Source organism: Phyllobates terribilis, unplaced genomic scaffold (genome assembly GCF_046119375.1).
Source record: "Phyllobates terribilis strain yellow unplaced genomic scaffold, ASM4611937v1 Scaffold_1__5_contigs__length_1240528914, whole genome shotgun sequence".
Classification (NCBI taxonomy): domain Eukaryota; kingdom Metazoa; phylum Chordata; class Amphibia; order Anura; family Dendrobatidae; genus Phyllobates; species Phyllobates terribilis.
This window is the reverse complement of record NW_027362761.1, coordinates 946,912,897-947,057,075: the sequence shown is the minus strand read 5'-3', so window position 1 is coordinate 947,057,075 and position 144,179 is coordinate 946,912,897. Positions and strand designations below refer to the sequence as shown.

At 43.1% G+C, this 144,179-nt stretch overlaps 1 protein-coding gene across 1 annotated transcript; it reads right to left on the bottom strand.

The window, feature by feature from the left end:
* Positions 1-34,199: 34,199 nt before the first annotated feature.
* On the bottom strand, positions 34,200-100,837 carry IL15 (interleukin 15). The gene is made up of 7 exons (XM_073642139.1): positions 100,607-100,837; positions 73,381-73,542; positions 64,681-64,759; positions 60,443-60,478; positions 51,856-51,900; positions 42,300-42,449; positions 34,200-34,457 (listed from the first exon to the last, which is right to left on the bottom strand). The coding sequence occupies exons 2-7, from the start codon at positions 73,419-73,421 to the stop codon at positions 34,359-34,361; spliced, it is 450 nt and encodes a 149-aa protein (XP_073498240.1). The 5' UTR covers positions 73,422-73,542; positions 100,607-100,837; the 3' UTR covers positions 34,200-34,358.
* Positions 100,838-144,179: the final 43,342 nt, after the last annotated feature.

Here is a 144,179-nt window from a genome sequence, read left to right as displayed (position 1 = left end):
CCTCACTTGGATGACATCTAAGTGTTGTCCCATTTTCTCGGGCTGACACAATGAAGAAGGTGAAGAAACTTTATTATTTTTTTCTCTCCACCGAGAAAATCGGATCCCACTCATCAAAGTCTGATCAGCATCATCGGGCCGTTTTTCTCGGATGGAGAGAAAACAGTCATGTGAACGTAGCCAAACACTGTTAATAGATTTTTCCCCGAAGCATTGCCATAAAGTCTCTAGCTTTTGCTGGATATCTTATAGGAAAACCACCTGCAGTGACTGATTTTCCATTTTTTTTTTACTGTAGGGCACACAAACACCATCACAGAGGGAACAGGTATTTCTGGAGGCTCCTAGTAGAACCTAATACTGATCAGTTTTATTTCTTGTGCCATTGACTGCATTTGAAAACAATGTCAAGATCAGAAATATATTTACTTTCAGAAAATAATAATACTTTCATTTTATAAATTACAACTTTGCAGAATAAAGTTTCATTGTTTTACATAAAATGCTGAGATATCTCCAGAATGTGCTTTATTTTGCAGTACACTGAGCATTTCACTTAACAAGGAATAGCACCAGAGGGTTTAGATTTTAAACAGACAAGAATAATTTTGGCACAGGTTTTCCGCTTTGGGCAAGAAAATAAGATGTTTCTCTTGGTTAACCTGAAAAACTGTTACAACTTGTAAAATCCAAAATGAGATTTATTATAACATATATCAGAAATACTATATGTTTTATGGTCGCCTGAATTTAGTTGTACATGTTTGAAAAGCTTATTTATGTAAATTCTCTACATGTAGGTAAACTTAGTCATATACATGGTACATTTAATTAAAATAAACAATAAACCGAATTCATCGCAATCTGGAAAGGTAAAGGAATCTTAATTCAAGCGTTTAATGTTAAACTGTTTATCGGGGACTTTTATTATGGCTCTAAGCATTTATGGGCAGTTAGTTAGGCAGTGGGGAGCTGGTTGTCAATCAACATTTTGTCGGAAATGATCCCCTGTCGACTAAGCAGAGGGAAAGAGAAGGAACTGCTCTGTTGACGTGTTATCATAGGAAGCAGGAGAATCGCCGGCAGGAGATGTCCGTGACGGCTCTGTGCTTGTAGGGATCATCACAGGGCAGCACAGGCAGGAAGTTAGCAACTATTTCTCATTCCTCATTCTTCATTAATAATTTAAATAAAGAGATCAAAGTACTCAGTAAATCTGCTATTTCAAAATTTTTATTAATGTTATCACAAGACATACAAACACCCCATAAAATCATGTCAAAAGCCCCTAAGACATAGAAAGCCCCAGTAAGTTTGAGGCAGTGTGGTCAAAAGATATCACTGTAAGCACGGAAAATATAAATACAATTCAGAAAATAGGAATGTAAGATTATATCAGTAACGTTCCAAACCTCTTATTTTCGTGGGATATGCCCCATGTCCCTGCCATTAGATTATCACAAAAACTTGTGTAAATAGAGTACATACCCCTATTTATAGGTCATAGAAATATCATATGACATGTACAGAAAAGTGCAAATTTTCACATTTGGAGGGATATGTTCTCATATGGAATTATCATATAGCATATATAAGCAAAGTACAGATCCACATAATTTAAGGGAAATATCCTCCTGTACAGGTCATTAGATTATCGTATAACACATGTAAATAAAGTATAAATCCTCAAGATTTGAGAGATATCTCCCATATACAAGCCAGTAAGATAATCACAGTGGTAACATCAATTATAGCTTACACTTAAAACACAAAAGCTAGTAAATAAGACCGGGTGCATATCACCAATCCTAAGAATCTGAACAGAGTCCTTGTCAAGTGATATCAGCATTATAGTACCCCCAAGGCAGGCAAAATACAAACCAATGCCAAAGTGTTGTGGGACCACACTGCCTCGTACCCCAACGCGCGTTTCGCGTGCTGCTTCGTCGATATTTCCCTTAAATTATGTGGATCTGTACTTTGCTTATATATGCTATATGATAATTCCATATGAGAACATATCCCTCCAAATGTGAAAATGTGATAATCTAATGGCAGGGACATGGGGCATATCCCACGAAAATAAGAGGTTTGGAACGTTACTGATATAATCTTACATTCCTATTTTCTGAATTGTATTTATATTTTCCGTGCTTACAGTGATATCTTTTGACCACACTGCCTCAAACTTACTGGGGCTTTCTATGTCTTAGGGGCTTTTGACATGATTTTATGGGGTGTTTGTATGTCTTGTGATAACATTAATAAAAATTTTGAAATAGCAGATTTACTGAGTACTTTGATCTCTTTATTTAAATTATTAATGAAGAATGAGGAATGAGAAATAGTTTAGTGTATTTGGGTTTCCTCATTTTGTCTGAAGGATATTAATACACTATATTGAAATGAACGTCTATATCCTTTTTTGTTTACAAAAAAAAGGAAGTTAGCAACTGTCTGCTGATAAGGGCTTAGTCTTAGGCCACAGCCCCACTATCAGTATTTGGTCAGTATTCGGTCAGTATTTTTTCTCAGGAGTGGGAGACAAAACCAGGAGTGAGTGATAAATGCAGAATTGGTGACTTGTTTCTATTATACCTTTCCTCTGATTGTTCCTCACCTGGTTTTGGCTCCCACTCCTGAGAAAAAATACTGACCGAATACTGACCAAATACTGATAGTGGGGCCGTAGCCTTATAGAGAAAAAACAAGTCCCAGATAACCCCTTTAATGCTTTAACATGCTTTGGTCTTGAAAGAATTTGCTGTAGTCGTTCGCCATCAATCCATATGTCAGCATTGCACATCATAGCAACACAGTTCCTGGGAAAAAAAACAGCTCTAAAAATTTTTTGACATGTTGGGTGTTAAATTTTACTGGCTATTTCATAACTTTGCCTTAATTCTGCTCATTTTCTAATAACACAGTAGGCACAACAGGAGTGTATGAAAACACTGTAGCGATCATCAAAGTAACTGTTTAAAACTAATTTTACAAAATAGCTACAGCTCCAATTTTCTGTAATAAATGGTTATTCCCAACATTAAAAGTTATCACGTAGCCACAAGAGCCACCTTTTAATTCCAAAGAGGCATTTCAAAACCACATTCTTGGGATCGGTGGGGATGCCAGTGGTTGACCTCCACGTTTCAGAAAGTTATCACTTATCCTATATATAGGTCATAACTTGAAAAAGGTTGAGAATAACACTTTTCCCTGCTTTCTTCCAAACTAGCATAGATAAAAAGCAGCTGTATAAATGATTTTTTCTAATAAGAGAAGGGAAACGTATGAAAATCTGTAGGTAATTATAATCACAAAACAAAGAGGATCTATCCACATTTCCATACAAATTAGAGCCTATATAAAAGGCAAAACATAAAAGTCACTTAAGGGTATGTGCACACGATGCAGAAATGAAGCAGAAAATTTCTGCATCATTTCTGCATCTCCCTGGCAGAAAAAACGCATGCAGATTGTGCATGCGTTTTTCCTGCAGAATACATGCGGATCCACATGCAGATTCACATGCGTTTCCGCATGCAGATTGACAAGCGCTTTCCAGGCGATGTTAGCATCACCTGGAAAGTGCTTGATAACTAGGTCACACTATATAAATCCATGCAAACAGCATGGATTTATACAGTGTGAACCGAGAGAGTGTATATACTTACCTCCGATGGCCCGCGCTGTCCTGCTCAATCTGTTCTCCCTCGCCGGCAACTTTGAATTGAAAGACCTGCCGACGTCAGCGTCACGTGACCCGTCACATGACTCTGACGTCACCGCAGGTCCTACAACTCACTGCAAGTGCCGGGAACCAAGCAGTAGCGCTGCGCGGGCCGACAGATGGTAAGAATACATTTATTTTTTATTTTATTCTTCTTTTACAGCTTTTTTAATGGTACCTGGGTGTGGATGAGACTCTCCTCTCCTCTACACCCGGGTACCATCCGCACATTAGAACGCACCAATTACGCAAGTACAAATGCTGTCTTGCGGAATTGGCGCGTTCTAATGCAAGTCAATGGCGGCGAAATCGCCGCGTTTCCGCAAAATTAATTGACATGCTGCGGATTTTTGACCGCAGCGTTAACGCTGCGGAAAAATCCGCATCATGGGCACAGCACATGCGGATTTCCATTGGGGAACATTGCTTCCCTTCTACCATGCGTTTTTCATGCGTTTCCGCGGCGTTTACGCAACTGCAAAAACGCCGCGGAAACGCATGAAATACGCATCGTGTGAACACAGCCTAAAAGAATAGAAATATAAATTTAACTAAGCCTCAATGGACAATATTTAAAAAAAGTGCCCTATTATGAAAATTCTGAGTTCATAGGGGTGTGTGACTCAGAATCTTCATTTATGTACTAAAGTGACTATAACGATAATTTGATAAAGCACTTATGTGGCTTTTTTTATACAGTCAGCACACAGACCCATAGAACTACACTGATCCATACACATCCATTTAAAAAAAGAAAAGATCCGTGGGTTCAATCAATGAGGTTTAGATCATGTCCTATTCCGTTTTGCTTTGTTGATCAGACTCGGTCATTAAAGATTATTGGGATTCATTAAAAGCAAATGAAAAGAAAGACATCCTTTTTAATTCACTTTTCCATCCTCTTTTAATCCATTTTAACTGATCCATTGTTAATGGGAAACTGTCAGCAGACTTTTGCTATGTAATCAGAGGGCAGTATGAGGTAGGAGCTGAGACACTGATTTCAGCTCATTAGGCTGAGTGCTGTGGTTTCAATACAAAGAGTGTTTTCTCAGCAGGAGCTTATCACTGCTGGATGAGCTGCTGCAGGCCTCCTGGTCCAGCCATGCTCCCAACATTGATAGCAGCTTACTATCAATATACATTGTACACGTAAAGCTGCTAATCATTGGTGGGGGCGGAGTCAGCTTTCTGAGCTCTGCTATATGCTACATCTAAAAACTCTGATTCTATTGTAAGGAGGTGGACTGTTGCTGTCGCATTCCTTTCCCTGAAGACAACAATTGCATTATTGTTATATCGTTTGAATTGTGTTGTAATGTTTTGCATTGTGCTAGGAGGAAGTTGAGTTCTGCCCAGCAACAGGAAGTTAGCAGGACAGTTAGAGTTAATGTGAGGAGTGAGGAGTGAGATGAGCTAAACTGCAGGGAAAGTGACAAGTTCCTGTCAGGGAGCTAGATGGGACATAGAGTGCTTAGTAAGTGGACCTAAAGGTCCAAGATGAGCAGTGCCGCATTCTCTGTTGACCCTAAGTGAGAGGAGACCGAAGAGAAGGGATAGCGAGATCCGCATTATGAGTGATTAAGAGACACAATGGCCTTCCAGAAATGGGTCGTAGGAGAGGATGCATAACTACGAGACCCTGAGCTTATAACGCTGGAAGGTAACAGGCCTAAACAGGACTGAGTACGTGGGATGAGTATAGTGTCCCGGTCGGGAGTTCCAGGGTATCAGCTTTACCGGCCATACTGATAAGCTGAAGGAATAGAGGATTCGGAACTGCAGAACAAGTAGATGACACTTGTTGATCAGGACTGTTGTGTTAAAGCTGGGTTGTAGTGAAGTAGGGAGAAACAGTGAACATAGAGAACCCTGGAGTAAACTACTAAGAAAGGAAACTGTGGAAAATGCTTCGATTTGTAAAGGAAACATTCATAAGACTTTATACCCAATATCTCTTATACATATTCCCTACCAAATCCCCATTCAGTAATAAGTTTATTTTTGAATGGTGGTCTCCCTCATTGAACTGTAAAACATTTGGTTCTGGCAAACCAGCAACATTGATTACATGTGACCTACACTGGCGTAGCGCCCCCACAGCATAAGTTCACTCACCCAGTCAGGACCCCCACTTTCATGTAATATTCCGGGGCGCAGGAGACGAGCGCCTCACCCACGGCTACTGCCCCGTGCAACGTTGCACTACCGCAACTGCTGCACCAAAGAAACTAACTGATAAATCGCTGGAATCAGGGTATTTTTCCTTACATCATGTTGCTCTCAGATGAGGTAGCAAACACCTGATGTGTCAATTGATAAAAAAAAAGGTATGTGCCTTCTTCAGATTTTTAAAAAATATGAGAAAAAATGTATGCAACATGAAAGTAAAAAGGGGACAAAATGGATAACAAACAAGAGAAAAATAGTCCCTTTTCGAAGGATGTAAAAACGGAAATGGATGTGTGAATGGTAGCCATACAGAGATATCTTATCGATTTAAATGTGAACTTTGTAATTAATTACTTCCAGTGTAGTGACACTATAGGTGACTGAAAGTATACTACCCCACAAAATACAGCTGAACACTGAAGGAAAAACTTGTGATTAGTTTATCATCAGAGGGACCTTTAGAATGATCTTTTAATGGTGCATTTATATAAAGAACTACCCACTTATTTCTTTGAGTGTTCATAGAGTTATAGCCTATATAGATGAAGCTGTTAATGTTACATTCTTTCTGTAAATCCATACATTAAATCCATTGAGCGCTTGATTTTAGCAGCTTGGGAAGTTCGGCAGATATTATAGCTTGTAACTTTAAATGGTATAATTCAATGTAAAGGATTGTTCTTTATCTTAATACCTTGAGTTCATTCAATTTAGCAGGAGCAGCTCCATCACATGGAGTGTGGAAGGACTAAATATACTCCGTGCTACATAGGAAATTATTACAGAACATATCACTCTGTCGGGTACTGCAGCTTATGCGATTCTTCCAGTCTCCATCATTAGGTAATATGCTGTGTAAGTTTGTCAGAAAATCTTTTTCATTTACTTGTGGTGCCTTAAGGTCAGTGATGCTATCAAATAAACCCTGTAATTGTCAAACTAGCTTTTTCTAGCAATTTCTCAAGGAGTTTTACTTGTAGTGCGACAAAGACACAATCAACAATAATGTTCTCCACTTCATTTTGTAGTTTCAGAAATGGTGATAATATCAGACTGCACTGTCAGCATATCATTTTATATAGATATATCCTGAAAGGTTCACAATCCCCGAAGTAGACATTCTCAGACATTAGCCAGATGAAATTTACTGTTCAGTATTATCTTGACTCGGCAATGAAATTTCACAAAAAAATAAGGTATAATCTCCTACTTTACTACAGATGACTATGGAAACTAGAACTTCAGGGTAAATTCCCACATGGCAGATTTGGAAATTTCTGCAGCTGAAAATCTGTTCCAGATACATACAATACAATCTGGTTTGTTTCTGCAGCATGTCTATGGATTTTTGCAAAGCCCAGGCAGATAAGTATAGACATTTCTGCATTAAGTCTGCATGTGTGAATACACTGTACAGTAACAAACTCTAAGGCTATGTGCCCACGATGCAGAAATGAAGCAGAAAATTTCTGCAGCATTTCTGCATCTCCCTGGCAGAAAAAACGCATGCAGATTGACAAGCGCTTTCCAGGCGATTAGCATCACTTGGAAAGTGCTTGACAACTAGGTCACACTATATAAATCCATGCAAACAGCATGGATTTATATAGTGTGACCGTAAAACAATGCTTAATCCCTTAAGCCCCGAGGGTGGTTTGCATGTTAATGACCAGGCCAATTTTTACAATTCTGACCACTGTCACTTTATGAGGTAATTACTCTGGAACGCTTCAACGGATCCCCCTGATTCTGAGATTGTTTTTTCGTGACATATTGTACTTCATGATTGTGGAAAAATTTCTTCGATATCACTTGCGTTTATTTGTGAAAAAAACGGAAATTTGGCGAAAATTTTGAAAATTTTGCAATTTTCAAAATTTTAATTTTTAAGCCCTGAAATCAGAGAGATATGTCACACAAAAGAGTTAATAAATAACATTTCCCACATGTCTACTTTACATCAGCACAATTTTGGAACCAAAATTTTTTTTTGTTAGGGAGCTATAAGGGTTAAAAGTTGACCAGTGATTTCTCATTTTTCCAACAAAATTTACAAAACCATTTTTTTAGAGACCACATCACATTTGAAGTCACTTTGAGAGGTCTTTATGACAGAAAATACCCAAAAGTGACACCATTCTAAAAACTGCACTCCTCAAGGTGCTCAAAACCACATTCAAGAACTTTATTAACCCTTCAGGTGCTTCACAGGAATTTTTTGAATGTGGAAGAAAAAAATGAACATTTAACTTTTTTCACAAAAATGTTACTTTAGACCCAATTTTTTTTATTTTCACAGGGGTAACAAGAAAAAATGGACTCCAAAATTTGTTGTGCAATTTCCCCTGAGCACGCAGATACCCAATATTTGGGGAAAAAACACTGTTTGGGCGCACGGCAGGGCTCGGAAGGGAAGGAGCGCCATTTGACTTTTTGATTGTAAAATTTGCTTGAATAATTAGCGGACGCCATGTTGTGTTTGGAGAGCCCCTGTGTGCCCAAACTTTGGAGCTCCCCCACAAGTGACCCCATTTTGGAAACTAGACCCCCCAAGGCACCTTTCTAGATGCATAGTGAGCACTTGGAACCCCCAGGTGCTTCACAAATTGATTCGTAAAAATGAAAAAGTGAAAAAAAAAACACTTTTTCATTTTTACGAATCAATTTGTGAAGCACCTGGGGGTTCCAAGTGCTCACTATGCATCTAGATAGGTGCCTTGGGGGGTCTAGTTTCCAAAATGGGGTCAATTGTGGGGGAGCTCCAATATTTGGGCACACAGGGACTCTCCAAATGCAACATGGTATCCGCTAACAAATTGAATTGAAAATCGGCTCAAATTGTTAGCGGACACCACGTTGCGTTTGGAGAGCCCCTCTGTGCCCAAACTTTGGAGCTCCCCCACAAGTGACCCCATTTTGGAAACTAGACCCCCCAAGGCACCTTTCTAGATGCATAGTGAACACTTGGAACCCCCAGGTGCTTCACAAATTGATTCGTAAAAATGAAAAAGTGCAAAAAAAAACACTTTTTCATTTTTATGAATCAATTTGTGAAGCACCTGGGGTTCCAAGTGCTCACTGTGCATCTAGATAGGTGCCTTGGGGGGTCTAGTTTCCAAAATGGGGTCACTTGTGGGGGAGCTCCAATGTTTGGGCACACAGGGACTCTCCAAATGCAACATGATATCCGCTAACAAAATGTCGGCTCAAATTGTTAGCGGACACCATGTTGCGTTTGGAGAGCCCCTGTGTGCCCAAACTTTAGAGCTCCCCCACAAGTGACCCCATTTTGGAAACTAGACCCCCCAAGGCACCTATCTAGATGCATAGTGAGCACTTGGAACTCCCAGGTGCTTCACAAATTGATTCGTAAAAATGAAAAAGTGAAAAAAAAAAACACTTTTTCATTTTTATGAATCAATTCTGAGAGCTATAACTTTTTTATTTTTCGGCTGATGGAGCTGTATGGTGGCTTGTTTTTTGCGGGACGAGATGACGTTTTCAGCGGTACCATTTTTATTTATATGCGTCTTTTTGATCGCGTGTTATTCCACTTTTTGTTTGGCGGTATGGTGATAAAGCATTGTTTTTTGCTTCGTTTTTTTTTTTTTCTTTTTACCGTGTTCACTGAAGGGGTTAACTAGTTGGACAGTTTTTTAGGTCAGGTTGTTCCGGACGCGGCGATACCAAATATGTGTACTTTTATTGTTTTTTTTGTTTTTTTTTGTAATAATATTTATTGATGGGTACATTATATTTTTATTTTTGGTGGATTATTTTTTTTATTTTTTTTTTATATTTTTGCAATTTTTTTTTTTTATTTTTTTTTCCACTTTCAGACAGTTTATACACTTTATTACTTTGTCCCACTCTGGGACTTTCACTTTTTTTTCTCTGATCGCCTGCATGGCATAGGAATGGAGCACCATCCCTATGCCATGCAGGCTGTCAGCGGTGCAGTGTGAAGATTGTTTGGAGATGCACTGCGCATGTTCAAACAATCTTCCTGCTGTCTGGTGACCCGGATGTTGTCATGACGACATCGGGTCGTCATGGCAACACCCGGGAAGCCTTTGCAGACTGCGCTGGAAGCCGGAAGAGGAGGTGAGTATCGGCGATCACCTCCCCTTGCCCCCGCAATGCCGCGATCGACTTCGATCGACTTCGATCGCAGCATCGCAGGGGTTAATGTGCTGGGAGCGGTGCAGGACCGCTCCCTGCACATAGCACCAGGTGTCAGCTGTGACAATCAGCTGACACCCGGCGGCGATCGCGCCCGCACAGCCTGTGTGCACGCGCGATCGCGATGACGTACTAATATGGGTCTGGCTCTTAAGTCCCAGGGCACAGACGCGTATTAGTACGTCAGATGTTGTTAAGGGGTTAAAATAAAGCTATACTCACCCCCGATGCCCCGGCGTGTGCTGCAGCGCTCGTTCCTGTCTGGTTCCCGGCTGCCGACACAGCGGTGAATGGCCTGCGGTCACATGACTGTGACGTCACCGAAGGTCCTTCAGCGCTGCCGGCATGCAGAGAGAGCCGTCGGAAAGGTGAATATACACTTTATTTTTTATTTTATTCTTTTTTTTACAGGTACAATGGTACCCAGGTCTGGAGGAGAGTCTTCTCTCCTCCAGACCTGGGTACCATACGCACATTGAAACGCATATAATCCGCGTGTACAAATGTACAGACACGGATTATATGCGTCTCAATGCAAGTCAATGGCGGCGCTTCCGCTGCATGTCCACAAAATTAATGAACATGCTGCGGATTTTTGAGCGCCGCAGAAACGATGCGGAAAAATCTGCAGCATGTGCATTGACATTGCGGAATGCCATTGAGGACCATGTGGTGCGGATTACCAAGCGTTTTTGATGCGTTTCCGCTGCGGAAATTCCGCAGCGGAAACGCATGAAAAACGCATCGTGGGCACGCAGCCTAATTGTAGGAGACAACAGCCAGGTTTTTTAACACAACGATTTCTCAATAAATGTCATTGTGTAATCTGTAACTATAAAGTCTTTGTTATCATTAACTTTTTCTAAATTCTTATCTATATCTCATTTACACCAGGTGCTACAGATGCAAACACCCTCTAGCAGACTTTGTCTTGTGATCAGGATAAGAAGATCTAAATTAAAAATCTGAAATCTTCATTTTGGAGACCTACTTCTCATTGCCAAATATTCATTAACTGTTTTAGAACAATACCTAGAACACATCATGACCTACTGTACTAGACTTTGGTACTTTTAAGTGTTTTAGTTTTAACCTGTGATTGTTTGGTTTCTCCTCCTCTAACTCAAGACCTTGGAGAAGGAACACTCCAAAATCTCAGTGTAGAGACATTTTTATGTAGAGGCATTTAATTATTTGCTTTTCTTAAAATGTCATTCTTATCAGGATTCAAACTCACAACCTGTAGTATGGCAGTCAGCAGCTTTAGAACTGAGCCATAGGCAGCACTGCTAAGTTCAGGTGGATTTTCTCTCCCTGCACATCTAAATGGTTTTGTGATAATTTTCGTTTTTTACAGGCATATTGAACTGGTTTATAATTTGTATTGGTATATAAGGTGTAACATCCTTAGAGCAATTACCACTTAGTAAATAATGTGTCAGCGTGAGATTCTGCACTTTCATTGCGAGTGGGGTTGTGAACAGTTGTGGGATTCTGCTTTGCATGCTGAGATCCCACAACCAGGAAGTTTTGTTAGAAAGTCAATCCCCTTCGGGGGAAATTCGTGAGATTCTACGCACTTTTATCAATAACTTATATTTAGGAAAATCACCAGTCTGGCGCTGCCCACTCTTTTATAAAATAAAAAGGGCAGCTCCAAACAGGTGATGTGTACTTAAATTATTTATTAAAGTTTTAATTATTTTATTGATTTAATATAATAATAATAATAATTTAATACTCAAAAGTGTGATTACTGTAAGTTAATATGTGATTTCAACCTGAGGAGCAGTGATTCACTAATATACTAATGCAATGCTTTACCCACACCAGACTTCTGTAAGGCTTATGTGATTTCAGTATAAGGGGCTAATATGACCAGGCAAGATATGATCTTTGTTGGGGCTGGTTAATAGCCCCTACAGACATCACATGGGCCTACAACAGGTCATATCAGCCCTTACAGAAGTTATCTGTGTTTACACACTTGATATCAGACCCTCATCAGCCACTGATATGAACTTTGTAAGGGTTCATTTAAAGGGATTTTCCTATCTAACTGTAATGTTGCCTAGGGGCTTGGATTTGACAAAATTAATACAATCAATTATACAAACCTGCTGTCACCACCTAGATTCAGCCGGCACCATATGTGATACCACTGTGGCCCTTTGTTATCTTGAAGAACGAGCCAGACATGGTGGATAAAATAAATTTTGTTTAACTGGTTCTTAAAACTATGTACATGGGGTATTAGGTAAAACACTTCTGCTTGTCATCTGTATTACACGACAGAAGCACACACATTTCGGTTGCTGATGGTGGCACATAACTTGTGAGGAACGTTACTGTAGCACAACAGGTCAAGTTGAGGACCTCAATCTTCCCAGGACAGGGCCACACAGGTCGATGTGTTTTGCTGTGATTACTTTACTCTAGCTACACTTCCTGTGAACAATAGAGAACAGGAACTAATTCTCATTCCCTACTTAACTCCACCCAACCCTGGGCTGGCTTTATAGTTAACCTTATCTACACCTGTAACAAGATAAAACATATAAAACGACAAATCCCATAAAATACACATTCAAGGGTCTTCAGAGGGGGTCTTCCAAATCTTCTCCACCTTTACATATATTTACGGTATAGACCTAATTTATAACCTCCCAATATAATCTCCATCACAAAATGACTAATGTCTTCATCACATCTTTGATAATAGTACTGTGGCGCCCTGCTGCGCACTGGTGCCACAGATCCCAGAGGGGTGCATGGATGGAATTCTCCCCAGTGGCCTCAATACATGCAGACACCTCCACCCAAGTCCACTAGATGGAGCCCTGTCAGGTATATAAATACTGGGGGGTGGAGTTCAGGAAGTCAGTCAGTGGGAAGCAGACAGTGTGACACCATGCTGCAGCTCCAGACAAGCTGAAGTCTGTGTGGCTGAAGGCCAGGCTAGGCCCAAGCTGCGGGCTAGTCTGGCCAGTAAGAGCCTGGAGCGGGCTAGAAGGCAAGTGAGAGTTCCTGTCAGGCACAGACAGGGACAGGACTCAGAGAGTCTGCTCAGGGAGTCTGCATGAGAGAGTCTGCAGACTGAGGAGAAGGAGAAACGCATAGGGGGCAGAGGAGCATAACAGGCTCACCCCGAACCATATACCGGACACCGGGTCTGCGCCTACAGTCATCTTTATGACCAGTAGGAACAACCGGAATCCCTGGAGAACTACAAGTCCCAGGTTAACCAACCACTGACCACAGCAACAGGGTTAGGTACCACTAAGGCTCCAGCGACCAGGAATAGTGGGAACCAGGAGAAAACCCTACCGCCAGGTCAGTAGGTACAAGAAGGAAGCAGTAAGCAAGCCAGGCCTAGCTCCAGGCAGGCCCGAAGCTTAGAGAGTAAAAGACACAGATCAGGAGGCCTTACACCCGCTCACTGGGGAGAGTCCAGAAATGTACCCTTCGCTCTGAGTGCCCTGTACCGTACCTGCATCACCACCAGTAAAGGTATTGAAGTTTACCCTTGTGTGTGTGCCTGTACTTCCTCTGGGACCGTCCTGCCGTCTCCCTCCTGCTTCCACCATCTTTCTACACCTCTACACTGCCCTGAGGCCTGCTCCACCTGTGGGGAGCCGTCCCATCATAGCTGCCCCTAACATCAGCCTCAGTGGACTGTCGCAGCGCTGGTAACCTCTTACCAGAATCCACAGGTGGCATCACGAATTATTCTAAAACCTCTATAAATATAATTATCCCCCATTTCACTGACCGCCCTGGGTCACGGACCAGGCCATCCACCGTGATATCCCCCCGCAAGCAGCCACAAGGCCCGGCTGCCGAGTACTCCCACGGCCCAGGGGGCGCGTGAGCTTCCCATTATTTTTCTACTAAAAACACGAGTCTTCCAGTATTTTTAACATTTTAAAGTAAAGGGCAAAGTAATTCTTGTGATGTACATCTTGGCCACTGCAACAATTTATAATAAATTATATAATGTAAGCCTAACAGTTTTTTTTATTAATATGCAATCTCTTATTTTTACAAAACGAAGGTTTGCCATGCCTGGGATCTGTACTGCCCCAGCAGCTGCTGCAGATCTTCTAAAGTGAACAAGTATTTTATTTCCTCTTCCAAAATAAGTTCTGCACCATCCCATGATTGCGTGGGTTTCCTCAGCGTTCTCCGGTTTCTTCCCACACTTCAAAGACATACTGATAGGGAATGTAGATTGTGAGCCCCAATGGGGACAGTGCCCATAATGTCTGTAAATTGTCTGAATTGTAAAGCGCTGCGGAATATGTTGGCGCAATATAAAAATAAAGATTATTATATTTTTATCACTGAAATAAAAATTCTGAAATACAAGTGTGACCCTAAATACTCAAGTTACAATATGTCCTGTACCAAAATATTGACACTCACAATTCCCTCTATAGGAAAGTCATCTACAATGGATCTTAAAAAAAATGCAACACACATACAGGTGCTTCTCACAAAATTAGAATATCATCAAAAAGTTAATTTATTTCAGTTCTACAATACAAAAAGTGAAACTCATATATTATATAGAGTCATTACAGAGTGATCTATTTCAAGTGTTTACTTCTGTTAATGTTGATGATTATGGCTTACAGCCAATGAAAACTCAAAAGTCATTATCTCAGTAAATTAGAATACTTTATAACAACAGCTTGAAAAATGTTTTTAAAATCCGAAATGTTGGCCTACTGAAATGTACGTTCAGTAAATGCACTCAATACTTGGTCGGGGCTCCTTTTGCATCAATTACTGCATCAATGCGGCGTGGCATGGAGGCAATCAGCCTGTGGCACTGCTGAGGCATTATGGAAGCCCAGGTTGCTTTGATAGCAGCCTTCAACTCATCTGCATTGTTGGGTCTGGTGTCTCTCATCTTCCTCTTGATAATACCCATAGATTCTCTCTGGGGTTAAGGTCAGGAGAGTTTGCTGGCCAATCAAGCACAGTGATACTATTGTTTTTAAACTAGATATTGGTACTTTTGGCAGTGTGGACAGGTGCCAAGTCCTGCTGGAGAATGAAATTTCCATCTCCAAAGAGCTTGTCGGCAGAGGGAAGCATGAAGTGCTCTAAAATTTCCTGGTAGACGGCTGCACTGACTTTGGTCTTGATAAAACACAGTGGACCTACAGTACATCAGCAGATCACATGGCTCCCCAAACCATCACTGATTGTGGAAACCTCACACTAGACCTCAAGCAGCTTGGATTGTGGCCTCTCCACTCTTCCTCCAGAGTCTGGGACCCTGATTTCCAAATGAAATGCAAAATTTACTTTCATCTGAAAACAACACCTTGGACCACTGAGCAACAGTCCAGGTCTTTTTCTCCTTGGCCCAGGTAAGATGCTTCTGGCGTTGTCATTATTGGTCATGAGTGGCTTGACACAAGGAATGCGACACTTATAGCCCATGTCTTGGATACATCTGTGTGTGGTGGCTCTTGAAGCAATGACTCCAGCAGCAGTCCACTCCTTGTGAATCTCCCCTAAATTTTTGAATGGCCTTTTCTTAACAATCCTTTCAAGGCTGCAGTTATCCCGGTTGCTTGTGCACCTTTTTCTACCACACTTTTTCCTTCCACTCAACTTTCCATTAATATGTTGGATACAGCAACATTACCTTTAGTGGCTTACCCTCCTTGTGGAGTGTGTCAATGACTGCCTTCTGGACATCTGTCAAGTCAGCAGTCTTCTCCATCATTGTGGAGCTTACTGAAACAGACTAAGGGACTTTTTTAAACGTGTAGGAAGCCTTTGCAGGTGTTTTTTGTTAATTATTCTAATTTACTGAGATAATGACTTTTGTGTCTCCATTGGCTGTAAGCCATAATCATCAACATTAACCGAAATAAACACTTGAAATAGATCACTCTGTTTGTAATGATTCTATATTATATAGGAGTTTCACTTTTTGTATTGAAGAACTGAAATAAATTAACTTTTTGATGATATTCTAATTTTGTGAGAAACACCTGTAGTATGTGGCACCATGTGGCACTGCAAGTTCAAAATGCCATCCAAAGTACTCCCCATACCATGTCATCCGCAGTACTACCTAAGCAATTCCATCATCAGTGTATCCCAGTCTGTGCCATCCACAGCTAACTTACAAATTAAGCAACACTAGTCTATTTAACTCCTTTACCACCTTGGGTTTTTCCGTTTTGATATTTTCGTTTTTTGCTCCTCCGCTTGCCAGAGCCATAACTTTTTTATTTTTCCATCAATATGGCCATCCGAGGGCTTGTTTTTTGCGGGACGAGCTGTACTTTTGAACGACACCATTGGTTTTACCATTTTGTGTACTTGAAAATGGGAAAACATTTCCAAATGCAAAAAAAGTGCAATTCTACAATAGTTTTTTTTTTTTTTTTTTACCATGTTCACTAAATGCAAGGACTGCCATTATGATTCTCCAGGTCATTACGAATTTGTAGAAACGAAGCATGTATATGTTCTTTTTTATTTAAGTAGTGAAAAAAAATCCAAAGTTTGTAAAAACAAATGGCGCCATTTTCCGAGACCCGTAAAGTCTCCATTTTTCGGGATCTGCATCTGGATGAGAGATTATTTTTTGCACGTGGAGCTGTAATTTTTATTGATACCATTTTGGTGTAGATACGATGTTTTGATCGCCCGTTATTGCATTTTATTGCAATGTTGTGGTGACCAAAAAAACGTAATTCTGGCGTTTTGATTTTTTTTCTCGTTTACCGATCGGATTAATTATTTTTATATATTGATAGATCGGGCGATTCTTAACACGGCGATACCAAATATGTGTATTTTTTTGTTTAGTTTTATTTTGAATGGGGTGATTTGATCTTTTATATATAGATTTTTTTAATATTTTTAAAAACATTTTTAACTGCTATGAGTAACAAAAGTGCTCATCTGCTATGAGCGCCGACCGATGGGCAACGCTCATAGAAGATCAGCTATGACAACCACAGGGGTCTCCTGCAGACCCTGGGTTGTCATGCTAACTCATTAGCGACGCTCGATCATGTGACGGGCGAGTGGATGGGCGGGTCTTATGACGTGCTTCCGGCGCCGCCATTTTAAATGCCCCTGTCGGAGTTTGACTGTGGCATTTAGGATGTTAACAGCCGCGTGTGGATCGTGATTCCACCCGCAGACGTTAGGGGCACATGTCAGCTTATCAGATCAGCTGTCATGTGCCGGAAAAGATGTGTGCTCAGCACCGGAGCCCAGATCAAACAGGGGGAGGTGACCTTGGACATACCTATACCTCCAAGGTAGTAAAGGGGTTAATAGAAGTCTAATACTTCATCTAATCAAGTGGCTAGTGAACTGCTGTTCACATGTATCTTCCTCTTCCATTGGTGCCATGTAATAGCTGTATAATTTTCCATTGTAGTGTGTAAGTTTAGGCAGATGCATTTTAAAAATGTGTACTTTTTGCAAATGTTTTATGGTTTTCCAGTGGCAGGGATCACAGAAGATGTGACGAGGACCAGGTGGGTGATGAGGAGGATTGGAGGGGACGGAGAGGTGATCAGTGAAGTGAGTATAAGGATTTTTTGGGGGATTTTTTTTTACATATTATGTTTATTATGCTCCAGAGTCTGGAAAGATCCCAGAGAATAATCTGGGACATTACATTTCCTGGGATAATCGATGCAAACAGGCAAATTTGAATTTTTCCTCAACACATATGCATTTTTACCTGCGAATTTTCCGCATCTAATGCAATTCTACAGGTAAAATCTGCACATAAAACTCAGCGTACCCGTGAGAGAAATTAAGGGATTTCAAACACGCATCGCAAGTCAGTTTGCACTTGTGTAAAAAAAAAAAAGCACAGAGCGCATGAGATTTCTATAAATCTTATCCACTTTTTCTGGAACTGTATTTTTATTAAAGTTAATAAATTACATGGAGCAAGAGTAGAAATACTCAATAAAAAGGGGCTAATTCAAAGAAGACCATAAAAAGTCCCAAGTAATATGCGGTATATAGGGTAAGTACAAAGGTAAGTATTAGTCTACATATAATGCACGGTAAAAGTCTGTTAGAAAATCATGAAAAAAGGTATGCTTGGGGACATAGAATGGAGATTTACTCAAAGGGTGAGTTATAGAAGGTCTTAATCCTATTAGATATTATTCAATTATCCACCACTCTAATTTTCCAAACAAACAAGTAACAGCCAGTTAATCCTAACATCAATAATATGGACAGCTTACCCATGATAGGGAGGTGCTGCACAGACCAGGGAGAAGACCCCTGACACGCATTTTGCGGTAGCTTTTTAAAAGGTCAAAAAATCTGCACATAAAACTCAGCATACATTCAAGAGAAATGAACGGATTTCAAAACACGTACCGCCAATCAGTTGGCACCGGGTAAAAAAGCACACTGGCATGAGATTTCTATAAATCCCATCCACTTTGCTGGAACTGTAAGACCCTGTTTTTTGCAAAGCAAAAATACGTAGCATCAAAAATTCACTAGAAATTCACAGTGAAAACTAAATTAAATTAACAACATGCATTATTACTTTTTGTCAGCTTCTTTCTGGTTTTCTTTTATATTAATAGTTATTTTTAGTATTTGCAGATAAAACAGGAAACATATTGCGCTTAATTTTATGCACAGCAGTACTTTCCGCATACCACAGGTAGTACAACCGCTTTGCAGATAAGACACAGTCACCCTCAGTGTGAAATGGTAAATATATTTAGTACCAGCATCTATAGGATGAAAGGATAAAGTCCTTTTCTTTGGATTTTCAGATAGACTGACAGCAGATGGTGGTAATATGAGGAACACGCACTAATGGATTAAGGAAATAATAATGGTTTTATTTACACCGGGTATCCTGCTGAAAAGGCAAACTTAAATACGGTATAATTAAAAACAAATACAGTTGCAATTATTACTGAGGCCGCCATCCATCTCCAAAGACAAGCAGCTGTGCAGATTACAAAATACATTATTTTTGTTTGTAAATATCAGTAAATACTGAAGTTAAATGAGCCATTAACAAACATCGGCACACCGTGAGTGTGTATTATAATTATAATAACAAATTGATCACATTCAGATACCATTTCTTTATTAATCACATTGCAGCATAACTCTGTATCCTCATTAAACAGGAAGCTATTTTTAGTTAATTGTCAGATCAGTGAACAAAAGTGGCTAATATTGGAATTAGAAAACTGAACAACATGTAAAGATAATTAGGGCTCGCTCACACGAGCGTATGCATCGGACGAGTGCGATCCGATATTTTATCGGATAGCCCTCTGACAAATGTTATTCAATGGGGCAGTGCTGATCAGCGGTTTGTAGCACAAATCGGATGCCACTCACCCATTCAAGTCTATGGGTGCATGGAAAACTTCTGACTGCACTCGGATGACAATGTATTATGTATGCTTTGGCAGATCAAATTACTTACTATTCATAGTAAAATGTATTTTTGTCTCTCCTTTAGTAAATCTGACCAGTCATTGGAATTTACATTGTGTAAATATTCCTTGAGTGGTAGACCGCTGAACTGTCTCATGAATTTGATGAATTTGCAATGTGAGCAAATCCAAAGTAGTCTGTATGGATTTCCATCCTCTTTGTTTATTTAGAGCATTATACGGTTGTTCTAAACATGTCTTTCAGCAGTGTCTCACTGCCAACCAGTTGTCTAGTTGGTAGTCAAGTGCTCCTACTTAACTGACAGTTCAGGCCAGTATCATCATCGTGCAAGAATAATCATGTACAGCCATTGCAGCTGGATTACTGGTGTGACCGTAACCCGTGGCAAAGGCTGTAAAAATAGAGTGGGCCAGAAGACTATCAGGAGAACGAGGCACTTTGAGTAAATCATTCCAACGAGAAAGTTATTTTTACCAAATCTAGTGATACATAACCAAAATTATTAAAATAGGTATATTTCTACCATTAAAGAAAATCTGAAATAACTTAAAATAAAAACAAAATGAGCAAATACCCTGTAGCAGTACATGTAAGTAACATGGGGTACTAAGTTCATTCTATTATACTGTAGCAAAGCAGGAAGGAAGGTCCTGGATGGACGGAATATGTCACTGAGGTGGCTGGCCTCAATGATGTAGGTCCCAGAAAATTGTGCTCCAGTAACAATAAGTTACTGAGATGAATTTTAGTGGACCGGAATTTGAGATCGGGATTTAGGCGCTACCAAAAGAGCTTGGGTGGGAAAGGTCGCTTCCGTACATTCTAGTCCGTGGCTTGTAGGTCCTATATAAGGCAGCTGGGTTGAGCCAGGTGTGGTCTGTAGTATGGGAAAGGAAAAGATCCTTAATGGTGGACAGCCTGTGCCTGAAGCTAAGTGTTGCCTGTACTGTTCTGTGGATGAGACCATGCTGCATTATTGTGCTTAAAAAAAAAAAAAAACCTAAGGCAAAAACAAAATGAACAAATACCCTGCAGTGAAAAAATCAATAGAAATAGTGCATGAAAATAATATAGGGTATTGGTTAACATAATTTTGATGAAAAAAAATGTAAAAGCCATCCCACCACGTAACGGTGACCCTATTCGGAATGGTCCTAACCTCTAGTATTAAAATCTTAAAATTGTTCTGACATAAGTGTGAATAAGGGCTGAGAAGGACCGAGGCCCTGACTAATGGACACACAACAGCAGGGAGCTTTTAAAACATAATATCCACCTCAAAGAAAAGAGAGGCCATGCCCTTATTTGCAAAGAGTAGAGAAACAGAAACCAAAAGCACTCAATTGGAATATAAGTTGGTGTGCATGCAGCGTGTAGGCACATGTTCACACTGTGCACTAAACAGACAAAACCCAAGACAAAAACAAAATGAGCAAATATTCTGCAGTGAAACAATAAATAGTGCATGAAAATAATATAGGGTACTTGGTTAATGTCATTTTGATAAAAAAAACGTAAAAGCCATCCCACTTTTATTGTGCTTACCCTGGGAAAGGACTGTTTTTGTTATTGAATGTAATTGCTGAAGAAAAGCTGTTTATTTTATGTAATCAGAAAATAAACTTTATCCTGTGTTGACCTCAGCAACTACGAAAGAGTGTGAACCCCTACAATTGGTGTTGAATGCGGGCAGTGAAATCCCAAAGAACACAGGTAATTGCTGTATAAAGACTGAATGTCCTGGTTAAAGGGAAGTTGCCTCGATTTTTAATTTTGTATTAATATAATTATTGATTGTACAATCAATTATTTTTAATACAAAATTAAATGTACTACTTTAATAGTTTTTTATTTATATTTTTTTATTTCAGCCACTGGGGGCTGCCATTTTCATTTGGTGGGGGTGTAAGTGTCTGAGCTAGACACTTACACCGTCACTTACAGCAGCCCCTGGGCATAGTAATGCGCGGTTGGTCACCGACCCTATGTGTTACATTAGAGGCTGCTCCTCCTGCCTCTAGTTGCGACCTGGGCACGCCCCCTGAGCTGCCCAGGTCACTGCTGTGCATTTTCCTGTGTGTGTGAGAATTTTTCTGTCTATTTTCCTGTATATGAGCGCATGTGTATTTTGCTATGGATAGTAGAGATCAGATGATCGCAGCTTCAAGTAAAAAATACAGTATAAAGTGAAAAGATATCTAATCTCAGCCTGTGTGATACTCCCCAGCCCGGTGTATCTAATCCCAGTCTGTGTGATATTCCCCAGCCCGGTGTATCTAATCCCAGCCTGTGTGATACTCCCCAGACCGGTGTATCTAATCCCAGCCTGTGCAATACTTCCCAAACCGGTGTATCTAATCCCAGTATATGCGATACTCCTCAGACCGGTGTATCTAATCCCAGCATGTGCGATACACTACACTGAGCCCTGTATGGTATATAGATATGTGTAGTCTATCATGTACTGCGAATAATCCCAGTGTGTGATACACTTTGCTGCATATTTAGCCCCAGCCCAGTGTATTTAATCCCATCATCATGCGCGATACTCCCCAGACCGGTGTATCTAATCCCATCATCATGTATGATACTCCCCAGACCGGTGTATCTAATCCCATCATCATGTGCGATACTCCCCAGACCGGGGTATCTAATCTCATCATCATGCGCGATACTCATGGGCTGGAATTTTAGGCTGGACAGGTCCCAATAACCAGGGATCTTTGCAACCTGATATCAGCCCGCAGGTGTCTTCTTTACCTTGCCTGGTTACGAAAACTAGGGGGGACCCCACATCTGTTTTTTTTTTTTTTATCTAATAGGATAAACACCCTTTAGTGCCACATAAAAGACACTAAAGAATGCAAGTTTATTATATGTAGTATGTATTATTGTGAAACTGTATATCTACTGGATGTTTATTCTATTACACCCCTGCTCCCTTAGAAGTGGACAGAGCAAGGTTACACATTTCTAAGGGAGCAGTGGTGTAATGTGTGACCCCACTCGGTCCACTTCTATGGGAGTAGTAATATGGTGGATGGAGCATGGGTCATACACTTCACCACTGCTCCCATAGAAGTGGATTGAGTGGTGTCACTGGAAGCGTAGCTAGGGTTTTGGTTTGGGATGATCAAACTTCTGAGTGAGCCCCTAATTAGGTAACCCTGATTACAACTAGGGTGGTGCACTCTAATGGTACATGTAGGAGAACCTCAGCAGATGACCGCGCTGTTACTAAAAATATAAAATACCCATAGTCGAATGCACTACCCATCGGCCTCCATACAGTTAAATGCACTCCCCATCGGCCTCCATACAGTTGAATGCACTCCCCATTGGCCTCCATGAAGTCGAATGCACTCCCATCGACCTCCATACAGTCGAATGCACTCACCATCAGCCTCCATACAGTTGAATGAACTCCCCATTGGCCTCCATACAGTTGATTGCACTCCCCATTGGGAATATCCGCGTATCTAACCCCAGCTTATGATACAGCAAGCAGCACCATCTAAAAGAATTGGTGCTGTCGGCCATCCTCAGTGACACTGTACTTGTCAGTATAATTGGCAGTCACCGATAAAATGGCTCTACACTGTGATCCTAACCTTCATCCTCTATTATCCTGCTACAAACACCCAGAAGGGGAGGTAGGGAGTGACATCACACATATGAGAACAGATCCAGCCTTAATTTACTGCAGTCATAATGTGAGCTAGTTGTACACTAGGTTTTCATAGCAAATTTCAGCAGCTGCTCCCCATAGTGTTTAAAAGTGGAAATACCAAACCTTTTTAAATTATTTTTCATATTTTACTTCATTAAAAACAAATGATATATATTTTTTTAAAATTAAAACATTAATACTTTAAGTTTTTTCAATTGTTGAATTTTTTTTTTTATGGCACCTTTCCCTTAAAGGCAGCTACAGAAGGGCAAACATGGTCTGAGAGCATGGGAGAACTAGTTAAACAACTGGTCCAAGCCAATCTGCCAAACAAACCTGATCACCTTCTACGAGGAGGTGAGCTCACAGCTGGACCGGGGAGAGTCAGTGGATGTTGTATACCTTGACTTCTCCAAAGCGTTTGATACCGTGCCACACAAAAGGTTGGTGTATAAAATGAGAATGCTTGGTATGAGGGATAATGTGTGCAAGTGGGTAAATAGCTGGCTGAGTGATAGAAAGCAGAGGGTGGTTATCAATGGAGTAAGCTCAGGGTGTGTCAGGGTTACTAGCGGGGTGCCTCAAGGGTCTGTCTTGGGCCCTATATTATTTAATATATTTATTAATGATCTAGTGGAAGGGTTGCATAGTAAAATAGCAATATTTGCAGATGATGCTAAACTTTGTAAAGTAGTTAATACAGATGAGGATAGGGCACAGCTACAGGAGGATTTAGATAAATTGGGGAGTTGGGCCAAAAAATGGCAAATGGGGTTCAATGCCGATAAATGTAAGGTCATGCACATGGGAAAGAAAAACAGCAGTCACCCATACATATTAAATGGGAAACCGTTGGGGAAATCTGACATGGAGAAGGACCTGGGTGTCTTGGTTAACAGCAAATTAAATTGGAGTGCCCAGTGTCAGGCAGCAGCTGCGAAGGCAAATAAGAGTCATGACATGCATCAGAAGAGGAATAGGGGCATATGATGAGAACATTGTTCTTCCTCTGTATAAAGCGCTGGTAAGGCCGCACTTAGAATATTGTGCACAGTTCTGGGCTCCGGTGCTCAGGAAAGACATATTGGAGCTAGAGAGGGTACAAAGGAGGGCGACTAAGGTAATAAAGGGAATGGAGGGACTAGAATACCCAGAGAGGTTGTCAAAATTAGGCCTATTTACGTTGGAAAAGAGAAGGCTTAGGGGAGACCTCATAAACATGTATAAATACATCAGGGGGCAGTACAGAGATCTCTCCCATGACCTGTTTATACCAAGGATGGTGACAAAGACGAGGGGGCACACTATGCGTCTGGAGGAAAGGAGGTTCCTGCACCAACATAGAAGGGGATTCTTTACGGTCAGAGCCGTGAGACTCTGGAACTCTCTGGGAGAGGAAGTGGTGATGTCCAACTCACTTAATGAGTTCAAGAGAGGCCTGGACGCCTTTCTTGAGAACAATAAAATTACATCTTATGCTTAGTGATAGTTAATTAATCCAGGGATTTAATCTGACTGCCAGATTGGAGTCGGGAAGTGAATTTTTCCTCAATGATGTAAATTGGCCTATACCGCATGGTTTTTTTTTGCCTTCCCCTGGATCAACGCTGCGGAATAGCTGCAGTACACAAGAAATAGGCTGAACTGGATGGACGCTTGTCTTTTTTTGGCCTTATAAACTATGTAACTATGTAATCTGCAACAGCAATGGCAACAGCAGCAGCACATGCAACAGCAGCAGAAGCATCAGCAACAGATGGCTCTCCTGATGGAGACTGTCAGAACCGGGGGGGCTGAAACTTCCCAAAATTGAGGTGACAGTACCCAAGTGGGGAGAACTGTGAGAAAGGAATTGCAGAAAATTACTCTGGGGAATGATGTTTTCTGACTGTGTTTGAGAGGGAAGCAGACAGAGAAAAACTGCCTCCAGAGCAATGGGCGGAGGTCCTTACTCCATATCTTATTGAGGAGCCTGAGAAAGCATAGTATAACATAACTTTACAGGAGCCTTGTGGAGAGACAGCTGGCTGTGGAGAACTCCCTGAGTAGTCAAGAGAGTTTAAGGTCACCTGACTAGGGTACCCAAAGGAGGGCTGACACCCTGAAGAAGGGATCTTAATCCTTACTTGTCAGACACCCAAAGACCCAGGAGATGTCAGAGTTGCTTCCGAGAACTTAGTCTCGAGCCATTGTATGCTGGAGGTGTCATGCTCCTGTCCATATAGCCGCCCGTTGTCCTATAGCCACAGCACCAATGGACTGCAGCATAGTTCGGCACTCATCCTACTTTGCGTACTCTGCCTGCAGAGGCCTCCCTAAGGAAATATTAACAGATCAAGGAACACCAATCATGTTGAAGGTATTGAAGAAATTGTGTAAATCTCTACAAATTTCACAGCTCCTGTCTTTGGTGTACCATCCACACATGGATGGCCTGGTAGAGAGTTTTGATAAAACCTTGAAGGGCATGTTGAGGAAGGTGGTAAATAAGGATGGTCAGAATTGGAACTGTCTTTTACCCTATCTATTGTTCTCCATCAGGGGAGTTCCACAAGCCTCCACAGGTTTTCCTCATTTGAGCTACTGTATGGCTGATACCCCCGTGGACTCCTGCATGTAGCAAAGGTGACATGGGAAACTAAAACTACACCATACGAAAGCATAATAGAGCATGTGGCACAGATGGAGAAGAGAGTCACCCAAGTTATGCCGATTGTAAAAGAACATCTCTTCCGGGCATAAGAGGCACAGGCTAGGGTGTACAATAGGTCGACTCGAGTAAAACAGTTTAAGCCTAGGGATCAGGTACTCGTCCTAGTGCCCACACTGGAGAGCAAGTTCCTTGCCAAGTAGCAGAAACCCTATGAATTACCATAAAATGTGGGAGAGGTTAATTCTAGAATACATCAACCTGGGAAAAGGAAGTCCTTCCAGGTAGATCATGTCAACTTATTCACACGCTGGCAGGATTGGGAATCTCTCGCAGCTCCTTGCTTGGTGGCCAAGTCAGAAGCCAACATTGAAGATGTCAAGGTGGCAGAAACTTTTTCACCCTCCCAAAAACAGCAGTGCCGGGAGTTGTGACACCAAAATAAGGACCTGTTCTTGGACTTACTAGGTCTCACTCAGGTAATTGAGCATGAGGTTCTCACTGAGCCCTATGTTTGGGTTAATGTAAAGCCCTATTGTATTAGAGAAGTCCGCTAGGAGGTAATCTCGAAGGAGGTGAAATGACTGCTGAACCTGGGAGTAAGAGAGGAATTCAAGAGTGGGTGGTCAAGCCCCATAGTGTTAGTGCCAAAGGCAGATGAGAAATGGCGCTTCTATAATGACTACTGGAAAATTACTGAGGTCTCTACACACTTACCCAATGCCCTGTGGTTAGGGCCAGCTCGGTACATCACCACCTTTGACCTCACGAAAGGATACTGGCAGATTCTCCTATCCAAGGAGGCCAAGGAAAAGACAGCCTTCTAAATTCCAGACAGATGTTATCAGTATGTCAGGATGTTTTTGGACAGGATCTTAGCCCCCCCACAAAAATTATGTAGTTGCATACTTGGATGACATTGTCATTTTCTGCCGGGATTAGGGAAGTCTTTTAAATAAAGTCCAGGAAATATTTGATGCGCTAAGGCTGGCTTTACTGTCAATCCAAAAAAATGTGCCATAGGGATGAAGGAAGCCAAGTATTTGAGCTATGTGGTAGGCAGTGGCAGATCAAACCTCAAGTAAACAAGGTAGATACAATAAAGAGTTGGCCATAAACTCTCACGAGAAAGGAGATCAGAGTATTCCTGGGCTACTTCAAGAGGTTCATAATCTTGCTATGATAGCAGTCCCTCTAACCGATCTTCTAAAGGACACAAAATCAGGGATAGATAAATGGTCTCCAGAAGCTAAGGGGGCCTTAAAACTGGCCTTCTGTAGGCAGCCCATCTTGGCAGTGCAGTACTTTTCCAAGGAGTTCATAGTCCAGACAGATGCATCAGTTGTCAGGTTATGGGCTGTTATGTCTCAGATCAATTGCAAGGAACACCCGGTAATCTAGTTTAGTAAAAATCTTTTGCATTGTGAAAAAAACTTGATTGTAGAAAAAGAATGCCTGGCCATCAACAACCCTATACGCTTTAAGATACTACCTGTTGGGACAAAGGTTTATGCTGGTAACAGATTGTACCTCGCTGAGGTGGATGCAGGAGAAATAGAACAATGCACGGGTAACTCATTTTTTTTGGGCCCTGCAGGACTTCATTTTTCATGTGGTACATAGCTCCGAGAGGCTACATGAGAATGCTGACATTCTTTTCAAGTGTTCACTGTTTGGTGGCAGAAGGTGCTTAAACCTTCGGCTTTGGAGGAAGGTGTATGTAAAAAATCAGTAGGTAAGGGCCTGGATGGAAGGTGTGTGTCACTGTGGTGGCTAGCCTTAGTAATGAAGTTCCCGGAAAAGAGTGCTCTGGTAACAATTTTAGTGGAATTCAGGGGAACTTTAGTAGACCGGATTTTGGGTCTGGGATTTAGGAGCAACAAAAAGACCTTAAAGGGGAAGGTTGCTCCCTTGCATCTCTTATTTCAATAATAGGTAAGTCTGTTTTCAATTAATACAGATTTTACCTGTGGGAATTTTGAGAGTGAATGATCAGTCCAGAAGGAGAAAGAAGCAGATTTATCTATTACAAAGTTGCTTCTTTTCATGTGTATTATTGATTTATAAAATTACTCTAACTTTTTGAGGTACACATGAGGTTTTGGTCACTTTTTATTGCATTTTTTTTGGGTTGAGGTGGTTGTCATTTTGATTTATGTTTTACAATTTTTACTTTATGGGTTAAAAGATTTTATTTTGATAGATTAGACTTTTATAAATGAAGCAATAACATATTTTAAGGTTTTTTTTCATTCCTTTATTTCTAAGTGAAGAAAAGGGAGATGAGTTGAATTTTTTTCTTCAGTATTGCAGTATATAGTTAAAATAATAGTCTACTGGGTTTCACAGGAATATAAAGTTTGTGGTGACAGGTACCGTCGACAGGCCAATGAGGACCTTGTGATTACGTCAAGATGTGATGAAGCAATGGGTGTGGAGTGCACCACTCAAAATGTCTCTGTCAAAGATTAACAGCAGTATTAAACAGTGGTTAAACAGCAGCAGAGTTAAGCCACGTTCACACATGCAGTATTTTAAAATCAGTATTTGTAAGTCAAAATCAGGAGTGGGTGAAAAATGCAGAAGTGGTGCACATGTTTCTGTTAAACATTTCATCTTTTTGTTCGACCCCTGATTTTGGTTTTCAAATACTGATGAAAAATACTGATCAAATATTGAATGTGGGAACATGGCCTTAGGGGCAGTTTCTGGCTATATTACACAGCTGGCACCTGCCCTGTGTGGAGCAGGCTCAGCTCATTAGCTCACTCCATACACCTGCACCCGCTGCATAACGGAACAGCCGTGAATGGCCTTTCTGGACTGTTGGTGTGAAAATGATTATAGATTATTATACATATATACAAATATATATACACTGCTCAAAAAAATAAAGGGAACACTCAAATAACACATCCTAGATCTGAATGAATGAAATATTCTCATTGAATACTTTGTTCTGTACAAGGTTGAATGTGCTGACAACAAAATCACACTAAAATCATCAATGAAAATCAAATTCATTAACCAATGGAGGCCTGGATTTGGAGTCACCCCCAAAATTAAAGTGGAAAAACACACTACAGGCTGATCCAACTTTGATGTAATGTCCTTAAAAAAGTCAAAATGAGGCTCAGTATTGTGTGTGGCCTCCACGTGTCTGTATGACCTCCCTACAATGACCTCCTGATGAGGTTGCGGATGGTCTCCTGTGGGATCTCCTCCCAGACCTGGACTAAAGCATCCGCCAACTCCTGGACAGTCTGTGGTGCAACGTGACGTTGGTGGATGGAGCGAGACATGATGGCTCTTATGAGCTCAATCGGATTCAGATCTGGGGAAAGGGCGGGCTAGTCCATAGCTTCAATGCCTTCATCTTGCAGGAACTGCTGACACACTCCAGCCACATGAGGTCTGGCATTGTCCTGCATTAGGAGGAACCCAGGGCCAACCGCACCAGCATATGGTCTCACAAGTGGTCTGAGGATCTCATCTTGATACCTAATGGCAGTCAGGCTACCTCTGGCGAGCACATGGAAGGCTGTGCGGCCCTCCAAAGAAATGCCACCCCACACCATTACTGACCCACTGCCAAACCGTTCATGCTGAAGGATGTTGCAGGCAGGAGATCGCTCTCCACGGCGTCTCCAGACTGTCACGTGCTCAGTGTGAACCTGCTTTCATCTGTGAAGAGCACTGGGCGCCAGTGGCGACTTTGCCAATCCTGGTGTTCTGTGGCAAATGCCAAGCGTCCTGCACTGGGTTGGGCTGTGAGCGCAACCCTCATCTGTGGACGTCGGGCCCTCATACCACCCTCATTGAGTCAGTTTCTAACCGTTTGTGCAGATACATGCACATTTGTGGCCTGCTGGAGGTCATTTTGCAGGGCTCTGGCAGTGCTTCTCCTTGCACAAAGGCGGAGGTAGCGGTCCTGCTGCTGGGTTGTTGCCCTCCTACGGCCCCCTCCACGTCTCCTGGTGTACTGGCCTGTCTCCTGGTAGCGCCTCCAGCCTCTGGACACTACGCTGACGGACACAGCAAACCTTCTTGCCACAGCTCGCATTGATGTGCCATCCTGGCTGAGCTGCACTACCTGAGCAACTTCTGTGGGTTGTAGAGTCCGTCTCATGCTACCACGAGTGTGAAAGCACAACCAACATTCAAAAGTGACCAAAACATCAGCCAGAAAGCATTGGTACTGAGATGTGGTCTGTGGTCCCCACCTGCAGAACCACTCCTTTATTGTCTTGATAATTGCCAATAATTTCCATCTATTGTCTATTCCATTTGCACAACAGCATGTGAAATTGATTGTCAATCAGTGTTGCTTCCTAAGTGAACAGTTTGATTTCACAGAAGTTTGATTTACTTGGAGTTATATTCTGTTGTTTAAGTGTTCCCTTTATTTTTTTGAGCAGTGTATATATGTATGTATACACACACACACACTTTGCCAACTGGGGCTCCTAATAATATACACCTATTTGTATCAACTGGAGCTGAACAGTAGTCTCATTCCACCAGAGAACTGCAAATTAATAATAGCCCTCCTTTCCTCTGCTAAAAGATTATTACAATTTTGTTTTGAGCTAATTCTAGTGTCTTTATTACGTATCTAATTACTTGACTCTGAAAACCCAAACGATTCAGAATATTCCTGAAAGCAGTTAAATTTTCACTTAGCACATTTTTACATACAGATTTAAAATGTGCTAACAGAACTTTCCTTCTTTCTCTGGTCTTTTAATATAAAACTTTTTAAGGGCCAAGTGGCGCATAATTTGCTTGACATCAATAAAAGCCTGAAAATGGTTGAATGCTGAAGCAAGTTTTAGTCCCTTTTGTAATAGTGACTCTTCATCTTTTGTTAATATATGTTTACTAATATTGAATATGTTTTGGCCCTCCCCCAATACTATTTTCTTTTGGATAATTCTCCCCCACCTCCCTACCCACATCTCCATTTCTTCGTCTTCACTATAAAAAAAATCAAGCAGGATTTATTTCAGGTTTCTTATTATTGCGATGGTCATCTTTATTTCTATTATTTTGACCATTAAATTCTTTTATTTGTTGTTGAGACTTATTTTCAATTCTTTTTGAATCATTATTTCTATTTATGGTGTTAAGACTATAAATGAAGTAGGTGGATATTACATGTGCTATCCCTGACAAAGGAAAGAGAGTTTCTCAAAAACACGCTGGATTATTTGGTGCATGCTATGTACCGTAGATGTTGTGATGTCACAGGAACCTACAGCTCCATTTTTTAAAGATTGATATTTGTGGAGTGGAAAGTACTACCCACGGGCCACCATCCACATACATTCCGTGGACTTATATGGTGGATTACAAACTTTGGATACCATCACCAACCATAGTACTTTTGGATACTTACTGGCACGGCTAATTTTGGTTTTATGTGTTTATTAACCTTATAATGTTATGCACATATCAGCCTGTACTATCATTTTGCGCGAATAGTCGTTTGACAATATAATTAATAGGACAAGTGCACAATACAGATGTAACAGTTATTAACTTATCCTGCATGCTGAACTATGCCATTTTATAGCACATCTATACTTTTTGCATAGGAGTCGTCTCTTTTTGTACGAGAGTGACTGTGTTACTCAAATAGTATTGGTTCAGTACTGTGGTATTCAAATAGATTTAGCCCACCAAAAGTTAGTAGTCTACATCTGTACCTGGCAAGTGTTTCAACAAAAACATGTTAAAGGGTATGTGTCATCAGTAAATGAACTTTTGCATAAATCAGCTTTTTACACTTTTTAGGCAATTTTTATTTTTTTTATACATGTCACAATCTGTAAAAAAAAAAATACATCTTGCACTTTTCACACTGACCACTGGGGCTTTTTCAGACTTCACCTTTCTATTATTTTAGGAATTAACACATGTACATAGCAACAATTTGTTGGGTCTCGACCACATTTTTGTATTGAATTGTCAAATGAGGCTGTGCAAAGGTTCTTGTGAAGGGAGTAGGAGCAGGGTCAGGTGTGCCATTGTCTGTTATCACCTATGTATAGAGGCGATTTCCTTTCATTGTACTGCTGAAAACTTCCTAAAAGGACAGGAAATAGGAGTTTAAGGCTATGTGCCCACAATGCAGAAATGCTGCGGATTTTTCCTGAGCGTTTCTGCATCTCCCTGACAGAAAAAACGCATGCGGATTTTACATGCGTTTTTTCTGCCAGGTAGAAGCGTTTGTGAAGCGTTTTGAACATGCGATTTCTGCATGCGGGTTGTCAAGAGCTTTTCCAAGCGATTTCAGCATCACTTGGAAAAGTGCTTGACAACTTGGTCACACTATATAAATCCATGCAACAGGCAGCATCAATAGTAAAAAAAGAATAAAAATGGTGAAAAAAAAAACAAAAAAAACCCCATTATTCTCACCTTCCGATGGCCACCGGTCTCCTTCTCCGGTGTCTTCAGCGGCTCGCGGTGGTGTAAAAGGACCTTCCATGATGTCATTTAGTCATGTGACAGGTCACATGACTAAATGACGTCATGCAAGGTCCTTTTACACCACCGCGAGCAGCCAAAGAGCCAGCAACACCGCCGGGAGCAGACAGGGGGCCATCAGAAGGTGAGTATATGTTTATTTTAATTCTTTTTTAACTACAGGTACTATGGTACCTGGGTCTGGAGGAGAGTCTCCTCTTCTCCAGACCCGGGTACCATCCGCGCACTGAATAGCATAATATCCGCATGTGTACGTGTAGTCATGCGGATGTTATACGGTCCAATGCAAGTCAATGGCGGCTAAAACGCCGCGATTCCGCAAAATTAATGGAGGTGCTGCGGATTTTTCCGCAATGATAATCCGCAGCGGAAATTTCGGCAGCATGTGTACAGCACATGCGGATTATCATTGGGGACCATTGCAGACCTATTACCAAGCGTTTTTTAAGCGTTTCCGCGGCGGAAATTACGCTGTGGAAACACTTAAAAAACGCATAGTGGGCACGCAGCCTAAAAAATCTTCAGAGGCAAGGGTGAAAACGGCAAGATTACTATTTTTTAAATAAAGACTGCAATATGAAAAAAAAATTCATTGCCAAAAATAAGAAAAATAATACATGTAAAACAAAAATCTGATTTAAAGAATAGGTCATTTTCTGATGATAAATTCATTTAACAATGCCTCTGAGCCCGAAATGCAGATGAGAGAGACACTGGATAATCCTTTTAATATTCAAAATTTGATTTTATAGTCATTTGTAATTGTTTAGACAACCAATTCATTGATAATTTCAGTAACTTTACAAAGAAGCCAATATATTTAATAAACATAATTTATTATAATCAGTATAAAAATACACATATATAAACAGTTATGTATAAGAGGAGTTCTGCATAACAGGAGTGTTATTAATCTAGCAATGATTACGTTTTACAACTCAGGCTCTGTTCACACTGGCATCAAAGCTTTATTATCTGATAAATACATTAATAATGGACCAAAATGGAGACCTTACAGATCCTACTGGTTTGAATGGATTTTCCTTCAAATCAAAAGAAAACTGGTCCCCAAAGGATTGCCTTCTTGTAAAAGAACAAACGTAGATAGTACACATCATCCCCAAGTCCAAAGCTGGCTCTCCACTGCTGATTTAATCTCTGTGTTTTGACTGTAGTGGTGTATTCACATCAGGAACCACTAAGTTAGTTGACTCATGCCATCTACATCAGCAAAGCCACCAAACTCAGTGATTAGCTGCAGTGGTGATGTGAGCTGTCAATGTGATGTCATCACTATAGCCAAAACACAGAGACTGGAGCAGTACAGACCCAATGCTGGACAGAGAAAGAATAATTGCTGTCTGGAGCTTGTGGTTTTATTAGTATACAATCCTTAGGGAATCACTTTTTAAGGTAGATAAAACCCTTTAAAATGGCAGGTTTGTGGAAACTTGATGGAACTGAGTATAATTGTAGTCACCAAGGGCTAGGTACACATCTGTGCTAATATTTTCATATTACTGTTCTGTGAGGACAGGGCTAGACAATGCGGCTGTCCCCATGAAACTGTAGCTCTTCCCACCACCATGGTCACTCTCGATTTTGTTTCACAATTGTGCAACCATTGACCTGCCACGAGTGGACGGAGCTTTGGACGCACTATCGCCACACCATCTGGTGTAGCCTTGTACAAATAGAATACTGGGTGACAGCACCAAATCTGTCATGTGATGGATAGAAATGCCATCTTATACACCCTTTTGTTTTTCCAATAATTTATTGAAAATATTAATCTGGCATGCAACACTTGATTCTTTCTGACTTTTTCGACGGAATCCCTTAAATGCATGAACCTAGACTTACTGGAAATATTTATTGAAACATTTCTGTAGAGTTTTCGTTAACAATGGAAAAAAAACAGTGAGAAAACAGCAGTATAAACAGAGTCTAAATATAAATATTCTGACATCTCCACGGCCATTTCCGATGCAGCGGCTGCTGAGAAAACACGCTGTTCATTACTTAGCATTCATTTTCTGAGCTATTGATTCAAAGCTTTTTATAAATTCCTCAACAGATTTCTCCTCATATTCTTCACATTTTTTACAGGTATTAGACTACAAAAAGAAAAGTAAAAGAACAATTTAATATTGTTTCCCACAATTAAAAAAAAGTCACAATATTCACTTATGAATATAACAAGATCTATATAAAAAAAAAGGTATATAATATGTAGTTTTGCCTTAATAATATAAGTTAAAAGGACTGTTCACTTTAAAATAGGTTTAAAGGTTTTCCTGGTGTAATTATATATACAGTATGTGAAATAAGTATTGAACACATCACCAATTTTCTAAGTAAATATATTTCTAAAAGTGCTATTGACATGAAATTCTCACCTGATGTCAGTGACAACCTGTCCAATCCACACAGGCAAATAAATCAAACCATAGATGTCCATAAATTAAGCTATGTGTAATTATGAGGAATGACACAGGGAAAAAATATTGAACATGATTACGGAAATTTATTTATTTAATACTTCGTACAAAAGTCTTTGTTAGTGATGACAGCTTCAAGACACCTCCTGTACGGAGAAACCAGTCGCATGCATTGCTCATGTGTGATTTTGGCCCATTCTTCCACATAAACACTTGTCAAATCCTGAAGTTTCTGTGGTCTACTATGAACTCTGAGCTTTAGTTCCTTCCATACATTTTTTATTGGATTCCGATCAGGTGATTGGCTGGCCCATTTTAGCAGCGTTATTTTCTTTCTCTGAAACCAATTGAGAGTTTCCTTGGCTGTGTTTGGGATCATTGTCTTGCTGAAATCTCAACCCTCGTTTCATCTTCATCATCATGGTAGATGGCAGCAAATTTTTATCAAGAATGTTTAGTACATTTGTCCATTGACCCTTCCTTCAAATCACATGACGTTTGCCAGTGCCGTATGCTGAAAAACAGCCCCACACCATGATGTTCCTACCTCCAAACTTCACTGCGGATATGGTGTTTTGGGATGATATGCATTGCATTTTGGCTTCCAAACATGGTAAGTATTACGGATTCCAAAGAGTTCAATTCTGGTCTCATTTGACCAGACTATATTCTCCCAGTATTTCACAGTGTGAAGATATTCAAGGTAATCCCATGTCAATCACTGTGCACTGTTTGGCAGGGTTACAGAGATCTCCATATACAGTGCAATCTGACATTTTTGAATACTTGTGCAGCAAGCAGAAGGGAGGGAGCGGAGGAGGAGGGGGGTGACAAATCCCACAGCAGCTGTGGCGGCACAGGATTTGTCCCTTCCCCCACGTCATGTGCTCCTTTGTGTGAAATACATAATTCAACAGCGAGTTATTGGAAGATGATATGTCCGAGTGATACACAAAATCGATTTTTGGAAACTTAAAAGAATGGAGAATCTCACCATTCCTTTCTTCACCGCCCAGCTAGCAACGATAGGGAGATATACGGCACAGCCTTTCAGAAGCCCCTAGGGCCACTGTGTTTGGTCTCCACGAGTAGCAGGGGCCCGGCTGGATCAGATGACACCAGAACTGGCTCCCTAGGATCGTCCAGTAAGGAGGTATGGCCCATTTTAATTTTGGGAGTTTGTTAGCTAAGAGAGGCCAGGGGTGGAAATCTAGGTCCAACCTGGGGGTCATAAAGGAAATGTGACCCAGAGATGTTAAAAGATCCTGCCGCCCCAGGTCCATTGTCTTTTTCCTAGGGGGGGGTCGTGACGTCAAGTCGTGTGGGAAAAGTCCTGCAACAACAAAGAAAAAGGCCCACTAACCTCCCATGTGGCAGCCCTTCCCTCAAAAGCCAGATCGTCCATCTAACCGGTAATTGACTCGTAATAACTGCTTAATACTTTTTGTTCCCATACTTTCGTGTTTGTAATTCTGACCATTGTGTATGTATAACCCTTATGTATATAGTATTTGTCTAGTGCGCCCTTACGGCGATTAAATATATAATTTAACTTTGGGCTGTTCTTTTATCTCGATCCACGAACCTCACTTCATTTGTTCAGTCCAACAAACACGCTACCGGACGGGTTTCTAGCCCGATATAAGTCCGTTATAGCAAATAGAAACTAGTGGCAGCTCTCCCAGGCCGACCAGGCTCTGCTTCACTGGAGCTAGTGAACGGAGCCTCTCAGGGTTGTGGGCTTGTGTGGTGCCACATCAGTGACTGAGTGGGCCTCCTCTCCTCACTCCCTGGTGCCTTCCTGTACCCATGTGGACAGGGGATGTCTGTGCACAACTGTACCAATCTGACCTAACGCGTCCCTCGGGGGGGGGGTGTGGAATGTCACATTGATGCAAAGGGCAGATCCGTACCACGTGCTTCGTCTGACGTAATTATGACGTCAGGCGGGCGGCGGGGTGTGTATCCACCCCGCCGCCCGCCTGAGCGAGATTCTGCGGGGTCTCTCTGCTGCCATTTCTACCATTTCTTCACACACAGGCTTGTCAAAATGTTGCCGAGAAAACTTTAACGCGCTTGAACATACTTTTTGTTCAGCATGGAGTCTTGAGTGGTAAATGTACATACAGGCCATGGAGGTTGAGTGCATTACTTATAGTTTTCTTTGAAACAATAGTATTTGCTGATACCAAGTCTTTCTGTAGCTCTCCACAGGTGTTCCTTGGCTGTTGGACAACTCTTCTGACAATTCTTTTCACCCCTCTGTTTGAAATTTTGTGGGGAGCAACTGATCATGGAGGGTTTATAGTGAAATTATGTTCTTTCCACTTCCAGATTATGGCTCAGACAGTGCTCACTGGAACCTTCAATAGTTTAGAAATTCTTCTGTAAACAATGCCAACAGTAGGTTTTGCAATAAATAAGGTTGCGAAGGTCTTAAGACAGTTTTATCCATCCTGAGATGTTTGTGTGGCACCTTGGTAATGAGACACCTTTTTATAGGCCATCAGTTGAACCAGCTGACATTATTTTTCACTAAGTGGCAGGTCTGATTTCTAATTGCTGCTAGATTTTGGCTGGTGTCATGAATTTCCATGGCTTTTTTGCACCTCTCTTTCTTCACGTGTTCAAAACTTTTTCCCAGTGTCCATTTTTCATTATTACACATAACTTAATTTATGGAAATCTATGGTTTGATTTCTTTGACTGTGTGGATTGGATGGGCTGTTACCGACATCTGGTGAGAATAGCAACTTTAGAAATATATTTACTTAGAAATATGGTGATGTGTTCAATGCTTATTTCACCCGCTGTAACTTACTAATACAACTGTAGCAAAACTCCATCGCTGTTTTATAGTCAGTTTTGGGTCCAAGCAACTTCACCCTGAGCTATGTGCTTGACACAAGAGAGCGCTCCCTGTTTCAGCCAGTGACCAGTGCCAGCCCCCTACTTTGTCAGAGCCAATGCACAGACAGAAAAAGAGACTAGCCTAGAAATTGAAATGAGGCAATCACTAACAGCAGTAGTAGCAAGTCTCAATCAAGGATTGGACACTGTGGGCATTTCTATCCATTTACTATGTATTAAAGATGGGACCAGGAAGCACAGACCAGTAGGGACCAAGTAAGCATCAGAGGGAATTGGTACAGGTGAGTATTATTTCTTTGATTATTATTTTTTGTACGCGAGGCCTTTATCCAATCATTTTTATTCCATGCAAAATTCCTTTAAACATAGTTTTCTATAGTGGACAACCCCTTTGAATGTTTTATTTTTTGGTTTCACAAACTTCTCCATTTTCAAGATGCTTGTATACTATTTATATTTATATTCAGAAGTTGCACACCAGTATTCAGCTAGTTTTGTCTACAGCTGAGAAGTGGCTATAATTCTATCCAGTAATGCATTGGAAAAATGCATGGCAAATACGCATGCAAATACGCGTCAAAAACACATGTAAAAAATGCATGCGTTTTTCTGCCAAGGAGATGCAGAAATGCTCAGGAAAATTTCTGCTTCATTTCTCCATTGTGGGCACTAAGCCTTACAGTGTGGGCAGGTGTGTCTAGTCAATACAGAACTGCCCTACACTTTGTGACAAGCCCCTACTACTTGAATAACCTCATTAATCCAGTCATTGTGTCTGCACAAACAACACAGGCCTAATTTCATTTTCATGGACAACAATGCTCCAGCTCATTGAGGTCGCCTCATAAGGGAACGGCTGCTGGAGACAGGGGTACCTCAAATGGAGTGGCCTGAACTTTCTCCAGACCTGAATCCCATAGAAAACCTATGTGATCAGCTGAGCTGCCATGTAGAGGCTCGTAACTCTGTACTCCAGAACCTCAATTATCTGAGGGCAGCCCTTCAAGAAGAGTGGGATGTCTTGCCTCAGCAGACAATAACTCGACTTGACTATGACATCTCATGCTGTTCACATGTTGTCAAGGCCACATGACAAGTTATTGAGACACTGACTTTTTTTTTGAGGGGGGGGGGGGGGGGGGTTACCCACCACTGTTGGATTTGTTTCAATAAATTGTGAGATGAGGGAATCAACATTGCATGCTTCTACTTAAATGCCCTACTTTCATGATAAAATATCACTGTAGCGTGAACTTTTAATGTTTTCCATAAATTTCACCCGAAAGCCAAATATCTCTAACTTTTTGTGAGTAGTGTATATGTATCATGGTATATATGTTCTCCATCCTGGTATATATGTCCCTTATTCTGGGCCCCATCCTGGTGTATATGCTCTCCATCCTGGTATATATTCTGCCGCTGTTCTTTAATACATAGACATGTAGGATGGTGGGACAGCAGTCCGGCACTTCAGGGATGGAGATATATGCTCACCCACCAGTGTTTACATGAATATAAACCTTGTTTCCAGCAGATATCAGCTCATCCATTTATATACAGTGCTGGCCAAAAGTATTGGCACCCCTGCAATTCTGTCAGATAATACTCAGTTTCTTCCTGAAAATGATTGCAATCACAAATTCTTTGGTATTATTCTCTTAATTTAATTTGTCTTCAATGAAAAAAACACAAAAAGAATTGTCCTAAAGCCAAATTGGATATAATTGCACACCAAACCTAAAAAAGGGAGTGGACAAAAGTATTGGCACCCTTTGAAAAATCATGTGATGCTTCTCTAATTTGTGTAATTAACAGCACCTGTAATTTACCTGTGGCACCTAACAGGTGTTGGCAATAACTAAATCACACTTGCAGCCAGTTAACATGGATTAAAGTTGACTCAACCTCTGTCCTGTGTCCTTGTGTGTACCACATTGAGCATGGAGAAAAGGAGGAAGACCAAAGAACTGTCTGAGGACTTGAGAAACCAAATTGTGAGGAAGCATGAGCAATCTCAAGGCTACAAGTCCATCTCCAAAGACCTGAATGTTCCTGTGTCTTCCGTGCGCAGTGTCATCAAGAAGTTTAAAGCCCATGGCACTGTGGCTAACCTCCCTAGATGTGGACGGAAAAGAAAAATTGACGAGAGATTTCAACGCAAGATTGTTCGGATGGTGGATAAAGAACCTCGACTAACATCCAAACAAGTTCAAGCTGTCCTGCAGTCCGAGGGTACAACAGTGTCAACCCGTACTATCTGTTGGCGTCTGAATGAAAACGGACTGTATGGTAAAATTCCCAGGAAGACCCCACTTCTTACCCAGAGACATAAAAAAGCCAGGCTGGAGTTTGCCAAAACTTACCTGAGAAAGCCTAAAACGTTTTGGAAGAATGTTCTCTGGTCAGATGAGACAAAAGTAGAGCTTTTTGGGAAAAAGCATCAACATAGAGTGTACAGGAAAAAAAAAGAGGCATTTAAAGAAAAGAACACGGTCCCTACAGTCAAACATGGCGGACGTTCCCTGATGTTTTGCGGTTGCTTTGCTGCCTCTGGCACTGGACTGCTTGACCGTGTGCATGGCATTATGGAGTCTGAAGACTACCAACAAATTTTGCAGCATAATGTAGGGCCCAGTGTGAGAAAGCTGGGTCACCCTCAGAGGTCATGGGTCTTCCAGCAGGACAATGACCCAAAACACACTTCCAAAAGCACTATAAAATGGTTTGAGAGAAAGCACTGGAGACTTCTAAGGTGGCCAGCAATGAGTCCAGACCATAGAACACCTGTGGAGAGATCTCAAAATAGCAGTTTGGAGAAGGCACCCTTCAAATATCAGGGACATGGAGCAGTTTTCTAAAGAAGAATGGTCTACAATTCCAGCAGAGTATTGTAAGAAACGCATTGATGGTTACCGGAAGCGGTTGTTCGCAGTTATTTTGGCTAAAGGTTGTGCAACCAAGTATTAGGCTGAGGGTGCAAATACTTTTGTCTGGCCCTTTTTTGGAGTTTTGTGTGAAATGATCAATGATTGAAGCAAAAATCCATTCTCTTTTGTGTTTTTCCCTTGCAAGCAAATTAAATGGAGAATAATACCAAAGAATTTGTGATTGCAATCATTTTCAGGAAGAAACTGAGTATTATCTGACAGAATTGCAGGAGTGCCAATACTTTTGGCCAGCACTGTATGCTAATGTATGGTATATATAAGCTGCAATGGCGTCATGTGACCACAGGAGGTCACTGTTTCCTTACTACTCTCTGCAACGTTTTTTTTGTCAGTTAATCAGTTTGAGTGCAGGAGGAGAGAGAGAGGAGACGGCGCCGCCATTTTGTTGGATGGAAAAGGACCGCAGATGGCAAAGGTGGGCGAGTACAGCCGGACGACCACGTGAGGAGTGACGGTCGTCTGGATGGATATACCATTTGGGAAGGAAGCCCCTTCAGCTGCCTGCTAGCACCTGACGAGTCAGACCAGCGTCTGTAAGAGATTTAAGGCCCTCGGCATTATTGTAGAGGGTAACCGTGCACGCAACTACATTTTTTTGGCGCCTAAACCAAAGTCTGATCAGAGGCCTCTATATAGCTAGTCAGTTAGTTAGACTATGTTTTTGCGCATGCCAGAACTTTCCCCACTAACGGAGCCCGGGATCTTGTTGTTAGTTAGACTTTAATTTTTTATCTTATGCGGCCGTACCTCACGTGCTATATAAACTGAGTAGCTTTGAACCTTACGGACAGAATTGTTTTACATAGTAAGGTGCTTGAAAGGCACCCATGAACATTGCTATCGTAAAAGTCCCTGATCCAAAGTCCTATTGGAGCAGCTGCTGTTAAAACGTAAATGTGTACACTAAGCGCTTTGGGAAGCCGGGATATTTAGAAGTTTTAAGATTGTAAACTGCTGTGTTGCACCGCGGGCAGCCCAGGCCTCGTATTCACTGAAATTGTTCCTGGTTCGAGTATTAAGGCTATGTGCCCACGTAGCGTTTTACAAGCGTATATGCTGCGGAATTTCCGCAGCGTAAACGCTTGTGAAACGCTAGATAATCCGCCACCCATGGTCCCCAATGAGAATCCGCAATTTCAATGCCCATGCTGCGGATTTTTCCACAGCGTTTTTGATGCGCTCAAAAATCGGCAGCATGTCCATTAATTTTGCGTTTCCGCATGCAGAATTGCCTTGTCAATGCAATAAAAAACGCAAGGCAATTCCGCATGTCCTAAACGCATGAAAAACGCTTGCCAAATTCCGCATGCGTTTTTCCGGGAGAGGACATGCGGAAATGAAGCAGAAATTTTCTGCTTCATTTCTGCAACGTGGGCACATAGCCTAATAGTTTTTATATTCTGCAATACATATCGTGGGCTGCCCTGCCATACAGCATAATAGTCTCAACTCTAGGTTGAGTGTTTGTATACGTTGTGGGTGTAGTTTAATATAGCTCCCCCTTGATTCAGTAAAAACTTATTTTCTGGGGATAAACTGTTTGGGTCGTCATCCTGGTATATATTCTGCCGCTGTTCTTTAATACATAGAAAAAAAAATGATTCTACTCACTTTACCTCTGTTCCCCCGCAGCTTAATTTTCTTCATTTTATTATATCACATAACTCCAAATTAAGTAGAACGTTTTCCTGATACTTACCATCTTACTCTCATAGTGATTATAGCTCCGGATATGTTGAAGTGTATTGCTAAAGTTATTGCCAACCTTTTCCTCCAACAAACTGATCTCTTCCAATAATACTTCAAATTCTTTATAAAAGCATTCAAAAATTGATTTTGTACATGTTCCCTGAAAAGAAGATAAAAAACCCTTTAACCTGTGTAATTATGCTTATATCAACATTAGAAACAATAATATATTCACTTAAGTTATCACACTGCGATCACTGACTTTCTTTAATATCAGTGTATAAAAGTAGTGAAAGCTGTGGCAATAGTATAAAAATACAACCCACTGTGAATTCACTATGGTACATGTGAACAATGAATTTATGAATTTTGAACTATAATACTGCCATATAGACTACATATAAATTTGAGATGCTTAGTATCAAGTAACAGGTGTGGGCAATATAAAAATCACACCTGAAACCAGATAAAAAGGGGAGAAGTTGACGCAATCTTTGCATTGTGTGTCTGTGTGTGCCACATTAAGCATGGAGAACAGAAAGAGGAGAAGAGAACCGTCTGGGTACTTAAGAATCAAAATTGTTAAATAATATCAAGGTTACAAGTCCATCTCTAGAGATCTTGATGCTCCTTTGTCCACAGTGCATAACATAATCAAGTTCACAACCCATGGCACTAGCTAATATCCCTCGGCGTGGTATGCAGAGAAACAATGATGAAAGGTTGCAATGCAGGATAGTTTGGATTGTGGATAAGCAGCCCCAATCAAGAAATTAAAGCTGCCCTGCAGGTTTAGAGTGCATCAGTGTCCGTGTAAATTGACCATCAACATCTGAATGAAATGAAGCACTATGGCAGGAGACCAAGAAGGACCCCAGTGCTGACACGGACATGAAAAAGCTAGACTGCAGTTTGACAAAATGTACATGAGTAAGCCAAAATCCTTATGGACAGATGAGACCAAGATAGAGCTTTTTGGTAAAGCAAATCATTCTGCTTAACGGAAAAGGAATGAGGCCTACAAAGAAAAGAACACAGTACCTACAGTCAAATATGGTGTAGGTTCAAAGAGGTTTTGGGGTTGTTTTGCTGCCTCTGACACTGGGTGCTTTGACTGTGTGCAAGGCATCATGAAATCTGAAGATTACCAACAGATTTTGGGTCGCAATGTCAAGGCCAGCATCAGAAAGCTGGGTTTGCGTCCTAGGTCATGGGTTTTTGTGTTGTTTCAATACACATAAAAGAAATAAACGTGTACAAAATGTGTAATTGCAATAATTTTCTGGGAGAAATACTTGATTTTCGGGAACAATATCAAGGGTGCCAACACCTTCGGCCATGTGTATGGAGTGTATCACAAAAGGATGCGATTATTTACAAGGCTCTGCAGACTATCACACAGAAAAGGGATTTGATACAGGACTCAGCGGACAGTACCACACATCATGGGATTAGATACAGGGTTCAGCAGACTGTATGACACATGATGGAATTAGATACAAGGCTCAGAAGACTGACATATGATGACATTACATACATGGCAATCGTAAAGCCTGCATTACAGACATCTGAATGAGGCTTTACAATAACATGGATGTGATCAGTCAATGTGATGATTAGACTGCTGTGCTCTGAACACTGCAGCGCTAACAGCAGCGAAGAACGCAGGTTGGGTAGCCTGGTAATACAATACCAGGCTACCCAACCTATTGTCACCGCTGGAAGAAATCACCTCCACAGTGTTGATCTACCCGTTAAGAGCAGTGCTACAGTGGTGAATTCTTCCAGCATTGAGAACAGCTAGGTCACCTGACATTGTGCTACTAATGTCAGGCCAGCGCTGCCTGACACCTCCTGTCACCGCTCGCAGCAGAACTCTGAGGGGGAAATTGTAGGAGTGTAGGACACAGAATAGGAGATTGGAGGTTGGACACAACTCAGGCACTTACACACCAACAAATAAAAATATCAGCCTCCCAGCAGCTGCAGAAAAAAATAAAAAAGGAGTTAAGGCCACATTCACATGTTCAGTATTCGGTTAGTATTTTACATCCGTATTTGTAAGCCAAAACCAGGAGTGGAACAATCAGAGGAAAAGTATAATATAAACACGTCACCACTTCTGCATTTTCAACCCACTCCTGATTTTGGCTTACAAATACTGATCTAAAATACTGATGAAATACTGAACGTGTGAACGCGGCCTAAAACATGCCATTTAATTTTGTATTAAAAATAAAATTGATTACATAATCAATATTAATTAAAAAAATAATTTGCAACACTTTCTCTAATACAATCACAAAGAAAAACATTTCCACAGAATTTCAGCCTTGTCACAAAATGACCTGCTGACGTCATTTCAGTGATCCTGTTAGCTCAGGAAAAAAGTTAACAGAGTGTTTACTTTAAAATTGGGATACTGCTTGAAAACATTGTCATGTTTTGTTAACCATGGTTTCTTCCAAAGGACTAGGATGAAGTTATTTTCTCTGATAAAGCTTTGAGACATCTGGGATCATTGTCCGTCCGATAAAGAAAAGGGGGGGGGGGTGCTACCAAGAGTCCTATGTCATGCCAACAATAATTCACATGTTCAGTTCAGTATTTTACATCAGCAAGGAAGAGAGTTTATCCAGGACAATTCCAGGGCAATGAATTTAAAACTTGAGGTTTATTTAAACATGAGTAAGAAAGTCCATATTAAAAGGGAATCGGTCACCTGAACGTCACAGGGCCCTGTGACGTGCACGTGACTCATTCAATTCCCACGCATGCGCAGAGCATCAGGAAAGCTTCTTTTCCTCCCGGCCCCGTTGTTCTCTGCAGTGTTCTAATGCGCAGGCGCCGGGGAGTCACAGTCACAAGTGCTCCTGATGCTATGTGCATGCGCGGGAAGTAAAGAAGCATGCATGTCACAGGGCTCTGTGAAGTGCAGGGGAGGGGGGAATATGCATAATAAGATGATAGGCGGGGATTTCTAGACTTACTAAACAGATAGGCGGGGATTTCTAGACTTACTAAACAGATAGGCGGGGATTTCTTGGCATCCAGGGGACGCCAAGCATGTGAAAACAGATTTTATAAAACTACATTTCTCTGCAACAGACCTCTATTCTGGGCCATACAGGTATGTATAGATTTACTTTTCTATAACCTGTATGGCCATATTAGAGGTCTCAAATCTCCCAGGGGTGACAGATTCCCTTTACAAAGGCACTATGAATAGCATGCTGTTCCACCCCGTTGCCAACACAGGTTCTCAATCCCTGCACGTCTTGTAGAACTTAACCACAAACGGTGAGCTGGATAAAAAAATTTCTATAAAGATTTTACATCATGTACAAAGGAGGAGAAGGAGTGTTTGAATAAAAAATATACCTTTATTACATTTCATTAAAAAAAACACAAATTTAAAACATGGATGAAATGGTGGTAGCACACAGGAGGTTAATTCCACTGCACAAGGGCCAGTAATAACAAAATGTAATCTTTTTGGGACAGGTGGGATTACAAGGCACTTGTGATATTACGGGAAAGTACCACAGAAAAGATCAGCTGGTAACCAGATCTCCTATATAATAGTACGTCAAAGAAAATGTTTGTACCGAGACCAATGGGGCTGAGCTAGAGTAGCCTGAACATATGCACGGTTATACACTGCTCAAAAAAATAAAGGGAACACTCAATTAACACATCCTAGATCTGAATGAATGAAATATTCTCATTGAATACTTTGTTCTGTACAAAGTTGAATGTGCTGACAACAAAATCACACAAAAATCATCAATGGAAATCAAATTTATTAACCAATGGAGGCCTGGATTTGGAGTCACCCCCAAAATTAAAGTGGAAAAACACACTACAGGCTGATCCAACTTTGATGTAATGTCCTTAAAACAAGTCAAAATGAGGCTCAGTATTGTGTGTAGCCTCCACGTGCCCGTATGACCTCCCTACAACGCCTGGGCATGCTCCTGATGAGGTTGCGGATGGTCTCCTGTGGGATCTCCTCCCAGACCTGGACTAAAGCATCCGCCAACTCCTGGACAATCTGTGGTGCAAAGTGACGTTGGTGGATGGAGCGAGACATGATGTCCCAGATGTGCTCAATCGGATTCAGGTCTGGGGAACGGGCGGGCCAGTCCATAGCTTCAATGCCTTCATCTTGCAGGAACTGCTGACACACTCCAGCCACATGAGGTCTGGCATGGTCCTGCATTAGGAGGAACCCAGGGCAAACCGCACCAGCATATGGTCTCACAAGGGGTCTGAGGATCTCATCTCGGTATCTAATGGCAGTCAGGCTACCTCTGGCGAGCACATGGAGGGCTGTGCGGCCCTACAAAGAAATGCCACCCCACACCATTACTGACCCACTGCCAAACCGGTCATGCTGAAGGATGTTGCAGGCAGCAGATCGCTCTCCACGGCGTCTCCAGACACTGTCACGTCTGTCACATGTGCTCAGTGGGAACCTGCTTTCATCTGTGAAGAGCACAGGGCGCCAATGGCGACTTTGCCAATCCTGGTGTTCTGTGGCAAATGCCAAGCGTCCTGCACGGTGTTTGGCTGTGAGCACAACCCCCATCTGTGGACGTCGGGCCCTCATACCACCCTCATGGAGTCAGCTTCTTACCGTTTGTGCAGACATATGCACATTTGTGGCCTGCTGGAGGTCATTTTGCAGGGCTCTGGCAGTGCTCCTCCTGTTCCTCCTTGCAGAAAGGAGGAGGTAGCGGTCCTGCTGCTGGGTTGTTGCCCTCCTACAGCCCCCTTCACGTCTCCTGGTGTACTGGCATGTCTCCTGGTAGTGCCTCCAGCCTCTGGACACTACACTGACAGACACAGCAAACCTTCTTGCCATAGCTCGCATTGATGTGCCATCCTGGATGAGCTGCACTACCTGAGCAACTTCTGTGGGTTGGCGAGTCCGTCTCATGCTACCACGAGTGTGAAAGCACAACCAACATTCAAAAGTGACCAAAACATCAGCCAGAAAACATTGGTACTGAGATGTCGTCGGTGGTCCCCACCTGCAGAACCACTCCTTTATTGAGTGTGTCTTGATAATTGCCAATAATTTCCATCTATTGTCTATTCCATTTGCACAGCAGCATGTGAAATTGATTGTCAATCAGTGTTGCTTCCTAAGTGGACAGTTTGATTTAACAGAAGTTTGATTTACTTGGAGTTCTATTCTGTTGTTTAAGTGTTCCCTTTATTTTTTTGAGCAGTGTATATACTGTACTAGTGCTGCAAATAGTCCCACCACAAATATATCCCTATAAATATAAGTCCTTACCCATGTAACAGGTGGCCCTCCCGTGGAGTAGGTGGAAGACCGTTGTTCCCTGACGCACAAGTATTTACATCAGTATTTGTAAGCCAAACAAGGAGTGGGTGATAAATACAGAAGTGGTGATATTTGTCTATTATACTTTACCTCTGATTGTTCCTCTACTGGTTTTGGCTTACATATACTGAGGTAAAAAACTGACCAAATACTGATTGTGAGAAAGTGGCCTAAAGCAAAGCATCCTGAGACCATTCATGTGTGGTGTTGCTTTTCATTGAAGGGAGTGGGCTCTCTCACAGTTTTGCCTAAAAACAATGCCATAGTTAAAGAGGTGTATCTAATCTTCAAACAGCAAAATCTCCCAATGATCCAGGAGCAATTTGGTGATGAACAATGTTTTTTCGAGCATGATGGATCACCACATCAGAAGGCAAAAGTGATAACTAAGTGGCTTAGTGTACAAAAATTGTGTGTCAATGGACAGGAAACTCCCATTGAGAACCTGAGGTCAGTCAAAAAACGGGTGGACAAACAAAAACACAGAAATTGCGATAAGCTCCAAGCATTGATTAGACAAGAATGAGCTGTCATCAGTCAGGATCTAGCCAAGAAGCTGATATCCAGCATGCAAGGGTAAATTGCAGAAGTCTTGAAAAATAAGAGTCAACACTGTGAATATTGAGTCTTTGCATAAATTTGATTAGTCAAAAAAGATTAAAAATGTATGAAATGATTAGAATTGTACTTCAGTAACCATAGAAACAATTGACTAAAAGATCTAAAAACAGTGAAGCAGCAAACTTTGTTAAACACAAAATGTGTGTCACCCTCAAAACTTTTGGCCACAACTGTATTAGATACATAGTAAGTGGTCCTTGCTGCAAAGCCCATGCAATGGAAAGGGTGAATTCTATGGTATATGTGCAGTATATCTGCTGCAGATTTTCTACAGCTGATATGTCCTGTGTGGATGTATCCTTATTGTTATTTTAGTAGCCTCAGCTTCTTCGAAAGTCTTTCTCTGGTGATAGACTAGGGTGCAAGTGTATAGGCTAATTTCGCTCCCAACTAATGACAAGAAATGCCATCAGGAGTTACAGTTAATATGAGCTGTAACAATCATTTCAGCAAAAATTCCAGGAAGAGACCAGCACTCGCTTCATCCATAAAAAAGATTTTTATTTCAAAAAAGGTAAAAATAAGCAACAGTTCACACAGCAGTACTCCAAGAGGCATAGCGGGAAACCATAGAAAGATAAGGCAATCCGTTTCTGACGTATGTGGCCCTTGAAACTATATTATTTATCCTGCATGGTGAATGCTGTAAAAAAATGCAACCAAAATGCCAAAATTATTATTTAGTTCATCCTCCATATCAAAAATGGAATAAAAATTTATCAAAAAGTTTTATGTACCCAAAAATGGCAACAGTGAAAACTACAGCTCCAAAACAGTGCTAGCGAGAAATATGATTCATCCCAGAGAAAAAAAAAAGCCTTCATACAGTAACATTGACGAAATATAAAAGTAACACGGCTCCTGAATTGTGTTGATGGAAAAAGGATTCTTGTTCATGGAGGCCAAATTAGGCCTCGTCTTTAAAGGGCTAAATGCCAAAGCATGTTAATTACTTGATTTTTCTCAAAAAAAAAAAAGATTGATTCCCATTGATTCAGTAATATGCATGCTGCAGTCTCTTATTAACCCAGGAGAAAGACGGTGTTGTCTACTTACATTAGTCACATAGTGATTGAGGGTCCATACCTGCATATAATATTTATTGCGGTGTCTAAATTATTTAGAGAAAACATTCCTACTGTTCCTACGGACCTCCTAAGTGTCTACAGTCATGTCAAGTTTTTCTATTTTTTTTTTCTTTTACAGATGTGGATATATCACTCAAACAGCATATGGAGGTAAAGGTAATGACAAGGAAATTAAATAAATTAGCAATAACACATTGACGTTGCAATAATTTATTAAATCTGTAGTCCTCAGAGATGTTGCTGTTTGTTTTCTGACCTTTTATTCCTTTTTATAGGGCCATTTAGGGTGAGATAGGGACGTCCAAGCGGGGACCCACTGCGCAGATGTAGGGTGCCAACCTCTGCAGCAAGGTAGGGTGACACCAGATGAACAATAGGGTGCATCTATGTTCCCTGTACTGCTTTTCAGACAAGCAACTACTGTTTGGCCATGTCTATTTGTTGGTATTGTATGAAGGATTTTAATATATCTTTAATAAAGGTTATTTTTATACAAAATATTTGTGATATAGTGTTAAAGTCAGTGATCCTTCTGAGAGATGGTCTCACAGTACCCTCTGATATTTGTTGTGACCCACAGAGCTTTCCGGGAGATACCGGTTCCCTTTTTGCTATATTCAAATGTATTTGGGTCTTTCAGATGTGAATACATTTGAACACTTGAGCACCAGGACTGGGGCAAAGGAACGCCCATCAGCCCTCTTCTAGACGTGCAGCGTTGTGATGAGGTTAGCACGCTTCTGACCTCATCACACTGCTGCTGGCACCGGCGCCGCAGAGGTAGCAGACACGGTAGGCACTGGTAAGCACTCCATTGTGGAGCAGAAGATTAATGTGCTATCATTGTGGATGAGGTGGGGGGAGGGAGGGTTGATGTTACTATGAGGGCACATAATAGGGTGACTATTGTGAAAGGGGCACAGTATAGCGAGAGGCAGTAGGGAGTACTTTAGGCAGAATGGCAATGTGGAAGATATTTTGCAGAGGGGCAGTGAATTAGATATTTTGCAGAGAAACTAAATATGGGAGGGGGGGATAATATGGAGAAGGGCAATGTGTGGAATATTTTGCAGAGGGGCTGTTTCTGGGAGGGGGATATTTTGGAGGGGCAGTGTGGGTGGGATATTTTGCAGAGGAGCAGTGGGGGGGGGGGGGGATATTTTATGCAGGAAGCAGACCAATTATTTATTCAGAGACACTGCATGTGAGATATTTTTTATATATATGGGACCTTATAATTATACTTTTATTTTTAAGGGCACAGTGTCGGGGAGTGCTGCTGAAGGCTTGAGAAGATGGAAGTCTGGAGAGATGAGCTCTGGGTGTGAAATCTCAAAGCGTCTGTACTACATGGAGACAAAAAAGATGGGAACAATTCAATTAGAGTAGATGTCACCTATAAGGCACCTAGGGGTAAATGTATAATTGTAATTCGGTCTACTTCTCATCAGTGTTTCAGTGCTGTGGTTCCTGTGTGGTCCAGTCTGATGATTGCTGATAACAATAACTCCCAGTATCTCCGTACCATTTCTGTAGGTTCATGAAATGCAATTGTATATGGGGCTGACCTGACATTGCAATTGATTGCTGTACAAAGCGTGGTGATTATTCATGTTCTGATAGTGGTTCTGGTGCTGCATTCATTTACTGACGGTGGTTGTGGATCTGCATTCATGTACTGACGGTGGTTCTGGCGCTGCATTCATGTACTGATGATGGTTATGACGCAGCACTCGTGCTGACGGTTTTTCTGATCTTGTACACATGTAGCAATCCAAAACATGCTTCGTGGCTATGTTAAAACTTAATAATCCTCAAAACTTAGTGTTTTTAGATTATGAGGAGGATTTGGCGAGTTTCTGCACCAAAACTCAGTGTAAGTTAGAGTATGTTCGCACTTACATTTTGGAACAGAAACTGAGCAGAATCTCTCCAAATCCTCCTCTAATACTCAAAACTTTGTCCTGGTGATATATTAATGTACTGATGGTGGTTCTGGTAATGTAGTCATGTAAGTACACCTTTAAATTTGTTGGCCTTGGGATTGGTTCAGTATGGCAATGCAGCACTTGGACCAAAAACTTGTTGTGCACCCTTGCTGTAGATCCACAGGAAAAAAGAATACATGCTGAGCCACTGCAGGGAGGAACAAGACGCTCGTACATCTTGTGCTACGTTTTGGGGGTAACCTCCCCCTTCTTCAAGGATGAAAATTTTAGAGAGTGAGAGAGTATTCTGACACACTGAATTAAACTTGCTGTGCTGGTTGCTGATTTTTAAATGATCTATATGCAAGTAGCCATACTAGAGCTTTTAATATAAGTGCAATCTGATCTCGGATTTCTACATGGTTGTATGAGTGACTATTTTCCATAATTATTGTGGAAAGAGAAGCTTTGTCAACTATGCAAATAACTCTAGCCAAACAATGCATGCAAGACTCTACTAGACATAGCACCATTATAAGCACTGAGAGTAAGTCATGAGATTTACATACTTACAGTATAATCGTCAACTTTTGCAGTATACAGCTTTAAATCCCTTTGCTGCAGCAAAAATACAAATACAACATGAGAACAATTAGAGTACTATAAAATATGAACAAAAATTTATTACCGACCAAAGATACTGTCATATCATTAGAATATTTTAACAGGCCTAGCTGCCCAAACTCCCTCCAAATGCTTAGAACAAAAGAGGGTGCATCATTGGGTAAAGTGCAGTGATCCCCTTCAACCCTAAATCAGCTACCCTCCTTACCCCACACAGTGTAAAAACTGCAACACAGTCGCATTCATCTAAATGGTGTCTGTGAATATCACCTGGCCAATATCGCTGTGGCCACGACCAATATTCGCTGTGGCAGCGACCAATCAGCGAACCGTGTTAGTGAGGATCGGGGAGCGGCGCTGCCTGTGCGGGTGCTTCCGCTGCGAGCAGCCGGGAGATGACCGGCTAGGCTGGTCATCTCCCGGCTGCATCGCCGCTGACCTTCATGCGGCTACCATCGGGAGATCAGCGGCTAGGGCCGCTGATCTCCCGAAGGCAAGTGTGAAGGGAGGACTGGGGAGCGGCGCCGCCTAGGCCACCAGTCGGGGTACTTCTGCTGCGAGCAGCCAGGAGATGACCGGCTGCATTGCCGCTGACCTCCATGCGGCAGATGAGCCGCTAACGGCCGCCATCTTGTTCTGAAATCCCGCGTCGCTGATTGGCCACGGCCGGACCAATCAGCGACGCGGGATTTCCTGGACGGACAGACAGACAGGATAAGCCGATTATATATCGTAGATTCCCTATTTATGAAGGAGTCCGAGCAGGAGTCAGAATGTGGAAAGATAGTGGAATCGGAGTCTGAACCTTGGCTTACCCTCTCCTATAATAGAGACATTGATGACATATCCTACCAATACATGATTAAAAAGGTGTTGTCCAAGATTAATCTTTTTTTTTAGTCCTTTTATTTTTGAAGAATATGAGGACAATAGGATCTTCATAAAAGGAGGGAATTTTTTTAATGATGCTCAAACAACAACTCTTCTGAATGGCAGGTGTGCTTACGTCCACACATGCCCCCAATCTCATAATCTTTGCAATATACAGTACTTGAAAAGTATTCATACCCTGTGAACTTTTCCACATTTTATCATGGTACACCTACAAACTTAAATGTATTTTATTACAATTTTATGTGATATACCAACACAAAGTAACAAGTATTTGTGCAGGATAAAGGAAATACATTTTTTTACGTATTTTAAAAATATAAATGTGAAAATGCATTTGTATTGAGCCCCCCCTGAGTCAATACTTTGTAGGACCAACTTTCGCTGCAATTACTGCTGTAAATCTTTTGGGGTACATCTCTACGAGCTTTGCAAATCTAGAGGCTGAAACTTTTGCCCATTCTTCTTTGCAAACTAGTTATAGCTCATTGACATTGAATGGAGAGAGTCTGTGAACCGCAATTTTCAAGTCTTGCCACAGATTCTCAAAGGGAATTTAGGTCTGGACTGTGGCTGGGCCATTCACACACAGAATATGCTTTGATCTACACCATTCCATTATAGCTTTGGCAGTATGTTTAGGGTTGTTGTCCTGCTGGAAGGTGAACCTACCCCCCAGACTCAAGTCTTTTGCAGCCTCTAACAGATTTTCCTCGAAGATTGCCCTGTATTTAGCTTCATCTGTCTTCCCATCAACTCTGACCAGTTTTTCTGTCCCTACTGAAGAAAAGTCTCCCCACAGCATGATGTTTCCACCAACATGTTTGATGGTGGAGATGGTGTTTTCAGGGTGATGTGCACTATTACAGGGTCGGCCATTTATATGGCTACACCTAAATTAAATGGAAATGGTTGGTGATATCAACTTCCTGCTTGTGGCACTTTAGTATAGGGGAGGGAGGAAACTTTTCCATATGGGTGGTGACCATGGCGGCCATTTTGAAGTCAGCCATTTTGGATCCAAGTTTATTTTTTTCAATGGGAAGAAGGTCATGTGACACATCAAACCTATTGAGAATTTCATAAGAAAAACAATGGTATGCTTGGTTTTAACGCAACTTTATTCTTTCATGAGATTTTTACAAGTTTATGACCACTTATAAAATGTGTTCAAAGTGCTGCCCATTGTGTTGGATTGTCAATGCAACCCTCTTCTCCCACTCTTGACACACTGATAACACCGCAGAAGAAATGCTAGCACAGGTTTCCAGTATCCGTTGTTTCAGATGCTGCACATCTCGTATCTTGACGGTATGGTGTGATATATGGGGTACAAAGTGGGGCCATTCTTCATCAATGGACACCTCAATGCCACTGGATAGCTGAAATTGCTACATGATGATGAGTTGACATCTTTAGGCACTGAAGATGGCACGTTCCCTGAGTTTTTCCAACAAGATGATGCACCACCACATTATGGGTGTCAGGTCCGAGCATTCCTATATGAACAGTTTCCTGGAAAGTGGATTGGTCGTCGTGGGTCAGTTGAATGGCCACCAAGGTCTCCCGATCTGACCCCCTTAGACTTTTATCTTTGGGGTCATCTGAAGGCAATTGTCTATGCTGTGAAGATACGAGATGTGCAGCATCTGAAACAACGGATACTGGAAGCCTGTGCTAGCATTTCTTCTGCGGTGTTGCTATCAGTGTGTCAAGAGTGGGATTAGAGGGTTTCTTTGACAATCCAACACAATGGACAGCACTTTGAATACATTTTATAAGTGGTCATAAACGTATAAAAAACTCATGAAAGAATAAAGTTACGTTAAGAAAAACAATGGTGTGCTTGGTTTTATGAAATTCTCAATAGGTTTGATGTGTCACATGATCTTCCCATTGAAAAAAATAAAGTTGGATCCAAAATGGCCGACTTCAAAATGGCCACCATGATCACCACCCATCTGGAAAAGTTTCCCCCCCTCCCATATACTAATGTGCCACAAACAGGAAGTTGATATATAAATGGCCCACCCTGTAGTTTTCCTCCACATATAGCGTTTTGCATTTAGCCCAACAAGTTCTACTTTGGTTTCATCTGACCAGAGCAGAGTACCTTCTTCCACATGCTAGCTTTTGTGACCCCTACATGGTATTTTATAAACAGCAAACACAACTTCTTATGGCTTACTGTCAAAAAATGGCTTTGTTCTTGCCACTATTCGACAAAGGCCAGATTTGTGGAGTATACGACTTGGGGTTCGCTCACACTGGAGTATAACACGGCTGAGTGATATCTGATGTTTTATTGGATAGAACTTGGCGCAATAATATACTATGGGGCATTGCAGATACAGTGGCATGTAAAAGTTTGGGCACCCCTGGTCAAAATTCCTGTTATTGTGAACAGTGAAGCAAATTGAAGATGAAATGATCTCTAAAAGGCCTAAAGGTAAAGATGACACATTTCCTTTGTATTTTAGGCAAAAAATACATATAGTCATTTTTTTAAAATTTTAACCCCTTCCCGACCCGTGTCACACCGTTTGTGACATGGAAAACAGTTCGTTCCCGACCCATGTCACAGCGTCTGTGACATGGAGGGAAAGAGCCCCTGCAGCGCCTGCGAGCGGGGTCGCTCAGGTGTCACAGTTGCTACTGCAACTGGACATCCTGAAGTCGACCCCCCGGGGGGTGGATTAACCCCCCCGTGCCTGGGACCCCTCCGATTGGCTGTTTCATTTTCACTTTTAGTGAAACTGCCAATCGGTATGAATTAAATATTTCACCAATGAAAATTGGTGTAATATTTAAATCTGGGCATTGCCTGATGCTTACAGCATCAGCCATTGGCTGGGGGGAGTGTCACCTCTGTTCCCCCCCTCCCCCCAGATCTGATTGGGGGGCTAGCGTCACATGGATACTAGCCCCAATCAGATATGGAGGGATGGCTGAAACCTCCCAGCACCTTCCCAACCCTAGATCGTCTGCTGTGGACCCCCTGCTGCGGACCCCCTGCTGCGGACCCTGTGGATCGCGTCTGCCGCCGCCACCGCTGATCAGCGGTAAGTATTGCCGCCACTCCCCCGACCCCCCCTCGACCCCCCCCGCGACCCCCCCCACCCCCCCCCTCCACCCCCCCTCCACTTTCATACCTGCACCCCGACCTCCGCTCCCTCTCCCACGTCTTCATCCACCGGCTGCTGCTCTCCTTCTGACAGCCAGTGGACTGTGATCACAGCAGCAGCAGGCTCAGTGTAAATGCCCTGCTCCTGTGATCAAACCCACCATCCCCCAGTCCCAGTGACATCATTCCCCACCTCCCAATAATCACCCCCTCCCCCAGTGTTCACCCCCCCCTGTTCCCAGTGTTCACCCCCCCCTGTTCCCAGTGATCATCCCCCCCCCGAAAACCCAGTAATCAGCCCCCTGCTCCTGCCAGCTCCTGCTCCCCTTTCTGCCCCAGTAATCACCCCCCGATGCTGCCGGCCTCCTACCCCCCCCTTGCTGCTGCCGGCTCCTGCCCCAGTGATCACCCCCCTTGCTGCTGCTTCTGGCTCCTCCATCTCCTCAGCCCCCTCCTACGTCTGACCGCCCCATACGTCTGACCGCCCCCTACGCCTGACCGCCCCCTACGCCTGACCGCCCCCTACGCCTGACCGCCCCCTACGCCTGACCGCCCCCTACGCCTGACCGCCCCCTACTCCTGACCGCCCCCTACGCCTGACCGCCCCCTACGCCTGACCGCCCCCACACGTGACTGCAGAAGGTTACACCAAGCACACACACGTACACTCACACTATAATAAAGTTTTGATTTTTTTTTTTTTTTTTTTTACACACGCACAAAGCACACAAAATGTCCCGCCCGTCCCGCTCATCCCAGTCTAGGGCGTACTCAGCTGAGGAGGCTGTGTCAGGTTGGTGTGTGTGTGTTGTAGTGTATGAGATTGTGTGTGTGTGTGTGTGTGTGTGTGTGTGTGTGTGTGTGTATGCACTACAATATACCACACCGCACACCAACCTGACATGCACTACACAATGGTGTCCGCTAACAAATTGGAACCCTTTGCGTTTGGAGAGTCCCTGTGTGCCCAAACATTGGAGCTCACCAACAAGTGACCCCATTTTGGAAACTAGACCCCCCAAGGCACCTATATAGATGCATAGTAAGCACTTGGAACCCCCAGGTGCTTCACAAATTGATTGATAAAAATGAAAAAAAAAAAACTTTTTTATTTTTACGGATTAATTTCCTAAGGACCTGGGGGTCCCAAGTGCTCACTATGCATCTAGATAGGTGCCTTGGGGGGTCTAGTTTCCAAAATGGGGTCACTTGTGGGGGAGCTCCAATGTTTGGGCACACAGCGGCTCTCCAAACGCAACATGGTGTCTTCTAACAATTTGAGTCGACAATTTGTTAGCGGACACCATGTTGCTTTTGGAGAGCCGCTGTGTGCCCAAACATTGGAGCTCCCCCACAAGTGACCCCATTTTGGAAACTAGACCCCCCAAGGCACCTATCTAGATGCATAGTGAGCACTTGGAACCCCCAGGTGCTTCACAAATTGATTCATAAAAATGAAAAAGTGGAAAAAAAAACCACTTTTGATTTTTACGGATTAATTTGTGAAGGATCTGGGGGTTCCAAGTGCTCACTATGCATCTAGATAGGTGCCTTGGGGGGAATAGTTTCCAAAATGGGGACACTTGTAGGTGAGCTCCAATGTTTGGGCACACAGCGGCTCTCCAAACGGGACATGGTGTCCGCAAACAAATTGAATGGAAAATCGGCTCAAATTGTTAGCGGACACCATGTTGCGTTTGGAGAGCCCCTAATGTGCCTAAAAAGTGGAGCTCCCCCACAAGTGACCCCATTTTGGAAACTAGACCCCCCAAGGCACCTATCTAGATGCATAGTGAGCACTTGGAACCCCCAGGTGCTTCACAAAATGATCTGTGAAAACAAAAAAGTACTTTTTTTTTCACAAAAATTTTCTTTTAGCCTAAATTTTTTAATTTTCACATGGGTAACAGGATAAAATGCATTCTAAAATGTGTTGGTCAATTTCTCCTGAGTACACTGATACCTCATATGTGGTCATAAACCACTGTTTGGGCGCATGGCAGGGCTCAGAAGAGAAGGAGCGCAATTTGACTTTTGGAGCTAATTTTCCATTCAAAAAGTAAAATGGCGCTCCTTCCCTTCTGAGCCCTGCCGTGTGCCCAAACAGTGGTTTATGACCACATATGAGGTGTCAGTGTACTCAGGAGAAATTGACCAACAAATTTTAGGATGCATTTTATCCTGTTACCCATGTGAAAATTAAAAAATTTAGGCTAAAAGAAAATTTTTGTTAGAAAAATAAAAATGTTCATTTTTTTCTTCCATGTGGCTTTAGTTCCTGTGATGCACCTGAAGGGTTAATAATCTTCTTGAATGTAGTTTTGAGTAGCTTGAGGGGTGCAGTTTTTGGAATGGTGTCACTTTTGGGTGTTTTCTGTCATGTACACCCCTCAAAGGGACTTCAAATGTGATGTGGTCACTAAAAAAAATGGCTTTGCAAATTTTGCTGGAAAAAAGAAAATTTGCTGATGAACTTTGAACCCTTCTAACTTCCTACCAAAAATTTTTTTTTTTTCAAAAATTGTGCTGATGTAAAGTAGACATGTGGGAAATGTTATTTATTAACTATTTTGTGTCACATCACTCTCTAGTTTAGCAGAATAAAAATTCAAAATTTTAAAATTGCAAAATTTTCAAAATTTTTCCCATATTTTTGATTTTTTCACAAATAAACGCAAATATTATCGACCTAAATTTAATACTAACATGAAGCCCAATATGTCACGAAAAAACAATCTCAGAATCGCTAGGATCCGTTGAAGTGTTCCAGAGTTTTTACTTCGTAAAGGGACACTGGTCAGAATTGACAAAAATGCCAAGGTCTTTAGGGTCAAAATAGGCTGGGTCCTGAAGGGGTTAAAAATTGCAAAAAGGTAAATGGGTCGATGGAAAAATTTGGGCACTCTGCATGGTTAGTACCTAGTAACACTCCTTTTGAAAGTATCACAACTTGTAAATGCTTTTTGTAGCCAGACAAGAGTCTTTCAATTCTTGCTTGAGGGACTTTCATCCATTCTTCCTTGGAGAATTCTTCCAGTTCTGTGAGATTCCTGGGGCGTCTTGCATGCGCTGCTATTTTGAGGTCTAGCCACAGATTTTCAAGGGGACTATGAGGGCCATTGTAAAACCTTCAGCTTGCAACTTTTGAGGTCTTCTATTGTGGATTTTGATGTGTGTTTAGGATCATTATTCATTTTTAGAAGCCATCCTCATTTCTATTTCAGCTTTTTTTACAGATGGTGTTATGTTTTCATCAAGAATTTGTTGAAATTTTATTGAATCCATTCTTCCCCTTACCCATGAAATGTTCCCCGTGCCATTGGCTGCAACACAACCCTAAAGCATGATTGATCCACTCCCATGCTTAATGGTTGGCGAGATGTTCTTTTCCTGAAATTTTGCACCCTCTTATCTCCACACATACCTTTGATCATTGTGGCCACAGAGTTCTACTGTAACCTCATTGGTCCACAGGACTTGTTTCCAAAATGCACCAGGCTTGTTTAGATGTTCTTTTGCTTACTTCTGATGCTGAATTTTCTGGTGAGGACGCAGGAGAGGTTTTCTTCTGATTCTTCCATGAAGGCCAAATTTGTGCAGTTGTCTCTGAACAGTAGAACAATGTACCACAACTCCAGAGTCTGCTAAATCTTTCTGAAGGTCTTTTGCAGTCAAATGGGGGTTCTGATTTGCCTAACAATCCTACGAGCAGCTCTCACTGCAATTTTGCTTGGTCTTCCAGACCTTATCTTGACCTCCACTGTTCCTGGTAGCTGCCATTTTTTAATTACATTTTGAACTGAGGAAAGGGCAACTTGAAAACGCTTTGCTATCTTCTTATAGCCTTCTCCTGCTTTGGGGGCCTCCACCATTTTTATTTTCAGAGTGCTAGGCAGCTGCTTACAAGAACCCATGGCTGTAAGTTTTTTTTAGCACAAGGTTAGAGGAGGCTGGGTTTTTATAAAGCTGGAAAATTAGCATCACCTGGTCTTTCCTAACTATGATAGTGAACAAGCCATAACCCTAACAGGCTAATTAAGGTCTGAAACCTTGGTGAAACACACAAATCTTCAAGGGTGCCCAAACTTTTGCATCGGCCCATTTTCCTTTTTGCAATTTTTAAAATGTAAAAAACAAAAATATATATATTTTTTGCCTAAAATACAAAGGAAATGTGTCATATATAACTTTAGGCCTTTTAAAGATCATTTCATCTTTAACTTGCTTAACTATTCACAATAACAGTAATTTTGACCAGGGGTGCCCAAACATTTACATGCCACTGTAAGCAATTATTTTCTCATGCCGATTCAGGGACTTCAACGTCAGGCTGATTGGGCGCCGTCATGGGAAGTAAGAAGGGCTTGTCCTAGTAGTGAACAGCCTCTTTAAATAAAGCTCTGGCTTTCACATGTCTCCCAAGTGCACACTTCAAGGTGGATTACTATTTCTCAGAGTCTGTGGCCTATACTTTTATGATTATATAAAATTGTATAAAGTAGTCTGAAACAAATTACTCACATAGTTATCTTTCCAATACTTACTGCTTTTAAAAATCTACAGAAAAAAAAAAATCAAGAAGTTAATATATGTAAGTTTAGCAGTATTAGACATGTTTATATAATACATACAGTACACAAGATATACTGATTTGATGTGCAAATCACTTTAAAAACTGTTTGTGTGATCCATAACTTCTAAGATAATAACTTAACAGAAATATAGGTAAAAATTGCTCCACTCTTGTACTCCTCTGTTTTAAATGCATACATGTGGTAAGTAGTAAGTAGCTTTTGTTTTTATACAGAGTGCACAATCATTAGGCAATTTGTATTTTTGATGAATAATTGTATCAAAAAGGTTAATAAACCTGAAACCTGATTATTTAAGAAAGCAAAAGTGAGGTTCTGTCCATCTGTGTGTGCATAATTGGGTAAATATTAGTGTGCAGAATAATTGTGCAACTATAAGAAAAATGTAAAATTTTCCATCTCAATTGTTTATTATAGTTAAAGTGAGAAGTACTAAACAACTCAAAATGTGCAAAAATATATATTTTTTAAATGCCAGAAAAGTATCAGCAACCAATATAGATGGCCTTTTCAATAACAGTCATAAGCCTTTCGTCCATCTGCTGAAGATCAACTTTTTGGTTAGCACTAGTGATGAGCGAACATGTTCTGTTAACCCTTTTGACGAGCATGCTCGGGTGCTCGCCAAGTATCTTCAGCGTGCACGGGTGTTCTGTTTTAGTCACTCCGTGCTCATGATTTGCGACTGTTTGACAGCTTTAATACATGTGAGGATTGCCTAAGAAACACGCATTCCTCACATATATTAAAGCTGTCAAACAGTCGCAAATCATGAGCACAGAGTGACTAAAACATAACACCCGAGCACGCCGAAGATACTCGGAAAACACCGGCATGCTCGTAAATCTCAAGAACATAAAAAAAATGTTAACAAAGATGGATGAAATACCAAAGAGAAATACATTATAATAAACAATAATGATGGCAAAGCAAGATCTCAATAATGAAACATGCCCAGAATGTCGTCTATATCATAGCTTGTGTTGACTGCAATAAAACTCGTATGTAGGTTGAAAATCTGCATTTCTGAACATTTAACTGACATTTCTTGTTCTACTAGTTCACATTGTACATTATGCATCCAATCACTTCATTACTCACCATGAACGTCAAACAGATTCCTTTAAAGAATACAGCATTGAAAGGGTATCCAATAGTGATGAGCGAGTATGTTCTGTTAACCCTTTCGGCACGCATGCTTGGGTGCTCGCCGAGTATCTTCAGCGTGCTCGGCCGTTATGTTTTAATCACTTTGTGCTCATGATTTGCGACTGTTTGACAGTTTTAATCCATGTGAGGAATTTCTAAAAAACAGGCATTCCTCACATGTATTAAAGCTGTCAAACTGTCGCAAATAATGCGCACGGCATGGCTCAAACATAACACACGAGCATGCTGAAGATACTCGGAAAACACCCAAGCATGCTCCTAAATCTCGAGTAACGAGCATGCTCGCTCATCACTAGTATCCAACTCACCCAGAGGAGGAGACATCAGGAGACGCGTCTTGACATGAGAGGCATTCTGGATCTATAATTTTGGCACATGCCATCAGGAGGGTTTGAATGAGCAAGGAAATCCTATTTCTTTATTGAGATCTTGTTTTAACATCATTATTGGTATTTCATCCTTCTTTGTTAACATGTTTTTTAAGGTTCTTGAATTTATCATCTTTTTAAGCCAAATATGCATGTTTTTATCATGTGACCTTTATGTATGATTCTATTGGTCACTCTATTGTATATAGGTCTTTCGGTATTCACTTTCATGTAGCTCAGATAAAGAACGACTGAGCATCGGAAACATGTTGCTTTGATCACTTTTATATTCCATGTTTTAAATGCTTGGAATATTGGAATTTTACAAGCTGGAATTTCTCTTTTTGCTGTGATCACGCCCCAATATACTTTCAAGTGTGCTGAATCCCTCTTTAAGAATTTTACAAATTTTTTACTTTTCAGAATCTCTTATTTGGTCCATATTGCAAGAGGAAAACAAGCTGCCTAATAATTTTCCACACCTTGATAAAGGATGCCAACAACCCTAGGCCTCACGCTTCTGATTACACACCATATGATATGCTTCATCCAATAATCATTCAAGATTATACAGTGTAGGGTTTCACTTTCTCTGGTAGGCATTAGGCCTTAGATAGCGTTCACACAGGCAATGCAGTGTTATTTTTCTAAACACATTCAGTTTTTATTGCTTTCACAGGTTGCACAGCACCAAAACAAACTCACAAACATAAGTTCCTCGTCCAGGCACTAACTAAACAGAAAAGACCCTGACTACTCATACACGACTGAGATAGTCCCAGCTCGGTCAAACAAAACAGCTATTGTCCATAGCAACCACTGATACTTGCGGTTCTCTGCACACAGCCTGTGCAAACTCTTCTCAGAGAGGGATTTCTGGCCTGTTTCTCTTTTCAGCTTCCGGACACTTCTAGTCTGGTCAGCTTCCCTGATCTGACTGTTCTAGATGAACACCTAGCCTGTTTATATACAGAGCTAGCCAGCTGCACCCCTCACCCCATGAGAGGCTGCAGAGCTAGGATTTAACCCTAATTTACCTGGCATTGCTTCAACAGCTTGGAGTTGGAAAATGTGCATAAAATTGATATGGTCATAATACTGACTTGCCTGATAATAGTATTTTACTACTACACTGTGTGTATGATAAAGGGTTTCAGGAATATTTTAAGTCCCAGTCAATGAATTGGTTGGTTCTCACTGCTGCAGCATACAGGAGTAGTGAGTGCTATCTGGTAAAAATTGTATAAAAGGTACATGGGGATCTGAAAATGAAACTAAAAAAAGCCATACTTCTGCCTGCGTCCTCTTGACATCTGCACATATGTGCACCAAAAGATAGTTTTAACTTTTGTTGGATGAGCAAGACCATGCTTTTTAAAGGGAATCAGTCAGCAGGTCTTTGCTACCTCATCTGAGAGCAGCATAATTTAGGCAAAGAGACCCTGAATCCAACGATGTATCACATAGATTACTGGGTGCAGCCGTACTGACACAATAAGAATTTTTAGATTTAGCATGCAGCACAGCTGAGAAAGCAAACCACACCCATACCAAGCTCTGTATATACATTGTCTATTGACAGTGAGCTGCTTATCACAGGAGTGGGCGGAGTCTGACCAGCAAATGCGTGCCAGCTAGTCACAGCAATGATAATGTCCTAGCGATAAAACAGTCTTTGTTAGTAAACAACATTTCCACTTCTAAATAGAAAAGCTCTGTGACAATTAAAATGAGAATCTAGGCTTATACAAACAAGCTTCACTGAAACAGGGCTCAATGACACCGATTGGTTGCTGTGGCTATGGCACTCTGAGTGTGGTGACACAAACCAATTTAAAATTTTCTTTTTTCAAAGCAGCAGTTTAACTGTGCAAAAGTAGTAAACATAAAGGGCCAATACATCAAAGTGTTTATGCCAGAAAAACTGTCCTTTTGCAAATTTCTGTGCAATGTGGAGTTGCGCAAAAACGTTGCGACTTGGCTTTTTTTATGCCAGATTCAAGAGACTCTGCCAAAATTAGCAGAATCGCGGAGGAGCAAGGGTGTCGCTACACCTGCCCATCAAATTCATGGAAAATCTCTCTTATTCCAGAAATCTTACTCCAGTCCCTGACTGGAGTAACATTTCTAATAAGGTGAACGGAGGCGCATGCCACTGATCAACTGTGCGGAATTCATTAAGTGGAGTGCAACTTTTAATTAAGCACATCTTATTCCTACATGCCCCTCATTAAAGACTGGCGTACAAAACACCTGTCTTAATGAATTGGGATTATAAACTATACATGTTTTGATATCATCATAATGCACTAATCCATATAATAAAGGCGACACGTTATTCATACCATATAGTGAAAGGTGAAAAATTTAAGATACAAAAAAAAGTCAGAATCAATCATTTCCGTGTCTTCCCTGGTCAACCTGTGGTCATGGATTAGACTTCTTAAATACTCTGAATATGGTGGAGAGTTATCCAATTTTTGTTTCTCAGTTATATCACTTTCAGTTCTACAGTGTCATGCTGACATCTTCTAAAGAAGGGCTATTATAAGCGATCTACAGCCTTAGCAACAGATATACAAAGTAAATAAAAACAATGTTGAAGTGAATGTATCTAAATGATACTTGCTTCTTTAAGAGATTTCAGTTCCTTTAATATAAATATTCCAGATTTAAATTCTTCAGTAAGAGCGTAATTACTTGCAAAGCTGAAAGTAAAAATAAAGAGAAAATTTAAATGTTAACAACTTTCTCAAATGCTCTTGTGCTACATTTCTATACTCTACTTTTACATTTTATTTATTAAACCTGTCAATAGATTTTCCCTATATAAATTATTTCCACCATCTTTTAGCAGCATGAATCAAATTGGTTCAGGTATATATTTTCCTCAGAAATGCTCTGGGATTTAAAAAAAAAAAAATATAGTGTGAAGATATGACCGGGGACAATAGTCAGAGACCAAACTAGTTTCACTCTAGCCAGTGCTGCTGCAGGTGATGGACAGGTCTGTCCCTTGTATGAACATAGGGAGAGACCTGTCAATCGCAGCAGTGCTGGGAAGAGCTGGCTAGGGGCGGAGCAGGTCTAGTCTGGTTTCCGACCGGCTCTTCCCAGTGTTGCTGCAGATGATTGACAGGTCTGCACAGGTTCACGTGGGAGAGACTTGTCAATCACCAGGAGTGGTGCTAAGAAGAGTCACTGATAACTTGTGGGATCTATAATATTATATATTTATATATATATATATATATATATATATATATATATATATATATATATATATATATATATATATATATATACACACATACACATACATACACACACATACGCACACATACGCATGAGAAGTTACCTTTGGTAACCCATAGAATTTCTATTTTGGAACTTGCACTTTATTGATTTATATGGGATCATTGGACTGTGTATAATATTTATTAGCATATATAGTATATATAACATCCCCCTGTTTTCCTATCCCCCTTTTGTATTTATTATCTGACCCTGTCAGTAAGCCACTTATTGGTGAAAGCTCCTGTCTTATTATTTTAATTGGTTTTACTTGGATTTTAAATAAAATATATTAATTTGAATATAATCTTTGTGGTCTTCCTGATAAAACCCAGTGGATCTACTTGGGTTTTATTTTGCAGAATGTGTTACATCGGAAGTTTCACATTTTTTTTTTTACATTTTTGGGGACGCAGTCTGCAGTCATCAAGCATGGATTGGATTCATGCTGCCTGTGGCTTGGGCAGCATGAAAAAGATGACCGGTTCCCTTTAATACCACTCCTGTAACCCAAGTAATAGTTAAACTCCCCTGCATATGTAAGAAAATATCTTTTATAATTTTTCTGCTCCGTATACGAATCAGCATGGTGAGGTCTGATGTGGTGTTTCTACACCATACTCAGTAGCGCCTATGTCCCCGCATTTGCCATCCTCCTCCCTTAATTAGTAAGACTGCAGTCTCCAATACCATTCACAGAGGCTGTTCAACTATCGCACCTGCACAGTAGGTAACAAGAGCTGCGGGAATCACATCAGCAATGGCGATCAAGTCAGGAGTACTGCGATTGGAGGAGCAGAGGCACTGAACGCGGTCCAGATACACCCATAGGACTGTCAGGTGCCAATTAGCATATGACGCTGTGCAATTACAAATGCTCTCAGGTATGTAGCGAAGCTGGGCTCTTATGAAGAGATTACAAGAATCCTGTTAAAACAACTAGAAGGTGGTGAGTATAATTTATACAAGGAAATTATGGTGGCAGGTTTCCTTTAAGAAATGAGTGGACCATTTTGAAAACATAAATGCCCAGTGTCTTTTTAGGGCATATGGAAGAAGGTCTTCTCTTCAAAGTAAATGCCTATTGTATAGCAAAGTCCATCTTTGTAAAATACATAGAATGTACAATACCTTGAACATCAACAAAATTATGATACATCACAGAGACATGCCAGAGGTTATGATTGGTAAACGTCTTTGTCCTGAGAATGAAATTGGAAATACCCCCTCTTGCAGATTTTGGGCCATTCATACCCTTACCACCTTATTTGGAGTAATTTTAAACAAATGGTGGTATTAGAAACGTAAAGGGCACTTGAGATCCAAAACACAGAAGATGGCGTTGATCATGGTTGCTTCCTCTTACCCTTAGTGCTGAAGTGCTTGGCTTGTCGGGCCGCCCATAAAAAGATATTATATTAATCAACAAAGTACATACGTGAACATTTGTGAGGCCTAGTCCCAGTAAGTTAGTAAGTTAATGTAGGGAGAAAGGTTGAACTTGATAGACCTAGGTCTTTATTCAACCTATTTTACCATGATCGATAAAAAAGAAGGTGACTAGCATTTCCTTATTTTTAGGGACTTAAATACATTTTATACAATGGTGTGAACAAATGAACCCCCTTGTCTTCTTAGAAGATGTATTAATTTGGAATGGATACCACATACTTTTAAGAAATAAAAATATTCTTAATTTATGCCCTAAAAAGCACACTACTTGTCCTACCAAACCAAATCAGTCCTTATTGATATTAAACATGGCATTTTCCCACAGAGTCGAACGATAATGAATGTATAAGGTGCAGGAGCGCTTGGTATGTACAGTGCTGGCCAAAAGTATTGGCACCCCTGCAATTCTGTCAGATAATACTCAGTTTCTTCCTGAAAATGATTGCAATCACAAATTCTTTGGTATTATTCTCTTCATTTAATTTGTCTTCAATGAAAAAACACAAAAAGAATTGTCCTAAAGCCAAATTGGATACAATTCCACACCAAACCTAAAAATGGGGGTGGACAAAAGTATTGGCACCCTTTGAAAAATCATGTGATGCTTCTCTAATTCGTGTAATTAACAGCACCTGTAACTTACCTGTGGCACCTAACAGGTGTTGGCAATAACTAAATCACACTTGCAGCCAGATAACATGGATTAAAGTTGACTCAACCTCTGTCCTGTGTCCTTGTGTGTACCACATTGAGCATGGAGAAAAGAAAGAAGACCAAAGAATTGTCTGAGGACTTGAGAAACCAAATTGTGAGGAAGCATGAGCAATCTCAAGGCTACAAGTCCATCTCCAAAGACCTGAATGTTCCTGTGTCTTCCGTGCGCAGTGTCATCAAGAAGTTTAAAGCCCATGTCACTGTGGCTAACCTCCCTAGATGTGGACGGAAAAGAAAAATTGACGAGAGATTTCAACGCAAGATTGTGCGGATGGTGGATAAAGAACCTCGACTAACATCCAAACAAGTTCAAGCTGCCCTGCAGTCCGAGGGTACAACAGTGTCAACGCGTACTATCCGTCGGCGTCTGAATGAAAAGGGACTGTATGGTAGGATACCCAGGAAGACCCCACTTCTTACCCCGAGACATAAAAAAGCCAGGCTGGAGTTTGCCAAAACTTACCTGAGAAAGCCTAAAACGTTTTGGAAGAATGTTCTCTGGTCAGATGAGACAAAAGTAGAGCTTTTTGGGAAAAAGCATCAACATAGAGTGTACAGGAAAAAAAAAAAGAGGCATTCAAAGAAAAGAACACGGTCCCTACAGTCTAACATGGCGGAGGTTCCCTGATGTTTTGGGGTTGCTTTGCTGCCTCAGGCACTGGACTGCTTGACCGTGTGCATGGCATTATAAAGTCTGAAGACTACCAACAAATTTTGCAGCATAATGTAGGGCCCAGTGTGAGAAAGCTTGGTCTCCCTCAGAGGTCATGGGTCTTCCAGTAGGACAATGACCCAAAACACACTTCCAAAAGCACTATAAAATGGTTTTAGAGAAAGCACTGGAGACTTCTAAGGTGGCCAGCAATGAGTCCAGACCTGAATCCCATAGAACACCTGTGGAGGGATCTCAAAATGGCAGTTTGGAGAAGGCACCCCTCAAATATCAGGGACCTGGAGCAGTATGCCAAAGAAGAATGGTCTACAATTCCAGCAGAGCATTGTAAGAAACTCATTGATGGTTACCGGAAGCGGTTGTTCGCAGTTATTTTGGCTAAAGGTTGTGCAACCAAGTATTAGGCTGAGGGTGCCAATACTTTTGTCCGGCCCTTTTTTGGAGTTTTGTGTGAAATGATCTATGATTTGATTTTTGCTTCATTCTCTTTTGTGTTTTTTCCTTGCAAGCAAATTAAATGAAGAGAATAATACCAAAGAATTTGTGATTGCAATCATTTTCAGGAAGAAACCGAGTATTATCTGACAGAATTGCAGGGGTGCCAATACTTTTGGCCAGCACTGTATATGGTCACCTCACCTAACCCCCAGCCTGTACAATGTTCAGGACACTGATCCAATACAAAGAAAAGCCTCTCCCTACTTCAGCTGTGTCACAATCTCACATATAACACAAGAAAATGACAATGGAAAGCAAGACCTCATAAATAATGAGGGGCATACCACTAAATATTAGATAGGCGAAAGAGAGAGCATAATTTTGTTACCAGGTGCGATTAGCTGCCATCAAACATGTTTGGAAGAGTCTTCCTTCCATCTTGCCATGGAAACACAAGAAGGCTTAGCTAAGTGTTCAAGTGCACAGAGAAGGCGAGAGAGAACTTAAAACAACCCCCTTTTTCAAGCACTGTTGGAGCATATAAATGTAACAGAGGAAAGTCCCCTGTCACAGACACCTCATCTGCTGGCCAGAGTGGAGTACTGGTGCAAAGAGTGAATCTCTCCCTTGAGGATGAGACTTGCCCATGTTTCCCATGGACAACCATAATTTGGCATAATGCTTAATCTTCCCAAGCAATAACATTTGCAAGGATGTGAATGCCATGATTTATCTCGATCAAAGGTGGGGAACCTCCGGCGAGTGGGCCGTACACGTCCCTTTCTCTGTCCCCAGGCAGATTCCCAGGGACTACAGTGCTCGGGCCAGCAAAATGCCGGCCGCCAGCCCTTTAATTGCTCCTGACACTGCGAGCATGCAGCGTTCACTACTGAACACTGAGGCGCGTGCTATGAAGGATTACGAACAGATGCATGCTCGCATCAGGACGTACATTGTAAGCAGTCAGTGCACTCCTTGCTTCAGTCCCAATGACAACAACAGTAGTGACAGACCCAGCCCCTTCTGTGATGCATGTGCCCCAGCGTCTCCTGTGATGAGGGAAACTGAAGTAAAACTAAGGGAACTGAAGGTAAACGAATCAAATTTGCAGATGATGTAAAGCTAGGAGGGATAGCTAACACTAGAGAAGACAGAAAAAGGATTCAGAAGGATCTAGATAAGCTTGAACAATGGGCAGTGGCTAATAGAATGTTTTTTAACAGGGAGAAATGCAAGGTTCTACATCTGGGCAAGAAAAACTAAAATTACATCTACAGAAAGGGAGGAATAGAACTAAGCAACAGCATGTGTGAAAAAGACTTGGTATACTAATAGATCAGACTGCACATGAGTCAACAGTCTGATGCTGCAGCAAAAAAGGCAAACACAGTTCTGGGGTGTATTAAGAGAGGCATAGAGTCTAGATCACACGAGGTAATTATCCCCCTCTACTCCTCCTTGGTCAGACCTCATCTGGAATACTGTGTCTGGTTCTGGGCACCACATTTTAAAAAAAAGACATCGAAAAACTGGAGCAAGTTCAGAGAAGAGCTACCAGGATGCTGAGCGGACTGCAAAAGATGTCCTAAGAGGAATGGTTAAAGGATCTGGGAATATTTAAAGAGGAGAGAAGTTTTCACAGCACCACACGGACTGCATAAATCAATCACTTAGAGTCACCTCAGATTGTATACTCCGAGTTTTCAGTGGTGCACAGCCAAGTAAATATGTAGCATCAAAATGAAGAAAGCATAAAAGGTACCAATCACTAACTCTTCTGAAATATATCCTTTATTGGTGCTAACAAATCATGTCAGCGTGCGGCACAGGACGGAGACCCCGGAGGGTGTGCGGGGGAGAGAAGGAACAGAGGACGACGACGACAGTCTTCAAACAGAGGCTGGACAGACATCTGTCCGAGATGATTTAGTGAATCCTGCATTGAGCAGGGAGTTGGACACAATGACCCTACAGGTCCCTTCCAACTCCAACAAGCTATGATTCTATTTACATGCTCCAAGCGTCTCCAGTGATGTACATGCCCCAAGCATCTCCAGTATAATGTACATGCACCAGCCCCAGTGTCTCCTACGTGATGTATATACTGCAGATCACCCACTGCTTTAGTTCTATAATTGAGCAATGATGAATTTCCCACTGTGAGGAGCCCTGCAGTATAATATTCATTGTGTTCAGAACTTCCTGCTGCAAGTTCTTTTCAAAATTCATTGCAAAGAGTCGACTGCGATCCAGACTGAGGCAAATCTGGAAAAGCAGTTGCAACATCATTAATACCACTTAACATTTTTGCAGTTCCAGCCATCACATTAGGGATGACTTAATTAAATGTATGACCAAATATATCAGGATAAATTTCAAGTTAATAATTTTGCACGGCCCCCGAGTGATGGTATAAATATCCAAATGGCCCTTGGCAGAAAAAAAGGTTCCCCACCCATGATCTAGATCCTTAAAGACTCAATTTACCTAGATTCTCTATACCACAAATTATATGGTCATTGATTATGTAACACATAATGACACGTTTTTTATCTAGTTGACGAGGGGAAAAAAAGAATAATCATGCGTAAGTGCATAAGGGGTCATCTAAACTAATATTGGAGCTGATGTTTTCTTGTTCAGATCAATCTTTTCCTATCCGTCAATTCTAGTTATTTCAATATATGCAGCTCTTTAGGTATATGAAACATATTTTTTAAGATACAGACTTCCACAAATACACTTTATTTATTTTTTTTTAAATATAGTTTAAACTTGGTTCACATACAGAAGTCTGACAAACCAGACAGATGTAACATAATGATATTGTGAAATTGGTCCTAGTCAGTCATTTATACACATTTACAGTGCCTACAAGTAGTATTCAACCCCCTGCAGATTTAGCTGGTTTGATAAGATGCAAATAAGTTAGAGCCTTCAAACTGCAAACGAGAGTAGGTTTTATGAACAGAAGCATAAATCTTACAAACCAAAAAGTTATGTTGCTCAGTTGAATTTTATTAAATTTTAAACATAAAAGTGTGGGTCAATTATTATACAACCCCTATGTTTAATATTTTGTGGAATAACCCTTGTTTGCAATTACAGCTAATAATCGTCTTTTATAAGACCTGATCAGGCCGGCACAGGTCTGTGGAGTTATCTTGGCCCACTCCTCCATGCAGATCTTCTCCAAGTTATCTAGGTTCTTTGGGTGTCTCATGTGGACTTTATTCTTGAGCTCCTACCACAAGTTTTCAATTGGGTTAAGGTCAGGAGACAGACTAGGCCACTCCAACACCTTGACTTTTTCCCTCTTGAACCAAGCCTTGGTTTTCTTGGCTGTGTGCTTTGGGTCGTTGTCTTGTTGGAAGATGAAATTACGACCCATCTTAAGATCCTTGATGGAGGAGCGGAGGTTCTTGGCCAAAATCTCCAGGTAGGCCGTGCTATCCATCTTCCCATGGATGCGGACCAGATGGCCAGGCCCCTTGGCAGAGAAACAGCCCCACAGCATGATGCTGCCACCACCATGCTTGACTGTAGGGATGGTATTCTTGGGTTCGTATGCAGTGCCATCCAGTCTCCAAACGTCACGTGTGTGGTTGGCACCAAAGATCTCGATCTTGGTCTCATCAGACCATAGAACCTTGAACCAGTCTGTCTCAGAGTCCTCCAAGTGATCATGAGCAAACTGTAGACGAGCCTTGACATGACTCTTTGAAAGTAAAGGTACCTTACGGGCTCGTCTGGAATGGAGACCATTGCGGTGGAGTACGTTACTTATGGTATTGACTGAAACCAATGTCCCCACTGCCATGAGATCTTCCCGGAGCTCCTTCCTTGTTGTCCTTGGGTTATCCTTGACTCTTCGGACAAGCCTGGCCTCGGCACGGGAGGACACTTTCAAAGGCTGTCCTGACCGTGGAAGGCTAACAGTAGTTCCATAAGCCTTCCACTTACGGATGATGCTCCCAACAGTGGAGACAGGTAGGCCCAACTCCTTGGAAAGGGTTTTGTACCCCTTGCCAGCCTTGTGACCCTCCACGATCTTGTCTCTGATGGCCTTGGAATGCTTCTTTGTCTTTCCCATGTTGACCATGTCTGAGTGCTGTTCACAAGTTTGGGGAGGGTCTTAAATAGTCAGAAAAGGCTGCCAAAAGAGATCTTTAATCCACACATGTGAAGCTCATTATTCTTGGTGCCTGAACTACTTCTTAATACTTTAGGGGGACCAAACAGAATTCTTGTGGTTTGAGGGGTTGAATAATAAATGACACTCTGAATTAACTTTTAAACGTTTAAAAAAAAAAAAAATTTGCTGCAGTCCATTTCCCACTTCCAGGCTGATCTACAGTACAAATGTCACAATGCCAAGTTAATTCCGCATGTGTCAACCAGCTAAATCTGCAGGGGGTTGAATACTACTTGTAGGCACTGTATGTTTGGTTAGAGCCAAATCTCCTCTTCCTTACCTGTTAAGATTATCCTTAGAAAGGTGTTTTTTTTGTTTTTTATTCACAACAATGGAGTTGTCTTTCACATTTTGCAGATGCTGTTTAGATGCTATAATCATTGTGAATAGCAGAAAAAAATTCTACACGTGTCAAATGAGTTTTCTGGCAGATTAAAGAGCTGTAGTATATTTTTAGCCATTCATTTCACAATTTACATACACCAATTAAGCGGGACCTGGTCTGATCGGACAGGTAAGGATCAAATTTCATAACATTTAAAAACTCCATTATTCACCATTACCTTAAGGTGATGCTAAATATTAACACAATCCGAGGATTCATTTATTGATGGGAATCGAGGAAAAAAGTTGGTTATCATCTATGATTGTCATCGTGGAGTAATTTACACCGCTGGAATGCCTGCGAAACGTCATCTAGAACAGATATCATTCCTACCAAAAGGCTGTTAGGAAAGAGAAAACATTTCTGTTAATGCAAAAGTTACAATATGCGCAGTCATCCATTCTTGATTAGAATTACTGTAAACTGAAACTTTCATTGCGAAAACCCAGAGCTATAAATATGAAATGTCGACAACAAAGGGAAAATAAAAGAAGAAACCAGATTTCACCCAGTATCTAGTGTGATTCACCTTATGGAATAGCTGTTATTCTAGGAGTTTGTTTTAGGATAGTGTAAAACTATGTAAAACTATAGTTTTACACATACAATCAATGTCGCTCAATCTAATTCTCCCTTATGGTATAATTCTGATACAAATTCCATACTTACCTTTTGCAGCGCAAGCTTGACTTCAATGTGATGCTACAGCAAAACCACTCATTTATTTTTTGGGACTTTTTTCATCCCGTTAAGAATTACATCTAAATACTTTAAAGAGAACCTTTAATCAATTTTAGCAGCATTAACTGTACATTCCTGCACTTTTTTATTTATTTTTCTCCATTCTGTTAGAGATACAGGGCACCAAAATTATTGGCGCCCGATTGGTTATTTATTTACATACGAGGGGCGATCCAAAAGTAATGATAATCGGTTATTTCTATTGCACTCAGAAATTAAAATAAAATGTTTTCTTCTCTCTTAGGTACCCACTAGTCCAGGAAAAAAAAAATCACTTAAATAGGCCACGATTCCCGGGAGCTACATTCATTTGAATAGTAACTGCCGAGGAGTGAACATCAAAATGGAAAAAAACGAGCTCAGAGCTGTCAAATACCTCTGCTTGAAAAAAATGACTACCAAAAAGACATACACAGCGACTTGGTGGAAACATTGGGGGACTCTTCTCCTCCATATTCCACAGTTGCACGCTGGGCCAAGGAATTTAAGCTGGGAAGAACATCGACGGAAGATGAACATCGTGAAGGACGCCCATCCACGTCCCTCAATGAAGAAAACGTGAAAAAAGTTGAAGAAGTTGTATTGGCCGATCGAAGAGTGACTATCAGGCATGTAGCTGAGGTCACAGGGATCTCATATGGCAGTATTCAAAGAATCCTTGCAAAAGAATTGCATATGAGAAAGGTCTCGGCGCGTTGGGTGCCAAAAATGTTAACAGACGAGCAAAACAAGAAACGAGTTGACATTTCAATAGCAAATCTCGAAAAGTTCCAAGCAGACAAGGAGAATTTTTTGTCACGTTTTTTGACCATGGACGAGACCTGGATCCACCACTTTGATCCCGAAACGAAACAATCGATGACATGGAAAATAGCCAACGAACCGACGCCGAAGAAATTCAAAGTGTCAAGCTCAGCAGTTATGGCGTCCGTTTTTTGGGATGCTGAAGGAATTATTATGGTGGACTATTTGGAGAAGGGAGCCACTATTACGGGCTCCTACTACGCAGAACAAATAAGAAGATTGCGGGAGGCTAACAAGGAGAAAAGGAGCGGCAAACTGCGGGCTGGAGTGCTGTTTCACCAAGATAACGCGCCGGCTCACAAAGCTGCAGTTGCCATGGCTACCATTCAAGAAGCGGCCTTTGAACTGGTGGAACACCCCCCATATTCACCAGATCTAGCCCCCAGTGACTTCTTTCTCTTTCCTCGGCTCAAGGAACACCTCCGGGACAAGAAATTTGACAATAGCGACGTGATAACCGCTGTTGGGGATTTTTTTGAGGGTCAAGATCAAGAATTTTTTTTCGAAGGGAATTTTAAGTTTAGAAAAGAGATGGACTAAATGTATAGACTTGTTAGGAGACTATGTAGAAAAATAATTTTTTTTTTTTGACTATATTCATTGTGTTTAGTATTGATTATCATTACTTTTGGATCGCCCCTCGTATATAGTTCCTATAATATACAAAAAAAAAGAATATAGCAGCACTCTGTAAATGCAAAGATTTATGCAATCATTGAGTATATGAAATTTGAACTGCATAGTAGTAATGCAGTTCAAATTTCATATATTCAAGGTTTGCATTAATTTTAGTGTTTACAGAGTGCTGCTGTATTCTTTTCTTGCATATTATACAGTCATAGCAGCTTGCACCTGTTCACACTTGCTTTATTCTATTCAGAAATATATAGTTGTTATAACACCCATCTATGCCAATCTTTGTCAGGGCAGGAGGGCTGCAATCGCACACCATGTTAAATGATGGAGTAGGAAGCCAATGGCCAGCTAATACCCATCTGTTTTTTTTAGCTCTCTGTACTGAAATTAGTGATGGACATTAGAAAGAAGCAGGAACTGATTTCTGCTATCTGGTAGTGCTTTTAAACCCTATGGGAAAATGTTGATGAACTATCCACTGGATAGCTCAACACTACTGATGAGCGAGCACTAACATGTTCGGGTACTCGTTGCTCGGGTCGAGCAAATTGGAATACTCGGGTGCTCGACCCGAGCAACGAGCCCAATGTAAGTCTATGGGAAACTCAAGCATTTTTCAGGCGGCTCCCCCCAGCGGTCTGCAGAGGACCTAAAAATTGCCCAAATCGATGAGAACAGTGCTCAAATTACATGGGAACAGCATGGGGAAGACCCCTGGAAGCATCTCTGACTCCCAGATCACTGCTGTCAGCAACGTGGTCAGAGTATTACACCACTTTTATGGACTCACAATAAAACATACAAAAACGAAACCAAAATGGATTTTCCTGGGAAATATGTTAAGGAACATCCTTTCCAGGGTAATGACTTGTATATAAGGCAAAGTAAATAACCAAAAACAAAAATACTCCTCCACAACTTGGGCTATGTTCACACGTAGCGTTTTTGATGCATTTTTGCACTTTTGAATTGCTTTCAACCAAGACAAATGCATTCACCAGGAGATGTCATTTTAACATTTTACAACCTTATCTGGCCATGTGGTGTGTGACACATCAGACACATGCATACAGTGCTGAAAAGACATGGGAACAGCATGGGGAAGACCTCTGGAAGCATTTGACTCCCAGGTCACTGCCTAAAAGTGTGCCCATCATAAGTGATCCTTGGCGCATGCGAAGATGCCTCCCGCCATGCACCTGTCGTTGCAGACTTGCAACAATCACAGTCCACGTCTTTGTCCCACTGCAGTGTTCAGTTGTCCCAACCCCATTCCTTGGAATGCAAGCGCAAGTATGCAGGCAGCCACCCACCCACCCACAGGCTGCAATACTATACTGGCAAATTTTTGACAACTGCTTCCACTTGAAATGTGGCCTTTTAGGCTCGTGGAGGAGGAAGCTTTTCACAACCTCATGCCGGCGGCAGTCGGGTGTCCATAATCGGTCCCCAGCCGCCACTATATTTTCCGGTATCGCCTCTGCCTTCCACAAGCACGGGTCCCACAACATTACCCGTGCCCTCCCCAGTGCACTTACTGGGAAGGACTGCCTAACCACAACCACGTGGACAGGGGAATGTGGCCAGGGACGGTACGGAGCCAGTCCACAACTTTTTTGGCTGAGAGTTGTATTTAGCTCGGTGAAACGACTGGCATAGAGGGAAACCGTATCTACCCTGCGTGTCATTTCTCCCAGGAAGTCCTCTAAAGCTGCTTGCACTTGAAATGTGGCCTGTACATTACTGCTAGTACTTTTCTGTTGGAATTTGCTTGCCTCCTACCAGCCTGGAATATTTCCAGCAAACTATGGTACGACGCTATTGTATTAGCACTGCCCCCAGTACCAGTAGCGAAGCCATCCCCAATTTCCTTCTCAGGAATTTTATTTGGTAGACTGAGTGGCTGCCCAAATACATTTTCTCACAAAGGAGCTGAAGATACAGTGGCAGTATGTGCAAGTTTCTCCAGCCTGTTAGATATTAGAGGGTGAACAGCAGCACATTGGATCAGTGGTTAGCACTGAAGCCTTGCAGCGCAGGGATCCTGGGTTCAAATCCCAGCAAGGACAACATCTGCAAGGACTTTGTATGTTCTCCCCGTGTTTGCGTGTGTTTCCTCCTCAGTAAAAAAGCAGCCATAGAGTGTCCGGGAACCTTCCCACACACTTTTCTTAGCCAGGACTGCATCTCAGCAGGGTTGGACGGTCCCACCAGAGAATCCTCTGGTGTGCCTTGGCTTCTACCTCAGGAGAGTTCATGATAGCGCTAACTTTACAGCTGCTATGGGGCTCTTGAGCGGGTGAGCAAGGTTAGCCCTCAGAATCAAATCCTCTGGTGGGCACAAGGTTTTTCAATCTGAAACAGCTTCTCAGTGGGAGTTATATTTCACCACAGCCATATTCTTTAGCTCGGTGAAAGGGCTGGCATAGAGGGAAACCGTATCTACCCCGGCTGTCATTTCTCCGGTGTATGGCTGTATGTTCAGCGGTGAGAGCCACAGATCAGGCTGCTGTGTTACAGCTTTCAACAACTCTGCAGCGCTGAGCGGTTTGTCAATTAAGCATGTTATCTTCAGCAAAGCCTGTTGCCGCTTGGCCAAGGCAGTGCTGCAGTGCTGTCAGCTTGTGTCTGATGTGATCATTTCGGAGATGGAGGAAGAGGTGCATGAGCTGAACAATGTGATTACATTGAGGTTAAATTGGTGACGCTGTTTTTTATACTAAAGAAAGATCCTATTGTTTTGTTTTTTTACGTTATTTTTTAAGACAAATGCATTCACCGGAAAATGTCATTTTAACATTTTACAACCTTATCTGGCAATGTGGTGTGTGACACATCAGACACATCTTTTTTTTATTTATGATGGAGGGACTCTGAAAGTCATAAAGCCTATTTTTACAGGGACATCAGACGGCCCTTACTATTCTTAAAAGGCCAGCAGTCGGCCGTAGCTATTGTTAGAGAGCCATCAGCCGGCTATGCTTTGCTGTTCTCATTATTAACAAGTGGGTCTCCTATACTGTTATTGCGTATTCAGTGACTGCAAGGGCTGCCAAAAATTTGGACGCAACCCAATACCCCTTTGAAGAGACATAGAGGAGGGTCTCAGTAAAAAAAATGTTCCCATTATAAAAGGAGCGGGTCTCCTATAGTGGTAATGCCCATGCTGTGACTGCAAGGGCTGCCAAAATTTGGGAAAAACCCCACTAAGAATTTAAAGACACAGAGCAGGGCCACAGTAACAAGGTACGACATGTTCCCATTAGAAAGGAGAGGGTCTGCTATACAGTTATAGGGTATGCAATGAGTCCAACAGCTGACCAATTTTAGGAAAAACCCCACTAAGAATTTAAAGACACACAGAGCAGGGCCACAGTAACAAGTATGACATGTTCCCATTAGAAAGGAGAGGGTCTGCTATACAGTTATAGGGTATGCAGTGAGTCCAACGGCTGACCAATTTTAGGAAAAACCCCACTAAGAATTTAAAGACACACAGAGCAGGGCCACAGTAACGACAAATTCCCATTAGAAAGGAGAGAGTCTCCCATAGTGTTGGCCTATGCAGTGAATGCAAGGGCTGCCAAAAATTTGGAGGCACTTCAATGCCCCTTGGAAGAGACATGGAGGAGGGCCTCATAAAAAAAATGTTCCCATTAGAAAGGAGCGGGCCTCCTATACTTGTAATGCCCATGCACTAAGTGTATGGGCTGACAAACATTTACCCCTGGGGGGTATACATGAACATACTGTATTAAAAAAATTCAAGGGCATCATAAATACCCTTTAAAAAAATTATGTGTGTGTTGCATCACGGACCACGGTCACCCTGGTGATACGGTGGTGGAGGATGAGGAACAGGAGGAGGAGAAGAGCAAATAGACAAAATCAGGAAGCATATACCCATGTGTGGGTGTGAAAAGGTGCATGGGAATACACCTCCCAAGAAAAGACACTGGATTTGAGTTTATATTACGCTGCTATCATTCGGTGGTGTTGAGAAGTCTAGCCCAATCCAGCACTTGTTCATTTTTATAAGAGTCAGCCTGTCAGCATTTTCAGTTGACAGGCGGATGCGCTAATCAGTTATAATTCCACCAGCGGCACTAAAAACCAGCTCTGATAAAACGCTGGCGGCAGGGCAGGCCAGGACCTCCAAGGCATAGAGAGCCAGTTCATTCCACGTATCCAGCTTGGATACCCAATAATTATAAGGCACAGCGGAATCATGGAGGACGTTGGTACGGTCGGCAAGGTACTCCCTCAGCATCTTCCCAAACTTTGCACTCCTTGTGAGAGTACCCCGCGCCTCAGGGCCTGTGCGATGGGAGCATCTGAGAAAACTCTCCCAGAACTTTGACAGTGTTCCCCTGCCTCTGCTGGATTGAAGTTGTGTCTCTCTCGCCTGTACTCCTTGGTTGTCCAACGAAGTGTGCCCTCTGCCGCCAGCGTTTTCAGATGGGAATTTTTTTAATAGTTCCGCAACAAGGGCCTTCTGGTACTGCCCCATTTTTTTTTAGACCTGTCTGCCTCAAGAATAAGAGATATAAAGTTCTCCTTGTAGTGTGGGACTAGAAGTGTCACCAACCAGTAATGACTGTCACCCAAAATTTTGAGAACGCGAGGGTCATGGGAAAGGCAGCGTAACAAACACAGCCATGCGTGCCAGACTACTAACAGGCAAGACTTCCGTGTCCTCACCAAGAGGATGACTGACCATGCTCTCCTCCTCTCTGTCCTCTGGCCATCCATGCTGAACAGACAGTATGACAGCTGTGCAGTTGCATGAAACTAGCTCCTGTCCTTCCTCCTCCTCCTCCTCCTCTTCCTCATTGTCACCCAATCCACGCTGGGATGAGATGAGGCTTGGCTGTGTGTAATCACCCTGTATGGTTCCTTGCTCCATCTCATCTTGCTCCGCCTGCAATGCATCCTCTTTGATTGTGAGCAGAGAGCGTTTCAGAAGACAGAGAAGCGGGATGGTGACGCTAATTATGGCGTCATCGCCGCTCACCATCTTGGTGGAGTCCTCAAAGTTTTGGAGGATGGTACATATGTCTGATATCCATGTCCACTCCTGAGATCTTATGTGTGGAGTCTGAACTGAATACCGACGGCCTTGTTGATGCTGGAACTCAACAACTGCCCTCTTCTGCTCACAAATCCTTCCCAAAATCTGCAGTGTAGAGTTCCAACGCATGGGGACATCACACACCAGTCTGAGCCGGAAGCTGCAAACGCTGCTGAAACACTGCAAGGGCGGCGGAATCTGTAGCCGACTTTCTAAAATGGGCACACAGGCGGCGTACTTTAACCCTAGAACGCATGATCATAAAAATCTACACTTTCACATACCTGGGGCCTTTTAGGCCCGTGTGCAAATAACATGGAATAACTCAAACAAAAATGACAAACAACTATATACCTGAGGAATACCTAGAGTTTCAAAATTCTAACTAAAGTAATCTTGCAGAAAATAGAAAACAATTAACAGGGCGAGCCTGCGAGGCCCCAGGTATGCGTTCTAGGGTTAACAAGCAGATCCGGCAGCTCCGGGTAGGATTTGGGAAACCGCTGAACCACAAGGTTAAGCACATGGGCCAGGCATGGTACGTGTGTGAGCTCGCCTCGCCTCAGAGCCGCCACCAGGTTCCGGCCATTGTCACACACGACCATGCCTGGCTGTAGGTTCAGCGGTGTGAGCCACAGATCTGCCTGCTCTTTCAGAGCTGTCCACAACTCTTCAGCATTGTGCGGTTTTTCACCTAAGCATATTAGCTTCAGCACAGCCTGTTGCTGCTTGGCCGAGGAAGTGCTGCAGTGCTTCCAGCTTGTGACTGATGTGGTCATTTCGGAGATGGAGGCTGAAGAGGAGGAGGAGGCTGAGGAGGATGAGGTGCAAGAGCCGTAGACCGTGGGGGCAACCCTGATTGACCTAGGGCCCTCAATCCTTGGCGTCGGGAGGACGTGTTCCGTCCCAAGGTCCGACTGGGTCCCGGCTTCCACTATGTTAACCCAGTGTGCAGTCAGCGAGATTTACCGTCCCTGCCCACAAGCACTTGTCCACGTGTCCGTGGTTAGGTGGACTTTACCGGTAACTGCGTTGTTGAGAGCACGGCTAATGTTTTGGGACAAGTGCTTGTGTAATGCGGGGACGGCACACCGGGAGAAATAGTGGCGGCTGGGGACCGAGTACCGAGGGACGGCCGCCATCAGGTTGCGGAATGCTTCCGTCTCCACGAGCCTAAAAGGCAACATTTCGAGCGCAAGCAGTCGTGAAATGTGAGAATTAAGTAGTGTGGCCTGTGGGGCGTTGGCTGCATATTTGTGCTTGCATTCCAAGGACAGGTGTATGGACAACTGAACGCTGCGCTGGGACAAGGACATGGACGTGCTACCTGATGCTGCTACTTGAGAGTGTGCAACGACAGGTGCAGGGCAGGAGGCGTCTTCGCATGCACCATGGACAGGGTATTGGCTTGCATGCACAACAGCGGAAGAAGCAATGGTGCCACCCGCAGACACTGTATCTGGACACTGGGGTTCGGCCCACAAAGTCAGGTGCTTTGCTGCCATGAGCCTGATCATGCTGGTGGTGGTCAGGCTGGTCGTTTTGCCACCCCAGCTGATGCTGGCCTGGCAGGTGGTGCAAATGGCCTTTTTGGGGTTATCGGCAGAGTCTTTAAAAAACAACCAGACTCGGGAAAACCTAACAGTTGTACTGGCAACTTCCTTCGTGTTGGTGTTACAGGGAACGCTTGCCTGCCTTCTGTCTGCGGCCACCACACGGCTTCTTCCTGCCTGTTTGGGTGCTCTGCCTCCATCCCCCCTGTGTGCTGCTGTCCTCGCTCTGCATGTCCTCCTGCCAGATTGTGTCAGTTACTATATCATCCACCACCTCGTCTTCCACTTCCGCACCCTGGTCCTCCTCCTGACTTTCTGGCAATTGAGTCTCATCATCGTCCACCTCTTGTGACACTTTCCCACCGTCGCCTTTGTGTGACCGTGGCTGCTCAAATATTTGGGCATCGCTACACGCGATCTCCTCTTGCCCCACTTCAAGTGGACCGGGCGAGAGGCCCGAATCTATAAATGGAAAAGTGAACAGCTCTTCAGAGTGTCCAAGTGTGGGATCAGTTGTCTCTGGGTACTCGGCATGGTGGGAGGAAGGAGGATCAGGGTGAGGAATATGCGGTCCAGACTCACGGCTACTGAGACTTGACCGTGTGGAAGACAGGGTGGTGGTGGTGGTGGCTAAGTGACTGGAAGCATTATCCGCTATCCAACAAACAACCTTTTGACACTGCTCTGGGTTCAATAGTGGTGTGCTGAGGTCTCCTAGAAATTGGGACAAGAAGGTCAGGCGAGAAAATGTGGGCATTTGTTGTGGCACAATTTTGGCTTGCCCACAGCCTTGTCCTCGGCCTCTGCATGCACCATTACCATCATGTCCAGGTCCCCGTTCCTTGCCCATTTTAAATGGAGGACAGTATCTTCCACGCTCACTACAAATGACTGAGTTTGGAGCGAACTTATATGTGATCCGTGTGATAGAGAAAACAGAGTTTTAAATACCTGTCCTGTAGGTAAGTAGTTTGAACAGCAAACTGGTGTGAATTGCTTCAATGACACACTAAAGGGAATTTTTAATGGAGGCCAGAAATGGCAGTATTTTCTGACAACGTATATGTGATGCGTTTGATGGAGAAAACACAGTAAATAGCTGGATTTCTAGCGCTCTAATATAGAAAGGACCTGGCTGTATTCTGCAGTGCCAACAAGCAAATGGCGCAGAAAAAATGGTGTTCTCTGGATTGCTTTTTAAGCAAATAATGAGGATTAAGATCCAAAGAAAAGTATTCCCGGCCCCTGAGACCTGGGCCTTTGTATAGAAATATCTAACAGCAGCAGAAGGCAGAATTGGAATGGAGCCTCTTGTGCTATATGCACTGCAGTCTGCTATATACACTGCCTGCCTATACACCCTGCCTGCCTGATATCTATGCAGATGGATTAGTCCTCAGAAGGACTGTTTGTTAAGATGGATGTGTGTAATGTACGTTTTTTCTCCCTACACTACCTAATACACGATCAAATCTCTCCCTGACACAGCAGCAGCTCTCCCTACACTGTCTGATCCGGAGTGACTGTGACGAGCATGGTGGCGCCAGGTCTGATATAGACCTGAGGACGCTGTGCGACCAGCCAATCACTGTAATGCCCACAACCAACATGGCTACGGCATTACAGTGCATGGCAGGCAATCCCTGCATGTTCATTGGCTCTCTAAAGAGTGCCAAACATGCAGCGAGGGGACCAGAGCTCCCGCCCGAGCAACCCGGAAATACTCGGCGAGCGCCGAGCATCTCGAGCAGCAGTGAGATGCTCGGGCGAGCACCGAGCAGTAGCGACCATGCTCGCTCATCACTACTCAACACTGTATGCTTTCTGGGGGTCCGATGACCAAAAACCGAACTGATCAACTGTTATTCAATGTGTAGCGGCCACTGACGGGTATTGCAGGTCATCAGTATAATTTTGCTGGAAATGCCCTTTATGGATGAGTTTCATGACTGAGCACAAATTGTATTCTTTGCTGCGATATTCAAAAGTAACTTGATTTAACAAACTTGTAGACTCACTTTTAGCAACCAGTTTAGAAATTCCAGGCACACATTACTAAAAGGTTCATAAAACAAAGCTTGCAACTAAACAAGCAAAATAGCAAGGTCATAGGAAGCCTTTCTATCAGGTCAGTTCATTCAATTTCTTCCCTAACAGACTTGCTCTGCTCAAATATATTGTGTTTATGTCAATTAGAATTCAATAATTATTGAAGAAACATGAGAATCACAGTTCAAAAAACAACCAAGAGGCCACACAAGGTTACATACACACCTGCCAAGTGAGTAAAAATTGCTATCCTTAGATTACATGCTACCTGCCTTTGAAAGCAACCTAGGCTTGTCTACAGCTATTGAATCCCGGTAATAAATAGTTCTTGTGCTTAAGTTCACAATGCGAGGTGACTGAGGTGGTGTCAGGTCATCATAGCAGGAAAATCTGTAACGTGTTGAATCAGGTTTTGTCATTGTATGGTGTGAGTCGTGTGTTCACTAGGTAAGCAGAGGTTTTCACAGTTATTGTGCAGTTATTAAGGTCATTACACCTATCTCCTGCAGTAAATACAGTTATTCACAAATTATTGCGTTACCAGTTTAAGTCATCATGAGGATGATCATGAGACATTTCTTTCAGTCTTCATTGTTACTATACTATTTTTCTGGCACGCATTAAGGTTAATTTACACTGCACGATTATCATGAACGAGCGTTCCTAGGAAAGCTTGTTTTCAGATAATCGCGCAGTCTAAACAAGACGTCAATCACCCGACGAATGAGCAAAATGCTTGTTCGTCAGTTGAAATTATGTTTTTCGCTGCACTAAATGTCATTCTCGGCAGCACATCATCCCGTTTTAACAGGACTTGTGCTGCCGAGAACAATGGCAGTCTGTGCACACTGAATATGGTTCCTTGCGCATCTGAAGCCGAGTCGGCCCATGTAAGCAGCCTATTAAAACAACCCTCGACTGGCAAGCATGTGATTAACACTGCATCCTGTATTGTAAACGCACCTTTAATCTTGATTTAATTTGATTATAGAATCTAGACACAGAATTGGTTTGCTTTGACAGGTTTTCTAGTCTGGCAGTTTGGTGTTACCTGCATGTTGAATTAAAGCCTCTATGTTTTCATTTATGAAGGAGTGTCATTATTTTAAACTATGACAATTTTACTAATCTGACATCAATTCTTTTGGCTTGATTTGACTAAATGTTATGAAGGGGTTTTTCTTTATGTAGAAAACAAATTCTGTGATTGTCCACTTTAGTTCCCACTATGTCAATCTGCAAGATGTCTGCAGTGATGCCCCATCAACAAAGCAGACCGGGAAGAAAAGGTGCTGTTCTGTTGACATGGGGTGAAGTGAAGCAGAAAAACTGCCGGCTGAGTCGTCAGAGATCGTGCAGAATAAGCATGTAGCTAGAAACAACCTGCCAATTAGTTCTTAGTCCTATATGCAAAAATATTAAAAGTCCTCGATAATGCCTCAAAGCCTCTGAACAAACATGTAATTACTTTGAGGTACAAAATCCTCATGACGAGTTCCCTTCAAGTTTTTGGCTTAAGCAGCTGTATGAGTGCTTGTTATTTCACAGGGCAAGTTGCAGTGTTTATTACTACAGTTTTGAGCATTCTTTATTCGATTTTTTGGGAGGTAAAGTGACAAAAAAAATTGTAATTCATAAAAGAAATACAAACAGCATTTATTATGGTGCTTACGGGGTAGGATAAATACATAACATTTGCGACCGTCAATAGTCCCGGAGCTGCCATGAAAACCCAATAGGTCTCCTTCTGTCAAACTGTTTAGAAGTCACTGTCACTATTGCCTGTGATATCTAAAGGTTTAAACTGCTAGAACTGATCATGGCAGATACAGGTGGATGTCGGCTATATTTTACAACCAGCACGTTTTTTCATATTCTTTTGCAAGAAGGGGTTAATGGTTATCTTTGTATTACGGACATCATAAATTTCATATATTCAATGTAATAATCTAAGTATCAAGGTATTCCATGATTCAATGCAAAAAAATAATGTACAGTTAAAGAGGTTTTCTCATTAAAATAACCCCTTACCATTAATCCCTCAGGGCATTTGAACATTATATACCGGGGCTCTTCCGCTCATGACCTTCCTCTGTAGGATCAGCTCCTACTCTGGTGAACTAAAGCTGTCCCTGCATTAACGTGGATTACCATTCAGCTGAATAGTTACCATGCAACAATACATTTTCCCTGCCGGGAAAATAACCATCTGACCACATCTTTCCATAGTAAAATCAGCTGCCAGAGCTGCTGATAGAGAACACCGCTGCAGACACATTTTTAGAGTGAACCACTTTAAACTGAGTCATGTGATAATTGCCACAAGAAAAGTATCAATTCTTAGAAAGACACTACTTTCTAATTTTCACCTACAAGAAAGTAGACACAGATGTAAGGCTATGTGCCCACGATGCAGAAATGCTCAGGATTTTTTCCTGAGCGTTTCTGCATCTCCCTGGCAGAAAAAAATGCATGCGGATTGTACAAGCGGATGTGAAGCATTCTTCACTTGCATTTCCACATGCGGATTGACAAGCGCTTTCCAAGCGATTAGCATCACTTGGAAGTGCTTGTGACAGCTAGGTCACACTATATAAATCCATGCAAACAGCATAGATTTATATAATGTGACCAGAGAGGGTGGTTAAAAATAAAAAAATAAATGTATACTTACCCTCCGATGGCCCCTGGTGTCCTGCTTTACACTCCGTTCTCCCTTGCCGACAGCGGTGGATTGAAAGACCGGCCGACGTCAGCGTCGCTTGACCCGTCACATGACTCTGACGTCAGCACAGGTCCTTCATTCCATCGCGAAGTGCCGGGAAGCAAGCAGGAGCGCAGCGCGGGCTGCCGGAAGGTAAATATAAATTTTATATTCCTTTTTTACAGCTTTTTTAATGGTACCTGGGTGTGAATGAGACTCTCCTCTCCTCCACACCAGGGTACCATCCGCACATTAGAACGCGCCAATTACTCAAGTACAGATGCAGTCTTGTGGAATTGGCACGTTCTAATGCAAGTCAATGGCGGCGAAGACGCAGCACTTCTGCAAAATAATTGGTAGTGCTGCGTTTTTTTCCGCAATGATAATCATTGGGGAACATTGCTGCCCTTCTACCATGCGTTTTTAATGCGTCTCCGCAGCTGCAAATACGCTGCAGAAAAGCATCGTGGGTACACAGCCTAAGTGAAATCTTTAAGCCCTCTGGCCGTAGGAAATTTGTGAGTGTTCAAAAGGTAAAAATTAATCGACTAGGTGGATTTTCCCCATTTGCCTAATAAACAAGTGTATCTGTTTGGGTCACGAGTCGACTGAATTAAGTGTTTAAATAAGGTCAATAATTTTATAACGTAGTTGTCATTAGTGCTCAAGAGTATTCAAAATACTCTAGACATACAAGTTACCTTGCTTTGCAAAAATCATTGAACCTCTCAAGGGGCAGTTACTTTGGACCTCGGAGAGACAGCAATTTTTTTTATTACTGTGTTCAACTGTGTTGTCAGCTGTGCTCTTTTTTTTTTTTTTTTTGCAGAATTAGCGCAAGAAGTTATATTTTTCAATGGTACCATAATGTGTTGAAAAAAACCTTTATTACTAATCACTTAAACGGGCCTTTTATCCAAGTCACAAGTGGGCAATTTATTCCCGCTGCTAACCACCACCCCCCGCCTGAGTATTCTGTTTTTTATATTTTACAATCCATGATACCAAGGGGGCATTACTCATAGTGTTATTATGCAGAGCAGCCTAAAGACACCCCACAAAGAATCCTTTGATCCACACGCCCTTGTTAAAGACCCCCAAAAAATAGCAGTTAATACAAAAACCCATATTTTCGGCATGGCCGGAATGCCATGCCACCCCGATGACTCTACAAACTCAAATCTTTTATAACTACAGCAAAATTACAAAACGTATAGTTTATCTCCAAGCACCATTGTTATTACCATGTAATTGCTTGAAGGAGCATGGGGTAAGGTTAGTAGGCGATCTTCTGATATCATGTACTCTTTAACTAGAGGGCGGAAGAAGTAATGGGAATTGTGTGGTTCTTTATCCTTGCCCACAAATGTTTTATCATAACCACCAAGCTGCACAGAAAGAACAAGATAATGAAAATGAAAAATACACTTTGGAGTTATGGTACTGTAGCATCAACTGTTATATTAGTAGGACATGTCATCACAATATGTTTGGTAGGGGTTCAAACCCTGTTCCTCCCACCAATTCTGACAATGAGAGAAAGCTTTACTAGTGATTTCTCAGAATACTGGTAAACGGTATCTATCTTTTGTGATTGAAATGGAGTTTCTGATGTAAAACCTTCTAGTCTTGTGACAGCCCTATCGTATATATTTTATTACATGCCTTCAGTTTCCTGTTTTCAATTTGTAGCAGAGATATAAAATAGAATACATGCAAATAGAGATTGGCCCAACCCCTTCCAAGCATAGGATGGTCTGGAGTGTACCATTTTGCCTAGTTGACAAAAATGGACAGTAAGACTTGTGAGAACGTGATCACTGTGTTAAAAAAACACTATGATTGGGTAAAAAGGTGGCTGCTGTCCCTGACAGCAGGCCATCTTCCCTCAAAGCCCAGTGGGGTTTCGCTGCACCTACCACCCTGCATCCGTGATCACTGATTTTGGCTGGTAATATGTAACTGGCCAATCGCAGTGCAAATAGAAAGGCTATTTACATTGGCGATTGGTACTCTCTAAGACCGGACCAATCATAAGGAGGCCCCTTTATGACACGGCGGTGGCCCACAACCACAATAACTGATTGATCGGTTTGTGCAAACCGACCAATTGGGAGCCAAATGTTTAAAATTAAAATATTGATTCACCCGCTCTCTATGTCTCCATTCCAGTGAATAACAGTGTGCAAAGCAGGAGTGTTAAACTCTATACATTGTCGTGTCATGCTGGCACGGAAATGGCAGCACCCCCACCTCTGTAAAAGATATCATCACACAGATCCTTGAACCACACTATATGTCCTGGGTACAATAAGAACACGGGAGGAGTTGATCCGCCATATGGAAAACAAAAGCGTGATACAAAAAGGTGGCCATGCACATAGTACAGATGGCACTGGTTTAACTCTAATGTGCTACAACAATGAACAGGCTAGACTGGCACAGTCCTTTAGTTTCAGGTGGTAGTATTCAATACCCTAATATTTGGAAATCGGGAAGGGAAGCATCACCATACTTCTGGAACTTAAACATTCCCATATTGTACCAGAGCAATATTTTCCTGGCGAGATCCCTCAAACTGCAAGGAGAGGAAGGATGCAAAAAAAAGTGCAAAGTGTACTACAAAAAAATAATAAGAAAAAAACACCACTTTCTGCAGTTTTGGCATATCAGGGGCTATACAAATGTGACATGGTGTCCACTATCTATTCTAGCATAAATTGCGCTCCACAAGTCAAATAGCGCTCCTTCAATTCAGAGCCATGCTGACAAGGTAAAATATATATATTATAGAAAATCAATTAGTTTCTTTTAATAGATTACCTAATCAATCAGTGTGAATTAATATAGAGATGATGGAATAATCTATGCCTATGTATGTATGCTAATGTGTATATGCACATGGATTATGTTAATAGTTAATGAATATATAACTAACAGCTTCTGTTTTTACTGTAGACATGAACAACTAAATGATTTCCTGGGAATGACCTATGTATGTGCATGGCTGCTAACAGAGAGATTCATGTCGAGTTGGCAAAGATGGCACTTAGAGACGAACTCACCCCTCCCATCAGAATTCCTAAGGCGTTACTGAGACCAAAAGATACATGGATGAGCAAATTGCAGTGTACCAAGTTATCAGAAAGAGCATTGAATTTTACTAATCCCACCTAGAAGTAGAATACTATATAACCCCATGTCTACGTAATAAAGTATGCCATTTTGAAGGGTTCAGTCTCTGAGTGAAGTTTTTCAACCAGATTAGCAGATTTGGTTAATTAGCTTCTCTGCATGCACTCGGACATCTCTAATTTGGAGGAGAGCAGTTACCAAGTGTATCTTAAATTGGTGAAACCTCCACAGTGCCATATGCCAGAACAGTAGTATGCCACCACATATGGAGTATCGGCATACTCAGGAGAAATTGCACAAAAAAATTGAGTGGTCTATTTTCTACTGTTACCTTTGTGAAAATGAAAAACTTGGGTCTAAAACAATGTTTCCCAAAATAATATACTTTTTCATTTTTTCCTTGAACTTTGCTTTAATTCTTGTGAAACATTTAAAAGGTTAATAAACTTCTTGAATGCAGTTTTGAAAAATTTGAGGAGTGCAGTTTTTCAAATGGTGTCACTTTTGGGTGTTTTTTGACATATAGGCCACTCAAAGTCACTTCAAAAGTGAAGTGGTTTTGTAAGTTTTGTTGAAAAATGAAAGCTTACTCCTAAACTTTTAACCCTTCTAACTACCTAACACAAACATTTTTAAAAACTGATGATGTGAAGTACACATATGTGAAATGTTATTTAACTATTTTGTGTGGTCTAACTGTCTGCACTAATAAAAATGTAACGCTTGAAAATTGCAGGCAGTTTGCTCAAATGAGGAGTGGGTCAAAATACCTATGTACAGGTGTAGAAGTATGAGAGTTAAGGTAGGGTCACACTACCGTATGTTCTCTCATCCGAGAAAAATCGGTCTGATTATACTAATCATACTCTGAGTGTGAGCCAATTTTCTCAGACGTGGAGAAGATGGAAAACGAATTCTCCATCTTCTCAATTCTGTAAGCACATGAAAATAGTCAGAGTACGGTCTGATTTTTTACACGGATTCATTGACTTGAATGGCTGAGTGTGATCTAAATATCAGATGCAAATTGCGCACGCTGCAGGTTTTTCTTTGGACAGACTCGGTCCGATGAAAAAAAACTGGACATGTGCACAGCCCCATAGAACAATATTTGTCCTTCTGTGATCGGATGTTTTGTCAGATCGCACTAAGACCAAAACATAAAGTTAAAGCAAAACTGTCAGCAGGATTTTGCTAAGTAAACTACAGGCAGTGTCATGTTGGGGCTGCTGCACTGACTAATATGATACCGGAGGTGAAGAAATCTGTCTTGTGGTTCTTGTGTAATCAGTGTTTGCAGTTTTGAGTTAATGATATGCCCGTGCTCTGGGACCGAACTGTAGGCAGGGTCTTATCCTGGTGCTCTAGGCCAGATCAGCAAGATAAGACCTGCCCACAGGTCGCCCCGAAGTACAAGTATGTTCCTCTTCATAGAGACAGCTAGACAGAGAGACAGATAGGGGCAGCCTGTGGGCAGGTCTTTTCTTGCTGATCTGGCCTAGAGCACCAAGGAAAGACCCTGCCTAAAGTCCCGCCCCAAAGCACGAGAATCTTATTACCATATTTTTCAGATTATAAGACGTACTTTCCCCCCCCAAAATTTTGGGGGAAAACTGGGGTGAGAGTCTTATAGCCCGAATGTAGCTTACCGGGGAGAGGTGGCGGCAGGAGTCGGGCGATGCTGCGGGTCCTGCGCTTGGAGGAGATGTCTGAAGGTGCTACGCTGTGTGCCCCAGGGTGGTAAGACAGGATGTGTGATGGTCCTCAGCTATGTGGGGGCTCCGCCGGCGTTTTGTGTAAGTCCAAAGCCCCCGCACTTCCAAGTTCTCTATGCGGTGGACTCCAGGAGAATGGCCTCCGGTGGCACCTCCAGACATCTCCTTCTCCAGGCGCAGGACCCGCAGCATCGCCTACAGTATTGCCCGACTCCTGCCGCTGAGCAGCCCCTTCTTCCAGTCTGGGATGGGACTTCCAGCATCACCCCGCAGCGTTGCACCTCCAAACACCTCCTGTGTCCCCGCTCCATCACCGCCGCCCCCCGCCAGTAAGTTGAATTAGACGTATAAGACGTGCCTGCTGCTAAAGACTATGAATATTCACTGCTCCCCACGCCCATGGGCGTGAAGAGCAGTGAATATTAATTTTCCTTAATAGCGCGCACACTGTACCGCAGCGCGGCTCCTGCAGCGTCTCGGTCCTGTGTGCCTGCTATTAAAGACCATGAATATTCTCTACAACCCATAATAGCAGGCACACATGACCGAGACGCTGCGGGTATTAAGGAAAATGAATATTCACTGCTCTCCATGTCAATAGTCCCGGCATGGAGAGCAGTGACTATTCCGACACAGCATTTCACAGCGTGCGGGCGCATGGCAGTGACGCCATGCGCGGCTCACACAGTTAGATCAGTGCGAGCAGCAGAGCAGAACGCAGAGCTGGAGCAGAGAGGAGGGGAGTATAATTGTTTATATTTTTTGTGTGCAGAGTGATGGGGATCAGGGGGAGCCATGCATTCCAGGATGAGGGGTGCATGCATACCAGGATTGGGGATGAGGGGTGCCATGCACACCAGGAATGGGGATGAGGGGTGCCATGCACACCAGGAATGGGGATGAGGGGTGCTCTTCAATGCCAATAAAGGTATGGGCTCTATCGTGTAAAAGGGATTCCCCATGACAAAATCAAGGAGAGGTCCCCCTCATCTCTCCCAGTATTGTACAGCATTCAACGGTGAAGAGCAGAGATACCCTTGATCTTTGCTGCTAGACTAGAGCAAGGCTGCAGTGGTGTATAAAGGTGATTGCCTCATTCCTTATCTTATGGGCAAGTGTTCATGACAGGGATACTTTTCATAAGTTGGCATGCATTAAAAAAAAGAAAAGTTTGTTACATAGTGTGGTGATTAATGACATGTTCACCAAGTTTAAAGCGCACCTGTCAGCAGGATTGTGCTCAGTAAACTACATACACTGTCAGGTGGGCGACATTACACCGATTAAAATGATACCTTGATAGATGAAATCCGTCCTGTGGTTCTTGTGTAATCTTTACTTTCAGTTTGGAGATAATGAAATGCTCGTGGTTCGGGGCGGTGCCTGTGGGGGGCGCTCTATCTAGTGCTCTGCTTACAAATTCATCTGTATGCTCTTATGACAGCTCACTGTGCATTCACTGACCTGCCTCCTATTTTATTTAGACCCATACTAGCATTATGTAAAATAGGAGGCAGGTCAGTGAAGCCAAATGGCTGAAATGAAACAAAGAGTGAAAAATTTAAAGGGGTCTGAATACTTTTCGTACCCACTGTATACAGTAGTTAAAAGTCTTCACACCTCTGTTAAAATTATATGTTTTTGTTGTGTAAAAAAATATTCTAAGAAGAAGAATTTCAGAACTTTTTCCACCTTTAATGTCACTCATAATCTGTACAAATCCATCGACAAACAAAGTTTGAGAAAATAAACGAATGTGGTTGCAAAAGTGTGAGCAGCCTCTTATAATTAGAGATGTGTTATGTTCAGAATGAGCCAATCATATTAAGGCTACATTAGCACATGTTGGGTTTTTCAGAGTCACAAATCTGCAGCAAAACCTAATCTCTGGCAGGAAATCAGCTGCGTCAAAAACTCAGGTTTTGCTGCGCTTTTTTTCACTGTCCTTCTGTCTCTATTTATGCATGTACATAAAAGTTCTGTGAAAAAAAAACCTCATTCTATTTTGCCATCAAAAATTATGAAAAAAACGCTGATGCAAATTTTGGTGAGTTTTTGATGCATTTTTTCAGCAATTTTTTCCCCAGACAATACTTCCTATGGGTGAAAAAAGGCTGAAAGAAGTGACATGCTCTATTTTCCAAAAACCCAACCAAGGCACAAAATACGCAACAACAACTAAAAAAACATGAAGTGTGAACAGAGAATTCTGGTTTCTCATACACTTTGCTGGTACTGCAAAACGCAGCTGAAAATTTGCATAAAAATCTGCCGCAAAAAATGCTTAAAAACCCAATATGTGTGAACATACCCTTAGGCTGGGTGCCCACGTAGCGTTTTTCAAGCGTTTATGCTGCGGAATTTCCGCAGCATAAACACTTGTGAAACGCTAGGTACCGCACCCCATGGTCCCCAAGGGGATTCCGCATGTTCTATGCACATGCTGCGGATTTTTCCGCAGCGTTTATGCTGCGTACAAAAATCTGCAGCATGTCATTTAATTTTGCGGAAGCGCAGCGGAACTCCCGCCATTGACTTGCATTGAGGCGCATAGAAACCGCGACTGTACATTTGTACAAGCGGCTTCTATGCGTCTCTATGTGCGGATGGTACCCAGTTCTGGAGGAGAGAAGACTCTCATCCAGACCTGGGTACCATTGTACCTGTAAAAAAAGAATAAAATAACAAATAAAGTTTATACTCACCTGTCCGGCGGCTTCTCTCTGAATGCCGGCATCGCTTGAGGACCTGTGGTGACGTCACAGTCATGTGACCGCAGGCCCTTCACCGCTCTGTCTCGCGATATGCCGGCAGCCGGGAACCAGCCAGGAAGCAGCGCTGCAGCACATACCGGGGCCTCGGGGGTGAGTATAGCTTTATTTATTTTAATTTTTACGGTTCACACTGTATAAATCTATGCTGTTTGCATGGATTTATACAGTGTGACCTAGCTGTCAAGCACTTTCCAAGTGATGCTATCGCCTGGAAAGCGCTTGTCAATCTGCATGCGGAAACGCATGTGAATCCGCGTGTGGATCCGCATGTATTCTGCAGGAAAAACGCGTGCACAATCTGCATGCGTTTTTTCTGCCAGGGAGATGCAGAAATGCTGCAGAAATTTTCGGCTTCATTTCTGCATCGTGGGCACATAGCCTTAAACTCATTTAAATAGCAGTCAGTACACAGCTGCCATCGTTTAAAGTGATTCTAATTAACCCCATATAAAGTTTAGCTGTTCTAGTAGGATTTTCCTGACATTTCCTTACTTGCATTTTAAGCAAAATTCCATGGTCTGTAAACAGCTTACTTTACAGCAAAGGGATCTCACTGATTAAAGTTACTGTATCAGTCAGGAATAGGGTACAAAAAAAAATGTCCAAGCCATTAGATACGGTATATCACAGAACACAGAAGAAGGTCATCAAGAAGTGGTTTAAATTTGATTTGGCACAACAGTGACATTTCATATAACTGGATGTCCCTCAAAAATTAAGTAATGGCCAAGAAAAAAAAATTGAGCTGGGAGGCTACCAAAGGGCCTACAGCAACATTAAAGAAGCTGCAGGAAGTTTTGGCAAGTACTGGTTGCATATGGCAGCAATCTCTCATATTCTTCATAGTTCATAGCCCATGAGGTAGGGTTGCAAGATGGAAGCCTTTTCTAAGAAAAATATACAAGCCTTTTTTGTGTTTTGAAAAAACCTACATCAGGTCTGCCAAAAGCATGTAGGAAAACATGTCATGGTCTAATGAGACCAAAGCTGAACTTTTTGGCCATAATTCCAACAGATATGTTTGGAGCAAGACACTGTGCATCACCAAAAGAACCCCATACTCACAGTGAAGCATGGTGGAGGTAGCATTATGCTTTGGGTCTGTATTCTGGTAGCTGGCACTGAGGCTTTAGTCAAGGTGGAGGAATTATGAACAGTTCTAAATATTAGGCAATTTTGCAACAAAACCTTCAGGCTTTTGCTAAAAAGATGAAGAGGACAGGAATTTTACCTTTCAGCATGACAACGACCCTAAACATATGCCCAAAACAACAGTGGCTTCATCAGAAGTAGATCAAAGTTTTGGAATGGCCCAAACAGAACCCAGACATTTCAAAATTTGTGGGTTGACCTAGGGCTGTACTCAGGAGATGCTCTCACAATCTGACAGATTTTGAGTGCTACTGGAAGTAAGAGTTAGCAAAGATTGACAATTCTAGATGTGCAATGCTAATAGACTTCTACCAAAACACACTGATTCTTGAAGTACTCTTTGAATTCCTAGACAGCAAAGTACTATTTGTAAGGGTGTGTATATTTATACAACCACATTATTTTAGTTCTTTATTTCTCTTTTTCAGTTTTCAATTGAATTGTACAAATTATAGGTTGTATTAAAGGTGGAAAAAGTTCTGAAGTTATTCTTACTGGTATGACTTTTTTTAAATTACAAAAACCTTTCATTTTATCAGAGGTGGGTGAACAGCCCTTTAACACATACAGACATGGATGTAAAAAAAAGTCTAAAATACCATTCACTTATAGCAGAAAAAAATAATAGCATGCTGTAGATTTTTAAATTCACAGCATGCACGCTCGTGTTTCTTCAGATTTTCACAAAGGATATGTTTTACTCAGTATTCGCTCACACCAGCGTATACATCAGATGTGTTCTATCCGATTATTTTTTTTTTTTTGTTAATCGTGTAGCACTTGGACCAATGTTATTCAATGGGGCAGTGCTGATGACTGATTTTTTTTTCACTGACAGTATCTGTCAGTGAAAAAAAAAATCACAGCATGCTGCGATTTCACCTTGAAATTGGATGACACTCACCCATTCAAGCCAATGAGTGTATGGAAAACATCGGACTGTACTCGGATGACATCTGAGTGCAGTCGGATTTCCACAGACTCACAAAATGGAGAACATATAGAAAGTTTGTTCTCCATCTTCTACTCACAGTGAGCTCTGATTCTCTTGGATACGAAAATCTATGGCTGTCGGACTGTAGCCATAAAGGAAATCTGATCAACCCTCCTAAGCCGTCTATATGGGCATGTAGGTCATAGAAAGTTGAATATAATCACACTTTGATATCTGTGATCCAATAGCTTATTCTCTTCTGCAGCTGCTACACCCGCATCCTGATCTTACAAACAACCTCTGGTCCTGGTGACACCATCAGGAACTGAATGGTTTAAGTGTTAATCACCGGATCATTATGTGACACCCAATCATGGCGCTCGCAGGAAATATAGGTTGCCTCAGCAAATTTTACTATATTGTTAAAAATCCTCTCACTCATGTTTCAGGTGAGAACAGCATTTACATAGTAAACACATACTAGTACATTTCATTTAAATTAACTTGCTTTTTACCCCCCTCATCCCTGTCTCAAGTAAATTATTGGGCAAATGGTGGAGTTCTAGGTATTTTGCAGCTGTTTGATGGCACTGCCAATTCCTGTGCACAGTACCATTAGCTAGTTCTGATCTAACCCATTCTGTGACAATAAAAAGAAATAGAATTTCCTTTTCCATAAAACTCTTAGAGACAACACCCCTATAAAACAAAAATTGTAACTCTATATTGGCGTCATGGTTTAGATCACATATTTGGCATCACTAAGCACAAATGCATCAGGAAATTCACTTTTGGGCCAAGTTTTATGAATTAAGCAAAACTACTTCAGAGGAGTTTGGATTATTAAATAAGAAAAAATACTTTTTCCCCTTTGATTACTAAATAGAACTGACAAAATAAAAATATATAATCCACTCTAATTTAGAAAAATTAACAAGTCATATGTCAAAAACGTTTTGGTAGACTAGGAAGCAAAAATAAAAATCTCCTTTCTAATGCATGATTTCAATATGTAGAATTTTGCTCTGATCGAGGCCCAAAACAGTCATGAAAGGGTTAAAAATTAATACATTCTGCTTTTCGAATATGCAATTAAGTGTGAATTGTAGCAGTTACTGTGTGGCTTTCTGTGTCATGTACAATAATTTGACAATGGAAGGTGAAACAATAATGGGGCTTTCTGGGATATGATGCAGCTGTGTGGGAAATATGGGGTCATCATACTAGAGTTATTACACACCTTCATGTGGACACGACAGCACAACACAACCCTATTGTTGTTCAAGCTGACACCATCGGCTTTTTTTCTCTTATTACCATGGTCAGAATCATAGGTTCATAATTAGTGTTGAGGGAGTATGTTCTATTAACCCTTTCGCTGAGTATGCTCGGGCCGAGCTCCGAGTATTTACAGCTGCTCAGTGATATGGTTGAATCGCTCCCGTGTGCATGACTTGCAACGGTTTGACAGTTTTATTACATGGGAGGAATGTCTATTTCTTACACATTCCTCACATGTAATAAAGCTGTCAAACAGTTGCAAATCATGCACACGGGAGCGATTCAACCATATCACTGAGCAGCTGTAACTACTCAGAGCTCGGCCCGAGCATACTCGGAACAGAACATACTCGCTCAACACTATTCATAATCCAGAAGGACAAACTGAGTCTTGATAATCACAGCAGAAACTCCAAAGTTTGAGGAGGATTTGGAGAACTTCTGTTCATTTTTTGCTCCAAAAGCTCCTTAAAAAACTCCACGCATGTGAACATAGCCTAAGGCTATGTGCATATGGAGTTTTTTGAGAAGTTTTTGGCGCAGAGACGAAGCGGAAATGCTCTATATCAGGGGTCCAAGGACGCACATTCAACTGAAAGACTATGTGCCCACGATGCAGAAATGCTCCGGATTTTTCCTGAGCGTTTCTGCATCTCCCTGGCAGAAAAAAAAATCCTTAAAGAATGGTTAAAAATAAAAAAATGAATCTATACTTACCTTCCGATGGCCCCCGGAGTCTTGCTTCGCTCAGTCCTGGCTGCCGGCAGCTCGCGGTACACTACACTGTAGGACCTGCCGTCACATGACTATGACGTCAGCGCAGGTCCTTCAGTCCACCGCGATCTGCCGGCATGGGAGGACGAGCGCAGCGGGGTCCATCAGAAGGTAAATATAATATTTATTTTTTATTTTATTCTTTTTTTCACAGGTACTATGGTACCCGGGTCCGGAGGAGAGTCTCCTGTCCTCCACACCCGGGTATCATCTGCACATTGGAACGCATGGAATGCGCATCTACATATGTAGTGATGCAGAATCCATGCGCTCCAATGCAAGTCAATGGCGGCGAAAACGCAATTGGTAGTGCTGCGTTTTTTTCTGCAATGATAATCCGCAGCGGAAATTTCCGCAGCATGTGCACAGCACATGCGGATCATCATTGGGGGACATGGCAGACCTTCTACCATGTGTTTTTTAAGCGTTTCTGCAGCTGCGGAAACGCTTAAAAAACGCATTGTGGGCACACAGCCTTAGCCTGAAACAAAAAACAAGTGGGTGTGGGGAGAGAATTGCTGGTAATTTGGGAATTATGCATCCTATACACATACACTCTGGTTAACTATTGCCGGACCTCCTAGTAAATTAAAACATCAGGTTGGTCCACATATGACTGTGCAATGACGTTATAGAACAGGAAGAGGGATGGGCGGCTATAGAAATAGCAGAGATTGATTATTGGCCAGATGTTACAGCATAGTGGATTTGATTTCAAGAAATCCCATGTCCACTATGCGTCTCCATGCTCCTGTGGATCACCCGCGGACACGGACATGTGGCACGTCTTTCCAGACCGCAGTATGTCAAATTCTCTTGTGGAGTCACGAATCTCCGCAAGAGAAATTATATCACTGTAATGTATAGGATGGGGTGAATCCCCATGGTTTAATGAACACATGCGGATTCACCTGCGTGCAGCGCTTTGGACGAGGCAGAAAGCATACTGCGTTCAAAGCGTTACCAATACCGACCGTGTGCACATACCCTTAGCAGACCCACATCAGTTCTGCAATGCAGGCAGGAGGCTGCCCTGTTACTGGGGCTAGTATGCTAGTACAGGTTACAGGGGAAATCAGCAATAATGAGAAATGTTATTTACATATTGAAATGCCATTGGACTTTGGGGGTCACAATGTGTGAAATAAATGAAAAAATAAAGGCCGAAAGAAGAGGCTGGAAGAAAAACCCCGACAACACTGCCAGTCAAAATGACAGTTTTCTAAGGGCTCGTGCACACTGATGTATTTGCCATCCGATAAAACATCGGATCGCACTCAGACCAACATTATGCTATGGGTCCGTGCATATGAGACCATGCCGGTCCGAGAAAAAAAATTGCTGCATGCCCGAGCTGGATCTGATATTTGGATGGCACTCGGCCATGCACGTCAATGAGGAAAGCATTGGACTGTGCTCGGATGACATCTGAGTGCAGTCCCATTTCCACGGACAGAATGGAGAAAATGGAGACATTTTTCCTCTTCACCTGAGAGAATGGGATCACGCTGAGCTCATACACAGTGTGATCAGCATCGGCCCAGTTCTATCGGGGGAGAGATTATCCGCTGGTGTGTACATCGCCGTACTCTGCTCTCAAATAAATAACACCTGACGTCCGATATATACAAACAGAGGGGGCCGCAATGCAATTTACTGGCCTTTTGGTCTTAAAAGAAAGTGTGAAAAACAGACACGACTTTCCTTCCTTTTACACATTTCCACCATGTCTGCAAAAAGTCAGAACCTAAAAATGTCACAAGCATCAGCCCTTACACATCACGGAGGAAAAGGCAAAAATTATTAAAAGAAAAATAATAAAAAAAATGTGCCCGGTCATGAGCTGGTTAAACAACAATGAAATGTTTTGTCTCTGTAACTACAACACTACAGATACATAAGGGAGCAATGGTGTCAGGAAGAAGAGTACTACTACCCTCACCGGAGTCAGGAAGGGAGGACTACTCGTGCATTACACCACACACAGGCTACAAATGCCGCTCACACAGGGCACTGCGCGCCACATAGTCCCCAGTCAGTACCCACCAGCCTCCACCAGCACCGTGTGTACAGTAACTTACGGCTACATTTCTCCGGTGCGGAAAGCTCAGGGACTTCTGTAGTTGTCAGTGAGCGCGAGCAGCATGAAGCTGAGGTCCGCAGCGGCTGTGGGATCCCGGCTGTCAGCTTCCTACTTCATGGTCAGCAGGTAGCGCCGTCCTGCATGTGCAGCAGCAGCAGCAGCAGCAGGAGCCATGAAGCGTCTGCGGAGACTTCCCGCCCCCTCCATACACAAGGCTGTGCCGTGCCCAGAAGTACAAGCAGTCGGCCCATGGCAGCAGCCTGTCAGCGCCTGTGGGTGCATGGTGCAGTCAGGACCAGCCTGCTGTGCTCTGCCCTGTGTGGGCTGCTTTTTCTCCTGCATTTCTGTCAGGTACATGGACCTCTCTATAGGCTCAGCTAACTCATGTGTTTTACATTATGCAAATTATTTTTTTTGCTGAAAAATGTACATAAATGTTTCCAGAATGTTCTGTCTTCCTTCAATCCCCCACTTTTGGCTCTTGGAAAAAGTCAACATTTTGTTGTGGGTTTTTCTTGTCCGCTCTTCACATTTTAAGTTCCCGAGGAAAAGCTCCATAAAAATCATCATACCCTGAGCATGTTGTGTGCGGAGAAAGACCCCAGTAACACGGATATCGCACCAAAAGAGCAGACCCCAAAGTGTGGGAGCGCGCTGATAGGGTCACTACAGAATTATAGGCCACATCCACTAACAATGTTTTTGGAAGAAGAGGAAGAAAATTAAGGCCACATTCACACATTCGGTATTTGGTGAGTGTTTTACCTCAGTATTTGTAAGCCAAAATCAGGCGCAGATGAAAAATGTAGTGGTGACGTGTTTCTATTATACTTTCCCTCTGATTTTTCCACTCCTGGTTTGGGCTTACAAATACTGAGGTAAAAAACTTACCGAACACTCACCATGTGTATGTGGCCTTAAATGCCAGGAAAAACAGCACAAGAAAATGTTTTTTTCCCAACAAAACTTATATGTGAAGCCGTGTTAAAACGAGCCCCATTATCAGAGAGCTACCTCAGGGACGGGTTATCTCCCCAGTCCACCTCCTGCCCTGCACAAGATAACCAGGGTCTAGGGTGTCATTCACAAAGATTAAAACGGTTGCCCTCCTTTGGGGACAAATGTATTTTAATAATATAATTGTTTTTCTAATAATGCTTTAATTAAAAAGACCCTACTTTTCCCTCTCTAAACTAACTGCTTTTTTCTATTTTTTACCCATTTCTGCTTTGATGTCGCTTTGTTTGAGAACCCCCAGTGCATGCTGGGATACTCAAAGCATCATCAAGGGGCAGAGGCTATGGTCCCTGCTGCAGCCTCTGTCCACTCCTTGAAAGGAAGCGTAATAAGTGAGGTCCCTTTTCAGGGACGGGGCTAGTCCCTGCTGTACTGAGCATGCGTCTCAACATATGCTCACTACAAGCTCCCTTCTTACTGTGCAATATTCTTCTCAATGTACAGTGACAGTGCGCTCACTTGCCAGCTCTAATTATAAGCAGTAAGGAGATAATGAGCGAGCAGAGACAAACCTCTGTCCCCAACAGTGATGTTGTTTTAAAGCTAAAGATCTTCTTTTAATTTGGTTTCATTAACCCCTTCGCAACCCTGGGATTTTCCCTTTTTGCATTTTAGTTTTTTGCTCCCCTTGTTCCCAGAGCCATAGCGTTTTTATTTTTTGGTCAATATGGCCGTGTGAGGGCTTATTTTTTGCGGGACGAGTTGTACTTTTCAACGCCATTACTAGTTTTACCATATCATGTACGGGAAAATGGGAAAAAAATTCCAAGTGCAGTGAAATTGCAAAAAAAGTGCAATACCACAGATGTTTTTTTAAAAAAATTTTTAGCACGTTCACTGAATGCTAAAACTGACCTGCCGTTATTATTCTCCAGGTCATTACGTGTTCGTAGACACCAAACATGTATAGGTTCTTTTTTATTTAAGTGGTGAAAAAAAATTCCAAAGTTTGCTAAAAAAATAAAAATGGCACCATTTTCCAAGACCCGTAGCATCTCCATTTTTTGGGATCTGGGGCGGGTGAGGGCTTATTTTTTGCGTGCCGAGCTGAAGTTTTTATTGATACCATTTTGGGGTAGATCCGATGTTTTGATCGCCCGTTATTGCATTTTATTGCAATGTTGCGGCGACCAAAAAACGTAATTCTTGCGTTTAGAATTTTTTTATCGTTATGCTGTTTACAGATCGGATTAATTTTTTTTTATATTGATAGATCGGGTGATTCCGAACGCTGCAATACCAAATATATGTGTTTATTTGTTTTTTATTATTTTATTTTGAATGGGGCGAAAGTGGGGTGATTTAAACTTTTATATTTTTTTAATATTTTTAAAAACATTTTTTCTTCACTTTTTGCATGCTTCTATAGTCTCCATAGGAGACTAGAAGCAGCACTTGTCTGATCGCCTCTGCTACATAGAGGTGTTCAGCAGATCACCTCTGTGTAGCCGAAATGCTCCTGTACTATGAGCGCCGACCACTAGGTGACGCTCATATCGATCAGCTCATGACAACCACTGGAGTCTGCTGCAGACCCAGGGTTGTCATGCCAACCCATCGGTGACCCGCGATCACGTGATGGGGCCACCGATGGGCGGGGTAAGTGACGCGCTTCCAGCGCGGCGCTGTTAAATGCCGCTGTCAGAGAATCAGGCACATGTAATAATCCGCTGACATGTGCCCGGTTCACCGCCGGAGCCCTCACTCATCTCTAAACTTCTGGAACGCTTGGTCCACTCCCGTCTAATCCGCTATCTCTCAGATAATTCTCTTCTCGACCCCTACAATCTGGTTTCCGCTCTTTGCATTCTACTGAAACTGCCCTCACTAAAGTCTCTAATGATCTACTAACAGCTAAATCTAAAGGTCACTGCTCCCTGCTGAATCTCCTGGATCTCTCTGCCGCGTTTGACACTGTGGATCACTATCTCCTCCTCACTATGCTCCGCTCTATTGGCCTCAAGGACACTATTCTATCCTGGTTCTCCTACCTCTCTGACCGCTCCTTCACTGTGTCTTTAGCTGGCTCCTCTACCTCTCCCCTTATTGTTGGGGTTCCTCAAGGATCAGTCCTAGGCCCCCTTCTTTTCTCCTTATACACCACCCCTATTGGACAAACAATCAGATTTGGTTTTCAGTACCATCTCTATGATGATGACACCCAATTATACACTGTCTTCTGACATCACCCTGCATTACTACAAAATACTAGTGATTGTCTTTCCGCAGCCTCTAACATGTCTTCCCTCTATCTAAAACTGAATCTGCCAAAAACTGAACTCCTTCTGTTTCCTCCCTCCACTAACCTATCTATGCCTGATCTTGCCATTTCTGTGTATAGTTCCACCATTACTCCACCAGCAACATGCCCGCTGTCTTGGGGTCATATTTGATTCAGATCATTCCTTCAATTCCCACATCTGATCACCCTTGTTACGCTGGCAGTCCGAGCGCGAGCATGATTCTTAGTCCCACAGTGTCGTGGACCGAGGAGAGCCTGAAAGGGCGTGACTAAGTGCCACAGTAAGACTGACCTCGGATGCACGGCAGCTGATGGTGCCGCAATCCGAGGAGAGCCCGGGAGGGACGAGACCAAGTGCTACACCAGGACCGACCTCGAATGCATGGCAGCTAACCCTCAAGGAGATATACAGGCTGGCACATCTGATTCACAGACAGGTGGGTACAGCAGCCACGGCTGTCATACAGGCTAGTAGGTGCTGGTGTGCACAGCTGATATACAGACAGGTGTTAGAAACAAAAACAAACAGGAGGGTTCTATCTTGTGTTTTGCGGTCATGTGACCAGCTGCCTATATATTCCAGCTCCGCCCTTCTGGCTTTGCTGGACTTCAGTGTTGTTTTGACTGTCTCTCTAGCCAGGTGCTTCGGTGCCTATCTCTGTCAGTTCTTGGTCCTCTGGGACTGTTAGTACTTTTTGTCAGTTTGTCCTTTTTGCTCTGCAACAACTTCTGTTTAGGAGGTGTCCCATATTTGTCCCAGTCCTTAGTTCTTTTAGGGACCCCTCCCTAGCCGAGGACTAAGGCGGGTCTGTTCACAAGGAACAGGCAGCCCGCTACATCGTAGGGATTCAGCTTAGTCTTACTGTAGGGACAGCTTTCCCTTATCTTTCCTTAGTTTATGTTGCAGCTCATAACAGCAGGCACTGGCAGACACAGCTGATATACAGGCATGGGTAGGACCCAGTTCGGACAAGAACGGCTTCAAGGAGGACTGGGTCTCTGGCAAGGGAGTACTGGACCGCAGGTGCGGACAGGCAGGGAACCGCAGGTTCCCACAGGACAAACAGGAGCAGGTTCACAGAACAGACAAGGTCAGGTTCACACAGAACGAACATAGGGACATATACACACAAGACAGACAGAGCCAGATTCAGACAAGGGACTTACAATGAAGTAGCAAGTGTACACGCAAACCACTAATGTTGCATAGAGGGAACAGATTAGAGATAGGTACTGGTTCAGACACTGCTGGTTTAGAGATAGGTACAGGTTCAGACACTGCAGATTTCAGAGATAGGTACAGAGTCAGACACAGGGAATTTTTGAAAAGATACAGACTTAGATACAAACAACTTCAGGGATTTGTCCTAATTCAGACAAGAACAGGTTCATGGTTCAGGCCTGGGAATTCAGCACCCAGGGTGGCAGGATCAGGTACAGGTACAGATTTAGGGCTGGACATAAAGACCGAGGGAAACAGGACAGGACCTGGCAACTCAGTAGTCGCTCGCAAGCACTGAAAGAGAATGTTGCTCAGGCACCTCCCAACAGGTGGCAGTGCCTTAAGTACCAAATGCTTTCCAGAAATAGGCTGGGAACACATTAGGAATGCGCTCACTGTTTCTTTAAAAATTAGGAAGCACACCTGCGGGTGCCCTAAGTATGCAGCAAGCAGAGGACAAGGAAGTCATTGCATGGCCCGGGGTAGTGAGTAAGTCGTTTCTTTAAAAATTAGGAAGCACACCTGCGGGTGCCCTAAGTATGCAGCAAGCAGAGGACAAGGAAGTCATTGCATGGCCCAGGGTAGTGAGTAAGTCGGGTGTCCATGCATGTTGGGGGATGGGAAGCCATGCAGGGACACAGCCAGTGGTGTTACACCTCACCCGGTCATGTCAACTACACCTCAAAAACATTTCTAGAATTCGACTTTCTTACCTTTGACTCAGAAAAAAATCACTGTAGCTCTTATTCATTCTCGTTGGAACTATTGCAACTCTCTACTAATCGCTGTCCCTCTTACCAAACTCTCCTCTCTCCAATCTGTTGTGAATGCAGCAGCCAAGATCATATTGCTGTCCAACTGCCACACTGATGCATCTACCCTGTGCCAGTCGTTGCACTGGTTGCACATCCGATACAGAGTTCAATATAACCTTTAGGCTGTGTGCCCACTATGCGTTTTTTAAGCGTTTCTGCAGCGGCAATTCCGCTGCAGAAATGCTTAAAGAACTCTTGGTAGAAGGTCTGCTATGTTCCCCAATGATAATCCGCATGTGCTGTGCACATGCTGCGGAAATTTCCGCTGCGGAAAAATCTGTATCACTACCAATTATTTTGCGGAATCACAGCGTTTTCGCCTCCATTGACTTGCATTGAATCGCATAATATCCGCATGCGGATATTAAGCAATTCAATGTGCGGATGGTACCCGGGTTTGGAGAAGAGGAGACTCTCCTCCAGACCCGGGTACCATAGTACCTGTAAAAAAAAAATAAAAAAAAATTAAATATTATACTTACCTTCTGATGGCCCCCGGTCTCCTTATCCGATGCGTCCGGTCTCCCCGGCAGCTCCCGATGGTCTAAAAGGACCTGCCATGACGTCATTTAGTCATGTGACGGTTCACGCGATCGCTGACGTCGGCGGTCGCGTGACCCGTCACATGACTAAATGACGTCATGGCAGGTCCTTTTACACAATCGCAAGACACCGGGGAGACCAGACATATCGGATAAGGACACCGGGGGCCATCAGAAGGTAAGTATAATATTTATTTTTTACCATTCTTTTACGGTTACACTATATAAATGCATGCCGGTTGCATGGATTTATATAGTGTGACCAAGTTGTCAAGCACTTTCCAAGTGATGTTAAAATCGCTTGGAAAGCGCTTGACAACCCGCAAGCGGAAATGCATGTGAAGAACGCTTCACTTACTCTTGTCCCTGGCAGGAAAAACGCATGTAGAATCCGCATGTACAATCCGCATGCGTTTTTTCTGCCAGGGAGATGCAGAAACGCTCAGGAAAAATCCGGAGCATTTCTGCATCGTGGGCACTTAGTCTTTCACTCTCCCCTGCAAACCACAGTTCAGAACCACCCTACATCTCCTCCCTCGTCACAATCTGCCACCCTACCCTTTCCCTCCATTCTGATAATGACTTTAAACTAAAATCCTCAATAATCTGAACCTCCTATTCCCATCTCTAAGACTTCTCTCTTGCTAGACCAATTCTTTGGAATACGCTACCCAGGACAATTCGATTAATTTAAAAAATCCACAGTTATAGAAGTGGTCTAAAAACGTATTTCTTTAGACTGACCTATTGCCCCACCTCACTTATCTAACTATCCCCGTTTTGCCCACACAAAACTTTCTTCAAAATCATTACCCTCATAGCATCTGTTCACTCACCCTCCATGCACTTATTAGGCCTCCGAGTCTCTACACTGGTTCTTGCAGCATTATGTGCATACCGTACTTAGTATATTATGGTTGTATCATACAATATTAGCACATTTTATCTTTTACCTTTTGTGTCTCCCCTATTTCTTCATAGATTGTAAGCTTGCAAGCAGGGCCCTCTCTCCTTTTGGTATCTGAGTTATGTTTATTCTGCAATGTTTTTATTGTATGCACAAGTCCCCTCTAAATTGTAAAGCGCAGCGGAATATGTTGGCGTTATAAAAATAAAAAATGTTATTTTATATTAAAATGCCATATTATGTTACATATTTCATAATACAATGTAAAGTACAGCACAGGGCAAGCTTACTGTAACGGGTCTGGGAGGCGGAACCTCTGGGCTACTATACAAGGGAGCGGTCCTTGTAAGGGAGCGGGTGGCGACCAGGCAGGCAGTCACAGCAGGTGACCGGGACAGTCTCTGGGTGTACGGGCAGGAGGTCACGGCAAGAGATCAGGGCAGTCTCTGGAAGAACGGGCTGGAGGTCACGGCAAGTGACCGGGGCAGTCTCTGGAAGAACGGGCTGGAGGTCACGGCAAGTGACCGGGGCAGTCTCTAGGTAAGGAGTAGGTACGACCTGTGATGGCTGAACCTCCAGGTAGGCTAGCAAGGCAGATGGAGGATGTGTGCTCCCAGGTGAGCAAGCGAGAGTCTCTGGAATAGCAGGTGGTCACAGCACGTGACGGCGGAGCCTCCAGGTAGGCAAGCAGGCAGGTAGCGGAGAAGCGCTCCCAGGTGAGCGGGCAAGAGTCTAGAATAGCTGGTGGTCACAGCACGTGACAGCGGAGCCTCCGGGCAGGCAAGCAGGCAGGTAGCGGAGAAGCGCTCCCAGGTGAGCGGGCAAGCTGGTCCATAGACAGACTGACCGGAGTTGTAAGGCAGACCGTCGGACCTCAGGCAAGCAGGCAGGTAGCTGATGTGCGCTCCCAGGTGAGCGGGCAAGTTGGTCCTTAGACAGACTGACCGGAGTTGTAAGGCAGACCGTCGGACCTCAGGCAGGCAGGCAGGTAACAGGAAATCAGGCAGGATTAGGACAGCAAGCTGGCAGGAATCTGGCAGGTAACTGGCAACGGGACCTGAGGGCTGAAGCAGAGTAGAACGGTGCAACAACATTGCTCGGGCACCTCCATTTTGGAGGAGGTGCCTTATATATGGTAAAGTCCTCCGGCCATTGGCCGGGGACTCCTTAGGACGGCGCGCGCGGCCCCTTTAAGAGGGAGGGCGCGCGCGCGCGCCCTAAGCACAGTGGCCGGGAAGGAGCGCGCGCTGCCAGCAGAGCGGGAGAGGGACGCCGGGCACGGAGCAGAGCGGTGAGGGGAACAGCGTCCCTGCCTAGCAGAGGGCAGGGACGCCGGCACTACAGTACCCCCCCCTTTAGGCCCCCCCTTTTTTAGGCCAGATAGAAATTTAGCTAGGATGAGAGGGGCATGGATGTTCTCCCGGGGCTCCCACGTTCTCTCCTCAGGACCAAACCCCTTCCAATCTACCAGAAAAAAGGTCTTTCCTCTTACCCTTTTGGTGGCAAGAATGTTCTCTACCTCAAACTCGTCCTCAGCAGAAACCGGAGCAGGAGGCGTACCTGTAGAAAAAGAGTTAAGCACCACGGGTTTGAGGAGAGATACATGGAAGGAGTTAGGGATCCGTAAGTTGGCCGGGAGTTTCAATTTATAGGCCACCGGGTTGATCTGACTGATGACCTCCAGAGGACCGATGAACCGAGGCCCTAACTTGTAAGAAGGTATCTTGAGTCGAACATATTTAGATGAGAGCCAGACTTTATCTCCTGGACGAAATTGTGGAGGATCCAGGTGTTTTTTGTCAGCGTGTCTTTTCATACGCTCGGATGACAGAAGGAGTGCGGACCGGGTACTCTCCCATATGGAGGAAAATTTGCTAACGAGAGATTCCGCAGCCGGGTTGTCCACAGAGGTGGAGACAGGAAAAGGAATCCGAGGATGCTGACCAAAGACTACAAAAAACGGGGATTTGGAGGAGGATTCGCTCTCGTGATTATTATAAGAGAACTCGGCCCATGGTAGGAGATCCACCCAGTCAGAATGGTGGGCATTAACGAAGTGCCGGAGGTAACTGGTCAGGTTCTGATTGATCCGCTCCACTTGACCATTGGACTGTGGGTGGTAAGCGGAAGAGAAGTCCAGGGTGACGTCTAGTAGTTTACAAGTGGCTCTCCAGAAACGTGAGGTGAACTGTACCCCACGATCCGACACGATGTGGAGGGGCAGGCCATGAAGACGGAAGATGTGGCGGATAAAGTCTTTAGCCAGCTCGGGTGCAGACGGAAGGCCTGGCAGGGGAATAAAGTGAGCCATCTTGGAAAAGCGGTCAGCGACCACCCAAATGACCGTACAACCGGCAGAGACGGGGAGATCAGTTATAAAGTCCATTGTTATATGCTGCCAGGGGGCAGCAGGTACAGGAAGCGGAAGGAGGCGTCCGGCTGGCAGATGTCTCGGGACTTTGTTGCGGGCGCAGGACACACAGGCAGAAACAAAGTCTATTATGTCCTTGTGCAGGGTAGGCCACCAATAGTGCCGGGCAATAAGCTGGAGGGTCTTTTTCTGACCGGCGTGGCCAGCTAATTTAGACGAATGGCCCCAGTGTAGGATCTTCTCCCGATCAGGTACTGAAACAAACGTCTTACCGGGAGGGAGACGATTTAGACTCACGGGAGCCACCTGCATTACTCTGGCGGGATCGATGATATGTTTAGGTTCTTCCTCGAGATCGGACACCAGAAAGGATCGGGACAAGGCGTCTGCTTTGACGTTTTTGTCAGCCGGGCGAAAATGAAGAACAAAATCAAAGCGAGCAAAAAACAAGGACCACCGGGCTTGGTGCGGGTTAAGTCTCTGGGCATGCTGGAGGTAAGCCAAGTTCTTGTGGTCAGTGTAAATTATTACCGGATGAAGAGCCCCCTCGAGTAGGTAACGCCACTCCTCCAACGCCAGCTTGATGGCCAATAACTCTCGGTCTCCTATGGAATAGTTGCGCTCAGAAGAGGAGAAGAGTTTGGAGAAGAAGCCACAAGTTACCATTCTCCCGGAAGATGATTTTTGAGTAAGTACCGCTCCGGCTCCAGAGGAGGAGGCGTCAACTTCCAGGGAGAACTGCTTGTTGCCGTCCGGGCGATGCAGCACCGGGGCGGAAGAGAAGACCTGTTTTAGGGAAAGAAAGGCCTCCTCTGCTTCGGGCGGCCACTCTTTGGGATTAGTACCCTTACGGGTGAGCGCGGAAATTGGGGCAGTCCGGGAAGAGAAGTGCGGGATGAAGAGGCGGTAATAGTTGGCGAAGCCCAGGAACCGTTGAATAGCCTTCAACCCCTCTGGTCGGGGCCATTTCTCGATGGCAGACAGTTTCTCAGGATCCATTTGTAGGCCGGTCTGAGAGATAATGTAGCCCAGAAACGGAAGCGAGGTCTGCTCAAAGAGGCACTTCTCATATTTAGCGTAGAGATGGTTCTGCCTGAGCCTGAGCAGGACCTGACGAACATCCCTCCGGTGAGTCTGGAGATCCGGAGAGAAGACCAAGATGTCGTCCAGGTACACCACTACGCAGGAGTAGAGAAGGTCCCGGAAGATGTCATTGACCAACTCTTGAAAGACGGCAGGAGCGTTACAGAGGCCAAAGGGCATTACCAGATATTCATAGTGGCCGTCCCGGGTGTTGAATGCCGTCTTCCATTCATCCCCCTGACGGATACGAACCAGGTTGTACGCCCCACGGAGGTCCAGTTTGGTGAAGATTCTAGCCCCCCTCAGACGATCAAATAACTCCGGAATGAGCGGAAGGGGGTACTTATTCTTCACCGTGATCTGGTTAAGGCCTCTATAGTCTATACAGGGACGGAGAGAGCCGTCCTTCTTTTTGACGAAAAAGAAGCCTGCTCCCGCCGGGGAGGTAGATTTCCGGATGAATCCCCTGGCCAGATTCTCCTCAATATATTCGGACATCGACCGGGTCTCAGCAGCGGATAATGGATAAATACGCCCACGGGGAGGAGAAGTACCAGGTAACAGGTCGATAGGGCAGTCGTATGGTCTATGAGGGGGTAGTGTCTCTGCCTCCTTTTTATTAAAGACATCAGCATAAGACCAATAAGGAATCGGAAGTCCAGGTAGATTAGCTGGGGTAGGAGAAGGACGGACGGGATGGACGGGAACCAGACAGGTCTTATGGCAGCCCTGTCCCCAGCGAAGGACTTCTCCGGTCTGCCAGTCAAGAACGGGTGCATGTTTCTGGAGCCAAGGTAGGCCTAGCAAGAGGGCGTGAGAGAGTCCAGGCAGAACATGGAAGGAGATACTTTCAGAATGCAGCATTCCCACCTGCAGAGTAATGGATTCGGTGAGGAGTTGGATGGGGCGTGGTAAGAGCCCCCCATCCACGGCAGCAACAGACAAGGGTACAGCCAGAGGTTTGGTGGGGATGCGGTATTTCTCTACCAGGGACTGTGAAATAAGATTCCCGGCTGCTCCAGAGTCCAGTTGGGCTAGTTCGAAATAACGGTTCTCCCCGTAGACAATTGAAACTGACAACAGCAGGGATGGAGAGGATTTATTCTTGTCTAGGTGGACCTCTCTGAGCGAACCTAGACACAGGCGTTTCCCGACCTCTCCGGGCAGGCACGGATCCGGTGCTCCTTACTGCCACAGTAGAAGCAGGTCCCCTCGGCACGGCGTAAGTCCTGACGGGTCTTGACCATCTTGGTCTGGTCGACCTGCATAGGCTCAGGAGGGTGTACCTGGTTAGAGACAGAAGGAGTGACGGGTTTCTGAAAAGTAGGAGCTAGACGTGGTAACCTCCTCTCACGGGTGACCTCTCTGGCACGCTCCTGGAACCGTAGGTCAATCCGGGTGGCAAGAGTTATTAAGTCATCGAGAGTGGTAGGAATGTCCCGACCGGCAAGTTCATCTTTAATACGGCCGGACAGACCCTCCCAGAAGACGGAAACCAGAGCGTCGTTATCCCAGGCCAGCTCCGAGGCAAGGGTACGGAACCGTATGGCATATTGGCCCACGGTGAGACTTTCCTGACGGAGGCGTAGCAACGATGATGCGGATGAGGTCTTCTGTCCGGGTTCGTCGAAGACTTTCCGGAAAGCCGTGAGAAAAGCAGGCAAGTTGGACACCAGGGGGTCTCCTCTCTCCCATAGAGGATTTAGCCAGGCCAGGGCCTCCCCGGTGAGATGGGACATGATGAATGCAATTTTGGCTCGGTCGGAGTTAAACTGGTGGGACAATAGTTCAAAGTGCAGGGTGCACTGATTTATGAAGCCCCGAGCCTGGGCTGAGTCGCCTCCGAAGCGAGGAGGTGCAGAAAGCCGAGGTCCGGGGTAGGATATCATGGTGTTAGTGGACAGCGGAGCTGCCGGATTGCGAGACATGGCACTGGCGGAGGTTGTTGGTGGAACAGTCAGAGTGTCCAGGCGAGTATTGACATTCCGCAGGTGACCCAGGATGGACTCCTGTTGGGACCTTTGACGGGACAGTTCATGACACAGGTCCGAGAGCGAGGGAGCTTGGGTGCCATCGGGTTCCATGGCCCGAGCAAACTGTAACGGGTCTGGGAGGCGGAACCTCTGGGCTACTATACAAGGGAGCGGTCCTTGTAAGGGAGCGGGTGGCGACCAGGCAGGCAGTCACAGCAGGTGACCGGGACAGTCTCTGGGTGTACGGGCAGGAGGTCACGGCAAGAGATCAGGGCAGTCTCTGGAAGAACGGGCTGGAGGTCACGGCAAGTGACCGGGGCAGTCTCTGGAAGAACGGGCTGGAGGTCACGGCAAGTGACCGGGGCAGTCTCTAGGTAAGGGGTAGGTACGACCTGTGATGGCTGAACCTCCAGGTATGCTAGCAAGGCAGATGGAGGATGTGTGCTCCCAGGTGAGCAAGCGAGAGTCTCTGGAATAGCAGGTGGTCACAGCACGTGACGGCGGAGCCTCCAGGTAGGCAAGCAGGCAGGTAGCGGAGAAGCGCTCCCAGGTGAGCGGGCAAGAGTCTGGAATAGCTGGTGGTCACAGCACGTGACAGCGGAGCCTCCGGGCAGGCAAGCAGGCAGGTAGCGGAGAAGCGCTCCCAGGTGAGCGGGCAAGCTGGTCCATAGACAGACTGACCGGAGTTGTAAGGCAGACCGTCGGACCTCAGGCAAGCAGGCAGGTAGCTGATGTGCGCTCCCAGGTGAGCGGGCAAGTTGGTCCTTAGACAGACTGACCGGAGTTGTAAGGCAGACCGTCGGACCTCAGGCAGGCAGGCAGGTAACAGGAAATCAGGCAGGATTAGGACAGCAAGCTGGCAGGAATCTGGCAGGTAACTGGCAGGTAACTGGCAACGGGACCTGAGGGCTGAAGCAGAGTAGAACGGTGCAACAACATTGCTCGGGCACCTCCATTTTGGAGGAGGTGCCTTATATATGGTAAAGTCCTCCGGCCATTGGCCGGGGACTCCTTAGGACGGCGCGCGCGGCCCCTTTAAGAGGGAGGGCGCGCGCGCGCGCCCTAAGCACAGTGGCCGGGAAGGAGCGCGCGCTGCCAGCAGAGCGGGAGAGGGACGCCGGGCACGGAGCAGAGCGGTGAGGGGAACAGCGTCCCTGCCTAGCAGAGGGCAGGGACGCCGGCACTACACTTACCCTTTTTGTGCTCTGAATCAGGCAGTGAAACTGAAGCTGGTTTAAAGACTGCAATTTCTTTTTTAACCCCTTAATGGCCCAGGGCGTATTAGTACGCCCCAGGCCATCACCCCCGGTTCATTGAGGGCTCCGGCGGTGAGCCTGCACTAAACTGGGCACATGTCAGCTGATATTTACACCCGCGGCTGTTAACATGTTAAATACCGCTGTCAATCTCTGACAGCAGCATTTAACATCGCCGCGCCGGAAGCGCGTCACTTACCCCGCCCATCGATGACCCCATCACGTGATTGCGGGTCACTGATGGGTCTGCAGCAGACTCCAGTGGTTGTCATGTAAAGATTACTATGAGCGCCACCTAGTGGTCGGCGCTCATAGTACAGGAGCATTTCTGCTACATAGAGGTGATCTGCTCATCACCTCCATGTAGCAGAGGCGATATGGAGACTATAGAAGCATGCAAAAAGTAAAAAAAAAAATGTTTTTAAAAATATTAAAAAAAATTAAAAAAATATAAAAGTTTAAATCACCCCCCTTTTGCCCCATTCAAAATAAAATAATAAAAAATAAACCCCACATACACATATTTGGTATTACCGCGTTCAGAATCGCCCGATCTATCAATATAAGAAAATAATTAATCCGATCGGTAAACGGCGTAACGAGAAAAAAAATCCAAACGCCAGAATTACTTTTTTTGGTCGCCGCAACATTGCAATAAAATGCAATAACAGGCGATCAAAACATCGTATCTACCCCAAAACAGTATCAATACAAACGTCAGCCCGGCGCGCAAAAAATAAGCCCTCAGCTGGCCCTAGATCCCGAAAATTGGAGACGCTACGGGTCTCAGAAAATGGCACTTTTTTTTTTTTTTTTAAGCAAACTTTGGATTTTTTTTCACCACTTAAATAAAAAAGAACCTATACATGTTTGGTTTCTACGAACTCCTAATGATCTGGAGAATAATAATAGCAGGTCAGTTTTAGCATCCAGTGAACGTGGAAAGCAAAAAAAAAAAACAACTGTGGAATTGCATTTTTTTGCAATTTCACCGCACTTGGAATTTTTTTCCCGTTTTCCAGTACACGATATGGTAAAACTAGTAATGGCGTTGAAAAGTACAACTCGTCCCGCAAAAAGTAAGCCCTCACACGGCCATATTGACCAAAAAATAAAAACGCTATGGCTCTGGGAACAAGGGGAGCAAAACACTAAAATGAAAAACAGAAAATCCCAAGGTCGCGAAAGAGTTAAATGATTTTCATTGAGTTTAACAATAGTTAATGGTATAGCAATAATAATTAACTTTTAACCGGGAAATGGAAAGAGGGAGGGAAAAGCGGGAAGGAAAAATTAGGACAAATTTTATTAGCATACAACTAAAATTATTCATATAATTGGGATAAGGGAGAGGGAAGTGAAAAGGTACAGGAGAGATTTGGGAAAGAAGGTTAAGGAGTCATACAAAACAATCACATGGCCAAACAAAGAACACAGATAGTGTTGTGCCTATAAGCTTATTAACTAATACACTCCCTGACAGAAGTTATGTCGCTTATCCATATTATGTAAATAAAAGCTTAGAACCTGACGTTAAATTCATCCATTGGTTTTATAAATTACTCTTTTGAAAGCTGAAACCCTCCCAAATTTGGTTTAGGTTAAGAAAATAAATTGGCATCAATGCTGAAATATTGATCATTTAATGAACTGAGAATGGTCAGATTTTGGCAAGACAAAAGTTTTGTCGCCCGCAGAAAGTAATGTGATATTCAAACAAATAATTATCTTAAAATACAAATATATGTTGCATAACATTGGTGAATGAAGTTGTGGTGCTGTTAATCATATTTAATATTTTGTGTGACTTCCATGAGCTTGAAGGACTGCATCCATGCGGTTCAACAATGATTCATACAATTTATTAATGAAGTCATCAGGAATAGCAAAGAATGCAGTCTTACATGCCTCCCAGAGTTCATCTAGATTCTTTGGTTTTGTCTTCCAAGCTTCCTCTTTCATCCTACCCCAAACATGCTCAATGATGTTCATGTCTGGTGACCGGGCTGGCCAGTCCTTGAGCACCTTGATCTTTTTTGCCTGGAGGAGCTTTGTTGTAGAGATGGATGTATGAGATGGAGCACCATCCTGCTGCAGAATTTGACCCCTTTTATGATTTGGAATGTAAGAGGTAGCTAATACGTCTTGATATTTTAGGCTATTGATATTGCCTTCCACCTTGCAAATGTTTCGCACACCCCCATACTGAATGTAACCCTAGACCATGATCTTTCCACCACCAAATGTAACTGTTTTCTGGGTGTATTTTGGATCTATAAGGGCTCCAGCAGGTCTCCTGCAGTATTTGCAGCAGCTGTGGCGTAATTCTACTGAAGATTCATCAGAGAAATCCACCTTCTGACACTTTTCCAGCGTCCATCTGTTTAGCAGGCTGTGGGACTTTGCAAATGCCACACGTTTTTTTATTTGCCTTTTGTTTAGTGCTGACTTCTGGGCACTGATTCGACCATGGAGGCCATTTCGAGACAGAATCCTACAAACTGTTCTAGTTGACACAGGGACTTGAGGTGACCAGGCCTGTTGGAGCTCTGCTGCAGTAGAAGAGGGGCTTGCTTTGGATTTTCCAACCAACAAACGTTCCTCCTGAGCAGTTGTCTTGCGGGGTCTGCTGGACCTGGGCTTGTCAAACACATCTCCAGTCTCTTCAAATCTTTTTTTAATTCTTTGTACTTGACGCTGAGACACATTAAAGGTGCCAGCCACCTCTGCAGTGGATCTGGTCTTCAGCCTCTTGATAATCAAGGCTTTGGTGGATTTTTGGCATGTTGTCAGAGCTTAAGTTGCTATTCAAGTGAAGGTCTGGGGTGTTGGGTTTCTTTTTATACACACCCACTAATTAACCGATCATTTGCTGAGTTCTGGTAAGGATGTAAACTACATTATATGACCAGGCGACAAAACTTTTGTCTTGCCAAAATCTGGCCATTCTGTGTTCATTAAATGATCAATATTTCAGCATTGATGCCAATTTATTTTCTTAACCTAAACCAAATTTGGGAGGGTTTCAGCTTTCAAAAGGGGTACTTTATAAAACCAATAGATGAATTTAACAACAGGTTATAAGCTTTTATTTACATAATGTGGATAAGCGACAAAATTTCTGTCAGGGAGTGTAGGAGCATTATCATTTATAAACCTGGAAATTATGTGGTTTTGATTCGCTGCTACAGATAAGAATACAAGTTACAATAAACCTTATCGTAAAATGTATTAAGAGTAGCTGCTGCTCAAAATACTTTATTCTGCTCAATATTAAGTGACACAAAAATCAGCACGTTTGGAATTACCATGCACAAGAGGGATAGGAAAATGTTTACGTGATGTCATTTTTTCCAATCACATAGTCCTGCACAAGACAAATATTTTTTCCTTTTGGGCAATTAATAAAATTATTTTTATACAAACTATAAAAGTAAGTAGTTTTATAAATGTATGTTGTATTTTGCATGGAGTATCACATGGGGTGCACCACAAAAAAAATTAAATTAGGATATCGGAGCATGTCAATAGCATAGAAAAGAAGCAAATTAAAGCTTTGTCGTTAAACACAATGGAAATGTGAAAAAAATGTAGATTTTTTTTTTTTAGTAGAAAAGGCTCAAAAACCCTTAAGAGGCATTAATTGGAAGAGACAAATCCTTAGCATAGATGGATATTGGATATTATGTTTCTCACCACGATATCCAAATGAGTTAAATTACAAAACTGATTTCTTATATGTACACTACACAATTAGGGTTTCAAAATCTTATTTGCAATATATGAAATCTGTAAGGTGTTGTCCTTTCAGCATTTGCAGAGGTGGCACTCTGATTGCAGCAATTTGTATGTGGTATGGAAATGTTTTTAAAATAAGAATTTGTTATTTCAGGCTTATAAAACCATTAAGTAATATTAAAGGAGTAAGGCTATGTTCACACTAGGTGTTTTTTCAGCATTTTTTATCCAAATTTTCAGCTGCATTTTACAGTACCAGCATAGTCTATGAGATTTCAGAAATCTCACGCACACAGCTTTTTATTTTTGTCCTCAACATGCTTTGCATGTTTTTTTTGCGCAATAGAGCATGTCACTTCTATCAGAATTTTTTCAGTATTTTTCCCCCATTGAAAGCAATGGGTGGTGCAAAAATGCTGAAAAAACGCCTAGTGTAAACGTTTTACTGCGTTTTTTGTGAAAAAAATCATGTGCAGCAGTATGTGAAATCCATTTATTTTTGTGATTTTCCCAAGTTTACCATCTTATCTTGGCCACCTGAGATGGCAGTTTGGATTAGTACAGTTTAATTAGTGATATGTACAAAGTAAGCATTGGCAGACTAAGGTGTGAGATTGAACAATACCTCTGGCCGACCAAGCTGTGAAATTGAACAATGCCTGAGCAACTCAATGGCAGACCAAAGTGTGAAAGTAAATAGTGTCCTACAAACTCAATGCAATGCCAGTGTCTTGGGTAGACTATTCCAGACCAATTCACCTCCCCCGCTTACATTTGTAATTTGTATTTTTTCATGAACATATGTCTTACATTGGTGACCTGTTTTCATGCTTCTGTGGTGGAAGCAAAGCTGAACATTGGGATCCTGAAAAATGCACCCAAAAACTCAGCAAAAACCTGTGTTTTTGACACTGCTTCTTTCCTGCCAAGTGATCAGGTTTTGCTGCAGAAAAAAATAATGAAAAAACGCCTAGTGTGAACATAACCTAGTTCAGTTCCCCTCACTTATACATGTGAGGGTGAGTGGGGCTGAGGTCATCACCCCTACAGATATCGGCTAGCTTGCATATGCAGTGAGCAATAACAGTGCACCTGACTTATTAAATACTATAGCACTTTCAAATATTAGAAACACCTGTGTCTGTAGGCAGAGTATACCATGAAGACCCGATCGTTTTTAAATGTGTAGACTGGTATAGACCGCTCCCTTAATTGTTTGTTCAATCTGCAGAGATATGTTTTTAATGCTAAGGGAATGAAAGATACAGAAGTTTTACTAAAGTTCTGTATCACGTGAATTATTTCCTATGAACACTGTATGTCTCCTGCAGTGCAGTGGGTTTTTTGCACTTGGATAAGGATGTGAGCTGCTGTCCTTTTGCTATTGCTTAGAAATCATTTTTTTCTCAGTATGCAGGGATATATTACCCTAGGCTTTGGGTTACAATGCGCCCCATTTTTTTTGACTGACCTATTTCGCCCAACTGCTTCAGAGCCTTTGAGCTAATTGATTGGCCACTGTGCTTTCAACATGATGTCAGCGCCACAGCCAATTCCTTCCACTGGGAGAGTGTCATGGGTGTGTCAGATGTGACAGACAGTCGCCCTGCAGGTGGATGCAGAAGATCTCTTTGTTTGACATTACAGACACCTTCTTAGCTGTTTCACTTTAGGACCCAGCGGCTACCTCTTTACTGCTAATTGACACCCTGGCCTGGGTGTTTAAATAGTTTTACTTTGCAGCAGGATGGTGCCGGTGATACTCACATGTTTCTTGGTGAATGCTTGGAGCTCTCAGACTGCTATCTTCCTCTGTGGTGCTAGGAGGACACTTGAAGTTTTCTCTCTGAAGTCAGCTAAAGCTAAGCTACTTCCCCCGTGTTTGTCTCCCTTGTTGCTTTTAGTCATTAGTGTTGATCGACTAGTGTCCACCCCCCCCCCCCTTCCCTATCCAGGGCTAAGCGCTAGGGAAATACAGGGTTTAGGTTCGAAACAGCGATTGGTGAGGAACCAATATACACTGTGTGCAGAATTATTAGGCAAATGAGTATTTTGATCACCTGATACTTTTTATACATGTTGTCCTACTCCAAGCTGCATAGGCTTGAGAGCCAACTGCCAATTAAGTAAATCTGGTGATGTGCATCTCTGTAATGAGGAGGGGTGTTGACTAATGACATCAACACCCTATATAAGGTGTGCTTAAATATTAGGCAACTTCCTTTCCTTTGGCAAAATGGGTCAGAAGAGAGATTTGACGGGCTCTGAAAAGTCCAAAATTGTGAGATGTCTTGCAGAGGGATGCAGCAGTCTTGAAATTTCCAAACTTTTGAAGCGTGATCACCGAACAATCAAGCGTTTCATGGCAAATAGCCAACAGGGTCGCAAGAAGCGTGTTGGCCAAAAAGGGCGCAAAATAACTGCCCATGAATTGATGAAAATCAAGCGTGAAGCTGCCAAGATGCCAGTCGCCACCAGTTTTGCCATATATCAGAGCTGCAACGTTACTGGAGTATCAAAAAGCACAAGGTGTGCGATACTCAGGGACATGACTAAGGTAAGGAAGGCTGAAAAGTGACCACCTTTGAACAAGAAACATAAGATAAAACGTCAAGACTGGGCCAAGAAATATCTTAAGACTGATTTTTCAAAGGTTTTATGGACTGATGAAATGAGAGTGACTCTTGATGGGCCAGATGGATGGGCACAGGCTGGATCAGTAAAAGGCAGAGAGATTCACTCCGACTCAGACGCTAGCAAGGTGGAGGTAGGGTACTGGTATGGGCTGGTATCATCAAAGATGAACATGTGGGACCTTTTCGGGTTGAGGATGGAGTGAAGCTCAACTCCCAGACCTACTGCCAGTTTCTGGAAGACAACTTCTTAAAGCAGTGGTATAGGAAGAAGTCTGTATCGTTCAAGAAAAACATGATTTTCATGCAGGACAATGCTCCTTCATATGCATCCAACTACTCCACAGCGTCTCCACAGCGTCTAGTAAAGACTCCAGTAAAGGTCTAAAAGAAGAAAAAATAATGACATGGCCCCCTTGTTCACCTGATCTGAACCCCATAGAGAACCTGTGGCCCATCATAAAATGTGAGATCTACAGGGAGGGAAAACAGTACACCTCTCGGAACAGTGTCTGGGAGGCTGTGATGGCTGCTGCACGCAATGTTGATTGAAAACAGATCAAGCAACCAACAGAATCTATGGATGGAAGGCTGTTGAGTGTCATCATAAAGAAAGGTGGCTATACTGATCACTAATGTTTTTGATTTTTGTATTGCTTGTCAGAAATGTTTATTTCTAAATTTTGTGCACTGATATTGGTTTACTTGGTGAAAATAAACAAGTGAGATGGGATTATATTTGTTTTTAATAAAGTTGCCTAATAATTCTGCACAGCAATAGTTACCTGCACAAACAGATATCTTCCTAAGATAGCCAAATCTAAAAAAAAAACACTCCAACTTCCAAAAATATTAAGCTTGGATATTTATGAGTCTTTTGGGTTGATTGAGAACATAGTTGTTGATCAATAATAAAAATAATCCTCTAAAATACAACTTGCCTAATAATTCTGCACACAGTGAAGGGACGTTAGTGGAGACAGGATGATATCAGATCAGCCTAGGATGTCTCCACTCCCCCCTTTCCCTGGAGTCTGGGCACTCTTTCCCCCTTCTCTTTGTGTTGCACTTAATGTCACGCAAGGTGTGTGAAAGACTATCACCGGCCGTGCACATCTAGGAAAAAGAACTGACACTTGGGTTTAATTGTGTGTTGTTTTTTCGGGTGTGTTTTTTTTTTCCTTTTTCCTTGGTATGGGTTCAGTTGCAGAGCTCGCACAGCGGCTGCACAGTCTGTCTCTGTCGGTGAATGACCTTCGCTGTGAGGTCCAGCAACAGCATCAGCGGCTACAGGTCGCTAATGTGGGGGTCTCTGCAGGTAGGCCTGTCCAGCCTGAAAACAAGGTTGGCCTCCCGGACAGGTTTTCAGGAGGTAGGGATAAGTTTTTTGTATTCAAGGAGGCCTTTAAACTGTATTTTAAACTTCGTACTTACTCCTCCGGAAGTGAGGAGCAACGAGTAGGAATTGTGATCTCTCTATCGCAGGGAGATCCTCAGTCCGGGGCATTTTCTTTACCTCAGGATTCGGTTTATCTCCAGTCCGTACAGGGGTTTTTCGGGGCTCTGGCCCTCATCTATGATGACCCTGGCCGAACCGACTTGGCTGAGTCTAGGCTACGTCGACTTCAGCAGGGAAATTGGTCAGTGGAGACGTACAGTTCGGAATTCCGTAGATGGGCAATGGATTCTAAATGGAATGACTCAGCCCTCAGAAGCCAATTTTGTGAGGGTCTTTCTGAAAGGTTGAAAGATACCTTGGCAGTATACAAAACCTCTGAGTTCTTGGAAGCTGCCATGTCGTTGGCCATACATCTTGATAGACGCCTTTGGAATAGTCAGGTGAGACCACCTTCTCCGGGGCCTTCTTGTCGGAGATATGTACCTCTGCCGGGGGAGCAGTCTGGCGGTGAATCAGTACTGGGGGAGGTGGAGGAACCCATGCAGTTAGGGGGCGCCTTTACCACATACATTTCCTGGAGATTTGCAAGAAAAGAGGCTTTTTTTTTTGTGGGAAAAAGGGACATTTTATTGGGACCTGCCCTTCAATTCCTAAACAAAAGGAGACTCGATTAACTCTTGGTAGTCTGGAGTTGGATAAGCAAGGGGTGCATTTGTCACCTACCTGCAGTTCCTGGTTTGTCCTGACTGCAGAGGTGGTGTTAGAGAGCAAATCTGAGAAAATTTCTGTGTTTGTTGACAGTGCAGCCGGAGTCAGCATGTTTGATGCTGAGTTTCTGAAAAGTCATGGTCTTGCTTGCTGTACTTTAGCTAAGTCTATTTCCATCTTCGACATCGACTCGACGCCACTTAGGCTATGTGCCCGCGATGCAGAAATGCTCCGGATTTTTTCCTGAGCGTTTCTGCATCTCCCTGGCAGAAAAAACGCATGCGGATTGTACATGTGTTTTTCCTTCCAGGGACATGCAGATGTGAAGCGTTCTTCACATGCATTTCCGCATGCGGGTTGTCAAGCGCTTCCCAAGCGATTTTAGCATCACTTGGAAAGTGCTTGACAACTTGGTCACACTATATAAATCCATGCAAACGGCATGGATTTATATAGTGTGACCCCAAAGAATGTCAAAAAAATATATATATAAATATATACTTACCTTCTGATGGCCCCCGGAGTCTTGCTTCGCTCCATCCTGGCTAGCTGGCAGCTCGCGGTACACTGAAGGACCTGCCGTCACATGACAATGACGTCAGTGCAGGTCCTTCAGTTCACCGCGATCTGCCGGCAAGCACACTGGGGGCCATCAGAAGGTAAATATAATATTTATTTTTTATTTTATTCTTCTTTTTACATGTTCTATGGTACCCGGGTCCAGAGGAGAGTCTCCTCTCCTCCAGACCTGGGTACCATCCGCACATTGAAACGCATGGATGCAGTGATGCGTAATCCATGCGTTCCAATGCAAGTCAATGGCGGCGAAAACACAGCACTTCCGCAAAATAATTGGTAGTGCTGTGTTTTTTTTCCGCAGCGGAAATTTCCACAGCATGTTCACAGCACATGCGGATCATTGGGGAACATGGCAGGCCTTCTACCATGCATTTTTTAAGCATTTCTGCAGCGTTTTTGCCGCTGCGGAAATGCTTAAAAAACGCATCGTGGGCACACAGCCTTACACAGAAAGCATTTACTCAGATTGTACATAATGTAAAACTGAGGGTGGGGTCGGTTTATTGTGAAATAATCCCTTGCTGTGTCCTGAACAGTCTTCCCACCCCAATTGTTTTGGGTCTTCCCATGCTGGTGAAACATAGATTGGCAAACGGGGGACTATTGAATGGGGAGATTACTGTCATGAGAACTTGCTACAGTCACTACGGAAATATTACCTGCTTTTCTTTCTGGTTTTGAGGACGTTTTTTCCGAGAGGGGGTGTCAGGATTTGCCTCCTCATCGTGCATATGACTATCCCATTAACCTGACCCCCGGAGCTAAACTACCGAAGTCCAGATCTTTCTGGCCGTGAGAGACAAGCCATGAAGGATTTCATTGCGGAAAGTCTGGAGAAGGGACACATTAGGCCTTCATCTTCGCCTGTGGCAGCAGGGTTCTTCTTTGTGAAGAAAAAAGATGGCGGTCTACGTCCCTGTTTAGCTTTCCGGGAATTAAATAAAATTACCATCTGAGGTCCATACCCTTTTGCTCTGAATTTTGATTTGTTCAGCCAGGTTGTAGGAGCTAAGGTATTCTCCAAGTTGGATTTAAGGGGAGCCTACACTCTGGTTAGAATCAGAGAAGGGGACGAATGAAAAGCAGCATTCAGTACCCCTGAAGGGCATTTCGAGAGTCTGGTTATGCATTTCGGTTTGACCAATGCACCTGCGGTATTCCAGCATTTCATAAATTATATTTTCCATCATTTGGTGGGGAGGTTTGTGGTGGTCTATCTGGATGATATTTTGATTTACTCACCTAATTTTGAGACACATCGGGGGCATGTTAAACAGGTGCTCCAGATTTTAAGGGATAACAAACTTTATGCCAAACTAGAAAAATGTGTTTTTGCCGTTCAGGAGGTGCAGTTTTTGAGGTATTTGTTGTTATCTTCAGGTTTTTGGATGGATCCGAAGAAGATCCGTGCAGTCCCTGATTGGGACTGTCCCGAGAACCTGAAGGCTCTACAACGTTTTCTGGGCTTTACTCATTTTTACCGGAAAGTCATCCAAAATTTAACAGTAATTGTGAAGCCCCTTACTGACATGACTAAGAAGGGGTCTGATTTTTCCAAATGGTCGGATGCCTCCATCCAGGCTTTTTCTTCCTTAAAGAATTATTTTGCCACTGCACCTATACTCAGTCAACCCGATGTTTCCCAACCCTTTATTTTGGAAGTTGATGATTCGGATGTGGGGTTAAGGGCTGTGTTGTCTCAGGATCCGTCCCCTGGAAAGTGGCGTCCATGCGCCTTCTTTTCTAAAAAATTGTCTTCGGCAGAGAGAAATTATGGCGTGGGGATTAGGGAACTTTTGGCGATCAAATTGGCTTTCAAAGAATGGCGACATTGGTTGGAGGGGGCTGTCCATCCTATTACTGTTATTACTGACCATAAGAACCAGTCATATCTCCAGACAGCTAAACATCTAAACCCTAGGCAAGCCAGATGGTCCCTATTTTTTACTAGGTTCAATTTTATCAATTTTCGTCCAGGGGTCAAAAATGGCTGATGCTTTGTCCTGGAGCTTCCCTGGTGTTGGTGACCATGAGAACCCTGCCCCCATATTACAGAAGGGGGTAGTCATTTCGGCATTATACTGTATCCTGAACTGGAGGATGAGGCTTCTGTTAGAGTCTCAGGGAGGTTATTTGTACCATCTAATCTGCGCCGCGAAGTAATTAAGGAACTTTAGAACTCGGTGCTTGCTGGTTATCCAGGTGGTAAGGCAACCGCGGACCTCCTCTCTCGTCATTTTCGGTGGCTGGGGTTGCATCGGGATGTGATCGAACACGTATCTGCTTGTAATATTTGCGCACGTTCTAAGGTTTCGCATACCCGTCCGTCTGGTACTCTTCTTCCGCTACCTATCCCTAGTAGGCCATGGACACACTTGTCCATGGATTTTATTACTGACCTACCTGTTTCTGCAGGCACAACAGGGGGTTTTGGTGGATGTAGATAGGATCAGTAAAATGGTTCACTTTGTCGCATTACCTGCACTTCCAAATGCCAAAACACTTTCTCAGGTGTTCAAAAATAAGATTGTGAAACTTCACGGGGTTCCCTCCGATGTGGTGTTAGATTGGGGGACCCAGTTTGTTTCCAAGTTCTGGAAGGCATTCTGTTCTCAACTGGGGGTGCAGCTGTCCTTTTCCTCTGCCTTCCACCCTCAGTCGAATGGACAGACCGAGCTTGTCAGTCAGAATTTGGAGACCTACCTCAGGTGTTTCGTCTCCGAAAATCAGAAGGATTGGGCATCCTACTTACCGCAGGCAGAATTTGCCATTAATAATCATTGTCAAGAATCCACTGGCAGGTCACCGTTCTTCGGTGTATACGGTTACCATCCACAGTTTAGTACCTTTAGTGGGGGAGGAGCTTCGGGAGTTCCTGAGGAGATACGTTTTGCTTTGTCGCTCTCCTCAGTATAGCAGGGGGTTCTGAGTAATTTAAAGATCATGGGAGACTGGTATAAATGTATGGCAGAAAACGCTTGCCAGGTCCAGACCTGAATATGAATGACTTTGTGTGGTTATCTAACAGTAATATAAGATTGAAAGTTCCTTCTTGGAAGTTAAGACCTAGGTTTATTGGTCCCTATGAAATAACCGCCATCATTAAGCCACCAGCGTTTCGTCTTGAGCTTCCTCAGGCCCTTAAAGTCCACAATGTTTTCCACAGGTCCTTCTCAAGAAATATGTGGAACCTCTTGAGCCCTCTCCTCTACCGCCACCCCCAGTAATGGTTGATGGTAATCTGGAGTTCCAGATATCGAGGATTATAGATTCTCATCTCCAACGTCGTTTTCTACAATACTTGGTGCACTGGAAGGGTTATAGTCCAGAGAAGAGGATGTGGGTTTCAGCATCGGAGGTGAACGCGCCCCGGTTGGTTCGTTCATTTCACACCTCTTATCCTGAGAAACCTGGTTCTGAATGTCCAGAGGCCACTCATAGAGGGAGGGGGGTACTGTCACGGGTGTGTCAGATGTGACAGACAGTTGCCCTGCAGTAGATTGCAGAAGATCTCTTCGTTTGACATTACAGACACCTTCTTAGCTGTTTCACTCTAGGACCCAGCGGCTACCTCTTTCCTGCTAATTGATACCCTGGCCTGGGTGCTTAAATAGATTCATTTTGCAGCAGGAGGGTGCCGGTGACCCTCACATGTTTCCTGGTGAATGCTTGGAGCTCTCAGGCTGCTATCTTCCTCTGTGGTGCTAGGAGGACGCTTGGAGTTATCTCTCTGAAGTCGGCTAAAGCTAAGCTACTTTCCCCTGTGTTTGTCTCCCTTGTTGTCTTTAATCATTAGTGGGGATCGACTAGTGTTCATCCCCACTTCCCTATCCAGGGCCAAGCGCTATGGAAATACAGGGTTTAGGTTCGCGTGCGGCGATTGGTGAGGAATCAATATAGAGATGTTAGTGGAGACAGGGTGACATCAGATCAGCCTAGGAAGTCTCCACTCCCCCCTTTCCCTAGAGTCTGGGCTCCCTTTGTGTTGCACTTAGTCTTTCACACACCTTGCGTGACAGAGAGGCAGCAGAAACTGCACACACTTAAACTAATACTTTGTTGAAGTACCCTTAGAATTTATGACAGCATGCAGTCTTTTTGGGTGAGAGTCTATCAGCATTGCACATCTAGAATTGACAATCTTTGCCCAATCTTCCTTGCAGTAAAGCTCCAAATCTACACTCCCTGACAGAACTTATGTCGCTTATCCATGTTATGTAAATAAAAGCTTATAACATGACGTTAAATTCATCTATTGGTTTTATAAATTACTCTTTTGAAAGCTGAAACCCTCCCAAATTTGGTTTAGGTTAAGAAAATAAATTGGCATCAATGCTGAAATATTGATCATTTAATGAACACAGAATGGTCAGATTTTGGTAAGACAAAAGTTTTGTCGCCCACAGAAAGTAATGTGATATTCAAACAAATAATTATCTTAAAATGCAAATATATGTTGCATAACATTGGTGAATGAAGTTGTGGTGCTATTAGAGTCATATTTAATATTTTGTGTGACTTCCATGAGCTTGAAGGACTGCATCCATGCGGTTCAACAATGATTCATACAATTTATTAATGAAGTCATCAGGAATAGCAAAGAATACAGTCTTACATGCCTCCCAGAGTTCATCTAGATTCTTTGGTTTTGTCTTCCAAGCTTCCTCTTTCATCCTACCCCAAACATGCTCAATGATGTTCATGTCTGGTAACTGGGTTGGCCAGTCTTTGAGCACCTTGATCTTTTTTTGCCTGGAGGAACTTTGTTGTAGAGATGGATGTATGAGATGGAGAACCATCCTGCTGCAGAATTTGACCCCTTTTATGATTTGGAATGTAAGCGGTAGCTAATACTTCTTGATATTTTAGGCTTTTGATATTGCCTTCCACCTTGCAAATGTTTCGCACACCCCCATACTGAATGTAACCCCAGACCATGATCTTTCCACCATCAAATTTAACTGTTTTCTGGGTGTATTTTGGATCCATAAGGGCTCCAGTAGGTCTCCTGCAGTATTTGTGGCGGCTGTAGTGTAATTCTACTGAAGATTCATCAGAGAAATCCACCTTCTGACACTTTTCCAGCGTCTATCTGTTTAGCAGGCTGTGGGACTTTGCAAATGCCACACGTTTTGTAATTGCCTTTTGTTTTAGTGCTGGCTTCTGGGCACTGATTCGACCATGGAGGCCATTTCGAGACAGAATCCTACAAACTGTTCTAGTTGACACAGGGAGTTGAGGCAACCAGGCCTAATGGAGATCTGCTGCAGTGGAAGAGGGGCTTGCTTTGGATTTTCTAACCAACACACGTTCCTCCTGAGCAGTTGTCTTGCGTGGTCTGCCGGACCTGGGCTTGTCAAACACATCTCCAGTCTTTTTTTAATTCTTTGTACTTGACGCTGCAACACATTAAAGGTGCCAGCCACCTCTGCAGTGGATCTGGTCTTAAGCCTCTTGATAATCAAGGCTTTGGTCGCAGGGTGGATTTTTGGCATTTTGTCAGAGCTCAAGTTGCAGTTCAAATAAAGGTCTGGGGTGCTGGGTTTCTTTTTATACACACCCACTAATTAACCGATCATTTACTGAGCACTGGTGAGGATGTAAACTAGGATTGGGTGTATTATATGACCAGGCGACAAAACTTTTGTCTTGTCAAAATCTGACCATTCTGGGTTCATTAAATGATCAATATTTCAGCATTGATGCCAATTTATTTTCTTAACCTAAACCAAATTTGGGAGGGTTTCAACTTTCAAAAATGTAATTCATAAAACCAATGGATGAATTTAACATCATGTTATAAGCTTTTATTTACATAACATGGATAAGGGACATAACTTCTGCCAGGGAGTGTAGTAAGAAAGACAAAGAACAGTGGGCACCACAAAAATAATGATGATGAGAGTGCTACTAATACTGTGCAAAAAATGATGTGGGAATGGAAGAAAAAAGTTGCACAGAAATAGGCATAGTGCACAACAAATAACGAAAAAATACACTACTCACAAAAAGTTAGGAATATTTAGCTTTTGGGCAAAATTTATGGGAAACATAAAGTTCACACTACAGTGATATTTTATCATGAAAGTAGAGCATTTAAGTAGAAGCATGCAATGGTCATTTCCTCATCTCAAACAATTTATTGAGACAAAAGCCAACAACAGTGATGGGTATACCCCAACAAAAAATGTCAATGTTTCAATAACTTGTCATGTGGCCATAAGCATCAGTTACAGCTTGACAATGACGTCTCATGCTGTTCACAAGTCGAGTTGTCTGCTGAGGCATAACATCCCACTGTTTTTCATGGACGGGCTTCAGGTCATTGAGGTTCTGGGGTACAGAGTTACCAGCCTCTACACGGCGATTCAGCTGATCCTATAAATTTTCTATTGCAGGCCACTCCATTTGAGGTACCCCAGTCTCCAGCAGCCATTCCCTAATGATGCGACCTCTATGAGCTGGAACATTGTCGTCCATGAAGATTAAATTAGGCCTGTGTTGTTCATGCAGAGGCACAATTACTAGATTAGTGATGTTATTCAAATAGTAAGGGCTCGTCACTGTACCATTCACAAAGTGTAGGGCAGTTCTGTAGTGACAAGACACACCTGCCAACACTGTAACACCACCACCACCAAAGGCTCATCTGGTCACAACAGTGGCTAATGCATAGCGCTCTTCTTGACGTCTCCAACATCGTTGGCGGCTATAATTTCTGCTCAGCATGAATCGACTTTCATTAGAGAATAGCACTGAGGCCCACTGGTGCCTCGTCCAATGTAAATGCTCCCTGGCTCATGCAAGGCGATGATGCCTGTGCCTAGTGGTGTCGTCAGGTACCCTTGCAAGTTGTCTAGCACGCAGACCACACTGATGTAAATGGTTTTGAATTGCCTTAGGTGACACTTGGGTGCCTCTCACTTCCTTAAATATGTCTGGAGTTGTGTGGCATTCATCATCCAGTTCCGAAGGGCATTGTTCACAATTAAGCTGTCATCAGTGTGGGATGTGTCCAAAGGACGTCCACTTCTCTACCTTTCTGTGACTCTTCCAGTCTCTCTGTGTCTATGTTGCAAGCTGCTGATGACACTCTGACACTCTAAGCTCAGTGGCCACTTCTATCTGAGAACATTCTGCTTGAAACCTCGCAATGGTGAGGTACTGTTGATAAATTGTTAGGTGTTTGTAGCAGAGTACTCGGCACTCAAAATTATGCACAAAATAGATGCAAAAAAAATCATTATTTCATGAAGCAATCCAAGGTAAACGTTTCGGCCTCATACACTCAGGCCTTTATCAAACAAGGATTGCATGTGTTGTGTAAGTTTGGTAGCAGCACTGCTGAAAGGCAGGAGATGCCTGCAATCTCAGTATACTCAGTGCCATATACTTATCTGATCAATTGTTAGGTGTCGTCTTGGTCTCATGATGTCAAAATGTGAACAGCATGATGTGGAGGACTGTTTACATACCAATTCTAATTGAACCCCAAAATTTATTGGGTGATTCATGGATCAAACACCTGTTGTGAATTTTGCCATTAAGCTGCTTGTTAGAGAAAAGCAAGTTGTGCAAAAAGTACTGAAACATTGAACAGTTGGGCATGTGCATTCATAAGTTTAGAAAAAGTCACATTAAGTTCACCTGAAAAGGTTAAAGTGCATTTTAGGTTCATCTTGAAATTTTGCCCGAAAGCTAAATATCCCTAACTTTTTGTAGTAGTGTATATCTGAATATTATTAAAGCAGGAAAGAGATTTAGGCTATGTGCCCACGATGCAGAAATGCTCCGGATTTTTCCTGAGCGCTTCTGCATCTCCCTGGCAGAAAAATCGCATGCGGATTCTACATGCGTTTTTCCTGCCAGAGAGACAAGAGTAAGTTAAGCGTTTTTCACATGCATTTCCACATGCGGGTTGTCAAGCGCTTTCCAAGCGATTTTAGCATCACTTGGAAAGTGCTTGACAACTTGGTCACCCTATATAAATCCATACAATCGGCATGGATTTATATAGTGTGACCGTAAAAGAATGGTAAAAAATAAATATACTTACCTTCTGATGGCCCCAGGTGTCCTTATCCGATCCGTCCGGTGTCCCCAGTGTCTCGTGGTGGTCTAAGGCTGTGTGCCCACGTAGCGTTTTTCAAGCGTTTATGCTGCGGAATTTCCGCAGCGGAAACGCTTGTAAAACGCTAGGTAATCCGCACCCCATGGTCCCCAAGGGGATTCCGCATGTTCTATGCACATGCTGCGGATTTTTCCGCAGCGTTTATGCTGCGTACAAAAATCCGCAGCATGTCATTTAATTTTGCGGAAGTGCAGCGGAACTCCCGCCATTGACTTGCATTGAGACGCACAGAAACCGCGACTGTACATTTTTACAAGCGGCTTCTATGCGTCTCTATGTGCGGATGGTACCCAGTTCTGGAGGAGAGGAGACTCTCCTCCAGACCTGGGTACCATTGTACCTGTAAAAAAAGAATAAAATAACAAATAAAGTTTATACCCACCTGTCCGGCGTCTTCACTCTGAATGCCAGCAGCGCTGAAGGACCTTCGGTGACGTCACAGTCATGTGACCGCAGGCCCTTCACCGCTCTGTCTCGCGATATGCCGGCAGCCGGGAACCAGCCAGGAAGCAGCGCTACAGCCACGCCGGGGCCTCGGGGGTGAGTATAGCTTTATTTGTTTTAATTTTTACGGTTCACACTGTATAAATCCATGCTGTTTGCATGGATTTATACAGTGTGACCTAGTTGTCAAGCACTTTCCAAGTGATGCTATCGCCTGGAAAGTGCTTGTCAATCTGCATGCGGAAACGCATGTGAACCCGCATGTGGATCCGCATGTATTCTGCAGGAAAAACGCATGCACAATCTGCATGCGTTTTTTTCTGCCAGGGAGATGCAGAAATGCTGCAGAAATTTTCTGCTTCATTTCTGCATCGTGGGCATATAGCCTAAAAGGACCTTCCATGACGTCATTTAGTCATGTGACAGGTCACGCGCCCGCCGACGTCAGCGGTTGTGTGACCCATCAAAATGAGGGCCAAAATGAGAAACTTTGACAAAGTTGCGGGCCAACCAGTATACAGTATAATGGACCCCACATAGTCCTCCATACAGTATAATGGTGCCACATAGCTTTCCATACAGTATAATGGGCCCCACATAGCTTTCCATACAGAATAATGGGCCCCACATAGCTTTCCATACAGAATAATGGGCCCCACAAAGTCCTCCATACAGAATAATGGGCCCCACAAAGTCCTCCATACAGAATAATGGGCCCCACAAAGTCCTCCATACAGAATAATGGGCCCCACAAAGTCCTCCATACAGAATAATGGGCCCCACATAGTCCTCCATACAGAATAATGGGCCCACATAGTCCTCCATACAGTATAATGGGCCCACATAGTCCTCCATACAGTATAATGGGCCCACATAGTCCTCCATACAGTATAAAAGGCCCCACATAGCTTTCCATACAGAATAATGGGCCCACATAGCTTTCCATACAGTATAATGGGCCCCACAAAGTCTTCCATACAGAATAATGGCCCCACATAGGGGTGGTGGTTCTGGTGTCGTGGGCCAAATCTAATCACCCTGCGGGCCAGATTTGGCCCATGGGCCAGAGTTTGAGGCGTGTGTACTACATGGATGCAACGTAGGGGCCTTTGCAAAATAGACCACATCTCTGTACAGAGGTAAATGGGTGAAAACCAAAGCTTTCCTAAGACCTGCTAAGTGGGCTGGCTAATGCAAAGACTGCCCGTTAAAGCCCTATTATGAGTTGCCAGATTCTAGTAATAGCACTATATTCATTTGTTCTAAGTTCATTATCTAGTTCCCAGTGTACTTGCCCTCACAGACCTGGGCCAGTTTCTATGATGCGAATTGGGGACTCTTTTCCATATCTATTCTCATATTGTACATAGAACAGTTTTAGTAGGTATAGCATCAATTATCATATTCCTGTGAGAAAAAAACACAAACCATTATTCTGGATTACTACAATCTTGAGGTTTCCTATGAGACTTAGTTTACATCTGGAAAGGATGTTCAACAAGCAATTACTGCACAAAAAGTCACTTAATGGGGAAAATATTTGAAATCCACTAATTCGTAGTGAATAGTCAAACATGTGCTAGCAGTCAAAATGTGCAGCTGTTGGACACTCCAGCAGTGATTATTAACCCCTTAGTGACAGGCCAACTTTTTCAAATCTGACGTGTCACTTTATGTGGCAGTATCTCTGGAATGTTTCAACATATCCCAGTGATTTGGAGATTTTTTTTTTCATTTTGCATTATACTTTATGTTCATAGTACATTTAGGTCAATATATTTTGTGTTTATTTATAAAAATATCAGAAATGTGACAAAAATTTAAATGAATTTGCAACTTTCAAACTATGAATGATTTTCCTTTTAATTCAGATAGTCATAACTCACAAAAAAAAGTTAATAAATAACATTTACCTCATGTCTACCTTACATCAGCACCATTTGTAAAATGGCCTTTTATTTTGTTAGGATGTTATAGTGTTTAAAAACTTAGCAACAATGTGTTATTTTTTCAAGGAAATTTGCAAAACTTCATTTTTAGGGACCTATTTTAGCTTAGAAGTGACTGTGGCACCTACATATTGAAAAACTCCCAAAATTGATACAATTTTAAAAACGCCACCCCTCAACATATTCAAAACTGCTGTCGGGTAGCTTATTAACCCTTCAGGTGCTGTTCAGTATTTACTGAAAAATGACACGACAGTAATGAAAAATTTTATTTTTACCACCTAAATGTTGCTAACATCTGAATAGACCACTATAGTTGGCAGACTTTAAGGCCGTAAATTGCCATGGCAACCATCAGGACCACACATTCATGATCTCTCAGAGAGAGTCCCCACACTCTGTTAACCATTTAGATGTCGTAGTCACTATTGATAGCAGCATCTAAGGAGTTAAACTGCCACAGTTGGCAGAGGCCTTTCATAGGGGGCCAGGCTGGGCATCTGCCATCGGTGGCAGGGGGCGCCGTCCGGGCACCTGACACGGTAGTCCGAGATGTTTTCCTGGTGGCAGCATTTCGCCAACCCCTGGACTGGGAGTCGGTCGCTCTCTTGAGCAGGCTGTCAAGCTTACAGCCGGCTCACAGAAGGTGCAGCGCGCCAGCTCCCAGTGATCAATTGTACTTGCGTCTTTCAGAAGCGAGTACGATTGAAGCTCTGACCGCCGGGTCAAAGCCACACCAGCAGTGTGATCAGGTCATGTGATCACGCTGCTGACGTCACTCGCCGGCGCTGCAGAGCCGTGAATGGTAGTAAGTGCTACAGTGGAGCTGAAGACAATGAAGATTTGTTGTAACAGGGGTGGGAGCAGAAGAAATGGGAACAAGTACACAGTTGGGGGAAGATGAAGCAGGATTTGAGGACACAGTTTGGGAAGTTTGGGGTGTGGGGCAGATGAAATAGGATTTGAGGACACAGTTTGGGGAACGAGAAAGGGATGGGTGCAGACACAATATGGTGAAGGGGAAGCAGGAGAAATTTGAGGGGGGCATGGATGCAGACACAGTATGGTGAGTGGGGGTGGACACAGTATGAGGAGCGAGGGTGAGAATGTATGCTGACACAGTATAGGGAGCGAGGGTGATGGGTTGTGTGCAGACACAGTATGGTGAGTGGGAGCGGACACCGTATGAGGAGCAAGGGTGAGAATGTATGCAGACACAGTATAGGGAGCGAGGGTGATGGGTTGTGTGCAGACACAGTATGGGGAGTGAGGGTGAGAATGTATGCAGACACAGTATAGGGAGCGAAGGTGATGGGGAGTGAGCAGGGTCGGACTGGGGTGCCTAGGGCCCAACAGGGGAATTGACTCTAGGGGCCCACACTAAAGCTACCATAAACGGTTTTAATACTTGTTAATTTTTTGGCCTTTCTCATTAAAAGGTGTGCCTCTTAGCAGACTATACAGTGTGCAAAAGAACTGTAATGTGATCTGCACTATATCAAAGTGTTTTTTGTTAAAATGGAAGAAACCCAAGATGACTGTTAATCTTCCTAGGTCTGGGGCTCGATGCCAGATCTCACCCCGTGGGGTAAGGATGATTCTGAGAAAGGTCAGGAATTAGCTCAGGAAAAGAAAATCCCGGCACTCACGTGTTGATGATTAGTTGGTTTGTTCCACAACTCACAAAAAGACGTTTCAGGCTGAAACGTCTTTTTGTGAGTTGTGGAATAAATCAACTAATCATCAACACGTGAGTGCCGGGAATTTCTTTTCCTACAGACATTGTTTTCCACGTGCACCACCCTAGCTACACGGAGTGCCGACTATTTTCTTTTGATAGGAATTAGCTCAGAACTACACGGGAGAACCTGGTCAATGACCTGAAGAGAGCTGGGACCACAGTCTCAAACATTACCGTTAGTATCACACTATGCCATCATGAACTAAAATCCTGCAGGGCACGCAAGGTCCCCCTGCTCACGCCAGCACATGTCCAGGCCCGTTTGAAGTTCACCAATGAAGATCTGGATGATCCAGAGGAGGCATGAGAGAAGGTCATGTGGTCAGATGAGACCAAAATAGAACTTTTTGGTATCGACTCCACTTGCCGTGTTTGGAGGAAGAAGGATGAGTACAACCCCAAGAACACCATCACAACCGTGAAGAATGAGTGGGGGAAACATCATACTTTGCGGATGCCTTTCTGCAAAGGACACTGTCACGCCAGGTGTGAATGCAATACAGGGGGGGAAGGTAAAAGGAGCCCAGACACTAGGGAAAGGGGAAGTGGTGACCTCCTAAACTGGATTAGCGTCACCCTGTCTTCCCATACCCTCCCTATACAGCCTCCGCAGCTGTCGCCGATCACGTGCCTCGCCCTACTATCCCTGGCATAGGCTACAACTGGAGGTGGAACGAGATAAGCATTAGTCAACCTCCGCTAACACTCTAAAGACAAAAGGGGAAGACAACACAGGGGAATTACAACTTGGCTTTAGAAGAAACTCCAACAGGGCACACGGTCTCAAGACTCCAAAAAGGATGTAATGCTACGTCAGCCAAGTTCCAAGAAGGAATGAGTATAACCGGCGACGCTCACCTAGAGAGACCAGGTATATATACACCCAGGACAGAGGGAGGTAGTCGCTGGGTCCTAAAGACAACCTCCTATCTAGGAAGCTGTCTGCAATGCCAAATGTGGAGATCTCCTACAGGCCACTGCAGTGCGACTGTCTGTCACCTCCGACACACCCGTGACAGTACCCCCCTTCCTCTACGAGTGGCCTCCGGACACTCAGGACCGGGTTTCTCAGGAAAAGAGGTGTGAAAAGAGCGAACCAATCTGAGAGCGTTCACCTCTGATGCTGAAACACACATCCTCTCCTCTGGACCATAGCCTTTCCAGTGCACCAAGTATTGTAGAGAACGACGTTGGAGACGAGAATCTATAATCCTCAAAATCTCGTACTCCAGGTTACCATCAACCATTACTGGGGGCAGTGGTAGAGGTGAGGGCTCAAGAGGTTCTACGTACCTTTTGAGCAGGGACCTGTGGAACACATTATGGACCTTAAGGGCCCGAGGAAGTTCAAGACAAAACGCTGCTGATTAAATGACGGCAGTTATTTTGTAGGGACCAATAAACCTAGGTCCCAGCTTCCAAGAAGGAACTTTCAATCTTATATTCTTGGTAGACAACCACACAAAGTCATTCACATTCAGGTCCGGACCTGGCAAGCGTTTTCTGTCAGCCATATGTTTATACCTGTCAACCATGGTCTTTAAATTACACAGCACACCCTGCCATACCGAGGAAAGAGACGAAGCAAACCGTTCCTCCTCAGGAACTCCTGAAGATCCACCTCCACTGAAGGTACCAAACTGTGCATGATAACCATATGCACCGAAGAAAGGTGACCTGCCAGTGGATTCTTGACGATGATTATTGATGGCAAATTCTGCCAGTGGTAAGTAGGATGCCCAATCCTCCTGATTTTTGGAGACGAAACACCTGAGGTATGTCTCTAACTTCTGATTGACCTGCTCGGTCTGACCATTCGACTGAGGGTGGAAGGCAGAGGAAAAGGACAACTGTACCCCCAGTCAAGAACAGAATGCCTTCCCGAACTTGGAAACAAACTGGGTCCCCCGATCAGACACCACATCGGAGGGAACCCCGTGAAGCTTCACAGTCTCATTGATGAACACCTGAGCAAGTGTCTTAGCATTGGGAAGTGCAGGTAAAGCGACAAAGTGAACTATTTTACTGAACCTATCTACTACTACCAAAACCACCGTCTTGCCTGCAGAAACCGGTAGGTCAGTAATAAAATCCATAGACAAGTGTGTCCATGGCCTACTAGGGATAAGTAGCGGAAGGGTGTGCGAAACCTTTGAACGCGTGCAAATACTACAAGCAGATACGTGTTCAATCACATCCCGATGAAACTCCAGCCACCAAAAACGATGAGAGAGGAGGTCCGCGATTGCCTCACCACCTGGATGACCAGCAAGCACAGAGTTATGATATTCTTTAATAACCTTACGGCGCAGATCAGGTGGTACAAATTATTTTCCTGAAGGGCAGGAGGCAGGGGCGTCCCCCTGAGCCTCCAGCATCTCACCCTCCAGTTCAGGAAAAAGAGCTGAAATAACTACCCCTTTCTGTAATATCGGGGCAGGGTTCTCATGGTCACCACCACCAGGGAAGCTCCGGGACAAAGCATCAGCCTTGACGTTTTTGACCCCTGGACGAAAAGTGACAACAAAATTGAACCTAGTAAAAAACAGGGAACATCTGGCTTGTCTAGGGTTGAGACGTTTAGCTGACTGGCGATATGATAGGTTCTTATGGTCCATAATTACAGTAATAGGATGGACAGCCCCCTCCAACCAGTGTTGCCATTCCTCAAACGCCAGTTTGATCGCCAAAAGTTCCCTATTACCCACGTCATAATTTCTCTCAGCTGAAGACAATTTTTTAGAAAAGAAGGCGCATGGACGCCATTTACCAGGGGACGAACCCTGAGACAACACAGCCCCAACCCCGACATCTGAAGCATCGACCTCCACAATAAAGGGTTGATAAACATCGGGTTGACTGAGTATAGGTGCAGTGGCAAAATGATTCTTTAAGGAAGAGAAAGCCTGGAGGGAAGCATCCGACCATTTGGAAAAATCAGACCCCTTCTTAGTCATGTCAGTAAGGGGTTTCACTACAACAGAGTAATTTTGGTTGAATTCCCTGTAAAAATTAGTAAAGCCCAGAAAACATTGTAGGGCCTTCAAGTTCTCGGGACGTTCCCAGTCAAGGACTGCACGGATCTTCTCCGGATCCATCCTAAAACTTGAAGGTGACAACAAGTACCCCAAAAACTGCACCTCCTGAACAGCGAAAACATACAGTACAGACCAAAAGTTTGGACACACCTTCTCATTTAAAGATTTTTCTGTATTTTCATGACTATGAAAATTGTACATTCACACTGAAGGCATCAAAAACGAATTAACACATGTGGAATTCTATACTTAACAAAAAAGTGTGAAACAACTGAAAATATGTCTTATATTCTAGGTTCTTCAAAGTAGCCACCTTTTGCTTTGATGACTGCTTTGCACACTCTTGGCATTCTCTTGATGAGCTTCAAGAGGTAGTCACCGGAAATGGTTTTCACTTCACAGGTGTGCCCTGTCAGGTTTAATAAGTGGGATTTCTTGCCTTATAAATGGGGTTGGGACCATCAGTTGTGTTGTGCAGAAGTCTGGTGGATACACAGCTGATAGTCCTACTGAATAGACTGTTAGAATTTGTATTATGGCAAGAAAAAAGCAGCTAAGTAAAGAAAAACGAGTGGCCATCATTACTTTAAGAAATGAAGGTCAGTCAGTCCGAAAAATTGGGCAAACTTTGAAAGTGTCCCCAAGTGCAGTTGCAAAAACCATCAAGCGCTACAAAGAAACTGGCTCACATTAGGACTGCCCCAGGAAAGGAAGACCAAGAGTCAACTCTGCTTCTGAGGATAAGTTTCACCCTGTCTTCCATTCATCCACTTCTCTGATTCTAACCAGATTGTAGGCTCCCCTTAAAACCAACTTGGAGAAAACCTTAGCTCCCACAACCTGGCTGAACAAATCAGGAATCAGAGGAAGAGGGTATGGATCACGTATGGTAATTTGATTTAATTCCCGGAAATCTAAACAGGGACGTAGACCCTGCTGCCACGGGCGAAGATGAGGGTCTGATATGTCCCTTCTCCAGACTTTCCGCAATGAAATCCTTCATGGCTTGTCTCTCAGGGCCAGAAAGACTATACAGTCTGGACTTGGATAGTTTAGCTCCGGGGTCAGGTTAATAGGACTGTCATAAGCACGATGAGGCAAATCCTGACACCCCTTCTCAGAAAAAAGGTCCTCAAAACCAGCCAGAAAAGCGGGCAGATGTTAGAACCCTCCTGTTAGTTTTTTCTATCTTGTGTTTTGCGGTCACGTGACTATCTGCCTATATATTCCAGCTCCGCCCTTCTGGCTTTGCTGGACTTTGACTGTTTTGCTAGCCTGGTGGTTCGATGCCTATCTCTGTCAGTTTGCTTGGTCCTCTTGGACCTCTAGTACTTTTTGTCAGTTTGTCTTTTGTGTTCTACAACAATTTCTGTTTAGGAGGTGTCCCATTTTTGTCCCAGTCCTTAGTACTTTTAGGGACCCCTCCCTTATTTCTATAGGTCTTTGTTCAGACTAGCCGAGGACAAAGGCGGGTCTGTTCACAAGGAACAGGCAGCCCGCTACATCGTAGGGATTCAGCTTAGTCTTACTGTAGGGACAGCTTTCCCCTATCTTTCCTTAGTTCTTGTTGCAGATCATAACAGTAAGTCCAGCCCAAAAAAACTAAAAGGAAAGAAATTTGGGGATCATTATGGTTTCCGTCCAGGTGGCCGAGCTTCAGCAACACGTGAGTAGCTGTCCTGGAGCGCATTTTGTCAAACCCAAGGTAGGACTGCCTGATGTTTTTTATGGTAAACAGCAAGATTTTTTTTCCTTTAAAAATGCTTGTTTGTTATATTTTTGTTTGAGACCAAGATCCTCTGGGAATGAATCACAGCGCATTGGCTTTATTATGTCACTTTTGCGCAAAGAACCACAGGGTTGCGCCTTTTCTCTCCAGCCTAATGATCCGTGTTTAAGTTCTGTTGAAGAATTTTTTTCTGCTATAGGGCTATATGACAATCCTGATCGAATCTCATCTGCTGAATCAGAACTTAGACGTTTGAATCAGGGGTCTGATGATGTTGAAAATTATTGCACACACTTCAGGAGATGGGCCTCAGAAGTTAAATGGAATGATTCTGCCTTGAGATGTTTATTTCTTGCTGGTCTGAGTGAAAGGGTTAAGGGTTTGCTAATTGCATTCCCTGCACCTGAGACTCTGCAGGAAGCTATGCAGTTAGCTGTTCGTGTGGACAGGAGACTGAGGTCCAGGGTGAATGATGTAAAAACTCCTGTAACGTCAGGTCCTAGTTCCCAGAAAATCTGCTCTGACAGCAGAGAACCAATGGAGGTGGGGGCAATGTCACTCCGCTCTCAGGAAAGAGAGCGGAGATTCGCCAAGGGTTTAGGTCTTTATTGTGGTAGACCTGATCATTTGATTAAGTATTGTGAGCGTCATTTAAGTAAAGAAAAAAAAAAAGGTCAGTTACGCCCATATAGCTTGTTTACGCTCTGCGGGAGTATGTCTTTCTGGGAGTACTACTCTGCAGGGAGATTTGATTGAATTTCCGGTATTTGTGGATTGTGGTTCAACACTTAATGTGATTGATAAAGGGTTTTTGGAAAAACTTAAATTGAAATCCAAACCTTTGTCGTCACCTATTTCTGTGGTTGCAATTGATAACACTCCTTTGAAATGTATTACTCACAAGACTGCTGCATTTTCCATCACTATCAATGGAGTTCACCAAGAAATTTTGGACTTGGTTGTTTTGGATAATTGCCCTCTCCAGTTGTTCTAGGATTGCCTTGGTTAAAACTGCACAATCCTTTACTGGACTGGTCTACTAATGTGATTAAGTCTTGGAGTCCCAAGTGCTATGATAAATGTTGTAATGGTCGCATTGCGGCTGTGGAAAAAGGGGAATTACCTATTCAAGATTTTTGGAGGGTTTTTTCGGAGGAGGAGTCGCAAGTTTTACCTCCTCATAGGGATTATGATTGCTCCATTGAGTTTGTCCCTGGAGCTACTCTTCCCAAAAGTCGCTTGTTTAATCTGACTATCCCTGAAAGAAAGGCTTTGGAGGAGTACATAGAGACTAGCCTGGCTGCTGGTCACATTAGACCTTCTAAGTCGCCTGTGGCAGTTGGATTCTTCTTTGTTTAAAAAGAGGACGGCGGTTTATGTACATATCTGGATTTTCGTGAAATTAATAAGATTACCGTACGCAATTCCTACCCATTACCGTTAATTCCTGACTTGTTTAACCAGTTAGTGGGAGCTAAGTGGTTCTCCAAAATTGATCTCCGGGGGGCATACAATTTGTTACGTGTGAAGGAGGGTGATGAATGGAAAACTGCTTTTAACACTCTGGTAGGTCATTTTGAGAATCTGGTGATGCCTTTTGGTCTTACCAATGCACTTGCATTTTTTCAGAACCTTATTAACCCCTTTAACATACTAATACGCATCAGTGCCCTGGGCTTTAAGAGCCTGACCCGTATTAGTACGTCATCGCGAACGCGCGCGCACACAGGCTGTGCGGGCGCGATCGCCGCCGGATGTCAGCTGATTGTCACAGCTGACACCCGGTACTATGTGCAGGGAGCGGTCCCTCACCGCTCCCAGCACATTAACCCCCGCAATGCTGCGATCAAAGTCGATCGCAGCATTGCGGAGGCAAGGGGAGGTGATCGAAATACTCACCTCCTCTTCCGGCCTCCAGCGCTGTGTGCCGCAGCTTCCCGGGTGTTGCCATGACGACCCGATGTTGTCATGACAACATCCGGGTCACCAGACAGCAGGAAGATTGTTTGGACATGCGCAGTGCATCTCCAAACTATCTTCTCCCTGTCCAGCGCTGACTGCCTGCATGGCACAGGGATGGTGCTCCATCCCTATGCTGTGCAGGCGATCAGAAAAAAAAAAGTGAAAGTCCCATAGTGGGACAAAGTAAAAAAGTAAAAAAAACTCCCAAAAAGTAAAAAAAAATAAAAAAATAAAATAAAAAAAAATTGTAAAAATATTAAAAAAAATATTAAAAAAATAATCCACTAAAATTAAAAATATAATGTACCCATCAATAAATATTATGAAAAAAAAAAAAACAAACAATAAAAGTACACATATTTGGTATCGCCGCATCCGTAACGACCTGGTCTATAAAACTGTTCCACTAGTTAACCCCTTCAGTGAATACGGTAAAAAAAAACAAAGCAAAAAACAATGCTTTATCATCATACCGCCAAACAAAAAATTGAATAACACGCGATCAAAAAGACAAATATAAATAAAAATGGTATCGCTGAAAGCGTCATCTCGTCCCGCAAAAAACAAGCCGCCATACAGCTCCATCATCCGAAAAATCAAAAAGTTACAGCTCTCAGAATAAAGTGATGCAAAAGAATAATTTTTTCTATAAAATAGCTTTTATTGTGTAAAAGTGGCAAAACATAAAAAACGATATAAATGTGGTACCGCTGTAAACGTACTGACCCGAAGAATAAAGCTACCTTATCAATTTTACCATACCCGGAGCAGAATAAAAAAATGTAAAAAAACCACAATTCCTGAATTGTTGTTTTTTGTTTATTCTGCCTCCCAAAAATAGGAATAGAAAGCGATCAAAAAATGTCACGTGCCTGAAAATGGCACCAATAAAAACATCAACTCATCCCGCAAAAAACAAGCCGTCACATGACTCTGTCGGCTAAAATATGGCGATGCAAAAACTAGATTTTACAAAATATGTGTCTTTTAGTGTGTGACAGCTGTCAATCATAAAAACCCGATATGATTCTGGTATCGCTGTAATCGCACCGACCCGAAGAATAAAGTAATCTCATCACTTATACCGCACGAGGAACGGCGTAAAAAATAAACGCTAGGGCTGGGGTTGGGGTTGTTTTTATTTTTCAAAAGTAAAAAAAAAAAAAAAGATGACGATATGGCGACTAGTGTTGAGCGCAAGTGCTCGCTACTTGAGTTTGCATCGGGTGCTCGGATATGCACTGAGTATCGCGGGTGCTCGAGTCTCCGCCCCATATTCTTCGCGGCCAAAAAAACCTCGCGGGGATTGCCTGCCATGCACGAGCGATCCCCGCATGTTTTTTGGGGGGTGTCTAATAACCGTGAAACATGCGGGCGGGGACTCAAGCATTTCACTTGAGCACCCGTGATACATGGTGCATACCTGAGTATCCGATGCAAACTCAAGTAGCGAGCACTTGCGCGCAAGACTAATGACCACTTATTCAATATGATGACCTAATGTTATTAAATTCTGTGTCGTACCTCTGGGTTCAAAATGTTCACTATACCCCTTAATAAAATCCTTGAGGGGTATAGTTTCCAAAATGGGGTCACTTGTGGGGGAGCTCCACTGTTTAGGCACATCAGGGGCTCTCCAAACGCGACATGGTGTCCGCTAACAAATTGAATGGAAAATCGGCTCAAATTGTTAGCGGACACCATGTTGCGTTTGGAGAGCCCCTGTGTGCCTAAACATTGGAGCTCCCCCACAAGTGACCCCATTTTGGAAACTAGACCACCCAAGGCACCTATCTAGATGCATAGTGAGCACTTGGAACCCCCAAGTGCTTCACAAATTGATTCGTAAAAATGAAAAAGTGTTTTTTTTTCCACTTTTTCATTTTTACGAATCAATTTGTGAAGCACCTGGGGGATCCAAGTTCTCACTATGCATCTAGATAGGTGCCTTGGGGGGTCTAGTTTCCAAAATGGGGTCACTTGTGGGAGGTTTCCACTGTTTAGGCACATCAGGGGCTCTCCAAATGTAACATGGTGTCCGCTAACAATTTGAGCCGATTTTCCATTCAATTTGTTAGCGGACAACATGTCG

Excerpts from the sequence above, each read along its gene's own strand:
- IL15 (XM_073642139.1), bottom strand. The coding sequence starts at position 73,421 with ATGAATCCTCGGATTGTGTTAATATTTAGCATCACCTTAAG. Across the intron at positions 60,479-64,680 it reads AACTGAAATCTCTTAAAGAA|ATTTTTAAAAGCAGTAAGTA; the intron begins GCAAGTATCATT and ends TTTTTTCTGTAG. Across the intron at positions 42,450-51,855 it reads CAAAAGTTGACGATTATACT|GGAACATGTACAAAATCAAT; the intron begins GTAAGTATGTAA and ends TCTTCTTTTCAG.